Here is a 123,578-nt window from a genome sequence, read left to right as displayed (position 1 = left end):
TCTGCCCATCGCTGCCTGCGGTGGGAGGAAGCGGCCGAGCTCCTGCGGGCCGGATCTGGCTCCAGGCTGGGGCCCTCTGGCCAGATTGGGCTCTGCCAAGGGGCGGCTCTGCCAAGGGGCGGCTCTGCCAATGGACAGCTCTGCCAAGGTGCCGCTCTCCTCCCTGCAGCCCCGCTCCCAGGCAGCCAGGGAGGAGAGGACAGCAATGGCAGGGCAGGACTGGCTGTCCCCGCTCCCATGGGCTGGGGACCATGGTTTGGGTTGCCTGGGGGGCTCCCAGCCCCATGGTGAGGGTGGATGGAGGGGCCACATCCAGCATGGTGAGTGGGCAGGTTGCTCCCATCCCACAGCTCAGCCCTGGGTGCCAGCGAGGCTCTGCCAGCGCCAGGGCTGCCGTCCCTCCCCAGCACCACCGGTGTGGGGCTGTGATGGGGCAAAGAGCTGGGAGCAGTCCCAGAGCCCTTCCCTGAGTGAGGGGAGAGCACAGCTGTGCTAGGAGCACCAGACAAACTCTCCAACATCTCCTGGTCCCAGGAGGGGCTGGGTGTCCCTGTTATCCCAGTATGATCCCCCCCAGGGAAGCCGGTGGGAGCGAGCGAGCGCTGTGCCATGGCGGGGACACAATGGGGTCCTGTGCGCGCGCCAGGGCCAGCACAAGGTCCCCTGGCCTGGTACATTGGGCTATTGTCCGGGTTGGGGAGAACAACAGCAGCTGTGGCTGGTGGCTCTGAGCTCACCGGGCTGCTCGCTGCGGCACAGACCCTGTGCCAGGGTCCCGGGGCCACTGCACCCTGTCCCTGCTTCGAGCACCCTTCCCTGAGCCCGCCGTCCTGCTCACTCCCTCCCGGGAGGTCACCAGGCTGCTAGGGGACGTGGCTCCTCTTGTCCCATAATGATGCTCTGACATGAGGCAGTGGGGCAGGTCACCAGGGGTTTGTACCTCTTGCCAGGACCCCCTTGCTCCCCAGGGCCTCACTGGTGCTGCGGGGAAGGGAGAGGCCCTGGAGTGACCGGGTACTGGCTGCCTGCGACCGTCACTCGGCAATCACGATCTTTGTGACGCCTGTCGGCTCCAGCCTCCCGCTCGGCAGCACCGCGCTGCTGCGAGCCGACGGGGCAGAAAGTGCTCGCTGGGGACATGCGGGACACGGGCCCATGGGGTGGGGTGGGGTGGGGTGGGATGGTGGCTCTGGCACACCATGAGTGAGCCAGTGCAATGGCTCCCAGGCTAGCGGGGAGTAGCACCAGCACCGCTGCAATGTCCCACCAGTGCCTGCTGCAGGGGACGGCAGGATGGGTGGCTGCACCCCCAGCCCCCCAGAATCCCTCCATCTGCACAGCATGAGGTTGGCACCCCGGTGCGGGACCTGGTGTGTGCGTGGGATGCGGCTGGCAGGACAGCACGGTGCCGGGTGGGTGCACAGCACCAGTGTGGGGCTGCAACCCCTGCAGGCAGCGCTCGGGCAGGCGGGCAGCACCGGTCCAGTGCATTGATAGCGAGTGACAGAATGGGAGCAGGGCTCCGTCCCCGATGTGTCAGGCCAATGTCGCTCCGGGCGCCCGCCGGGGATGCGCGTGGCCGCGGGAGCCGCGTGATGGAGAAGGGCCGGAGCGCTGGGTTGAACCCGGAGGCTGCGCGGTCCTGTCTGGGTGGGCTCCCGGGAAGCAGCGTGGCACTGCGGCTGTGCCCGGCACGTGCCACTGCAGCCTGCCACGCGTTCAAGTCCCCAGCCCAGAAACGGGGACCAGAGGGGCTTCTCATCCACCATCCCCACCAGAAGCCTGGGGATGTGGGTCTGTCCTGCCAGACGCTGCAGAGCGGGGCTGGGGACGGTGCTGCTGTGCACCCAGCAATGGTCAAAGCACCCAGAGTGCAAAAAACCCCAGGATCTGTCCCCTGTCATCTGAGCTTTTGGCTAGCGTACATTTGGCTCTGGGAAGGCTGAGCAGCAGCCCCGCTGCGAGGGGGTTAACCAGCTCCCCCCAGCCCCCGCTGCTCCCGGGGAGATGGGGACCAGCTGTGCTGCCCAGCGCTGGGGCTGGAGGAGAAGCAGATGTCGGTGCAGAGGCGATTATGGGGGATGTGATGGGGCCCGGGGCTGAGCTGCCTGCAGCTGGGCTGCAGCACCAGGCGATCCCAGCTGCAAATTGGGATCAGATGCGGGCAGCCTCTCTCGCTAAATAAAATGCTCAGGGCTGCTGCTTGGGCTGGTTTTGTTCTGGCTTAGAGAGGAGGGGTTTTGAGTGCTGCTGAGCCTGGGGAGGCTGCGGTGACCTGCAGAGCGCTGTTTGCCCTTGGGAGACCTCTGCTTTCTTTGGGCAGCCCCTTTGCAGCCATGTGCCCTGCCCGTGCCGGGGGTGCCTCTTGCCAGAGCAGCGGTGACACAGGAGCTGGTGGCTGATGTGGAGAAGGCCAGGTTGGACTTGGAAGCGGATGCAGAGCAGCAGTGAGGAGCTCAGCCCCTGTGCTTCCCGGGTATGGACAGTAAGTTGGGGACAGGGTCTTGTGGCACTTTTGGAGGGTGATGGGGAGCAGGAGGTGTTGGGACTCCTCTCCTTACTGGTGCTCCTGGCTCATGGTGCACCCACCACAATGTTGGGGTGCTCCTTGTCCCACCTGAGGCCACGCCCAGGGAAGCTCCTGCTGGCACGTCCCATGTCACGGAGCTGTTTCTACTCCAGTTTTGGTAGGTGCAGGACCAGGCTGGGGACCCTGCTGAGACTCCCCCACCCCAGCACCCATGTCCCCTAGGTCTGGCCTCGAGCAAGTGTCTGATGCCACCTCCTGTCTGTGGGAAGAAATGTCACTGGCACCCACTCAGGGGCACCATTCCTGGGGCACCTCAGTTCCCCCCATCCTTGAACATTTGGTAACGTGGCACTGGGTTGATCTGGCACTAAACCAACACCTGCCCCTCCACGTGCCCCCAGAGGGGTGGCTGCAGCAGGAAGAGTGGGAAGACTTGGCTGGAAATCCCGCTGGGGCAGCAAATCCAGTGCTCCTGTGGAAGAACACTGCGAAGTGAGATGGAACCAGCGGAACAGCTACCGGGGTGGCTGCTGGGCTCGAAAAGCCAGTTGGTTTTGCTCAGCATCTGCTCTTTGTACGAGCAGCAGAGCAATCCCAGCTTCCCTCACGCATCTAAAACTGGTCCATGCACAGCCCAGAGACCAGGGCGGCAGGAGCGGCCGCTGGGCAATCCCAGGTTTGAGGGCTGTGGGGTCCTGGTTGGTGCAGATCCAGTGATGGGGAGCAAAAAGCATCATGTTTGAGAACTGACAGTATCAAGCAGAAAAATTCACAAAAGCTTTTATTGCTGGTGAGGGATTTTTTAGGCAAAACACCTCTGACACAGCACCACTGTGCTGCTCTTTAAATACATGGTGTGTTTTGCTTTTTTCTTACCCTTCATGCCTGTAACATGACCAACCCTTTCCCAGACATGTTTGGTGCTGGCAGGCTACAACTAGCACGCTCGTAACTGTCCTCGTTTGTCTGATGCAGACGCGGCTTTGCCCTTTGGGCACAACAGCTAATCCAATGGATTTTTCTTCCCCTAGAAATAGGGCTCTGCGGTCGGCGCGTTGCTGCTTTATTGCATGCGCAGAGGCCCTTCCCTTGGAGCCCGGGCAGCGCTGTACTGGGAGCCAAGTGGGGGGACTGTGGGGACCCCCCTTCTCCTGCAAATCCCCTCATGCTGCTGGGGTAAGTAAAAAAGTGGGCTGTGCTGGACACAGTTTTATTCACTTTAAGGGAATTATTATTCTGGCTGAATTCCACCCTGGCACAATCCATCAGACACTTCACTGTCAAACATCAACTACAACGTACATGTTGATTAATCTACCCAAGTCAAGGAGTTGTGCTGTGTCTGGTGTCCCAAAGCGAGATCTGGGCCTCTGCAGACCACAGGAGCTCTACAGTGTACAGACCTCCGAGAGGTGGCTCCAAGACTTCCTTCTTTGGGTACTAAAGACTGCCCGAAGCACAGAGCAGTGACCGCAGCTCTTTACTTTTAGTGTCACCCCTCTGTTTACAGGAGGGTCACCGCACAGCAGCCCTGTCCACAATTAACCCGGCTCCAACAGTAGATGAACCGCTGCTGGTTGGAACTCTGCTGGGACTCTGGTCCTGAGCACTCCTACTGCCTACCAGTCTGAGATTTGTGACTGTTCCTTGGGCGCTGTTCTAGCTTCTTCAGTGGTATTTACGCCAGCGATGATGCTCTGGGGAGTAAAAGGACAGTGTTAGCACAGTGCTGTGCTGGGGGATGAGGTGACAGCGAGCTCTGCCCAGCAGTGACAAGCAGGACACCGCAGCTGCCTCTGCTTCTCTCTCTCCATAGAGCTGCGCGTGAGAGCGAGTGCTGCTGGGGAAACTGCTCCAACACCAGTAAATCCCTTGTCAGTTAGGAGTGAATCCAGGGAACGGGTGTTCAGGGCTGGCACATCTCCCTCTGCTTTGTGCAGGGTTTAAAAGCACTTCTGACGGTTTCTGGCGCTCTCCAGGGAGAAGCTGTGAATCAGCAACTGTTATCGCCACCTTTATTAGCTGAATTCCTCTGCCTACCTAAGCCAGGTCAGTTTGCTGCTCTCTGAGCTCCAATATTGGTCTTAACTCTGAAGTATTTAAACTATTTCAGAGTTTGAATTAACATGAATGGCAAGCAGACTTTCCACCTGCTGGAAAACGGGGAATTGCCTGAAATAAGACAGACAGCAATCAGGAAATCTTACTGAGGCGCTGGTAGCTCCAGCCGTAGCTGAGAAGGCAGTATCCCGCCAGCAGCATGGAGATCCCAGCTGGGCCGCTCCTCTTCACGTTGATGTATTTGTTGTAATAGCTGCTCCAGGCTGTTGGAACAGAAACACCAGGGTCAAACCATGCATAGATCTTAGAGGTCAGAGGTTTCCATGTAACTTCCCAAAGCCAAATGGTTGGGACTATTTATTTGCTGCTTTTTCTTAAGATCTAGACTGGCCACTTGGACCAGGCTGTAGCAAATCAGGTAACTGGGACAATTCTGCTGTGGGAGCTGGGAATTCGGGCTCACCTTTCCGTGCTCCTCCAAGCAGCCCCTGTGCAGAAAGCTGGCGAGTGGCCAGCCAGGCGGGCAGCTCCCCCAGCCGCACGTCCAGCAGCCGCCGCTCCGCAAGGGGACCTGTGTGATGGGAAAAGTGAGCACAATGTGGGTGCTGTTTGTGTTCCTGGTGTCGGGGGTGAGCACGGAGCTGCTGTCTGGTTTGGCTGCAAGGGATGTGGGTTTGGGACTGACCGCGCAGAAAGGAAGAGAGAATTGTCTCTCCCACAAAGCGAGCCCGGTTCTGCCAGCCTGAACATGTAAGAGCCTGACTGAAACATCAATAGAAATGTAAACCCTTGGTTCTGCAGGCTGGACAGTTTAACCTCCTTAGATCCCTCCTGCATCACTTGCTGGACCAGCCCAGCAGCTCAGCACTTCCCACCCCTCCTCTCCCATTCCCATCGGACAGTTTCGCCTGACAGCGCAGTCAATCTCAGCAGCAAAGACTTATGTTGCTCACATTACCTTGCTGTCCCTCTGAGAAACTGCCCTTTATCTTCACTGTGCTCCCCAGGTCGTCTTGGGAATGATTCCCTGGAAAAATACTCAGCCCATGATAAGTAGGATATAAGTCTGGAAACCACTCCAAGCGCAGGGCAGGGGCTGGGGACAGACAGATGGGTTGGCTTTTGGAGGTGTGGAGCAGGAACTGGTGCAGCGCCAGTTCCGTGTCCCTCCTCGCGTTCAGGATGGGCTCGCAAACTCCAGCCATCTGCTCCTCGCTCTCTCGAACCGTCTGTGTGCTGGTTAGGTCACTTTTGGATGTCCCTTCATTGTGACCTCCGAAACCCTCTGTCACTGACGGATGGAGGCTCTTGGTCTGCAAGGCGCACAGAGGGGTTTTATATTCCACACCAACTTCTCGGTACATCTGCTTCTCCTCTGTCACAGTTTTGTCTATTCCCTCCTGCTGAACAAGGTCACTGGGGCTATTTCTGCAGTCAGGGGGACCTTGAAGTGCAGGTATTTTTGTTGCCTTTAACCTACTGCCTTTTCCTCCCTTTGAACGCGCGGACGTGCTCTCAGCAGCTCCAAGGCCGCGTGTCTCCGTGTCTGCGGTCTCTGGAGCTGCGATTCCCTCCCGTGGGTCGGGCTGGGCTGTGTCAGCGCGGGCGGCAGCGCCGCCGCGATCCAGCCGTCCCACCGGCCCCTGGGCTGTGCTGGGGCTCCCGGCCGAGGCGCCTCTGCTCCCGGAGCCGCTCTTCTCCCTCACCACCCTGGCGCGGTGTTTCTCTATCACTATTTCCACTCCGTCACTCAGCTTTCTGGGTACATCTCTGACCTCTTCGGGGAGCAAATCGAGGGACCTGGCCACATCCTGTACCGAGGGCTCCGCATTCTGCTCTGTGCTCAACCCCCCACCCTGCGGGGCCGGGGCCTCCCGGGGGGTCGCGCCGGGCAGCCCCCGCCGCACACCGGGCCCGGGGGGCTGCCTGCTGCTCCTACCGGCCCCTCCCCTGCTGCCCGCCCGGGCCGAGCTCCCGGGCTCCGGGGGTCCGGCGGCCGGGCTGGGGCCTAGGCCTGAGCTTGGGCCCGAGGCGCGGGCGGGAGCGGAGCCCGGCGCGGCCTTGCAGTGCGGGAGGTGCGAGCGGAGCCGCTTGAAGGGCCGGCGGCAGTGCGGGCACAGCTGCTGCCCCGCCGCCGCCATGGCCGCTCCGCTCCGCTCCTCACCCCGCCGGGCCCGCGGCGGCACCGCGCACGCGCGACGCCCCGCGCACGTCGTGACGCAGCGATGGGCGTGGCCGGGGCGGGCACTGCGCGTGCGCGGGAGGCGGCGACGCCGGAAGCGGCGGTTGGAGCCGAGCGGCGCCGTCTCTGCTGAGCGGCGGGAGCGCCGGGCCCGGTCAGGCCGAACCGCAGCGCAGCGTCTCGCCTTGTCCCGTCCCGCCTCGCAGAGCTCAGCCCAGCCCGCCATGAGCTGCCGGCAACCGCTGCCGAGCGAGCGGGGAGCGAGGCAGAGGTGAGGGACGAGCCGCGGTGGGGGAGGGGAGCGCGGCCTGAGGGGTCGCGGTGGTTGGGGAGCGGGCCCGGGGCCTGCGGGGTCAACCCTTCGGGCACCGGAGGGGGATGTTCGGAGTGTGGGGAGCAAGAGAGCGGGGCTTGCGGGCGGGAGGAGGGGGTGAGGGCGGGGGGGTGGGTTACCCGCCCCGGAGGGGTCGGCTCCGCGGGGATGGGGGTGGGAGGAGCGGCCCTCGCTCTCGGGAGGGGGTTGAACCGGCGCTGGGGGCGCGGCGCTGAGCGCTGAAGCCGGGGGGCGGTTGGCTGCGGTCGGGAGGTGGGAATGCTGAGGGTGCGGGGGATGGAGGGGCCTTTCTCGGCTCGGTGGGGCCGGGGAGGAGGTGGGTCCTGTCTGGACAACCAGGAGGTGCCCGGAGCTGCGGGGCAGCACGTTGGGCTGTGGGGACGGAGGTGTTGAGTTTGCTCGTGGGCTGTAGGTGTTGAATAAAGGACGATGTCTCTTGTGAGAAGAGTGGGCCTGGGAGAGAGAGGAGGCGATGGGCTGAGGGTGCCCGGGGATGGGGGAGCGAGGAGGCAGCTCCTGCTGTGGGCGTGGACCGGAGCCTGGCAGCTGAGTGTGCTGCAGGAGCTCGTCTGTAAGGAAGGATTCAGTTATAAATACCTCGCTTGAGTCTGCTTTGACTCATTTTCAGATGTATTAATTTTTAGCAACCAAAACAGCTCCATCTTATAGTTTGGGTGGTGCCCAGTGCGCCACGGTCCTGGTTGACCTGAGGTGTTTGTACAGTGGGAAAAGTCATTTTATATTAGTATTAAAACTCTGCGGACAGTGAGAGACGTTGGTTCGCAGGGATTCTAGGTTGTTGTTGTTGCTCAAAGTGGCATTGACGTCATAAGAGGATGGCGAGTACATCAGAAACAGAGAAGGATTTGTCTTCTGCAAGGTTTTCCGGCAAAACATTCTTTCCGCATGGAAAATAATGTTGCTCAGGACCATCACTTGATGTAAAATGCCATCAGGGTGGAGAGACTAGAGAAGGTCAGCATAGGCACCAACTGCAGACTCATGTAAGCAAGATGAACCTAACTGGGTATTTATTGAAAGTCTGGTCGCTGCCGCGCTCCACAGGTGCTTTTCTCGGCCTCTCAGATGTCATTCAAAGCCCCAGGCTTATTTTTACACGTGTCTGAGTTCTGAGAGCAGTTGCAAGGCTGAGAATTGTCAAATGAGTTTATTTAGAAAGGTGCTCAGCACTGGTTTTAATGGTGGGTGTGAGTCTGTGTCCCATAAACTGATATGAAAACATCAGCCTGGCTGCTCTGTGAGAAACGTGCTGGTTTTATCCCCGTTCTGTAGAGAAGAGCTAAAAAGAGAATATGAATGTTCATAGTACATCAGAGCTTTAGATACATCATTAATTTATCAAGCTGCCCTGCTTTTTTTTATAGAGTTGCCTTTAGAGAACAAAACAGAAGGTATATCAGTAAGCTGATATTTTTTTTTCTCCTTTGTCCCTAAACTTTCTTCAGGAAGCGGAGACGGAATGGCCCTGAGGACGATGGTCACATTCCCCAAACAAAGCGTACTACCAGGAACACTGTCCTTCAGGACTCCTGGGACACCGAGGTGAGAGCCTTCTCCGTCTAATTCAGTTTCCTTTAGTACTGAATTTAAGTAACAGTTGGAATGTTCTGTGAAATTTTATTCATGGAGAGTAGTTAATGAAAACACTCTTATTTTTTGCTTTATATGTGAAGTCCCGAGGCTTCACACTGTTACATACTCAAGAGGTTGAAATCTGTAATCGTGGTTTGGAAATCAGTATGTTTTCCAGTGAACGTGATTGTCTTTGGGCTCAATATTTCTGTTAATATATTTCAAATATTGATGTGTAGCACCCAAGTGAAGGTACAAACAAAGCATTTGCTGCCCGTTTCAATTCTGCTGTCTGAAATGGGGTGTAACGTACCCAGAACCCAGGAGGTGACCAGGGGGGTTGCAAATGTGTGTGGTCACTTGGCCCAACCATCTGCCCTTCCAGCTTTGCATTTACTGCCAGTGATGTGGTTATTTGTGGTGGAAAGCTGGAAAGCATTCCAATGTAGTGCTGCTTGCAAGCGGCAGCACTTCTCTGATGTTTAAAAAATGCTCTGATAGAGCTCAGCAGTTTAAACAAGTCTTACTGGTTCACAGCTCAAACCCTTGAACTCAAACTGTTGGGTTTTTACTCGTATTTGCCGTGATCTGTTGCTGGACATGAGATAAAGTGTCTCTTATTCTCTCATCGCTCACATGACAGGTGTTCTGGGCTGTGCAATTTGCTAGCTATGAGATTCTTTTTTTAAAAAAATGCTGATTTCCAAACTGCTGCCAGATTTCCTGAGTCGTTGCCTGTATTAATCATCTGAAAATCCACTGTGTGCATTTCTAATGAGCTGCGTAGCTCTGTTGCAAAATGTGTATGGAGAGGAGCATGCAGAGCAGAGGCTTCCTCCTGGTTTGTGGCCCTGAGGTTAATGAAATGGGTCTCTCTTAAGATTTTGAAATATCTTTGTTTTTTTGTACAGCCCTCTCACTCTGAAGATTGGCTGTAATGAGTAATCACAACCTATTGCAAGTTATATTGAACTATTAACTATACTTTGGCTACAGAAAATGTTTTGTGCTATGTAACTTCAAACAGCTTATCTATTATCATATGGTAATGTCTTCCAGTTTATATTTAAAATGATACAGAGCTCTGTATCACACCATTCCTTTTGTGAGGGACTTTCTTTTAACCTTTACATGTAGCTGATGTGATAGTCAGAGATATTGTATGGAAAATGCTCTAAGAGCTGAGATGTTCATCGTGAGGAATTCACCGTGGTGACAAATGTCCCTGGTTCCTATATCGTTGTTTTGCCACAAGTAGGACTTGCTGGGATGAAGTCATTTTTGTTTCTCGAGTATAACGGGTAGAACCATAAACATTTGCTTGACATCTGACGCTCAATCACTTGTCCAACAGGTTAAACACCTCTTCTCCGCGTGTAGAGTAGTTAATGGCTAAACGAGCTTTGTGGCGGGAGGAGGAAGAATTTAGTGTGGAACAAGGGATTGAAGTAGGAGTAATGAAATTAAGAATATCAGGAAAAACCTTCATGGTGAGTGGCAGAAGCACTTTTGCTTGTCATATAAACACTTGGCGTTTGGGCAAAGCTGCTAAAATGCAGAAGCGGCACTAGTCGTGTGGCAGCCACGCAGGAGCGGGTGACTGAGCTCTGCCCTTGGCGCGGTTTGCTTTGGGGTGGGCACGAGCTGCCGGCCCTGGAGCCCAGGCTAACGTTAGAGCTCTGCTTCATGCATGCACTTGCCTTGTAAAAATATGTATTTAACACATTAAACCCCGGTGTGCAGGCACGGAGCATCTCTTACTGCTGACGCTCAAGTGGAGGAATGTGCCTGCTGGACACAGATTTGGAAAAATCAACGTTCCCTTTCTCGAGGGAACAAAATTCACTATGTTGTCTACTGATGAATAGAGGGTTGTGTTTTTTCTCTTGTTCTCTTGGAATGTTGGATCACTGAATGGAGCATGCCCAGAAATTCAAGCCATGAGATTAAATCAGTGTTATTTGAATGTTTCTTTAAGGACTTCCTGTGCCAAATGGAGAAATTCTTGTGCTTATTGTGCACAACTGCTTCCGATTGATGGCACTTTGAAATTCTTGGCCATTTGTAATACTTGTACTTAGTTTCCCGATACTTCACCATTTCAAAGGCAGCTCTTGCTGATTACAAGTCCTCGCTAGCGTTAGGATACTGAAGGAGAGAAGGTGTGCGCAGGAGCAAATTGTAACCTCAAAGAGCACACAAGAATAGAATTGCTTTTCACGTCAGGGCACACTCCCACTTATGTTTTGTGCCACATTAGCTGAAGTACCAATCCCTTTTGCCTTCTTTCAGTTGAAAGCTGTTTTCTCTTATAAATGTAGCTGAATCCCTTCCTGCTCTCCGCTCGCTGCTGCCCGTGCGTCAGGTCGGGCAGAGTTGTAGCGGATCCTTCGTGGGAATGATGGGAATCTGCACCCTGAGGAATCGCTGGTGAAAAGCCCTTTGCTCTGGTTTTCCCAGGGAAGGAAGGGAGTCTCTGGGTGACTCTATTCCTTCCTGAATAACTTCTGTAAAACCTCATTTCTTGTGGTTCCTCTTTGTTGCTCTGCCCGATGACGGGATTCCCGGAGCTCAGCGCTTCCCCCGGCTCATCGCGGAGTTTCTGACGCACAGCAGCAGTTGCTTCCCTCGAATCAGAGTTTTTGTCTATCGTTGCAGCTACGCCACTCCACAGTCTTACGCTATTGAGGAAGGGCTGGTCTTAAGCTTTAATTAAAACCAGATTACACCTCTGTTAAACTCATCTTGAAAGATTTTTGAGAGCAGCAGGGACCAAACAGCTGTTTCTGAAGTTCCTGTCGTGGTGACTGAGATGCTACGTCACAGATTAAGACATTTAACGGGACATTTGTTTGGAAATTATTTACAACTTCTGTGTGATGTTAAGAGGAGTTAATGAGTCAGATAGACTTGAAGAGGCACTTTTGGTGCTTAACATACTTGTAAACTTTCATTGGGCTACTTTCCTCCGCCCTTTTGCTGAGAACTGTTTCATTGTGTAGATGCCTGTCGTTGCTGACATGATGACTTTAAGGATTCTTTTTTTGTCTAATTGTAGTCCAAATGCGTAACAGAATGTGCACCACAGCCTGGGGAAATGGTAGGTCTTTGATGGGATTTGGGCAATAAAGGGGCTTCACGTGCTAGTGAATTTTTGCATTAGAGAAATGGAAATAAAGAGGGTCTGACAAAGCAGATCTGTCAACAGCCTTAGATGTAGGAAGCACGTCCCAGGACACAATCTCTGCTTTAAAAAAATCAGATACACATAATATAATTGTTACTAACCACTCTAAAATGTTTGATAAGATGTGAAACTTTAACAGTAAGTAATACTAGGTTCTCATTTTGATTTTTACCTTGATTTTCAGAAGGTGGCTGTAACGAAAAACAGTAAGGAGCACAGACTAAAAGGAAACAAAGTGTCCTGTGCGGTGGGTTTCTCTCCAAGGCTGCTGTGACTTGTTCAGTTGCATTTCAGTATCTGTGCTTTGTGCGCAATGCGGTGCTCCGGCCAGCGCCGCTTCGTGGCTCTCTCTGTCCTGCCGTGTTCTCTCCCTCTCCAGCGTTAGCAGCTTTAGGAAGAGGAGCTGGTCACTCCTGTAGTTACACCTGCTGCTTCCTCAAGAGTGACTTCACATGCCTTGTGCTGTTTTCTCCTCGCTAGCTGAACTAACCCACCGGCGCGGTGCAGCCCGGTGCCCTTGCCTCGCTTGCTGTCCTACAGAAATGAAGCATTTTTGCTGCTTAGTCAAACAAGAAATTTATCTGAATAGTCATGATCAACTGTGGAATCGGTGCCATGGGGTTTCCCGTTGGCACCCAGATGTGGTGCAGCTCAAATATTCGTACAGGGCCCTCCTGGGCCTGTCTCGCTGCTCACTGACAGACCTGGCAGGTGCCATTTGCACCGTTCTTCAGATCTGCTCCAAAGTGAGACCGTCTGGATGTGGTGCTGACTGTTAAATTATTGTGGGCTTCTTTAAATTGGGCTTCCTCTGCTGTGGCCGCCAAGCTTTGACTTCTGTGGTTTTAGATTAATACTTACAAAAATGTGTGGGTTTTTAGCTGCTGTCTCTGACGTCGGCTGCTTTTGTGGATGGATTCCTGGGATGGCAAAGCCGCCATTCTGTGATTCTTAAGCACTGAAATATTTATAGTGTTGTCCTGAACAGCGTATCACACAGTAATGAAATATTTCAGCTGTAACTAATGGAACCTTTCACGAGCAGCCCTTAAAATAGTGTAAACCAAACAGTTTTATGTCTTTGAAACACTGAAAATGATGGCAAATGGTCTTGCAGTCATTACCATGAAATGTGCTGGCAGATGAGCCCTGTCCTCCCTGCGAGCTCAGTTGGGAGCTGTCTTTCTGCATGTGGAAGTCTCTGATACCTGTCGCTCTTTCCCTGTCCTGTCCAGTATAATAACTTGTTATGGGAATTACCGGTTAACATTGCAGTCCCAGTACTGCACTGGGAGAAGAGTAGTTGTATGTCTGTCATGGTGTTCAAAGACTTAAAATGGGTACCGTGCTGTGCTTGATTTTAACAGCCTGTTGCTTTGGATGCTTCAGATCTCATTTTAGAAAGACCTGACTTGTAGGAAAACGCTTTGCATGGTGCTCACCTAAAACGTCTGCTGGAGCAGGAGCGCTAGGCTTTTCCTCATGCCCTGCCTGCCTTCACTGACACGTGCAGTTCAGTAGGAGCGTTCTTTATTTTCCAATTCTCGGATGAATTCAGCAAATTCACTAGTGCTAACGTGGGTCATGGGGGCAGAGCTGGTGGGTCTAAAACCAGAAAGTTGCAATCCAGCGTACTGGAGGTCGGCGAAGCTCCGGGGGAAGGCTTGCTCGGCCCTTCAGCTCCACGTTGGCTACAAAGGAAGCTATGAACGCCAAGAAAGCACTTGGTGGATTTACATTAGTCCATCAGGCTGAATGTGAGCCTGCAAATCTGGAAGGGAGGGACTTACTGTAAAGCTGGCTTGCTTAACCAAGGTGTTTCATTACAGACAGGAGGGAAAACGGTGTGATTTTGCTGTTAACCTTCTCTTTGTCTCAGTCCTCCAGCAGCGATAGCGGCAGCAGCAGCAGCAGCTGTAGTAGCAGTAGCATCAACAGCCCCGACAGAGCGTGCGGCGCAGAGCCCAGCCTAAACCCCAGCCTTGCGGGATCCGGCCCCGTCTCCTCCCAGTCCTTCCACGAGCAGTCTGCACTAAGCCAAGGTCCTTACTTCCACATCAACCAGATCCTGAGGGAAGCCCATTTTCACAGCTTACAGAGCCGGGGCCGCCTGCCCACATGATGACCCAGCAGCTCCCTGCCTTCTGTGAAGGGACAGCACTGTGTAGCTTTGATATTTCAACTTAAAAGTTTGTTAAAATGGAATTGCACAAAACGCCTGTTGCCTTTTCAGTCTATATTTGAAATAACAGGTTAACAGGAAATTGTTTACTTGTGGTTTGCTGCACTATTGCAATGCAAGAGGGGCTTTTAAGCAATTTTTATAGGATTCTTTTTGGGGTGGTTCTACAAGTACGTGTCAAGAGGAGAGCGAGGAATCCACATGTGTTGTAGGATTGCAAAATGTTCAATTCCAATCGACTGCCTAATCTGTTTGTTAGCAATTTGTTGCTTTATGTAAAGTTCTCTCAAACGTTCATCTTCAGTTTTATAAGTCTTTTTTTTAATTTCAATAAACTAGTAAAAAGTTTATTTGGCAACAGAATTTTTGTGAGCATTTAGAGTTACTAGGACAGTGAGAATAGGTGTGATCTCTGAGGCTTGCCCCAGCTGCGAGCTGGCCAGCCAGCTGGGTGTGCGATGAGCCTTATCTCGCTTCATCTTTACTGCTGTACTGCAAAGAAAATGTGAAACTAGAGCCAAGAAAGCTCAGGCAGCTGTAAGTGAAATGTCAGGTGCCCGCTGGCTTCACAGCAGATGCGCGGTACCTATGGAGAAAAGCAGAGAGGAGCCCGGGGAGGGGTTTTTGAAGGAGAGGAGACTTACATTGCTCCAATACCCATTTCTAGCTGTGAAATGTTTTGTTTTCTGTTAGTGTGTGGGTTGGTGGTTTTCTTTAATATTAACAGCTTCAAGGTACAGGAGGTGACAGAGCAGTTACAGCTCTGTTCCAGCAGCCAGAGGGCACAGCCAGCCCTGTGTCTGAGATCCGGCTGAGGATGGAACAGTTCTGACCGGAGCAGCGGAGGCGTCAGTGCTCTCGCCCAGCAGAGAGCGATCTTGGTGAAGACGAATACACAGACCAACTTCTCATTTTTTATTGCATCACTTGGTCATGCCAGAAAGCCATCCCAGCTTGAAGAGAGAAGGTGCAGCCGCATCATCCTCCTCGGTTACAAGCTGCCTGAACAAGGAGCTGGGGCGCAATGCCTCGTCATCTGCTCTTGAGAGTGCAGGGGCTGGGACCTGTTAGTTTTTAAGAACAAAAGCGTCAGTAACTATTCCAACATACCTTTGACTTACTCCATACCCTTGTCTAAGAGTAGCTGCAAGGAGGCAACTTGAACTACAACCGAAGCAGCGTCACCCCTGGGGGTTAGTGACGGTTCTGAGTGGCAGAAGCACACACCGTGCTGTTGTTAGCAACAGGTAACTCTTCAGATGTCACTCAATGCTCAGAAAAACTGAAATTCTTCTGAAGTGCATGCTGTTGCTCTCAGAGCAAGGGGATGGGAGCACGGGAGATGTGCAGCTGCTGCCCTCAGGGAGCTGTTCTTGGCTGACTGTGGACTTTCACCTCTCCAGAACCATTTTACAAACATCTGCCAGGGATCCTGAGAAGTGTGACTAGCGCAGAATGTACGTGTACCACCGCAGCTGGCGAAGGGAGCGCTAACAGCAAGTCAAACATCACCACACACTTCTACACCCTACTACAGCGGGAGTGGAAGAGGCAAAGAATACCTCCAGTGGGAAGCTTTGGGCTTTTCAACAACCCTTGTACTATGTCTGGTCTTTAATGCTTCTGAGTAACGGAGAACAAGAGTTGCAGAGTAAACTCCAGCATCTCTGATTAAACCAGACCTTTACTCTTCTGTCCCAGTTGAAGAGACATCACCTCAGATGGATTATTGGGTTAATAACAGCTAAAGGAAACAGATTACTAATTAGTGCTTCCTGTAGCAGTGAGGTATTCCTTGGCTCTCTCAATCCTTCGCATCGAGAACTACATCTAAGCAGATGTTTTAAACTGGGGGAAACAGCAACGAAGGTTGTGTGCTGGGAAAAGCCAGGACAGCAGCGAGCCCTGGCCGAAGCAAAGCCACTCTGCTCACACAGGCTGAAATACCCCGGCCCGGCTTCCTCAGGAGCTACAGTCAGCATCGCACTGCAAAGGAGGTCACAGAATTAGCTGGTGTCCTTCAACAGTTCCTGCAGCCATCTTTCAGTGAATTGTTTTTATGCGTTGATCTCTAAATGCCTCATCTGTGTAAGTCCTCACCGCATCTTCACAGTGGTTATCGCTTATGTTTCACCACAGAGCAGCAGCTCCAAAAATACAGGGGCCGTCAGGGGCTTTTTTGAGGGTCATGGGGAAATCCAAACCGTCTCATGCTATGTTGCCATAATGGTTCTTTCATTTTACAGAAAATAAAAATCAGGTTAAATTTAACTGCTTGGCTACTTTCTTCTTTCCCTGCAAGCTCTAGTGTTGGTGGGATAATGAGCACCGGCAAAAAGTGAGTACAGCTCAGTTTTACCAACCTGAACTCTTTCTGTGCTCCTGGTAGCAGACTTGCTCTTTCGCGAGCTCGACATACTCAGCGGCAGAAGCCCAAATCTTAAGAGGTGGAAGAAAGAAACGTGGCCGGTCAGAGGGAAGTGAAAATTCCAGCCCCAATTCCCAAAGAGCCGCGGGGACGCGGAGAAGAGCCGAGGCCCTTACCGGATCTGGCTGGCTGCTAACGGGAGGATGTTGTGGGGCTCCTGGGAGCTCAGCGCACCACTCCTGCTCACGTACTGGTTCTCCGTGCCGGTCAGCAAGCCGAAGAGAACCTGGAAGGCAGGACAGAGTCGGCTGTATCTGCGGTGTCGGTAGAGCTGACACCACGCTGCTGCTGAGCCTCCTGGCACACCAGGGACTGGTGTTCAGTTTGAACATGAAGTGCTTCCCTTCCCCTTCTAACACATGGTTTTAATTGGCGCTGCTCGTTATTACCACAGTTGAGTTCTAGGCCCATTTCAGCACTACTTAACCCAATTAGTGTTGCCCAGGCTCCAGTGAATCCTGTTAGATAAAGTTCAGCCAACTCTACGCACGATTACGCACAGCACAGCCAGCTCAGCGAGCTCCTTTATCTGCAGCCGGCATTATACGCTCTTCCCATTTCGGAGTAAGTGCCAGTCGTTATCTTTAGGCATTAAGCAGTTTATAAAGCCACCCCAGCTGCCCCTCAGAACATGTTTTGCAGCTCTGCTTCCCAATCCATCCCTTTTCCCTGGACTTACGGAGGTTCGCTGGACCAGGCGATTGAGGTTGCTGTTCAAGTGGGGAGTAAAAACGTCCAAGTCAAAGGGATCTATGTGTCCCTCCAGGAAATCTGTCACCTTCTCAATCCTGCAAGAAGAGCAGAGTCCTGTCAGTGGTGACATCCCAGCAACGGCTGATGCCAGCTGGGCGGTTTCACTGCCTGCCCTGGGACACCTAAGAAGTGACTGAGCAAAATGGGAATTACTCAGCAGAGCAGCAGCTGCCAAAAGGGTTTCCAGCTACTCCACAACCTGCACCATTGGCTGCAGAGGATCCTTCTTCCTGCACTACGTCTCAGAGACAAGTTCTCAAGACTGGAGCACACACAAGGTTTTAACTCTTGGCTGGAAGCTTCACTGTCTTCCCCAGGAGCAGCCGCTGGTGGGACCCAGCCCGCTGTCTCCACGTTCTCAGCCGCAGAATCCCACTCCTCCTCCTACATTTTGAGAGCGAGCTCAGTGAAGACGTCAGAGCCTCAAGTCTGCCCTTCTCCCAGAGGCACCGTGCCCGCCGGTGTTGTTCTCCTGCCAGTAACGGTGTTGGTTTAAACCGTTTTTGGGAACTACTGCTGAACCCCAGAACTGCACCGCACCTGGAGTCGTGTTTGATCCTGCTGCTTTTCGCTTCCTCGCTCTTTGCCGTCAAGATGATACTAAGGTACCGCAGGTCGTAGAGTAACTGCAGCGCTCTGTTCTGGGTCATGGGGAAGGTGCCAGCTTTCTGCAAACAGGACATCGAGACAGGGCTGTCAACGGACTGCTTGAGGGGAAACGTTCAACAACACCAGCACCAAAACCAGCCAACCCGACTGAAACGTTCTGAGAATGCAGCCTGCTGTCTGACCCCTTTTCGCTTCATATTTTGGGGAGGCAGGGGAAGAACAAACTCACCCTTTCCCTCTCTCACAGGCAGATGTTTTCTGTTCTGAGGAGCAGGAGCGTACGCGTTGCTGCGTGCCCAGTGACCCTCCCGTCCCACACCAGCTGCAGCAAGGGCTGATCCTGCTCACGTACCTTCTCCTGCTTCTCTTCCACGAGCTTTTCATAGGCAGCAAGCACTTCTGCCATGCAGGTCCTCAGCAGCTCCTGCAAGGTGACTTTTGGAAGAGTGTGCCCACTCACCCGGTTCATCTCCTGGCACAGGCTGAAGAGGAGGCACTGGACGTACCAGGACGGCTGTTGAAGAAAACTGTGTGTTTTCATGTGGTCTGGAAGTTCCGTCAGCTTTATCAGCAGCACATCCTTTCAGTTCTCATGATATGAGCTTCCGACTTCCTCAGCAACCACAGCGCTCTGCCGCTGCCACCCACCTGCCCCACAGCACCGAGTTTTATTTACTGACACCAGCACTCCTCAGAGTCCCACGAGTACTTTTACCAGAGGTACTCATCTGAGCGTAGTCACAACAGAACTGCTTGTTGTGCCTCTTCTGTCACCACAGACCCTGCTCTGACCACCCGCTACCTGGGCTTGTTATTTACTCCCTCAGGCCTTGGCCTCCCAGCTATCTTGAGCTCTCACCCACCTGCTTTTTCCTTCAGAATCAACGAAATTCACCTTTAAAGGTTCACTGCAAGAGGCTGTTGCCCTGTCCAGCCCCAGCACCTCCTGCTTTGTCACTGTTCAGTCCGGAACCTTCGGGTCTCGTGGGCTTTGCACAGTCCCACTGTTGCAGCCCCCTCAATTTCCAGGAGATCTCTCTCCCGGGGGCTCTGTATAAACCAGGCACAAGTATGTCTTTGGCTCAGGATAATCTCATTCAAATATACAGCATCAACTATCTAATTTCCTTCCTCTGGCCTTAGGAGGTATCTCAAAGAGCACAGATGAGCATTGGGGAGTGTTTCTCCTGCGCTCCTACCACCAAGCAAACCCCACAGCAGGTCAGCACCACTGGACACAGCAGTGGGTTTGGAAACGAGCGCTTTTCTCCTCCCAGCAGACGGCTTCTCCATGTTTACCAAGAGGACGTTCCTCATACCTGCACAGGCAGCCGGATCTTTGATGTCACGCTGTTTCCAGACTCTGTCTCCTCCTGAATTTCGATTTCATCCCAGTTGGTGGCTGTGGCCAAGACAGAGCCAGCTGTGTCTAGCAGCAACGTGCGGGTGAAGCACTGAACCAGACCCTGGAGCGCAAAACAAAGCACCTGGTCACAACCAGCTCTGATGGCAGCACCAAAGAACGGACAGCCTGCTCCTGCCCAGGGCATGACCTCCCGCATCCCCCCGCCGCCCCTAAAGGGAATTTCTGGAGCCCATCTCGCCACCTCCTCTGCCCGCAGCCTGGCTGAGCTCTCCACAGCGCTGACCGCAGGGAGCTGAGCAAGCGGAACCCGCGCAGGAAGCGGCCGCGATGACAGAAACCAGCTCCTTACTTTGGTGACAGCTGAGCTCCAGATCTGGTAAGCAAGCAGGCTCTGCTGCAGGAGCTCTGCCTTCACCCCCTGCCACTTGGCCTGCACAGGGGTCACCTCCTGGGCTTTTCCCTTCCCCAGCTTCTTGCCAGAGCGCGTTTCCTTCAGTGCTGTCTCGGCGCTGCCCGCCTGGCCCAGGATGCACTGCTTGAGGTGAGGGCAGAGCTCGGGCAGGGACTGGCAGAGTCTCGCCATGAAGAGGATGGTGTTGAGTCTGGGAGCATCCGCCTGCCCGCCCAGCAGGCTCTGGGTGCTCTGGAGCTCTGCGTGCACGCAGCCCAGCACGTGCTGGATGCAGGCGACGCACCGGTCGCGGAGCAGCCCCTCCACCGTGCCGGCGTCAGCGTAGCGGTTGAATGCAGAGCGCGGCTGCAGCGCAGGAGTGGCCTCCTTGGGGTCCGCAGGCAGGTAGGACAGGAGATCATCCAACCTGGCCTTCAGCTTCGAGTCCAGAGCCGAGCAGAAGCTCTGCACGCACGGCGTGAGCGCCTGGGCCTTCATGGACAGGCCGCTCTTGGCGAACTGGCCACGGTTTGCCACGTTGACCCACGCGGCATCGGCAGGGAGGTCGCTGGAGCTCTCCGACCACAGGAACAGGGCCACGTTGTGTTCAAACTGGATGTGCTTGCTCAGGGCAGAGGTGCCAGGGTTCACTTCAAGTTCCTGCAGGGCTAAGGTGAGAAGCTGTTTGGAGCTGCTTGAGATGGAGTCAAACGCTTCTTTGGTCAGTGTCTGGAACGGAACCAAGAGGAGAAAAAACACCACCTTTTATATGTGCCTCCTGCCACTTAAAATACAGGCTTGGTGCTGCTAACAGGCACCAGTGGAGTGTTTGAGACGAGAGGAGGGGGCGCAGAGCACGGCTCCCACCTCCAGCCTGTCCAGGAACAGCTGCTGCAGCAGGTCCTCCCAGAAGGACACTGGCTTGTCCAAAAGGCGCCGGCACACCGCCTCCCAGTTCTGGCTCACGGACTCGCTGGTGAGCAGCTCCCACACCGCGTCGCGAATCCCCGCCAGGCCTTTCATGCTCTTCACATAGACGAGCAGGTTGCTGACCCCAGCCCTGATGTCATCGCTGCACCTGAAGGCAACAATTCACTTCAGTCTGACTTGCTCAGATGTGGCCCCGGGGAAGGCAGGAGGGGACATCAAGGGAATTCTTAACCTGGCAGGAAGCAGCTCTGCCTGCAATCACCTCTTGGCGAGGCAGCTGCACCCTGGATCCCACCCTGCAGGAGAGCCCCGTGCCCACCAGCAGGAACCTTGGGCTCCACTGGGTGCCAAAGCTGGGAACACAGCACCCCAGGAAAGCTGGGGGTGGGTGGTGGCTCTGGGGAGGGTCGCTGGGGAAATGTCCCCAGGCCAGCAAGCCCACCAGCTGGTGGTGGGGACCAGCTGCCTCCATGGGATAACGAGATGGGGCTGATGAGGCTGTTAAGGGGCAGGCAGGGCTGGCTGTCCATCCACAGGGGGGAAGGGGTGGAGCTGGTGATTCTATAAAGGGGCTTTGCCAGCCCCACTCACTCTGGGGAATGTCAGTGAGGAGGAAGGAGGTGCTGGAGCAGCAGCTGAATGAGCCAGGTAAGGGATCTTCCTCTCATTTACTCTGTGTTTGTGGTAAATAAAGCAGTGCAAAGCAGCTCTAGACAAATATCACTGTGCAGCCCAGGTATGTCTGTTACATTGGGGTGTTACCGTCTGGCTGGCAGGATAGTTTCATGCTGCTTCTGGCTGCTTTACTGCTGGGGAAAGGGGATGCTGGGCAAGAAACCAGCAGATGGTGCAGAGTGAGGAAGCAGGTGAGCTCAGGTTTGCTTTGTGTTGCTGGCTGTGCACAGAGGCCGCGTGGTGTCTGGGGGAGCCCTGTGAAGGGGGACATGGTCACATCACACTCACATGGCGATCCACTGCTGCAGCGTGTCTCTGAGGTAGTCCTGGCTGATGGGGTGCACCAGGGTCCGCAGCGCTGGCCGGAACTCCACCACGGACTCGGGGAGGTACCTGAACCAGCTGCTCAGCTTCACCTCATCCTCCAGAACGCCACCTCTCCCTGCAAGCACACGGGGATGGGGGAGTCAGCCCAGCACGGGGTGGGTTCTCTTGCCCGCAAACCCGAAGCTGCGCGGGCGCTCACCTGCGGGGTGCTGGCCCGTGGTGCTCTCCAGGGTGGAGAAGAGCAAACCGCAGGGCAGCGCGGGATCCGGCGGCGTCCCCTCAGGCAGGGTGTAGAACAGAGCATGTGCCTGGTACAGGGTAGTGGTCAGCAGCTCCATCAGTGAGCACACCTGAGCTTTTATACCTGCACCTGCAGAGAAACACCTTTCAGCTGGGGCAGCCCCTGCAGAGCTGTGAGCAGCCCTGTGCTTCAAATCCTGTGGTTGTAGAGAAACCCTCCAGGGAAGGGCTGGAGGGCAAAGGGCTCAGCCTCAGGCACCACCTGCTTCCCCACTACAGATGGGCTTGGCTTAAGACCCTGAGTGCTGTTAATTTTTGCAGCATTTTACTGCTGGCAGTAGCGTGATGTGGTTACATCCCCACCATCGCGGGCTTTATGAGACTCCTTCAGCTGCTCTTCTACAGGCCAGGAGGGAGATGAAGCAAAGAGGGCTACTCTGACTTTTAAAAAGGAGGCAGCCCATGGGACTGACCGTGGTGTGGCTGGTTGAGAAGCTGCTGGATGGCCAGTTTTCTGGCCAGAAGGAAGTCGGCGAGCGCCTGGCGCGGGGAGCTGTCCTCCAGCAGCATGATGGCACACAGGGCTTCGGCCACCGCCTGGTCCGACACCGTCTGGCTCTTCAGCAGGGACTTGCTCTCCTGCAGGATGGTGGATCTGGCAAGGGAAGGAGGCGGTCACTGGTCTCGGTGCTGGACCGAGGGGTTCAGGTGTGATTATGTAATAACCCACAGAGCATGGATGTTATTTTCCCAGGCGGATGTGGGACTATCTGGGTGTTATGGGGCTGGGTGAGGTGTTCATGCCCCGGGGGGTGGGGTGGCTGGCAGCGACAGGGCTGCAGTGGGACTTCATAGAGTGCCTTGGGTTGGAAGGACCTTCAAAGCTCATAGAATCAATTTGGTTGGAAAAGCTCTTCAGGATCGAGTCCAACCATAACCCACCCTGGCAGTGAGAACCTCATCTCTGTCCAGCCCTCCAGGGGTGGTGACTCCAGCACAGCCTGTTCCAATGCCCCACAGCCCTTTGGGGAAGGAATTGATCCCAGATCCAACCTCAACCTCCCCTGGCGCAACTTGAGGCCAGATCACCCAGACCAACCCGTGGGCAGGGACACCTTCCGCTAGACCAGGCTGCTCAAAGCCCCGTCCGGCCTGGCGCTGACCGCTTCTGGACAAGTGTCCCACCGCCCTCCTCCTGCCCCCTCCAGACCAGCGGCCCCGGCCCACCTGAGGTGGCTGGCGGCGGCCACTTGCCGCAGCAGGATGGGGAAGCGGGCGAGGACGGGGCTGCCGCGGGCCCGGGGCCCGTCGAGCTGCAGCTGGCGCCGGAGGTGGGCGCCCAGCAGGTGCAGCCGCGCGGCGGGCAGGTACCGGCCGCCCTCCACGGCCCCCCACACCTTCTCGGGGACGTCCAGCAGCAGCTTCAGCTGCGCCGCCGCCTGGTAGAAGCTCTGCTGAGCCGGCGGCCCGGCCTGGAGGGGGAAAAGAGGGGGTGAGGGCGGGAAAGAGAGGGTCTCCGGGCCCCCCCCCGCCCCGCCGCAGCCCCTCGCCCCCCTCACCGTGGCCGCGGGGCCGGGCCGGGCCGCGCCGCCCCGCTGCAGCCCCCGCACGGCGCCCAGGAGGCGCTCGGCGCTGAGGCGCATCTCGGCGATGGTGTCGGCCGCTTCGATGAGGTCGCGGTACCGCTCGCCCACCATCTGCCGCAGCTCCTCCCGCTTCTGCTCGATGCCGGCCCGCAGCCGCCGCTCCACCGCCCGCAGCTCGGCCGCCGTGTGCGCCTCGAACAGCGCCTCGGCCTCCGCGCCCCGCGCCGCCATGGCGGGCCCGCCGGGGAACCGGGCCGGCGCTGACGTGGGCGCCGCCGCCGCCATCTTTGGGGCGGGAAGGGGAGGTGTCTTCCGACATGGCGGCGGGGCGGGGCGCCGCCATCTTTGTGCAGGGCAGAGCCGCGCCCTGGCGTCGTTGCCATGGCGACGCGGCCCGCGGGGGCGGAGAAAACACAGTTTCATTTTTAATTTTTTTATTTTTTTTTCCTAATTTTTCATGTCTTTATTCGGCCGCCCGTTTCCCCGGGCGATGGGCCGGTCCCCGCGGCCTGCGGGTGCCGCTCTCGCTCCACACACCCCCAAGAAGCTCCCAGCCCAACGCGCCGGCCCCATCTGGTGCGTCTTTTAATTTAAACAAAATACATTAAAAAATGCTCATCTTGCTCAGGTTTGGCAAAATCACGCGGAGTGAAAAGTGTCTGCTGGAGGCACAGCTGCAATGTACCCACTGGAAACAAAAAGGCCCCTCTGAATGGTGCGGGGTTGTTGTTTGGTGGTTGTTTTAATGTAGCTCCACCTTGCAATACCTACACCCCGCACTTCCCGTCATCTCGTGTTTTCAGCCTGCGCAGGCAGGATGAGATCAGCACGCCCTGGGCTTTGTTTGCAGAGCCCTCCCTGGGCAGCTGCTGCCCTTCTCCTTGGGAAGACTTTATATTTTCTGATGGAAACGCAGGGCTGTCCCCACGTACTTGTGCACACCTGTAGGTAAACCTGACCAGGAGACCCCCCTGGAGCTGACACACGCGTTTAGCACCTGATGCTGGCTCAGGCAGCTACAACGTGGTGTAGCAACAAGCCTGGTAATTGTTTTCTTACATATGTTTGTTCCTGGAGGAAAATCCTGCCCTGGGCAGGAGCATCCAGCTCGGCGGGAGATGCTGGTGTAACGAGAGCGAGCGGTTTTGGGGGCTGTTGTGGCTTTGCAGGTAGAGGTTGTGTTCAAATCCTGTAAAACTCGATGCTGCAAATTGGAAGGGAGAAAGGGAAAAATCCAAGGTGCTTTGAGGCAAAGGGGTTTATTTGCGTGGAAGCTGGTGGTGGCAGAGCCGGCCTGCGCAGCTGCTGGGAGCTGAACTTTCGGTTTATATAATGGCAGAGCTGATTTCTTCACACGGGTGTTTTTACATATGTCTTTGCTAACCGCGCACCCCCCGTCGCTGTGCTGCCCCCTCCAGCACATCAAACCTCCAGCGATGGCATTTTCCCTGTCCTGATCCCATCAAAACCCACGCCGAGCTGTTCCCGTCTGGAGAAGCGTCTCCCTCCCAGCTGCTCAGACAGAGTTTCTGTGACCCCTTGTACTTGAAGAGCCATTTGTGGTCGTGTTTTATGTGTGACGGCGGCACAGACGTGTCGGTACCTCAGTGTGCGGAGTTTGTGCTGACCAGGGAACAAGCCTGTGGGTTTTTGGGCTTCTCTCCTGCGGTGTGGACCCTGCAAAGCTGGGACCACCCTATGGGTGAAGAAGTAGGTGTGTTGCTCGCCAGCAGGGAGATGGATGAGGGGAATAACTGGTTTGGGGAGAGGGACTGAGTGCGAGTCACCCTGTGCTGGGGACCCCGGGCAGGGAGGTGTCTGAGCCGCGGTTATTCCTGCCGCTCCTGCCCAGCTCTGACACACACACCGAGCCAAAAATTGTAGGAAAACTCTTTTACTTCCTTCCCACGCCCATCCACGGCTCCTTCCCACAGCACAGACGGGGCAGTTGGGATCCTTCACCACGGGAAGGCTTAGCTCAACACCGAGAAACAACCGCTACAGAGGAAAGCAAGACTTACAGCAGAGAAACGTGTTCCCGTCAGAACATGTACAGCAGAGCCATGCACACTACACAGAGCACAGCTATAGATACAGAGGGTGTATGTACAGGGCAGCGTGGTGCGGTGCTGCCGGGGGGACAACCCCTGGGTCGCTACAGCCCCAGCTTGGCAGGGAGTGGCTCTTGCCTTTAGTAGAGACTAAAGCTCATTCCGTTGCCCTGCAGAATGTCGATGTGGGAGCAGCCTCCGCGGTGCCTTCCGGCTTGTGCCCGGTGCCACCAGCCCCACGGCACACGGGGATGGTGATGGGGAGCCCAGGGACCCCCGAGGGGCTGGGACCGACTCGCAGCTGCTGGCAGAGAAGGGGCAAAACACAGGCTGCGGAGCAGCGCCAGGATAATGAACCCCTTTGCTGGCGTGTCCAGTATATACACATATGTACAATGCCTCCCTCCCCTCCTGGCCGTGCAGTGTGGGGTGGGACGGCTGCAGCGCCCAGGTTTGCATCCCTCACCCCCTTCTGGTCAGGATACGGCTCCAGGCGGGTTCCCCCCATTCTCTGTCCCCCGTCCCAAGTTTCTGCAGTCCGGGTCCTGCTGTGAGCAGGGAGAGGGCTGAAATCCGCCGGAGACCCAAGGCTGGGGGTCCAAGCCTGGCGGGGAAGAGCAGAGATGTCCTTGGTTGGGAAGCGGCAGGTGTTGTTTCAGATGTAGTAACGGGAAGGCTGTGGTGGGGTCAGTGCCATTTGCTTGTGCCTTGCTGGCGATCCCCGCTTTGAGCAGCCCCGGGCAGAGTGTGCGAGCGGCGCAGCCCTGGCAGAGGGGACAGACGCTCTTCCCGCGCGGTTTGAAATGGGCTCGTTCACAGCAAGGGCTGAAACATCCCCCGGAGATGTGAGACTCGAGCCGTGCCGGAAGCAGCAGCAGAGATCCTGCATGCGGCGGGAGCTGCTGGGGATCGCCGGCTGCACAACTGCCGGCGTTCGCGTGGGTCCGGCAGGGAAGGGGCTGCTCCGGGAGCCTCCATCAAAGACAGGGCTCTTGCTGTTGGGATGGAGAGTCAGGGAGCTCCCCGGAGACCAGGCAGTGGGGTTCATTAGGAGTAACCATTATAAAGAAGTCCAAGGCAGCTTTGGTGCTGGTATGAGGAGCTGTAGAGATGCAACAGGAAGGCTCCAGGTCCAAACCCAGCCTCTCCCTGCCCATTTGGCTATGGAGCACTGCTGGCTGGCAGCAGTGTGAGGTGGGCGCTGTCAGAGCGTGCCCGGGGTGCACAGCTCCAGGCTTCGTGCTCAAGGGCTCGGGATGCGGGGACAGCGAGGATGCCCCTGCACAGGGGCTGGCAGACTCTTGCAAGGGCTGCGAACACCCCCGGGGACAGCCGCAGCATTGGGGACAGCACCATTGCGCACACAGCCCCGCGGCAAAGCCACCAGCCCCAGCCCTGCTTAGGTCTGTGACAGGGAGCTCTGTGGGACACGCGGGTCTCCCCATCGCCTCCCATTTGTGACAAATCTGTTCCTGCTGCTCCAGCCGGGCGGGCGGGAGCTGTAATTAATCTCGCCTGCCTGGGGACAGTGTGCGTGTGAAGCGGCAGCTGAGCCGCTCCAGCACTCGCAGGATCAGCCTATTCGCTCTGCAATAACCAGGAGAGATTTCTCATTATGCCGCCAGCAGCCCTGCGAGGCTTTTCAGAACAGATCCAATATGAGGTCAAGTTCCCACTAAAATCAAGTGGCTGGGAAGGAAAACTTTGTTACTCGCAGCAGCAGCAGCAACGGTGCTGCTGTTTATTAGCCGGCAATGAACCAGCAGAAGGTTTTATCTCGCTGGTTTTACCGTGAGTGCCGGGCAGTGGCTGCGGCTCCTCCTGGCACGTTTCGCTCTCCTGCCTGTTCCCCCAGGTGAGCTGCGGCAGATCAGCCATGGGTGCCCTGGCACCCCCAGAGCCTCCTTGTGCCCCTGCCCTGCCACATCCCACCTTGGTGGCCTTTGGGACGTTGGTGGCAGCCCCCTGCGCCCCTCACTCGTCTCCCCGTTATCTCCAGCCCCGGAGGGACCCTGGGTGCAAAGCGGGGCAATGGGTACTTCAGATCACAGCCCCCTTGCACAGCTCTGACCTGCCAGAAACGTCACTGCCGGGGTGTCTTCCAGGACAGGGGTGAGCTGGGCTAATGTGGTGCTGGGCATGGGACCCTCCCAGGGTGAGAAAGCTGGGCTCTCCGTATTTTCAACATTAAATCAGCGCAGGGAGGAGATGCTCCCGGACGGGGGCTCCCGTGGTGTGTGGCTGGGGACAGGCATCTCCCTCACCCCTGGTCGGGGCGCTGGTAACAGGGCTGGCACGGGCAGGACTAGGGCGCAGCAGAACACCAGCGGGTCTGGGTCTGGCCCCACTGCAGGGGTGCGACCATCAGCTCCCATCCCGGGCAGGGGGCTCAATGCCCCCTCCCCACGCCCTCCCCTGCTTCCCACACAAATAACTGCTTCACCACCCACCAAATCTGAAATACCCAAAGCCCCGCTGATGTGTCACTGCAGCCGTGACACTGAAGCCTTATCCTACCAGAGGGCTCTGGCTGCACCCAGCCCGGCCACCACCAAACAATATGTCACTGTGGAGTGACACACGGTTTGTGTTTTAATTCCTGCAGCATCAGCAGCGCAGCCTGCGCTGTCTCAGAGCCTGGATTCAGCTTTACTTAACAAAGCCGGGGCAGGGATGTGCTCGGTGAGCAGCTGCCTGCACAGGCAAGGAGGGGACAGGCAAGGAGGGGACAGGCACTGAGCCCTCTGTGTGCCTCAACAGAGGGCTCCGTGTCCTGCAGAGAAGCAGTAAATGATTAAATGCAAATAAATGCTGATAACGCCCTGCTCTGCCCTGCAGAACTCCCCGAGCCCTGCGCTGGGACCCCGTGTCCTGTAGGGCTGTGCTGGGGGGCAGAGCTGTGCAGGGGGGCAGGTGTCATGCCCGGCACTGGGCTGGTTTTGGGGGGCAGGTGGGGGTGGCACAGCTGGTGTGTGGGACTCCCCGGGCAGGGACTCGCTGGGCAGAGCCGTGGGGAAACTTCTCCCAGAGCTGGTGCTCTCAGAGCATCGGGGGGGATACACAGCTGAGCAAGGCAGCACCCCAAAGCAGGCGGCACCCCAAAGCAGGCAGCACCCCAAAGCAGGCGGCACCTCGTGGGTGACACTCAGCCTCATCGGGAGCGCTAGGTGAAGGCTCCACGGCGATGGGGCCGCCGGGGTGGGATGGGAAGGGGAGGGCGAGTGAGCGTGGGTGGTTTTCTCCACCTAAACCGCTGTGTTCCCGTGGCTCAGCTCTGTAGTCAGAGCCTGCGAACAGAGCCTGGCACAGAAACTGCTCCCCTGGGGAGGGATGAGGGGACACGCTGCCCTGTCCTTCCTCACGGCTTGGTGCTGGAAGCTGCGTTGGCCTCTCTGCCCATTCCCTTCAGCTCAGACAGGGGTTGTGGCCACGTCTCCACCAGCCCCCACCTCCCGTCCTCCACGCTCTCCATCACCGCTTCACCGGCGGGACTTGCCTGGCCGGCACAGGGCGGTGCCAGCGGTCGATGCTCACTCACCGTGGCAGCCCCGCGATCCTCAGAGCCACAGCTGGACATGTCCACCTGTCCCTGGGTGCAGGAGCCGTCGGCAGCAGGGTGCTGGGCTGCTCCAAATCCCCCGTGTTTTGCTGCAGTTCAAATGCTTCCAAGGATCTCCCAGCAGGGACTGACACCGGCGATCGTGCCGTGGCTGCTCAGAGCCGCGGCCACAGCCGCAGGTGCAGCCCAGGACTGATCGTGAGCGGACGTGGGCGGCAGGAGGGGCAGGGGCTACCGGGGACAAAAAAGGGGGAAAATCCTCCATCCAAGGAGCAAACCCCCGGGCAGGTGACGTCAGGGCGGGGGGGGGAAGGGGCTCCCCGGCAGCGGGAGCCGCGGGGCTGGAGAAGGCAGGTGCAGCGTGGTGGGACCAGAGGAGCTGCTTCCCAGGGGGCAGCCGCCCCCGGCCCGGTCCTGCTGTGTCCCCTGGGCAGGGCGGCTGTGCAAACGGTGCAGTCAAACAGCAGCACGGAGCCTCCAGGGGAGGCGATGGAGTAATTTGCAAAATGCAATCCCAAATATCCTTGTCTCCGCAGGGACGGGGACTGCGGGAGCACGCTTGGGCTCTCCAGGAGCTCCCACCGGGGCTTTGCTATAAGATGATGCATGTCCGTGGTGACACGTGTTGGCACACAACCGTGGCCTCGGCTCCTCCCGAGGTCACCCTGTTCTCTGTGTGTCCACGTGCCAGCACCCGTTCTGCGGCAGAGCACCCCAAGCCAACCAGCCCCAGGGTAACCCCAGGGAAGCCAGCGGGGCCACCCTAGCCATGGCTGTGGCCCACAGGGGCACTTTGGTGTTGAAATGCGCTGCGTTGCTACAAGTTGTCTTTGTTTTCCTGGCAAGGCAGCACCTCCTGATCCGTATCCTTCTCAGCACGTGAAAGACAACCTGCCAGCAGCTCAGTAGGAGCCCACCCGAGGACCCTCCGCCCTTCCGTCTGCGCACCCGCGTCCCCTAAGCTGGCACCTCTGCCCCGACTCCGTACGTGCCACTGCCAGCTGGGCGCAAGTGGGGAGAGGAGAGCGAAGGACAGACAACCCCGCTGTCCTCTCAGATGCTCGTCTGCAGGTCACCGTTGAGCAGGGTCCTTTGGGTTTCTGTGGTCTCGTTGAGCCTGGATTTGTCCTGCTTGCTGTCGCTCCGGTCCGCCTCGTCCATGCCGCTGACCTTCACCAGGCAGAGCACGTTCTGAAAGCTCTTCTTGAAGTTGTCAGACAAGAAGGCGTAAAGGATGGGGTTGGCGCAGCTGTTGGCGTAACTGAGGACCACCACAAAGTCGAACATGCCCTTGAGGACAGGCGTGGGCACGATCAGGATGGAGACTGAGGAGACGTTAAAGATGTAGAAAGGGAGCCAGCAGAAGATGAAGACAGCGACCACGATGGAGACCATCCTGGTGACTTTCTTCTCAGACTTTTTCCTCTTGGAGGAGCCCACTCTGATGCCCGAGGACTTGACTTTGATAATGATGAACAAGTAGCAAAGGCAGATAATGGTGAGAGGCACCAGGAAGCCCAGGATGAAGGCGTAGATGATGAAGCCCGTGTACCAGGCACCCGACTCTCCCGGCCAGATGATGGTGCAGCTACTCCTGCCGTGATTATGCTGCACCCCAGCATAAATCATGATGGGCATGATCACCAACAGGGAGACACCCCAAACGGCCACATTGATCATTTTGGCTGTCCTGGGCCGCCTCCACTTGGCAGATTTAATGGGATGGACAACGGCCAGGTACCGGTCAACGCTCATAACCGTCAAGCAGAAGATACTGGTGAACTGGTTGATCCCATCCACCGTCATGACAATTCTGCAGATGGCTTTGCCAAAGGGCCAGTGTACCAGGGCGACCTGCATGGCCAGGAAGGGCAGACCGAGCATGAACAGCTCATCTGCGATGGCCAGGTTGAGGATGTAGATGTTGGTGATGGTCTTCATCTTGGCATAACGAAGGATGACATATATGACCAGCGTGTTGCCGCACAGCCCTATGATGCAGACCACGAAGTAGATGAAGGTGAGGATGGCATTGCTGGTCAGGTCGAAGTGGTGGCCTGTGGTGTTCTGTGACGCGTTGGTGGGCGCCTCCACGGAGAAGTTGTCGAAGGCGGAAGCCGGGGAGAACCAGAACGCGGTGGCATTGGGCAGCTCATATTCCAGCTCCATGGCTCTGCTGGTCCCTGCTGGTTCAGGGGAACCCAGATGTCATCTTCCCTTGCTCTAGGGATAGAGGAGAAGATTCTAGAAATTGGAGAATAAGTAGAAATGAAGGGATTCCTGGGGAGGATTTGCCCATCCTGCTGCCAAGCTCCATGGGAGAGATGGTCCCTGGAGGGTCTCTCCCTCAACCACCAGCCCTGCCGTCCCCCGGAGCCCCAGTGGTGCCGAGCGGCGCCCCGGGCACAGCGCAGCTCCTCCTGCCTCCAGCGGCACCGCGCTCCGGACTCCGAAACACACCCGGTGAGTCCCCGCTGGGCGCGATGATGCCCGGAGCACTGAGCGAAGGGGGAAAGCTTCCCCTCGCCTTGCCCGTCCCCGGGCTGCCAGCCCCGGCCCTCCCGGCCACCCCCGAGCCGGGACGGGCACCCCGAGCCGGGACGGCTCCCGTGGGCGATGCGTTCGGGGCGGAGAGCGGCCGCCCCCCGCTCCCATCCCGCCGCTCCCGCCGGTGCTGCCCCGGGCGCGGCCCCGCCGCTCACCTGCTCCCGGCCCGGCGTGGGGGGCTCCGGCAGCGCCCGCCGCTCCGCTCCCCGCTCCGCGCACCCGCCGATCCCGGCTCCGCCGCCGGACCCAGCGCACCGGCTGCGCCCCGCCCCGCGCGGGGCGGCTCTGCGGGGCGGGGACAGCGGGGACAGCGCTGCCCACCCGGCTCTGCGCTCCCCTGCCCACCCTGCCCGCTCTGCCCACCCTGCCCGCGCCGCGCACCCGGCTCTGCCCGTCCCTCGCCAGCCAAGCGGGGCACCGGTGCTGCCCCCGCGGTCCGGCCGGCGCTGCGCCCCCCGGCTTTGTGCTCGGGAGCGGAGCCTCTCCTGCTGTGGGCGCATGGGGAAGGGTGTCCAAATCCAGGGGGTCTCAGGGGCATGTGCTGGGTGCTGTGCAGCAGGCAGCGTGGGTGCAGGGACCCTGGTTGCCCCCTGGGCACGGTGGGACCTGCTCGGTTCCAAGGGGCTCCCAGCAGGACAGATGTCCCAGGGCTTCAGGTCCTTGCACCTCCTCACAGGACCTTGGTCTCCCCTGCCCGGCTCCTGCTGCAGACGCTGGTTCTCCACATTTCGATTCCAGTGGTGGTGCAAAGGGCTCAGCTTCTCCTGATGTCTCCAGGGCCACCACAGGGGGGAAGGATGGGGCAGGGTGGTGACAGCGTGATGGTCACACTGTGACCCCAGCTGGAGACCCCAGGAGTTGTTTGGGGGTCCTGGTTTCTCCTGGGAAACTGGGAATACATTGGTCCCAAGATGTGGCACCTCACCACCAAAGGAAGGTGAAGCAGATCCTTGCTGACTTGGCACAGCCTGGGGGAGCTGGGACGGTGACACAGTGATTGCCCACAGCTTTGGGGTCTCTGGGGACTCACACAACGTGGGCGCTACTGCTGCAGCCTCCCCCTCCGCAGTTACCCAGTAACGATGACTGGAGGAGGAAGACCAAAAAAGAGAGGTTTGGGGGAGATAACCTCTGCTCTGGTTTGTTTGAGATCTTGAAAGCAATTAAATAATAGCTATTCCTTGCCCACCCCTCTTTTCCATCAGTTATCAACCAGACAATAGAAAGCAGGAAATTAAGAGTGACTTGGAACAAAGAGCCCTGAGCGAGGCTGCTGATTGCGGCAAGAGGGGCTGCGAGGTTCTCATTTGCACTTTGCCATCCACTTCCCAAGGTGCATCTGAAGGCACAGGGTCCTGGAGCAGGAGCAAGAATCATCATCCACCTCAGAATTCTTTAGGAAGCTGAAAAAGCTCCTTCTGGCATAGGCGGTGTGGAATGCAATGTCCCAGTGAGGGGGTGTGAGGAGGGAGGCTGAGGATGGTTTGGCGGATGGGGACGGGGTCTCTGCGGGGTGCTGGGGTTGGGATGTCCCATTCGGTGGCACCTGTGCAAACGCTGAGGGCAGCTCCCTGGGATGCTGCTCCGGGCAGGGTATCGAGGGGCTGCTCTGAGCTACATCCAGCCTGCGAGGAGCACAGCGGCTGCAGAACTGGGAAGTGTGCTTGAGCCTCTTGAAGAGTTTCTTTTCTTTTGCTTAGATTTGGGGTTGAATTATAGCCTAGCGCAGGGTCTGATCTGTACCTCTGGGTGGCCTCTGGTTTGGAGAGACATTGTTTTACCCCAGCAGCTGGTTTGGTGCTGGCAGATAAACTCGTCTTTGTCCTTTAGCCTGGGAAGCATTCACTCTGCTGAAAAACAATTTACTGATGGGGCTGGATCCAGGAGAAATGCATGGCCTCTTCCCACACGGCTTCTACAGCCGATATAACCCAGGGGAGAGGGGCATGGGGATTACATGACCATAAAGCTGTTTTTAAAGTCCTTTCAATTTTCCTGCCATCCATTCCCAGCTGTTCTGCAAGACTCCCCATGGAAAAGAGCGTTCGACCCCTGTCCTGGAAATGAGTGTTGTAAGGAGCCGAGGCTTTGGTTGCCAATGGAGGGTTAGGGTGAGCCGGCCTTTCTCCCCAATATGTGGAGGGAAGGCAATGAGATCTGTGGCATTATGCAGAGATCAGGTTGGCTGTGCTGGACTGGTGGGGAACTGGGGGGACTGGGAGGCAGCTGCTGTTCCCCAGCAGTCAGGAGGGGAAGGATTTGCGCCCATGCTTGTTCTGCTTGCCTGCAGCTGCCCCACGCCACTAGGGGAGAGATGGGGGTGCGTAGGGATGACCACCCACTTTTGGGTCCCATGTGGGTGCCACAGAGTCCCCACGCATGCCCAGCTTGTCTCAGCCCTGCCTGTTGCTGTCCCCAGGAGTGTCCACAGCCCTTCTGCTGGTCTCTCCTGTTCCCTCTCCCACGGGTGCTTTGGGTGTCCCTGCCTTTCCCTTTTCCTTCCCATCTCCAGCCCCACAGCCACAAGTGGCTTTGGTGGCCCCACTGGCGCCGGGCTGGAGGCTGCCTGGCTCAGTGACAGGGATGCCTGCGATGGGGGAGGCTTTGCTTTCTGCTCATTAACCAGACAAACCGTCTGGGACCACCTCCCCGCAGCCCCCAGGCAGGGCAGACAGGGCAGGACCCACCTGGCTCCTGCCGGTGATGTGATCTAATCGGCAGCGATGATGGATGGGGAGGGAGAGGCTCAGGCACCCCCACCTGCGGCCAGGCCAGGCGGCAGCATCCTTGCAGCATCCCCACTCCGCGGGATGCAGGTTCTCTGGCGGGTCAGGGGCTCTCCGGGGGTCCTGCACCCCCCACATGCAGCTCCTTCCCCGGGGCTGCTTCCCGCTCCAGCCAGACCTCCCTGCATATGGCTCCTTCCACTCCCACCTCTTCCATTCTCTCCCTGCCATTATTTGCCTCCGTAATTAACGTATTGATCTCTGCCGAGGGTACCGGGCCTGGGCTGTGGTGAAAGCTGCCGCACACATTCCCCGGGAATCATATTGCTAAACCCCTGGTGCTAATGAGCCTTTGGCAACCACGGCCTGAGATCTCTGCTCCTGCCTGTGCCCCTCCCTGCTGTGCCTGGCTTGTTGGAGGGTCATGCACGTTAAATCGGGATTTAACAGTGCTCTGCGCTTGGCAGTCAGGCTTCTGCACCAGCTGGAGATGTCGGGGTTGGTTACAGCACGTGCTGAGCGCTGGTACTCATGTCCCCTCCTGCTCAAAGGAGCTGTAGGTTGGAGCTTGGTGTCGGAGGGACTCTCTACTCCCCCAGCCTTGCAACGCAGCCATCGTGTCTCTCACGATGAGCCTAAAGCCAGCAGAGAAGCATAAAGCTGTCACTTTGTGCCCTATGACTAATAGGTGCAGTTATCTGGCACGATGGAGATGGTGCGACCCTGCCCGGTGCTGCCCGCGGGGCTGCGCGGCTCCCGTGCCCTGTCCCCAGGACACCTCTGGCTGGCTGTCCTCTGTCCCTCGGCTGGGCAGCCGCCCTGGTGCGGGTCCAGCCTGGCTCCATCCACTGTCCCGGTTTGACACAAACGGCTTTGCACTGGGAACGCGCCCGGCCACGAGCCCAGCCCGTGCAAAGGGGACACAGGACGGGAGCAGAGGGACAATGTCTGGGACATCTCCAAACCTGCCCTAGCCCGCAGTGCCCTGGGACATCGCTCCGCTGGGATGTGTCCTTCTGCACCTTCTGTCACAGATACCGCAGACATTGCTGAAGGGTTTATTGCATAAAAAACAAGGGGTTTAGGTCCTGATGGCCCCAAGGCTCCCCGGAGCCGGGACTGCAGTGCTGCCCTTTGCAGTATCTCATGCACGTTAATGAGAGAGATTGCACAAGAATTTGAGCTGCTTTTGTTCAAAATGCCTTTGAGGGACTCCGGGCAGTGCGCTGGGGCTGAGCTGTGGAGGACGAGCGGTTGGTGCGGGGGCAGCCCTGTGATCCTGGGGCAGGTGACATGGGAATGTCCCTGAAGGCAGAAGTGACACCGGGGAAGGGGGACGTGAGCTGATTTTGCTGATGCTTCTGCACGGAGCCTCCCTGCCGTCACGACTGTCCCCATTGCCCGGTACTGCCCACGCGTCCCCAGGCAGGGACGTTGCTGCCAGCCGCCCCCAGCCCGTGGCAGCGTGCGGGGCTCCCGTGTCAGCCGTGTCCCCAAGGACCAGCCCCGCTGTCTCACCAGCTGTCCCCAGCCCTGCCAGCGCCTCCGTCACTGCTGGCCGGGGAAGCCCGGGGGCAGCGGGGGGAGCTCTGTTTGCTCTGTCCCCATGTCCCTCCCAGCTGGCACCTCCTGCTGCATCTGCCTTGTTACAGGAGCTAATGAAGGATGGAGGCAATTACAGGGGGGAGATTGATTAAATCCTAAATCAGGGGAGGTTTCAAACGGCCTTGACCTTTCCCAGCTGTGGCAAGGGAGTCTGATCAAAGGCTATTAAGAGATAAACACCCTAACAAAGAGGGGTTGTGCTGCAGAAGAGCTGGATATGTCCCTCTGCCACCCGCTGCGCCTTCTGGCGCGACACAGGCAGAAGGCACCAGCGGGAACCAGGTCTGATTTGGCTCCCGCTGTCCCTCTCCCTCCTGCCACCGCTGCTGGCTTGGCCACCATGTGCCCCGTGGTGATGCCTTGAGGGGACACCAACGGGTGGGAGAGGACATGCTGGTGCCCGATGCACCCTCCAAAGGCTGTGGGGACAGATGCCAGCAGTGACGGGTGGGGGGTTGTTTCCAGCAGGCTGCCATGTGCCGATCATTAAGGCACAGCCTCTGGTTCCTAATGAGCGCGGCTGATTGCGCTGCACGGGCACAGCTCACCATGTGTCGGGCCGCGCTCACGAGCTGCTGGGTGGCAGGAAGGGACACTCTCAGGACACCCCAAGACCAGGAGGTGCCTTTATGCAGCCCAGCGGGGGGGGCTGCGATGTGCGCGGGGGTGGCAGCGACAGTGACAGCGACAGCTCCGCGCCCGCCCGCACCGCTCTCCCGCCGCCTCGCCAGCCCGAAACGCAGAGCCGCGGGCGGCCCGCCCCCGCCGCGCTCCCATTGGTGGCGGTAGCGGGAGTGGGCGGGGCGACGGCGGCGACACGTGTGCGGGCACCAGGAAGTGGCGGCGAGAGCGCCGGGCGGTGAGCGGGGACCGGTCGTGGGGTCCGGGGGGGCAGGAGCCCCGGGACCAGCCTGGGACCTGTAGAGCTCCGGGGTGCAGGCACCGTGGTGCCCGACGTGGTGCTGAGGGGGCCCGGTGGGTTGTTGCGGTCCCGCCCTGGGCAGGGGGAGCCGGGGACGTGTGGGCTGTGGGAGGGGGGTCTCCCTGTCCCCGGGTCCGAGCAACCGGGGGGGTCCTGACCTGGGCACCCACCCCGCAGGGTTTGGCGGTGGCCCAGGGGCAGGGCTGGGGGCCTGGGAGGGACCACGGTGGATGTAATTCTTACAAATTTATATATCCATGCACAAATACATGCGTGGTTCTTATATATTTATATATAAATGTACAAATGCATGTGTGCTCCTTTTATATTTATACATAAATGTACAAAAGCGCGTGTATTTTCATATGTCTACATGTAAATATATAAACATCTGTGCGTTTTTATATATTTTATATTATATTATATACGTGTCAGTATTTACACCCCCGTGTGTGTTTTCTCAGCTCCCCGGGGCTCAGATAACCCCCCACTCCTCTGAGCTCGGATTAAATTGCAAAGCCTTAGGGGGAATAGGCATTGCAGGAGGGTGGTTAAACTCACCCCATCCCCTTTGGCGAGGAGGGGTTTGGGCTGCGCTCCCCTCTGAACCAGGGAGGAATTTGGGGGTGAATCCTTGTTTTTAACCACCTGGTCTCTCCCAGGTCAGCATGATCCCGGGACACGGGCCGGTGACCCAGGCGGTGCTGGGAACCCTCCTCACCTGGGGGCTGACGGCGGCGGGCTCGGCACTGGTGTTCGTGTTTTCCAGCGGGCAGGTGGGTGTTGGGATCGTGTCCTTGGTCCCCAGGAGGCAAATGGGGTCCAGGACGGGGGCTGCGCTGTGCCTGCGCGTGGGTTTGGACTTGACGTTGACCCTGGGGGTCCTGGGGCAGGAGGAGGAAGATTCCAGCTCATTTCTCTTCTGCGTGTCAGTGCAGAAGAGGAGGAGAAAATCAAATTCCTGGCCGTGGGCTGCGGTATGTGCTGTAGCAGATGGGGCAGGGTACAGGCAGGGCCCCGCGTTTGGAACAGCAGGTTCTCTGCCCATAACCTGGTTTTGCTGCCATGTCCCCGGTGCAGGATTTGGGTCAGACTGTGCTCGGAACAAGCAACGTGCTGATCTTTAAGTCATCTTGTATTCCAAAATTAGAGGCCTCTCTTGCTGTTGTTGTTCAAAATTGCCCAGATGAATTTATTATTTATGCCTCTCTCTTGTGATGATTTATTCAGGAGTTTGTTGCAAAGTCAGATTTCCTTTGCAGGAACGCGTTAGTTTTCTTCCTGGGGGAGGGCGATGTGCTAAAGGAGAAAAACGGCGCTGGGGGTGCAGCGGGCAGGAACGCACTGGTTTCGGGAGGTCACGGCTTTGTTTGCAGCCGCCCGTTGTTAGAGGAGTCAGAATCCTCAAGGGGAGGAAGCGCGGGACAGCGTGTGTCTTTGGGCAGGAAACTCTGGTTTACGTTTCTGCGTCCTCGGAGCGTTTTGGCGCGGGCAGTGGAGGTGCCAGCGCCTGCTCCGGGTGGCACCAGCGGTTGATGTGTTGGGCGGGCGCCAGGACCGACCGTAGGCTCTGGGTGCTGGTGGGTGCCGTCACCCCAGGGCGGTGGGCTCGGCTTTCCTCGAAGCACAGAACTCACTTGGCTTGCAGGAATGGGGAGAAGAAGGTGGTGCCAGCATGGCGGCCGCTTCCCCCTGGTGTGGTTTGTGGTGTGGCCGCGCTCCGGAGCCTCTGCTGGGGGTAACTGGGGTGTTTTGTGTTTGTTTCTTTTGCAGAGGCGCATCCTGGATGGGAGCTTGGGCTTCGCCGCGGGGGTAAGTACAGCATCCTGCTGCTCATCTCTGCCTGTGTCCTCCCGTCAGCACCTCCGCACCCCACCGCGCTTCGTTTGCCTGCCCGCTCACATTAGTGTTTCTTGGATAATTGCCCGAGGCGCAGGTGGGGCAGGGGAGAGCCTGGCTTGACGCTGGTCACCTCTTGGCGCCTGCTCAGTGAGGGTGGAGGTGGCACAAGGTGGGTCATGATGGACTTGGTTTTCCTGAGTTAAACTTTTCCCATTTCCTTGGGTTTCCCAACCCTCCTCCTGGAGCAGCGAGGTGACGAGATGGGCAGGAGAGCCCTCGGCCTGCGGGTTCACGTGTACAGCTCAGCTCACTTTGTGCTTCTCGCTCTCCTGCGTTAAGGAGCTCTACATTAAGGTGCACACAAAATGTGGCCACCTTTGCGTTTTTCTTGAAGGAAGACATGAAACTCTGCGGCTTGCAGTTGTCTTAGGGTTTGTGGGTGTTGCTCTCCTGCTGCTGGGGCGCTGGGGAGCAGGTGGGAGCTCAGACATCTGAAATCATGGTTGTTTTCCTTCGGGTGCTGTTGTGTGCCCAGGGGATGTGCCCGGGGTGGCAGCTCATCTTGCGTGGGCGGTGGTGGGTACACAGGTCTCTGCCTGGTCCTGGTCGCTGTGTCCCGGCCGTGTGGCTGGTTCTGTGGCGTGGGCGGTGCTGCTAGTTTTGGGGTGCCCTATCCTGCAGTGCGGGTGACCTGTGACACGGTGACGCTGCTTGTGCCCAGGCTGTGTGCAGAGCGGGGCTCCTTCCTCCCCATGCCCCCCCAGACACGCAGCGCTGCTGAGCACGCTGCGACTTGAGTGTCTGCGGCTCTGGAAGTCACAGGTTTTCTGCCGTTCCCAACGCCTGCAGCAAACCCAGCGGCACCGTGCGCGGTCTCGCCGCGGTGGGTGAGGAGGAGCGCTGCACAGCCGGGTTTGCTCCCCAGCAAGATTTCCTGGAACGCGCCTGCGACCGAACGACGTGAATAATTCAACTCGTCTGTTGTAGCAGGTTCTTGGGCCATCATTTATAAATGAATCTCTGGCATTAGGAGTGGCCTGTTCTGGAGCTTTCCTCTGCGCTCTGATTTCGGAGCAGTTTTTCTCTGGCAGACACACCCTGGTCCCCGCGAGCCAAGCGGGAGCCGCTGCGGCGGTGTTGAGGTGATGCTGCTGGGACAGCTGGGCTGGGCTGTCCCCTGTGTCCCCATCCCCTGGCTGGGGAGGTACCGGGGGGTGTTTGCCGTGGCCGGTGCTGCCCCGGCACAGCGCGGTGCCGTCTGTGCCACCGTGTCACCACGTCACCCTGCCAGCAGCACTGAGTCACGCTGCGCGCAGAGGTGTGGCTGGGCTGGGGAAGCTCGAGTCCTGCAAACATTTGCTTTTCCCCTAGCCTCTTTCAGTTTGTGGCGCTCGGGGCACAAAAGGGGAATGTTTTTTCCTGCCGTGTCTGGAGGGGACCGTCAGCGGGGAACCTGCGGGGACAGGTCCCTATGGCAGAAGGTGCTGCTGCATAAACCACCTGTGAGCTGCGGTTTGTAGGTCGTGTGTATGGGCCCGAGCTGCCGCAGGTGCTGTTTGGGCTGAGCTGCCTGTGTCACCCGGGGTCACCACAGCTGGCTCTTTCGGAGGAAGATGCCAGAGATCCCCAGGTGACGGTGCCACCGGTGCTGCTGGGGCCACTGGGCAGGATGTGGAGCAGCCGGTTTGGGAGCCTATTTGTACTGTTTTCTCTCTTTTCCTCCCTATAAGAAGTGTCTCTTTAGGCAGCAGTGTTGCTCTGATCGCAGACGGCTTCTCTTGCTCCGAGGGGTGTCTGTTCATAACACGTCTTTGCTGTAGATCTCTTGCAGATACGGACGGTCTGTTTCTCCGAGCAGTGGGATAGAGGCAGAACTGAACTTCCACATTATCTCCACTCTGAAATCTGGGCTGCTGGGTTTAATTAAACTTCCCTTGGTGCTTAGTCAGAACTAGCAAAGCTTGTCCTGTGCTTTCAGAGGCAGGTGTTGCTTCTAGCCTCACTGTTTGGGTGCTTGGCTCCGGGTCGCCGATGGTCATCAGGGTCCCAGGGAGCGTGCAGGGTGCTCTCTGAGACCAGGACCACTGAGAAACGGTGTAACGGAGGGTTCTCTCTCCTGTTGGGAATGACTTACCTGCTCATCTTCTGGGAGCTTGCAAAGCCAAATAAAACCAGAAGTGATTAAAAGAACTTCTGTACCACTGCCAAGCCAGGAGGACACGGGACAGAGATGTCCAGGTGACCTTGAGGAGGACGGTCTGGGATTCAGAGCGTTAATTTGGGATCCAGAAAGCGGCGCTCAGCGCTGCCTTCCCCGCGGGTGCTGCATCTGGCCTGGGGAGCCGGTGTGAGCCGGGGCACGCGGTGCCGGCTGGGATGTGCCGGGAGCATCCCAACTGCAGAGCAGAACCCGCTCTTGGCGCGGCTCAAACCGGCCACAGCGGATGGCACGAGTGTCCTCTGCGGCGATGGGGACCTGTGCGGCTGGTCGCTGCGGAACGGAGCAGCTCGGCTGCTTCCAGCCCTGCACCTCCGCTTGGGTGTCTGAGCATTTAGCTTCTCTCTGCCTCAGTTCCCTCTCTGGAAATCGCGGATAATAGAGGGTTTTGTATGAGAAAGCCTCTGAGGTGATGTGTTTCCATGGAGACAAGGCTTCGCTTGCTTGGGCATCTGATGTGGAATTCTGGCTTTTCTCTTAAGTCTTGATATTCTTAAGTAAGGCCTTTTTTTCAGGTGTTCTCTGCTATCTCGGTGTTATCCTGGAGGTGCTGTGCTCAGACATCACGCACACTGCGTGAGCCCGGGCGGCCTCGCAGGGTGGTTCCTCTTACTGGGTCGCAGTTTGATTTCTTCTTCTGTCCCAGGTGAAGCAGAAAATCATAAAGACACTCTTTAAACTGCACCAGGCACATCTAATATTGAATATTCCCTTTCAGTGCTGCTTTAAACAGCATCAGTAATTCACACGGGTCTACTGAGCCTGGTTCCTACTCTTGGAGCCTTGATGAAGCCAGGCTAAAAAGTTTGGCAGGGAAGGTGTCCCACCAGTGTCTCGCTCTCCCCTCCTGTCCCCGTGCTGCCCAGGGGACGTGCTTGGCTCGTAAGCGGTTGGGTTTTCTGATCCGCACACCATTAAAGCGTGTTTCCCCCAACCTGCCGTTCTCATCCCGGTGGCCGCTCAGGAGCGCGACCAGATGCTGCTGTTGCAGCGGGTGAGACGAGAGGGTTTTAATCGTAACCCAGACGCGGATGCTCCCTGTGCCAGGACTCTTCTGCCGGCCCTGGGCTCCGGCTGTGGTTGGGATGAAGACCACTGTCCTGTTTATTCAGTATTTGCAGAATAAAAGCTCCTGCGTGGCTTTTCCATCGGCGTGAGGACGCAGACCTGCATTCAGGCATTTTCCGTGGCACAAGACACTTGGATTTGAGCTGGGGTTTGTCCCGGTCCTGCTGATGGATCCCAGGGAAGGTATTTTGCTCCCTGCAGCCTGGGGATGCTTTAGATCCGCAGCCGCCTTCAGCGCGATGGTTCCTCCCCCATCAACCGCAGCTTGTTTTCTCGACAGTGCTGGATTTACGGTGTTGTTGGATCTTGGCTCTGGAGCACAAAGTCTCTTTGCAGAAGCGTTCAAGCCCAGTTTGGCAGGAGCCGTGGGTTGTGGCGGTGCCAGCGAGCCATGGGTCCCCGCTCCCAGCTGGGCTGCTGCTTTGTGCAGAGGATCGTACCTAAGAGGCTTCATGTTTTTTGGAGACCCCAGGCAGACGTTTTCTCTTTTATTCTCTTCTATTGTCACCAGCCTGCCCGGTGACGCTGGTGGAGTTTGAGTTCCTGTCCCTGGCTGGATGACTATTTTAATTATTAATAATTGTTTTGTTATTTAAATCAGGTCGCTGGCAGAAATCCTCACCCTTTTGTTAGTCCATGAGCATCCCCTGACAAGGGATGCTGCTGCACCGGGGGCTCTGACGCTGAACAGGGCGGGCAGGAGGTAGAAGCCTTGAGCCAGACCTTGGCTGCGCCCAGGCAAGCCCTTGTTGCTAAACCCACGTCACTAAACCCAGCCTGAGCTCAGAGCTGGGCTTAGGGGATCCAGGGGTGGCTGGTGCAGCAGTGACTGTTGCCTCCCCTGCCAAGTAGGTTGTTGGGGGTTCCTCTGCGTACAAGGTATAGGAATAAATGGCTTTTCCTTCCCAAGCGGGTGGAGCTGGCAGGTGCAGCCCCACAGTTTGCTCCCCCAGCTGGGGTGGCTTCCAGCCCTGTCACCTCCTTCCCCCGGAGTCCCCGTACAGCGAAGCCGGTGGGAGCTTTGGTGACGGGATCTGGAGGCTGAGCCGTGTCAAGCCTCTGTTTTCCACGGGAAAATGATAAGATGACAATATAATTCTGCAAAGCTCTTTCCTGTTGCTTGTGTTTCCACATTGAGGTGTGTGGTTGTTTTTTGAAGGAGGTGGCATTTGAATCTGAAGTTTGACAGCCTGGCTCCACCTGCCGTGACAGCCTGCTTTCTTCTTACCCACAGCGAGCTGGGATTTGCACAATTCCTCAGGGACTGGTGTCTACAGCAACAGGCATCTCATTCCTTCCTTAAAAATAATTTAAAATATAATAGTTTGTTATGCGCTTCTTTTCCGCGGGTGAACGCTCGTGCTGTGAGAGCGAGCGGAGCAGCATCTCTTCTGAGCATTCCGCAAACGGGACTTTGGGGGATGCTCCGGGGACCGTTTTCCCCATAGCATCCTCCCCGCTGCTGTGTCCGGGCTGAACCCGGGTCCTGCAGATGCAGGTCCTGCAGATGCAGAAAGGTTCCTTTCTGTGCCGGAACCTGCCCTCTGACAGGCTTTCCCACTGCTGCTGCTCCTTCCCAAAGCCTGATGCAGGTTTCTGCTGGGATTTTGGGGCGCACCCGTGCTGGTGCGGCTGACTGGTGTGATGGGGGCTGTCCCAGCCGAGCTCCCGCGGAGCCGAGCGGCTGCTGCTGAGAGCGTCGTGCTGGGCTGATGACTTTTTAATTAATCCAGCCCAGTACGTCAGGCAGCAGAGGGGAGGAAGAGATAAGGTGATAAAATGCATGTTAATATTATGTTCTTTAGTATCAGCTTGTGAAACCGGTGCCGTGCTTGGCTTTCTGCACTGGGTAACGCCCCGAGCAACCAGCTCTGAGCAGGGCTGGGCTGGAGATCCCCACAACTCCCAAAGTTGGCTTTTTTGATGGTTTTTTTGGGCAATTCCTTTTTCTTCCCTGCTACGAAAGAAGCAAAATAAAGCACTCTGCTACTCAAAGGGTTTATTTTCCCGGTGCAAACAAGCTGGTGAAATGCTGCGGTGGGATTTGGCAGCGCCAGTCTGGGGTGACAATTGGTTCTCTGGGCGGACATCAGGATGGGGGCGGCCCAGGAGCTGGTGTGTGCGGCTCAGAGGGTTTGCAGAGCCCCTGGTGTGGGGCAGGGGGGTGGGAGCCCTGGCGGGTGAGCCCCGGCAGCTGCGCGCAGGGCCCGGGCTGCCCTCGGCTGCCTTGGACGTGGCGCTTTGGCTCCGGGCGTTATCCGATATTTATTGTTTTCCTGCACAAGATCGAGGTTGTTTCCTTCCTGCGCCTGCTCTGCAGAGAAGCTCGGAGTGGCGCGCGGGACGGATTTGGTTCACCCTGGCATTGGGGTGATGTACCCGCTCCCGTGTCAGAACCCCGAGGGGAGGGCGGTTTCCCCATTCCTGTTTGCAGGGCTGTTTTGGCTGTGCTGACCCCACAGAAAATCACCCTAATGAGCTCATGTGGTTCGTTTGCTGCCTTGGACTTTTGAGCCCAGAAGCAGCACCCTTGGTGAAAACGGGGGAAAAACCCTCATTCTCCATCCTTTGGCGATTTGTTCCATCGGGACGCGGGTTCTGGTGGCTGTGCTGGGTGACAATGTCCAAGCTGCTCGTGGGAACGCGGGCAGTGGTGTCCTTGGCTGGAGGATGAGTTCCTGGTGGGGATGCTGCTGGTGCTGGGTCCTGGTGGCTCCGGTGTGTCCGTGGTTCTCACCGCTGCCTTTCTGTCCACAGGTGATGCTGGCCGCGTCCTACTGGTCCCTCCTGGCCCCGGCCATCGAGCTGGCCGAGGAGTCTGGTGCCTTCGGAGCCTTCGCCTTCCTCCCCGTGGCCGTGGGCTTCACCCTGGGAGCAGCCTTCGTGTACTTTGCCGACCTGCTCATCCCGGCGCTGGTGAGTCACCGCTCCCGGGCTCTCCCTTCGCCTCTGCTGTGACAGGAGCCACACACAGATCGGTTTCTATCACAGATTTAATGAAACCATGTTTTCTCCAGCGCCCCGGCTGGCTCTGCCGGTGATGGATGCAGCTTTAGGCCATCTGAGCTCTTTTTTCCTTCCTTCACGCTTCTGCTTTTCTTCTTTTCACTGGCAACACTTTGCGAACAGTTCAGGTGTGACCTTCTCTTTCAGCCCAGGGGTTTAATTTGTAGAGCTGCCAACCTTCTAAGCATTTCAAAATTGCATGAACCATCCTGCTGTCTGAGAGTATTATTAAAGAAAAAAATAAGTAAATTGGAAGCTCTTGGATTTTTACAGCTGGAAACACAAGGATGGCTTAGTCGGTAAAGAGGTTTTCAAAAACGTCCAGAAAGCTTTTAAATGTTTGGTGTTTATTGTAGTGTGAGGGAGGATTATGTGTGGGTGTGAGTATGAGCTGTGCAGCCGTGACCCCGTGTCCGGGGGAGCCCGCCGCGTCAGCCTTCCCTGTGCCGCTGCTCCCTGAGCCTCTGCAGCAGGTGCGGTCAAACGCATCCTCAGCTATGGAGAGAATTGCTTGATATTCCGGTGTGCGGCTTCCAGCACAAACAGATGCCTTCAAGAACAAGTAAATGAAGTTACAGCGGTGTCAGGTGGCTGGAAGCCTGCGCTCCACGCTCTCCCTGCCCGTCCTGCCTCGTCGGCTTCCCAAGCCCTTTGCAGGTTGTTTTGGGGCTGGGGATGCCAGCGTCCTCATTCCGAGGTGCCGATGGGGCCCGGTTGTGTTTGATCAGCTGCCCGAAGCTGCTGTTTCCCAACAGGGTCGATAAACAGTTGGACCACAAAAGCCGCTTCTTCCTGCTGGCCGCGTTGTGAAATGGGAGCGTGGGGAGGGGAAGGAGGGTCGGGGAGGTGCAGCTCTTGTGTTGCAGAGAGCAGGATGAGTGGTGACAAGGGTGAGCAGGGTGACAGTCTTGCAGGGAGCAGCACAATCTCTATATATGTATATATAAAAATAATGATATCTTGCTGGAAATCCATTTCAAATACCGATGGGAGAGGAGCTGTTACCTCCTCTGGGCTGACCCAGCTGTTTGCACTGGGCGGGAGAGGACGTGCCATCAGGACAGCTGGTGCTGGTCCATGTGCTGACGCGGGGCTGGGAGGGTGTCCCCACGCTGGGTGTCTCCTCCGGCCGCACAGGGACACCTTCCAGCAGCCCAGGTTGCTCCAAAGCCCGTCCAGCCCGACTGCCCGGGATGGGACATCTCAGCTTCTCTGGGCAGCCTGTGCCGGGGCCTCACCACCCTCATGGGAGGAGTTTCTTCCTTATATTTCATCTAAATCTCCCCTCTTTCAGTTTAAAGCCATCACCCCTTGTCCTATGGCTACATTCCTTTGTAAAAAGTTCCTCTCCAGCTTTCCTGTAGGCTCCTTGTCCTCGGGGCTGTTCTGGTAGAGAAATTCAGCTCATGATGAGTCTCCCTTCCCTTGGAGCCCAGATTTCTCTCCCAGGAGCCAATGCTGCTCAGACAAGGGTTAAGCCATTGCACTTCACTTCCAACAAGTCTTCCTTCTTTCTAAATCTGTTAAAATCTCAGGGTTGGGGTGTTTTCCCCCCTCGCTTACAGGGATGCGGGTGGAGTGTGGGGTGCCTGTCCCTGGGCGGGATGCAGGAGCTGTTTTTAGCAGCTGCTCTCTGCACAGCGAGCTCGCTCTCCGCCTGCCGCTCCTCCAGGCTCCGTTTGCTGGATAGCAACAGGTAGTAAAAGCTTTTAATGGCTCCTTATCAGCCCGGCCCCGCTCCCGGGTCGCAGCAAAGCCTCGCTCGGGCTCAGCCCCGCGGGGACACGGCGGCTCCGCGGGGACCTGAGTGTTTGCTCAGCAGAGCCGGGGCCGACGGGAGGGTTGAACCTCCAGGACAAACTGGTTAATGATGCTGAACAGCTGTACTCATTAAATTCCTTGCAAAAGGCAGGTTTAACCTATTACGTCTTTATCTTTCGCCGTTTCCCCGTGTGAAGCCTGTGCCGTGTTTGTTCGTCCTTTCGCAGAGCTGATGGGGGAGTTGCTGACCTGCGGCGTTGGCTGGGGCAGGAGAGCAACCCCAACGGGGCGTTTGGGAGCGAGAGCATTGCTGAGCAGACCTCAGGTGTTTTTAATAATAGGGGCTGTAGTTTCTGGAATATCTGAATTCCCTAATGAGTGCTCTGCCTGTCTCTTCCCTCCCTGGCCCCAGTGATGCTGTAATGGGTTTCTCTCCTTCCTTCACTCTTTTTTAATCTTATGGTTGCTTTTTAAATGAGGACTTGATTTTCAACCGGTATTTGAGGAGGCTTCTGCACGGAGAGGGGCAGGGGTGTATGGGATGTTATTGCCTTTACTAGAAAGGTTTGGGAATACAGGTCTTAGATGCCAAGACCCAAAACCTTTGAGGGAGAGTTTACTTAACAATCCTGCTCAACGCAGTAGGTCCCTGAGTAGATATTCCAACATAAAGATGCTGGAATTAAGTAGTATTATTCTCATCCTTCCAATGTGTCTTGCAGCTCTGCTGACTCGCTGGGTTTTGTTCAGAGTGTGATGTGTTATTGGGTTTCCTGGTCTGGCCGCCCTTTTCCCGGAGGAATCCCGCAGGAGTCCAGGGGATGCCCCAGCCCCGACCCCCTGGCTGCTGGTGCCCCTCAGTGCTTACACACACGTGTGTTGCCTTTGAGAGCTGCCAGATCCCCAGGACGTCACCCGTGGTTGCTGCAGGCAGGTCCCAGGGTGAGTTTTGGGTGGGATGGTGGGGTTTGCAGAACCCCCTTTCTCCTGCCTTTTCCACATCATTGCCCTGCAACGCTCCTCCCAGCAAGAGGGAGTTCCCAGTTGGTGGGACTGGGAAGGGAATAGGGGCAGGCAGGCTGGCCAGAGCGCTTAATAAACCCTCGTGGGTTGTACCTGCCCGCATCCGCGCTGCTGTTAACCACGTTATTCTTTCCGCTCCCCGGCCATGTGATGTCCTCTTGGCTCTGCCATCATTGCGCTAAATAGGATAATGAGGCTTAATCAGCTTCATCTCCTCTACCTCCAGGCTTCATTTTGCTACGAAACATCTGTCCGCACACAGTGGCTCCTGTGGGGGGCTCAGGACCTGCCGGTGCACGGGGAGCAGGGCACGTGTTACAGCGAACCAGGGGTTAATCTATAACCCAGGGCCGAGCCGAGGGGCCGTTACTCAGTTATAACGAGGAGTCTGCCAATACTTCTCCTGTAAAAGATGATGGGGGGTGGGAGGACAGGGAGCCGGGGCTGTAATTCTCTCCTGGAAATACCATCTCCATCGGGTTTATTTTTCTTGTCAGTCAGATTCAGGGTTGGTTTCTGTGTGTGCTTGGGTTTTATTTTTTTCCTCCAAGTACAGAGTAAATCAATAAATCCACATGTGCTGGGTGGACCGTTCCTTAGATTTAAAACAAACAGTAGCCAAAGTGCCTTTTGAAAGCCTTTCGCCTGTGTCAATGTGTGCTCCATGCCGGCCCCTTGTGCTGCAGGAGGGACCCGTGCAGATAAAACCCTTGCCCAGGTGCTGGGGCTTGTTTTTTGCACCTGTTTTGAAATATTTGGGGCTGTGGTTTGTGGCTGCATTATGGTTTTCATGAGCAGGCTGAGGATCTTCACGTGGGACGGATGAGTAGAGCATGTGTGGGTGTTGGTAGTAGGAGCTGGATCCCATTAACCCTCTCAAGCATAACTGCCTGTGCTCCTGCCCTCTTCTATTTTTGCAAATCGAGGCTTGCAAGCTTTTTTTGGGATATAGTCTGGGACTGCGCATTTTGCACAGTGAATTTTAGGCTATTTTTGGCGAGAACCCTTGGGAAGGATTTGAGAACTCGATAAACAGCTATCCGAGGGATACTCTCCTGGTTAATAATGCTGGTGTCTGTCGTTTGGCTCAGAACGTGCCTCGAGGATGTATATTTTGCTTTCTAAATCTGTGCGAGTCACGTAGTAGGGAAGAGATGGGAACAGCGCGGGGCTGGTGGAGCCGTGGGGGAGGAGAGGCCGTCGCACCCGCTCCGGCCATAGCTGCGTGTTATTTAAAATCCCAATTTCCTCCTCAGGGCTTCCCACAGCTGGTTAGACCACGGGAAGCACCTTTTTGGGGGACACCAGGTTCCCAGCATGTACCCGGAGTCTGGGGGTGACAGGGTGACACCGCGGGGCAGTTCGAGGGTGCTGGTGACCTGCCCAGCGAAGATGAGCAGCTTTTAATATTCACTTGCCTGATCTGCGTGGAGCTGGATTTGATGGGTTAATTATTTCACGAGGCAGTAAAAATGTGCTGGGTCTCGTCGCTGGTGTTAATTTATAATTGGAATAAAGGTTCCTCTTATGCAATTTGCTAATTCCTCTGAGACGTGCCCGTCACAAGGTCTCATTCTTAATGTGCTTTTTCCTGTTCATCTGTGACTCCTAGAAAGTTAATTAGCTGCACATCCTCATTGCCGTAGTAGGTAGAGGCTTTTTCGATTTGAGCATCAACCGAGGGACATGCCTGTGCGTGGAACATGTGTATTTTTTGGCTTATTGAATGTCCGAGTGTGGGACTGGGCGGGTGTCCGGAGCAGCGTGGGGACGCGGGTGCGGTGGCGTCTGCACATCCATCCCCCGGCAGGTCCGCACCGCACCAAATCAGCCCCAATCGGGGTTCGCCTGTGCCGAGTCCGCCTTGGCCCGGCGGGTGGGTGAGGACGGGCCGGGATGGCAGGGACGTGCGTGACCCGCAGCTTGACTCCTGCATTCCTGGTTTGCTCCCATTTCCTTTGCTTCGGGGAAAATAAATAGCAGCCCTTCTGTTTGTTGTTTTTTGAGGCGTTCTGGCCCTTTTCCACTGGCTCTGGATGGAGGATCCAGCTCTGACTGAGGAAGGGAAACCTTTTTTGGGAGCCTCATCGGGGAGCACAGCAAAACCTTCCATTGGGAAAGGTCCTTCCCCTGCCAACCTTAACTAGATAGGAGTACCCAGGCATGATTTTTGTTCACTTATCAAACAAACCCAACCTGCCTGCCTCCCACCCTTCCCTGCCCACGGGCTGTGGGTTTAGAGATTGAAATCCAGTTGTTGCTAAATAGGGTGAAATTACTTGTGACACTAATTTTTTGAAAAGCATTTTGTTTTACTATTGGAGGTAAAGAGTTATTTACTTCCAAAGTGCAGTTTGTCAGCTGCTCCTGATTGTAATTCTCTGTCTTATTATGCATTAAGCATTTTAAATAAAAAACAACAAAACATTACATTTGAAGCTCCAAAACCAGAGCTAAAGAGCAGAGATGCTTTGAATCCAAGTCGGGGCTCAGTTGCCCTCCCACCCCGATAGGTTTGCGGGGTCGATCACAAAGTGCCGGCAGGTGAAATCCGAGCGGTTTGACGGCTGCGGGTTTGCACGGGGAGCTGAAAAATCTCCCTTTAAAAAGCAGGGACGGAGAAAACCTGCCCTAATTCTTTGTTCAGCGAGTTCCTGTGCTAGACAAGCGTTTCTCCACCGTTCCCTGTGCCCGCGACAAAGCCCCAATTTCCCCGCTGGTTTCCTTGTGCGGGTATTACGTGCAGATAAGGCTGGTAATGGAACTCGGGGCTTTTCTCTCCTCCACGGCTCTGCTGATTGAATTTCAATTCCTGTTAGACGCCTGGCTTGGAATTGTCAAAGAGGGTGAATTGTCCAAAAGGAAGCGTGTGCTGGAATAGCAGATGGTGCTGGACCTGCCAGAAGTGCAGCCGGCACTGTGGGGAGGGCTGTGTTGGGGGGTTCTGCGGGACCCTGGGCAGCGTCAGAGCTTTTTGGCCCATTTAATTAGAGCGTTTTTATTTTCATGTTTTTAAGTTTTAGTGGTAGAATGTGCAGCGAGAGAGCAGGGTGTGGGTGCTGAGCCGCCGCTCGCAGCCGAGTGTGGACCTGAGGGGATGTGGGTGCTGGAGCTCCCCAGGGTTTCAGGTGGGACGGCTCTGGTGGTGGGAGCCTCCTGGGCTCTGAACGCTGATGGTGATGCCAGAGAAACGTGCAGCTCCCGTCCTGGCCGCAGCGATGCTCTGCACCTGCATCCCGGCCAGGCCGCGACGCCGGAATCCTCGGCTTCCCGGTGCCGGTTCATGGCAAAGAGCCCGCGGTGGCATCTCCTGCTCCTGCAGCATCCGTGCTCTGACTCCGAACGCCTGGCTGAGATTGCGTTTAGTGCCAGGGATGGTTCCTCGGCTGTTTGATCTTAAAATCTGCCTTTGAATTCTCTCGTAGCGTAACCCCAAATTAATGCCCCCGCTGTGAAAAGTGAACCTGCCATTAAACTGACAGAGAAGCAGCGAGCGCGGCTGGGCGGGGAGTGTCAGGGAGAGGAAAGCTGCCTTCCTGGGGATGGCGGATCCGGAGCTGCGGCACGATGCCAACGCGCTCCCGGGGGAGCCTCTGACTCACCCACGCTGCCTTCACGCTGCTTTTGCTTCCAAGACAAGCTGGAAAGACTCAGATTTGTGCCTCTTGTGTTGCACTTTGGTGCAAAAGGCTTCTTGCGGCACTGGGCGGCTTGTGGGTGCCATGGGTGGCTGCGGTGAGTGGTGTCAAACAGACTTTTGCTCTTAATTCAGTGGAACATCGCACCTTGTGAATAGGTGACCTGCAGGAGAGGGGCATGCGGCCGGACAACTGGGGAGAAAATAGCTTGTTTGGACCCTGTGGGGTCTTTGCTCTCACGCCACTCGATGCTCTGGGCATGTGTCCGTGTCCCCTGGCTGTGTCGGTTCCGGGGAGGGTGTTGGGATGCGCAGGCTGTGAAAATCTTTGTGGTGTGTTTTCCTGTCTCCCCCCATCATACTCTAATTATCGATGAGCTGGTGAAGGTGATGTGACTTTAATCTCATGTCTGCAAGCTTCCCAGCTAATGCAAACTGAACAACTGCATGGATGAGTCTCTCCTTTCCGTTTCAGGCTCTTTGCAGGCTTGGGAATGCGTCTGGCTCCTGGTTTACATTTCATATGTGTTTTTTAAGGCCTGACAAGACAAGGTGAGGTACATCCGACACAAATAAATGCTGCAAGGGCTGATTTAGGAGCCTGGTTTCTGGGCTTTAGGTTGTCTTGGTTGGAGTCAAGCACCCAAACACGTGAAAGCCCAGGACGAGCCCCTGGGTTCCCCCCAACCAGCACCTTCCCCAGCTCAAAATTCGGCTGCTCCCCATGGAACAGACCTGGATTTACCAGCCTGAGCTTCCCAAGGAAGGGAGATGGGTGGTTAGCTTCTCGGTGGCGATAATCAGGAGGTGCCTTGTCCCTCATTACACCTCTTTTCTGTAATGAATTAACAAATTAATTGCGCTAGCGGAAGGGAATGAAGGGCCCCTCCTGCGGATTCTGCACGCCGTGCTTCAGGAAGGTGTTTGAGGCTCCCGCAGATGAGGAGTTGGCGTCTCTCTTGGGCTTTGGTGCTATTTTGGTAATTACGGGATGTGTAAGAAGCAGAGAGGCAGAGAAAGAGCAGGAGCCGTGGCCTTGGGAGCGAGCTGGCTGGTCCCCAGGGGCTGGGATGCTCGGGGGATGCGGGAGACGGGGCTGCACCTCAGCAACGCCGCTGCTCCATCATCTGCCGGGGCCGCTGCACGTCGCACGGCCAATTACGGCTCCAAAGGAAGCTGTGTTTTAATGTAACGTAATTAGGCAGCGCTGGCGTGGTGGGGCTGGCGGTCGGAGGGGTGATGGATCGCTGGCTGGGCCCTGCTGCATCCTCAGGTCCCTCCGGGGCTCCTGACATCCCACCCCTGCCTGCTTTGTTGGCCCTTTCCCATTAATTCAATCTGCACTGATAGCAAATCATTACCGAGGAGTATATTGTGTAAAAATGAGCTGTTAATTGAAGTTTTGTTTGCTTTTTCTCTTACCCTTGCAAAAAGCCTTGCATAATAACGGGCTGTAAAAATACATGTTGCCACGCTACAAATACACAAGGTGGGAAGGGGGCAGGGAGAGAGAAAAGAGGTGAAGCTGGTCTCCATTAGGCTTTAATAAACATGCAGAGAAAAAGCTCTTGTTAATCCCATCTGAGGCTTAAAGGTTTATTGCTAGCAATTAAAATCTCATATTGTAGTGCTGACTTGATGCCACAAACCTCTCAGCCGTGTCCTGCTGATGAGCCGCGGGCGTCGGGGTGATGGTGAAGTGCGGGGCTGTCCCGAGGGAAATATCCCTTAGGAAAATATCTATTAGGATCTGGCTGTGAGCTTGGCTGTAAGGGGCAAGTTCCCTCCCAGCAAACACTGGGCAGTACACCCGCATCTTAACTGGGTTTGGTGTGCAGCGCTTCTGTGCTCAAATATTCCACTTGGGGCAAGCAGTCCTTTGAAAACTAAGTGTACTGGTTGTGTTTTGAGGTTTCTCAGAGCTTCCTGGCGGACAGGAGGTTGGTGACATGAAACCTGTATCCCGCTGCCACTGAGTTGGGTTGTGTTTGTTTAATCAGACGTTTGTTTTTGTTTTTTTTTTTTTGCAAGGTTGCATGGCGAAAACATTCCCCTGCTTTTGTTTTTGTTATGGCAAAGGTTACAAAAACGACCTCCTTTCTGCCTTTTGAAACATGGCTGTTGCAAAACATCACGTTTTATAACAAACCTCCTGGGAGCTGCGCCCGCGTTGCGCGCTCCCCGGCGGCCGCCTGCCCGCACCGGCGCCGGCAACGCTCCTGCCGGGCTTCTCCTCCCTCCCGCGAAGGCCGAACCCCAAACACGCCAACGAGAAGAGTCCTTACGTTTGGTTTTTGATATCAACGTCATCTTGGCCCAAAGGATGGGTTGGCCAGCAGCGATGCTCTCGGGGGTACCGCAGCATCCTGTGATCCCAACGGCTGTGCCTGTGGAACATGTTTTCCTTCCTCTTGGAGGGCATTTTTGGTTTATTGGAGGGTTTGGGTTGCTTTTTTGATACATTTGCCTCCCTGTGGTTGCCACACTTAGTGTTTCTGGGTGTGCTCGGTGTGGTCAGGTCATGGGGAAGCTGCAGGTCACCCCCAGGACACCCCGGCTGTCCCCACGTCCCTGGTGACCCAGACGGAAGGTGATTTATTCCCCTGCCCTTGCAGCCCATCAGCAGAGACTGGTGATTAAAGCTGCTGTTTGCAATTTTCAAGAATTATGAGTTATCGAAGTGGCTGATGATTAGCAGTGAATAAAATGTACTTGCAATAATATTACATTAGTTACAGATAAACTGATACCAGCCTTCCTTAATATTCACTTAAGCTTCCCTGTTTGCAGTGATTAGGGGAAGGCTCTGGCGTTACGTTGCTGCCAGCTGCCCTGTCAGGATGAGAAAAGCCCCCCAGCCTGATGTGATCTGCTCGCAAGATGCTGCTGGAGCTGTGAAAACACGGAGATTTTTGTCTACGGATGAAGGTTTCCTTCCCAATTCCCGCCGCAGCGCTGCCATAGCTACGAGCTCCTGCCTGCTGGGCCGGGGGAGGATGCGGGGCTGGAGGAGCCAGATGGAAGATGCTCGGTGTGGGAATGGGGAGCCCCCGGGCCTCCCCCCACGCCTTCTGCTGTGGCTCCGGAAGAATATTGGTGGTCCTGGGGCTGGTGTGGGGGGCAGGATCGGGCCCTTGGGGGTCTGTTCCTCCCGGGGAATTCGGGTTTCGTGAGGATGCTCTCGCGTGAAGCAATTACTGGGTTGATTGTTTGGCTCCTGGGTTGAAACTCTGCTCTGCTCCTGCCTGGGACTGTGTGAGCCGTTGCTGGCAGATTTCTGTCTGTCCTCCCATCCATTCATCCATCCATCCATCCATCCATTCTCCCATCCATCCATCCAAGGGGTGACGGTTTTTAATCTAAACAAGGGGAGATTAATGTAGACACGAGGAAGAAATTGTTGGCCCTGAGGGTGGTGAGAGCCTGGCCCAGGTACGCAGAGAGGTGGTGGATGAACCATCCCTGGAGACATCCCAGGCCAGGCTGGACGGGGCTCTGAGCACCCTGAGCTGGTGCAGATGTCCCTGCTCATGGCAGGGGGGGCACTGGGGGAGCTGGGAGGGTCCTTCAACCCAAACCATCTATGATTCTGTGATCCTCACTGGTGGGCGAAGCTTCTGCTGCCACTGGCATCGTGGTGGGACGAGGTATTTGGGACCTGGCTATTGTGCTGAGGGCTTGGGTTGGGTTTGTGGACCCAAGAGCTGCTGATGCCCTCAGCTCGTGAGATGCTTCCCACCTGCTCACCTTCGCCATTTCTCGTCTCTGGTGGTTTGTCTTCTCCTGCCACTGTATTTGGCAGCACTTTGAGGCTTTGGAGCCCATTTCTGACCACAGCATCTGGTTGCACATGCTGCGGTTTAGGTTTTATGAAATTGCAGGCAGTTGAACTCTGGAGGGAAAATGGAAGAAATCCATTTTGCAATGTGACAGGCAGCGCTGACCCTGCTCTCGTTAGCAAGCCCAGAAAGAATTGCCGTGGAGGTGCCTTTCTGTCTGCCCTGCCAATTACTGCGGCTCCCTTGTTAGCAGTCTCCAAATTAAAATGCAAACAGAGATGTTCCTGAAACACTTGGAGACCCTTAAACTTTCATATGAAAATGAACTCAGCTTTCCATCTTCCTTACGTGGGGTTTTATTGACAAGGGCTTGGGTTTGCTCGCTGTTGCTCTGGCAGCCGCAGCGTTGATCTGGGGTGTGCTGGGTGTCCCCAGATCTAATCTATGGGGGCACAATCTGTCTGGTCAAAGGGGTTTGGGCGCTGCTGGTGGGACCCAGTTGCGGCCCCAAGCAGCTGAACTGGGTTGTGCTGGGCACCATGGGCAGAGAAACGAGGGAGAATCGCTTGTGTCCCCAAGCTGCATGGGGACATCAGAGGCCATTAATCATAAGTGTGACTGCACCCACTTCAGGGTTGAGAAGGGCCTTTTTCTGTTGCGTGGAGTGTTTAAGGTTGCACTTGAGTTATTGATTTCAGTGTTTCGAGTGGGGGATTGTCAGTGATCCTGGGCTTTGAGAGGAGCTGCAATTCAAGTCTTCTACGTGTGTGCCTGCAAGTGCCTGCAAGCCGCTTCCCCTAACCCATCCCTTCAGTATTGACCAGAGCCGTGCTGTTCTTTCCCCCAGAAGAGGCGGGAGGATGCGCTGGTTTGGGGATGCTGCGCTGGGGGAAGGTGGAGCTGTGTGACTGTTTTCGGTTGGGGTCCCTGCTGACAGCACAGCCCCCACAGCCTTTACACCCCGTCCCTGAGCTGCTTTCTGCCATTAGCTGGTGCGTGATGGTTTTTGTGTCCTGTGGCTTTGCAGAGCCCGTTCCAGGGTGTTTGCTGGGTTAAAGCCAGTAGGATGTTGCATGGGGAGAGCAGCATCATCGACCTTCCCAGCCATGCGCCTCCAGATTTGGTACCAAGCGATCTACCCAAAGCCAGACCATCAGGTTTTGTCATCGGGATTTCTTCATTAATTTATTCTCCTTCATTGGTCAGGTGGGGAAGAGCAGATTATTTTTTAAAGGGGTCGCTTGCTCTTAATTCCTTTTTAAAATTGGATTCGGTTCAGTTGGCAGCCTATGCAAGAAGTTGGCTGGGCAGCGAGATGCGATCTGAAATCCTCATTTGTTCTGCAAGCGGCCAACTGCCTCCTCGTCCGTGGTTCACCCTTTGCTCTGCAATGCCAGGGCGATGCCATCGACACCGGGGCGTATTTCCATATAGATTAACTTGGGGTTGCTGCAGCTTTTGGGTAACAAGAGCAGGATCTGCCTGTTGAGGCGGGTGCTGCATGGGGTGGGTGTTTCTCTGCTGTCTGCACAAACACCTCATTTTTTCTCACCTGCCTTCCCATGCAGATGTGACAATCTGTGACAATCTCATGACCTTTCTGCAGTAGCTCCGCGAGTGGAGACGAGCGCGGTGGGGACTCCCATGTCCCACAATGGTTTTCCTCCGAGCTCCGCAGGTCTTCCTGTCCAAGTCCCTCGTTGCATCAGGCTTTTTTGAAATAATCAGCCCCCGTGGTTATTTCAGTTAACTCTAATTAGCGGCATGAACTAATTAATGCAGGTTGACTTTCCCGTTCTCATTCTAATGCTTTTTTAACCCACGGACGCATTCCAATTAAGGGACTCACACAGCGACCGGACTGAAATGACTCAAAGCAATCACAGTTGGAATCAATTGTGTGCTTTCCTGAAGGTCACTAATATTTTTTCGAATTGCTGGCGTTGTGTATGCGTGCCTGCCAACAGAGAGCTGACCTGACCTTACAATAAGCATCTGAAATATCTCCAAGTGTGTCTTCATTTTGGTGTGGGCAGATTGGTGGGTACCGCATTGAGAAGCATTTGATGTGCTGAGAACGGTGGTGCAGAAAACAGCCATGGGAGCTCCTCGTCGGGGCTGCAGACCTTGAGACACGTGGTCTTGACCTTGTAAGGACCTGCCGTGTTTGCATCTGCAGCTGTGCAATGGGAATAGGGGGCATAGACTGAATTTCACCCACCTACTCGTGCCCCTGCAAGGGATTCTTTGCCCCTTGGTTGGGTTATTGCAACGCGCAGAGTCCTGCAGACTCTGGCCGTGCCGTGGGCTGGGGAGAATAGAAGGTGGTGCAGAAGGGTTTCCATTCTCAATCTCTTTGTGCATTATCCAAGTCAGGTCACGATGCTGAAGTTCCCATCTTTCCTCACTGTGTTGTCATCAGGATTTTGCTGGAGAACGCTTGTATTTCTACCTGCTCGTGAGATGAGGTGCTGGGCTGGGTCTCCCTCTCCCTGGGGGCTTCAAGGCGAGCACCTCGTCGGTACATCTTGTGATTGCTGGGTTAATGGAGGTGAAAGCGCCCTGATTAAACTGCAGTAGAGAGCAGATAGCAAATATGTGATGAGTATTAATAGCGCTGGTCAGACTATATTATGCAAATGATGGGAGACTAGACAATTTAGTTATTCATCTTTAACCTTTACTTTTGTTTAATATGACCTTACCCACCCAGGCTCTCGTTACCGGCTCTGGCTGTTCGGTAGGAGTTCATTTATTCAATCCAGCTACTCCTGTGTTCTGGACCTTCCTCCCCACGAGTGCTCCCGGGGTTCCCAGCCCTGACAGGGGACGGGGACACGGGGTCCTGATCCCCCTGTTTCGGGTAGAGCTGGTTACACCAGGTTGTAGAGCTGCTGCCGTGGGACACGGTCCCTTCTCTCAGCTCTGCGGTTATATCTCTAACTCCACATTTTCTCTCCGTTTTGTGTTTTCTATGGGTGGGTTTGAGCAGCCTGGGGACATCCAGAGACACCAGCCTTCCTGCCACTTGTCCAGTGCTGTTGGGGGAAGACTGAAATGGTGTCTGCCAGGCTTTTTTTGGCCGATGCAAATAAAGATGCTGGCACATCCCTGAGTCCGTCTGGTTCTCACAAGCCGTGTCCAGGTTGGCAGGAATCGCCCGTGGGAGCAGCGTGGTCCCGATGGCTGCAGGCTGTCTGCTCGGGTTCCCTGCAGGCTGGACAATGCTGATTCTGGCCGTCCCTCTTCTTTCTGGAGGTTATAACTGGTGTAGGAATCCATTCCATTGGGCCATCTGGACAAGTCCCACTGACCTAACCCTGGGCGGCTGTGAGCATAATGTCTCGATTGATGCTCAGAGGGGTTCAGTTTTGAACAAACTGTTTCCCCTGCAGGCTCAATCCCCATCGAAGCCGCGGTACCGTGCTGCAAACTAAACTTGTGCGGAGATCAGCCCTGCAGCTCAGCCCTCTGGCAGCAGCGGGGGTCCCGCCTGGGCTCTGCTCTGCTCCGGGCTGGCTTGGGAGGGAGCTGTGTTTATGGAATCCCATGGTTTTAGGTTGTTTATGGAATCGCATTTCCTTGTCTTTATGGAATATCGTTTCCTTGCATTTATGAAATTGCGTTTCTTCGTGGAATTGCATTTTTTTGCTGTTAATGCACCTGAATTTTGGCTTTCCCTCTTCAGCCTGGTGCTTTTGGCCCACAGCTCCTCCTAACCCTGCTCTTGCTGTTTCTGCTGGACGTGTACATTTTAACCTAAACAACTAGACGGTGTGTAGAGAGAAGGGGAAACCCAAAGGACGTGTGTCGCTGCAGCCGTGACGTGTGCCCCGATCGGCTTCCCGACCACACAGATGCTGGAGCAGCCCCCGGGGATGGAAACGGGAGGCGGCGGATGGGGAGCTGTGGGACAAACCTGACGTGTCTCTCTTGCCTTGCAGGGTTTCAGCGGACCCCCCCACGCGGCGTTTGCCTTGAGCTGCGACCAACGAGCGGTAAAAGAGAAATATGAGCCCGACCCTGCCCACGGCCTGGCCCACGAGAGCGAGCTGTCCATCCGGATAGGTAGAGCTGGGCTGCACCCAGGCAAGCATCCTGTCATATACCCACGGCACGGGGCGCGGGGAAAGCCCCCCGCTTAAACTGGCACCTAGACTGTCACGTATGTGATTGAAATTGGATCGGTTTTGACACGTGCATGCAAAGTGCACCTTCCCTTCCCTCTCTGGATCTGTCCTTCTGCTGGCTCCTCTTCCAAGAATCACTCCTTGTGTTTCTGCTTCAGTTCTCAAAACCGCTTGCACGGCTGTCTGTGCCTGTGAATTATTGATAATTAGATATCTCGTTCACCAGGGAAATGAAATCATCAGCTTGGCTTGAGATGTTTATTTTGCGCGTGGGCGCAGCGGGCACTAACCCTGCCGAGCGCTGCCGTGTCGAGGGTACCCGTGATACCGACCCTCGGTGCCCCCCTCATCACAGCCCGGCGCTGGTGGTCACACTGTCACCCCTTGGCTTGGAGGTTAATAGCATTGTAGCTGCTAAAGCGTGGAGTAAAATGTCTCGTTGGCAGCTATTTCCTCCTTAAATAGATTTTAAAGCAGCGATTTCTTGGTCAAGGTGGTGGCACCTGGTCAGACGTCCCCAGGTCCGCGGTGGGTGTGTGGGACGGGTGGTGGCCACCCCGACCCCGCTGCGTGGGGACGCGTCCCACGAGTCAACACGATTTGCTGTTCCTCTGCTTAACAGCAGCTTCTCAGTAGACAAAGGAAATGTAATTTGGTGAATTAATTCTATTGCTCCTCTGCTTTTTCTTGGTTGAAGAGAAACCGAAATAGCGGTTTGCAATATTTCAAATTCAATTGGGAGCAGATTGAGATGAAGAAATGATCCTTCTTTTTGCAAAGAATAGCACTTGCTTCTTAAATCAGGCTCTGTTATTAAACTGCATTGCTTAATTGCATGGTTCATAAAGTGTTTCGAGTCCACGGGGTTTTTCAAGACTCAAAATACCAGCTTGGATTTTTCCAAAGGGGCGGGAGGGAGTTTTGTGCCACACTCGATGGGCTTTGGGTCCTGGTGGCTTTTGGATGCTGGGGTGAGTGCAGACGGTTGCAGCCCCGCAGGCCCTGGGGCTGCCGCAGGGGTTTGCTATTCTTGTAAGGTGGAAAGAGTTTCATTCTATTCTTCAACTTCTGCCGCTGAGACTTTGTGTTTTCATCTTCTCTTAGTCGCAAACAATAACAGTGCAAATGGTTTTGAGAATAGAAAATTTCCATTAGACTTTGTTATTTTTCCTCTCTCTGGGGAAATGGTATTAAGGATCTACAATACATTAATTCTTTTATTCTCTCTTGCTATATTTTTTTGTTCTTACTGAAATGAACTCGGTCTTTTCCCAAGACTCCTCAGGCCTTCCAAGAAAGCAGCTTCCCCAGCGCCGGGCTCCGCTTGGGCTCTGGGAACACAACGGGCATTTTCAAAGTCTAATGGGTGCTAAGTGGAATATTTCAGCCTTAATCACTGTTGAATCATTAACCCTTCCTTCATATTTACATGTTTTAAAATTGCTTAAGCTTTGAAAACAACAACAAAAAATCCCAAAGCAGCCAGCTGGGGTGTTTTGCAGTTGTTCTTGCTGGTTGGGGGTGGGAGCCTGAGCTCTCCGGGGCTCTGCCCATCCACGTCTTTGCTGTTAGAGGTTAACGTGTATTTAACATGTATTTAGCGTGGCTGTATGAGAGGTTGGGAGCAGAAGTGACCATGCAGTCCCGCTCGGGTGTTGAGAACCTTGTAGCCGCAATAAGCAAGTGAGAAGGTTTGGTTTAGACCCGTAGGAAGGGAGATGGAGGAAATGCAATGCTCACACCCATCCTTTATCTGCTCTGTTGGGGGAAAAAATTTTCATTCTGCTTTTTGTGCCAGTCACAGCGCATTTGGGTGCTTCTCTTCTTCCCCATCAGCCCAAGTCTCTCGGGTTCCCACCACTTGTAAGCTGTTAGTAGCCGGGCTGGGGTGCCCTGTGTCCCGCTCCCCCTGCTCCTGCGTGCCCGGCTCCCCTCCCCGCTGCGCTCGCAGCCGTCGATGCTCAATCCAAACCAGATTTTTAGGGGGTTTGCCAACAGCCGGCTGCCTCGCGGATGTGTGAAGCGAGACACGTGTGCATGGGAGATGGAGTACGGGCGGATTTGATGTGAAAAGTCTATGTCTAGACTTGCTATTTGACGAGTGGGATAATCACTAGACTTTAATTACTACAAAGGAAAGATAACCCAGCCTTGTCTTTAATGTGTCGGGGTAGGCGAGGGATGTAATCCTTATTTCTCTGCCTCCCTTGGGATAAAGCTGGGGAGGGTCTGTGGTCCCTCTGGGTGCAGTGAAGGGCTCCCCGGTGCCGCGGGGGTCCCTGGACCTCCCCGGGGCAGCTCAGCTTGCTTGAGTTTGCGCATGTTAAAGCCAGGGGAAATCTTTTCAGCAGGGTCACCCCGGGACTGCACGGCCAGGTTTGACCCCGTAGCTACGTGCACGGTGTTCTTGGGTAGTTCTCAGAAAGGATTTACATACAGCATCGCACCTTGAAACCCGAGCCGTGACTCATGCTCCTGTCGACTGTATATTTAACAGCGAGGCATGTTGATTCTTTATCGCATCCCGGTGCCGAATGATTCACGTCGCTCCAAATCAGATTACGGAGCGAAGTGGGAGGGCAGTGATGTTCCCCATCATCCTCCTTTGCTCTCGCTTTAGCATCCTTGCTGCCCTGTGGCGGGTGGGAGATCTCGCTCCGAGGAGGCGCTTTCTTGGTGTGCCGGGGTCAAGTTCATAGCGACGTGGCTGGAAAATGCTCAGAGTTAAACACCAAATGTTAGTTTGGTGCTCGGTTGGGAGTGGTTGGCACAGCTCTGGCTCTGAGTTCAGAGTAGTAGTTTGAGTTGGCTGCTGACCCAAACCACTGGTGAACATCTGCTGAGATACCTGGTGACCAGCAGCATCGCCGCTCGCTCATCATCTGTCCCGGACACACGGACATCTGTGCCAAGGGAATGGGATGCGATTCTGGCATCACGCTGCCAGTGCTGTTAACTCAGTTGTGTTATTAAGGAGAATCGGGGTTTGATTTCGATGACTCGGTTGGCTGTTGGTGGAGTGTGATTTAGGAAATGGTGCCGTTACGTTCCTGCGCAGACGTTCAGTGAGCGAATCCAGATGGGTGTAGTAATTGGAAAAGATACTGGTGTTTGAAATAGTGTACTTAAGAGATGAAATTTCATTAAACTTGTTACTTAAACGAGCCGTGGGCTTTGGGGGCATCATAGAGAAACCTCATTACACAGAATTTGTGGGTTTTTTTCTGTAAAACGCTGCGGTGTCCCGGGGGCTCGGGCGCTGTTTCAGCGGGGGGCGGCTGGGCTGGGGCAGCACCAGCACCAGGCCCCATGTGGATCCATCCTGCTGCGCTGCCCAAGACCCATTTCAGCAGCATCCCCCAGCTCCTGCTCTGATCTCCTCCCTCCTCCCGGAGCCTGTCATTTTTTTCCATTTTCGCTTTTATTTTCCCCCTTCAAAGGAAGTTTTCGTGTACCAGGCTGCTGGTGCGCGGGTGAGGATGTGGACCCTGCACACACACAGTCTCTTTCATCAGCGCCAAGGCAGTTCATGTCCTGTAATGGTGCAGTAAAGTTCTGATGAAAAGGAGGATGAGAGCTGGGGAGATAAAAGAGGAGGTGAAGCCCCTTGAGGACCAGCACAGAGAGGGCGAGAGCTGAGCAGTGTGTTCTGGTGCGTCAGGCAGTGTGTGGCGATGGTTTATTCTGTCTCTGGTTGTGCCCTTGCAGCCGGAAAATACAATTTTTACCCGGTTGCTGCTGGTGTACCGGCTGGTTTCACAAAGTCCAGCCTTGTCCTGGGTTTTTGGGCCGCCCTGAGCTGTGTCTGCCCCGGTGCCAAGGGGAAAACTCCTCCGTAGAACAGCCAGTTCCCATCATAAAAGCATGAGCGCTTTGCTGACACCCTGTACGTTTCCCCCTTGTTCCCTCCTTCCCTGAGCAGGAGCAGAGACCGTGGAGCAGGGATGATTTATAAAGCCTCTCCAGCCACGAACCCGTCGTGATTCATTGGGGTAATATTCAGCCAGAGCCTCGCGTGTGCATCTGAAAGGTTCATTAAGTCATTGCAACTTATATAACACGAGGCTCCTTTGGCAAAATAGGATGTTCACCAGTTTTAGGCGGTTCCAACTGTATTTGTAATAGTGGTGACATGTTCACATGGTGCTCGGTCCAGAAAGCTGCTGCTTTCAGGAGACATCAATTCGTTTGGAGTTTTAATAGCCAGGCTCGGTGATGAACGCCTCTGGCAATGTCTGTATTGATTTAACAACATCCTAATGCCCCTTTCTGGAGCGTTTCGAATGGGTATTGACCCTCCTTGTCAGGCTGGTTCTATGACTGGTTTTTACAGTCATGACTAAATGTGAATTTATATACATGGAGTTTCAAAAAAAATAAATAAAATGGGAGAACATAATCCCTTATAAACCGATTAAATGCATTCTTCCATGGAGATCTGTATCCGCTGTATTCTGGTTGCAGCCCTGCTCCTTGGATCAGGGTGGTTTGTTCTCCTGTGCTCTTGGCCGGTGTTGTCACTGGGTGTAAACTTCTTCCTCTCTTCTGCTTTCCGAGATGCACATGGAAACATCTTCCCTGCAGCAGCACCGGCGGAATGACTTCCAGGTTCCTTGGGCACGTTTTGTTTTTCAAGATGCTCTTGAGTTAGTGATAAGTTTTTAGAGGGTTCAGCTGCCCTGGAAGAGGAGGAGAGGTCTTGAGATGGGGTTGGAAGGTGGTCAGACCCTTGGAAGAGGAGGAGAGATCTTGAGATGGGGTTGGAAGGTTGTCAGACACTTGGAAGAGGAGGAGATGTCTTGAGTTGGGGTTGGAAGGTTGTCAGACCCTTGGAGGAGGAGGAGAGGTCTTGAGATGGGGTTGGAAGGTTGTCAGACCCTTGGAAGAGGAGGAGAGGTCTTGAGATGGGGTTGGAAGGTTGTCAGACCCTTGGAAGAGGAGGAGAGGTCTTGAGTTGGGGTTGGAAGGTTGTCAGACCCTTGGAGGAGGAGGAGAGGTCTTGAGATGGGTTTGGAATGTTGTCAGACCCTTGGAGGAGGAGAAGTCTTGAGGTGGAAGCCGTCAGAGGTTGGGGACGCCTGAGGCTCCTCAGGGTAAGTCTGGTGTGCCGTTCGGTAGCTTTGTCGTTTGCTTTATTCTCAGTTGAACAGCGCTGTAACGAGCGTGAGAGCTGCTGGCAAGTGTGGGCAGCTGCGTTATCTGCCCGTAGAGCCGTGAGCTGCCTCCACACTTGCTGCTTTTCATGACTGCTTAGACAAGGAGCAGCGCTGTGCCAAGAGGAAACAACGTCCCTCTCCGCCGGTGACATCTGCGCCTGTGAAATGCGCTCTTGGCGTCTCATCCCGCTTCCTGCTGTTCTTTGCAAGTGTTGTCTTTCATGGCTTCTTGTTAACGTGTCCTTTTCCTGGGCTCCATCCAGCATCCTCCTAAACGAAACGTGGCCAGAAAGGCTTAGCCTAGCTGCAGGCTTCTCTGGTTTAAGTCTCGCAGAGTTGTAGGAGAGCTACAGCCTGATTTTTGTCATCTCCCTTGCAAGATGGGGACCTGCTGGTGCCATTTGGGCTTTCCAAGGGGGATGGTGGGAGTGGAAGAGCCCAACATGCAGCTGGTTTGCAAGGGGTCTGGTGTTCACCAGCACCAGTGGCATTGCCGGAGGGTTGAGTTGTGCCAGTGGGTGTTGCCGTGGAGGGTGCAGATGCCTCACAAGAGCTTTTGTCTGCCTTTGAAATGGCTTTTGTCTTTGAAATGGTTTTTGTCTTTGAAATGGCTTTTCCTGTAAGCCTCTTATCCCGCCCAAGTCACCGCAGGCACAGATTTACCAGCTCCAGGCCATGGCTTTCCTGCTCTGCTGTTTGCTGAGGGTCTGGCTGTGGGTTTTCCCTATAAAAATGCAGGTAGCGAGCAAAGAGGGCTGGGTGGGCTCCTCACCCGGAGCTCGGTGGCAGATGAGAAAGTGTCTGTCCCACTCGTGCGAGGGGTGGGTACTATGGTGTGACATGAGGCTGCTGCTCTGCTCTGCACCTCCTTTTATTTCAGGTGATTTGTTAATCTGCGAGGCTTATTAAAGCCTGCTGAGTGACACGCCGGCTCGGACCCACGCTCCGAAATGGGCTCTGTCGGCAGCGCCGAGGCTGCGGAGAGGCTGCTGTGCCGCTCGCGGCCATTAATCAGAGGAGTCATTTCCCAAATTGAGCCTCGTTAACTCCGTGCAATATTATCAAGGAGCTTTAATTTCCTGGCTTCACCTGACAATCTGTTAAGTCTTTTTAATTCTGCAGCTGTATAGAACAGGTTACTCAGAAACTCATTTCCAGCCCTGGCCTGGTGATGCCGGCAGCGCCGGCGGCTCCTGCGCGGTGCTCGGGGGGTGGTGATGGTGCTGGTGCTGTAATTAGTCCTCTAGTAATAACCCTTCTGATTAAGCAAGGTAATAGGGCATTAAAACATGACCCCAGGAACATCTCCGGAGGTGGATGTTGCATCAAACCCGTGTCTTGCTGGCATGAGGGGCTGGAATCCCGAATTCCCGTTTCCAGGCTGGAGGGGGATTAGCACAAAGTTTGGGAGAGACACCCTCTGCTGCAGCTGCAGCCGGAAAAACCTGCATTTCAGGGTTTATTAAACTGAGCTAACAATCACTATCGTTGCCTCTGGAGCGGCCGTTGTTTTGGCTTCGCTCAATAAGCGCAGTAATTCATTTATTTTCTAGCTATGGTTCTTTAGTTGAATGGGGATGGGAATAATTTTTAGTCACCCTAAGGATACGTTGGAGGAGGGAAATGGAAATGAGGAGCTCTAGCAGTTGCTCTGCGTTATGGCAGCAATATTAGCGGAGGAGCGATGCCAGGGCATGTACCATGAAGCGTGGGAAGGCCATCGCTGGTACCGTGAAGGAAAGGGAATAAACTGCATCCAAAAAAAAAGAGCTATTCCCCACATTAAAACTAAACAAACATTTTAAGGGTAACGAAGTGTATAAAAAGCCGTAGCCCAGCTGTGGCACCGGGGGTTGAGCGTGGCCTCAGGAGTGTGATGGAGTTTGCAAGGGATGGGAACAACCCCAAAATGGAGCCAGGGAGGGCACTGGAGCGGTCCTGGCCCCCCGTGTAGGTGCACAGTATGGAGACAGATGCATGTATATATTTATATATGTGTGTGTATATTAATATATATCTATTGTAATCGTGTGGTTCTGGTGACACTGTGGCCACTGATGTGTTTAGGGAACAGCCTGTGCTGCTTTGGGATTTTTTATGGTTGCCCCATGCTCGGTGTGTGGTGTGGACGGGCTGTGCCGGGGGCATCGCGGCTCTGCCGCTGCTTCCCGCGGCTCTGAGCAATTACAGACCTCCCAGCAAAGCTGCTGCTCTCTGGGTGTGCAGAAGGGCATGGGGGAACACCACAAAATGTGCTTTTATTGCCTAAAAGCATGAAGCGCTTGTGCGGGGCTTTCTGCTTCTGCAAGGCTGCGCAAACCGTTCCTGAGCTGCTGAGACGGCAAGAACTCGGTGGGCGGGCAGCCCGTGTCCTGACTGGGCTCGAATGCCATGGTGGAGCTGAGCCTGCACCCCAGAGAGACGGATAAACTGAGACTTTGATGACATTTGGGGTTTGGAGCTTGTGGGTCGGGGCTGGGAGCTCTTGGCTGGGTCTCCTGCACCGGAGGATGCTCTGCCCGCTGGGTTTTGCTCTTGCGCACCAGTTTGGCTCCAGTGTAAATGGCAGCTGGTCACTGGGAAGGCTGCTGGGGACGGAACTCATCCTGCTCGGGAGTCAGGAACCTTGTTTCCTTCTGAAGGCAGCGGGTTTGTTTTCCCGAATCACTGATTCTGCTGTGATTTCTGCTGGTGATTGCTTTCCCATCTGATTTCAATTTCAACACGTTTTCATTCCATTCCACTGTGTCCTGAGACAGTTGTTCATGTCCAGGCCTCTTTTTTATCCTTTTCCATGTGGTATATGGCACAGGATGATGAAATATGCCTTTTCACTAAAAATCAATGTTTTATTTCTTTCCCCTCACCAGGAAGCTTTTCCCACATACAAATATTGATTGTTCAGATAAAAGCTAAGTTTACACTGTAATTGCTCTTTAAACCAGTGGGGCTGGTGGGTTTACACTATAATTGCTCTTTTAATCAGTGGGGCGGGTGGGTGCTGGGTGGGAGCCGTGGAACGGGGCTGCTCCTTGGACAGAGATGTTTAGAGATGCACCAAGTGTTTGCCATCTGAAGTACTGCAAGAATACATTGAAGAATATTCTCTTCGGTGCCATCGGGGTGACTTCAGTGGTATTTTCTATTTTCAGGGTTATTTTCAGAGCACACATGTCCCAAGAGGACGACTGGGCGGGAGGGAAACGCTGCAGCTCCCAGGGCAGCGAGAACTGGTCCCCTTGCTCCCAGCGCTGGGGTGACCGTGGGTCCAACCCACGCCGAGGGTGGGGCGGGAGATGCTGCGCGGTTACAGGGTGACTTTTACATATTTGAAGGAAAAAGCTCTGCAAGGGGCAGAGGTAATGAGGGCTCTGCTCCTGCCTCGCGCTGAGTCCCTGCTGCCTAATAAGACAGAAGCTGTGATTGAAGCTTTGTTGCTGCCTGAACTTTTGCAATCGCTCTATTTAATTTGAATTTTTCAGCATCTAAAGAGAGGGAGCTCCTGCTGGTGCCGTTCCTGAGACGCGAACCCAACCTGCAGAGTGTTGCCCCTTCATCTGCCTGGCTCCTTGAAAGGGAGAACAGCTTTGCAGCAGCTGCCCTGCCTGTGCTCTGCCTGCCGCTGCATCCCCAAACCTCCAGTGATGCCCAAGGGATGCAGCCAAAGCCCTGTGTTGTGGCTGGGCCACGCGCAGGGGCGGATGGGCACACCAGCAATCCCAGTCCGCGTGGTTACCAGGAGAGCTGCTGGATAAATAACCCCAATTAGCGAATGTCTTTCTGCTTTTCATGTAGGCACCGCCAGGCTGAAATGACTTTTAGTTTCAAGCTGCTCTGTGTAATGGATGAGCTGCTCGGGGATCCTTCCTGTCACGTCACGTCCCTCGCAGCGGGCTGGTGTCAATGAGGGCTTTGTCTCATCCCAAAACAGGGGCAAATGGCATTCAGCCTGGCTGAGTGGGTTATATGGGGTTCAGGGCTGTTTTTCCCCTGGCAGCACAGAAATAGGCTGTGAATGGCTGGAGCGGGTGCAGGACGTGGTGCTGTCCCCCCTGCACCGGGAGTCACTTTGTCCAGGTTTGGATGCGCAATAGCTGCAGTGGATGGGCAGGGGTCTCAGTGAGGCTTTTCCTCTCTCTTCTTCCAGCGGGCTGTGGGAGCAGGAGGGTTGGTGGGGCTGGAACAGCCCCAGCAGCCGGAGCAGGAGCCAAGCCTGGCAGCTGCTGCGAGGGAGCTGTGACGAGAACACGGTCCCCGAGCGTCCCCGTCCCCAGGGACTGGGCTGGGGGCACCGGTGGCAGCACGGCCTTGGCACTCGGCTTTGTGGGAGCTCTGCAGAAAGAGGTCTTCTATTTTTAATTTTTAAAGACTTGATGGTTTCCCATCTGCATTTGTTGTAAGCTTGAACTAAATTATTTTTTAAGCGGTGTTGTCTGCAAGTCCCGAAGCTCGAGCATATTCACTGCCATCTGTGTGTCTCTACGTAGCTCGCCCCGGGCCCCCGTTTTGTCCTGGCGGGTGATGCTCTCCCTGCACGTGCTGCTCGGTGGTAACTGGAACCTCGAGGGCATGTGGGGAGAGGGGGCGAAGCTGGGGCTGGTTCTCTTCAAAGCCCTGGGATGGATCTGTGGCAGCAGATGGTGCGAACCGCCTTGAAGTCAGTAGGAAATAGCACTGAATCCGCAATGACGTGTGATTAAAATGATGCTTATTTATCTATTTTACTGCCAATGGGCGGTTCTGCTCTTTGTACGAGGGGCTCGGGCTGCCGTGCGGTGCTTTCCCTGCAGGGGGGTGGCGGGAGCGATGCTCAGATTTTAAAATACTCATTAAAATATTTGTTAGGCTCTTTCCACATGAGAGTCTCTTTCCAGTTTGGAGATGGTGGCTGACCCCCAGTATCCCATCCTGGGAAGGGGCAATTTGTAGAGTATCATTTTCTTTTGAAGTTGCACATCCTTTTCCTCGGCCTGTTTGGTGCCGCGGCCGTGCCGCGCTCGGGCGTGTTGGCCATGCCCCGGGAGGTGCGGCGCTGCCGGGACCGAGAGCCCTGTGAAACATCCGCTATTTTCTGCACTGCATCGTGGTTTTGCTGGTTTGGTTCTGGGGTTGTTCTCTGGGGTTGCTGGACCGGCCCCATCATCACGTCTCCACATGTTGGAAGCATCAGGGTCCAGCCATGCGGGGATCAGAAACCCTTCCCCGGGAAACGAGTTGTTGGGCTTAGTGCTGAGGGTTTTGCTGTGAAAAGGCAGATAAAGGCTGGTTAAACTCATCCCTTATTGAAAACTAGAGGAAAATTTAAGGAGTAGATTTTCCATGTACGTGCGTGTGGTTCCCAGCTGAATTCCCGCGCCGTGGCGGAGGAAGGAGAGCTCGGCTGAGTCATCCCCGTCTTCCCACCCCAGGCTGCGAGAGATCGATTTGCTTTGGATTCAAAGGAGGCAAAAACAGCCCAGCTCCTTCCCTGATAAACACCGCTGGGGGTTCACATCCTCTTTTTTTTTGAGACTGATTTTTGAGAGGTATTTTGCTGCTCCTGGTATCTGCTGAGCCAAGAGCAGCCTCCGGGAGACGGGGTCCTGGGATCTTGTAAATGTTGAGGGGCAGAGATGGGGATGATGATGAGCACAGCGTTGTGCTCTGCATGGCCAGGGCTCTGTGATAACCCTCTGCAGGGACAGATGTGGATAAACCTCTGGAAAACTGGCCCGTCCTTGCTGTAGGGGCATCCTGGTGCAAACTGGGATGGCTGGGCTGCGGCTGAATGCAGCCACACAGCCTGTTTCTGCTTAAACTGCTAGAGACGAGAGTTTTCATTTCTGAGATGTTCATCCCAGATCCATAAATTAGAAACTGTCAAAGGAAAAAAAGCCCAGAGTCTTGTCTAAGAGTCTCGTCTCGCAGCTGAGGCTGCTGCCGAATCCTCCGTTGCGCAGCACAGCGCTGCGGGTCGAGCCTCGGCTTTGCTTTCGTGCTTTTACCCCGAGGACTACCTAAAATAGGAGAATTAAAAATTTAGTAGCAGGCTGGGTAGTGCTGTCGTGCGGCAGCAGAAGCCTGGGATCCTTTCATCAAGGCGAGAAGGCATCTCCTGCTCCTCCGGCAGGGCGCAGTTCAGACCCGTGTTCTCCCCCTTGGGCATCGCCCCATTGCAGCGCACGGCTCCGCTGAAGCGGGAGAGACCACATCTCCTGCTCTCCTTCCCGGGAGCTCGTTACACACCAGCTAACGAGCCTCGCTGAGCCTCGGAGCGGCCGCTGGGCTGGGGCCGTGCCTGGGGTGCCGCTGGGACCTGATGTGGTGCCACTGGGACCCGACCCAGCGCCACTGGAAATGCGCTTTGGTGGCCGAAAACCCCGTTGTTCTGCTGGAGTTTGTGTCTGTGCGGGGGGCGGCTGGTGCGTGCGATACTGTTGTCATGTCACACTCCAAACTTCACCCGTCTCTGCGGCAGGTGATGCTCCTGAAACCCCCAGGGTTTGGTTTTGCCAGGAAAACCAGGACGAAAATCCTATTTGCTTGTCCCTTTAGGAGGAGCCAGATTGGCCTCTGCACCCCTGGATTTGATCAGTTGTTGCTCCTAAATATTCCCTGCTCCTGATCTGCAGAAGAAAGGTGATAATTTGGGAAATATGCTGCTTGGAGAACAGTGTTAACAGTGCTAACAGTGTCTCTCAGCTGTGCCGCTTCCATCTCCGGTTAAACCTCTGGGCTCTAATGCATTTATTCATTGATTTTTATTTTCGAACAAATTTAAATAATTTGCAAAGAGAATTTCTCTAGCTGAAATCACTGTGTCCTTGCTGGGTAAAAAAAGAGGAGCAAGAGACTTTGAATAACGGGTGTGCTAGAGCGAAAGAATAAGAGAAATAACAGAGTGAGAATGGAGCAGCTCGTTTTCCTCGTCTCTAGTTTGGCATCTTGAACGTGCAGCAAAGGTGACAATAGCCGCTGTTGTGACACGGCGGCGTGGTCACCGTGTGGTACCGATGTCTGCTTCTGGAGATCACGCGACGTTAGTTTCTGCTCGCTGGATTTCTGTGCTTTCATTCCACTCTAATTAAGAACAACTAGTTCTAGAACAGGCAGGAGAGAAGAGCAGCGGGAAGATGGGCTGGGGGTTGAGGTGCAGGTGTGTGTGTGGAGGTGATGCCAAACGCCCCTTGTGCAGGTGGCTCCTGGCAGACGTGGAGGTGCCGGTGGGACCCGCGGTGCCGGTGGCTCCGGTGAGCCCGTGGTCCCGCGTCACCCCCCGGGCTGCCGGGAGCAGGGTCAGCAAGGTTGTCAGCTGAGCCCTGATTAAATAGCTCCTGATAAAACTTCCCACTTTCTTTTAAAGTAGGTAAGGCGGCAGCGTTGTCTTTTCTCTCCTCAGAGATCCGCTGGTCTGATCTCGCTCCGCTCAGCAGCCGTTCCCTGCCAAGGAGCAGAGGTCTGAACGTAGCTCAGCCCTCTGAAATGAACTGATTAAATTAACTCGAATGTGTAAAGTTTCAGCATAAAATGATTCAGTGATGCACTTTATCTACTGGGAACTCTTTAAAGAGCTCTTGGAAGTTAGCATGAATTAGTTTGCTTAAAAGCACCTGGTGCATGTAATTACATTTAACATCGTGCTGGCGTTCTCACCCGAGAAATTAATCTTTAAACGCCACAAACATCGAGGTTTTTGGCATTCCTCCTGCCTTCTGACATCAGGCACTCTGTGTCACCCGAGGGTGACAGCACCATGGCCTTGTCACCACTGCGCAGCTGATGCCACGTCACCTCTGTCCCTCGGGTTTGGTCCTTCCCTGGGAAGCAGCCTTGTGGCACCGCTCAGCGCGAGGTCCTGTGCCTTAGTGGGGGATTTCCCGACCGTTTCTGGGGCAGGAGCGTGGGGCGACGGGCTTGAGGTGATTCTGGTGCTGGGATCTCCTGAGCATCCCCCCTCGGCCGTGGGGATCCCCGTCTGGCACACGGAGAGGCTGCTCTGAATGGGGCTTTGGTGTCTGAGAGCGAACCCCCGTGGCTCTTTAGGAGCACGGTGCTGGTTTAACGCATCCAGTTGTGCTTTCCGAAGGTTTGGATTGTCTGGGACAGCTTGGGCCGACCAGTGCTGTTCCTTTGTTGCATTTCTCCAGCGCCTTCCCCTCTGAACACTGCGTTATGGGTTTATTTCCCCTTACAGTTCACCCAAAGGCAGGCTGGCAGCTCTCTGGGGTGACGGGAGCTTTGCAGGGTGCAGGGATTACATGGCACTGGGAGATAAAGCGGGGCAGTGATAATGTCCGTGCCTGTGTGTCTGCATGTGCGCGATTTCTCGGGCTGCTGGGAATAAACGGTGGCGCATAGAGGGCTGGAGCAGTAATTTCATGCGAGACTCGATGACGGATTGCTGGAGCAGTAGGGGAGACGTTTATGCATCAGGATGAAGGTTTTTGGGGACAGAGGTGGCGTCTGCAGAGTGGGAGAGGCTGGGAAGGGAGGGAGCGGTGCAGCACCAGCAACGTGCTCTGGAGATATAACCATTGCAAGAAGGAGCTGCCCTGGGTCTCAGGGGAGCTCTGAAATTGTCCCGGGTCTCTTTTCAGGCTGGGTTGTTCCCAGTGTGAGGTTTGAGCTGGGGTTTGGGGGTATGGGGCTCCCCTTTGCTGTTTGGCGATGGGGGCGGGGGGGGCGGGAAGGCTGGCGCGCTCCAGCGTCCTCCTGGCTCCAAATTTCAGACGGATCCTGGCAATAATGGTGTGTCTGAGAGCAAGTGGTAGTCAGTCATGCTGAATTAAACAACCTTTTATGAAAGCTCCTGTGCACGCTTGGATAAATGGAGGCACCTAATAGACAGTGAGTCATGACACTCTATTTATCTTCCTCACTGAAAGCCTGAGCAGATGCAGGGACCTCTTTTATCTGCCAGAAACACTGGAAAATGAATCCGTTACGTCCAGGGGCTGCAGGGCTGAGATGACGCCGGCAGGCTGGGGTTGCCGTCACCGCGATGTGCAAACGGGTGGCACGGGCGTCCCATTCCGTCCCTGCCACAACACCTGCTGTGGTGGAGGGGTTGATGGCCCTGGGCTCTGCTTGGGCACCTGGAACCTGGGCTCGAGCAGCCCGAGCATTTGCTAGCGGTAAATAAGTACTGCTTTTTAAAATACATCCTTATTTTGACCATAGCTGGAACAACTGCGAGGAGCTCCTCGCTCAGCAGCTTTGCTTTCTGCGTGCAGGCTTTCCAGGAGCTGGATTTTCCCTGCTTTTGGGGACTTATTTCTTGAAATAAAGCCTTCTCCCTTGGCGGTGTGATTCCCAGCTCCTCTCGCGCTGTCAGACGTGCTCAGAGCCCTGGGACTCGCGATGCTCCACTGCCTTCCCACACCTGCCTGCGAAGGGGACGGCAGTCATCCCGCAAGAGGTGCTGCGCTTAATTACTTAGAGTAATTAAAGCCTTTTCCGGAGGTGTTGGATCAGAGCCGCGTGCCGGTGTGATGGTGAGGAGCAGATGCTCGCGGACACCCATCTGCTCTTTAGCATCCCGGCCCTTCTGTGCTCCCTGAAATTCCTGCTGCAGCGGCACAAGGAGGATGAGGAGAACAGGGATCTGGAGGAATTTGGGAAGGGGCCGAGCTCCCATCGCTCGGTGTGTGCGAGGAATAGCTTTGTTATGTGTGTCTACAATGGGATGGGTGCTCGGTGCTGGGGGATGGACCGCTGGCTCCTGTCCCAGGCGCTGCCAGTGATCCTTGAAAAAAGCCTTGAAAGTAAGCAAAAGGGTGACGAAAGGTACCAGCGGTGTCCTCGGAAGGCAGCGAGCCGGCGCTGTGCCGCAGAGCGATGCGGGGGTGCTGCTGGGTGCGCATCTGGCTCCGCTTCCCGGGGGCTGTGGCTGTTGGGTTTGATGCAATTTCTCTTCTGGGGCTTTCCCATGGTTCAAAATGAAGGAAAATGAGAGGGGATGGTGTGCAAGGGAGGGTACCACTGCCTTCCATAGCCGTCAGATGGAGAAGGGATGCTCTGTGTCCCTCCTGTGGGAGGGTACCACTGCCTTCCGTAGCCATCAGATGAAGGAGGGATTCTCTGCGTCCCCCCTGTGTCCCCTGCCCGGTGTCCCTGCAGACCCTGGAGCCCATGGCCGTGGGCTCAATTCCTGGGCGCTGCAGCACGAGGCGGATCCAGGGTGGATTTTGCAGAGTGGAAGCGCCGATGGGACCCGCGTGCCACGGCGATGAAGCCCAACTGCCACGACGCATTTGTTACATCTGCTTAAAGTTAATGGAGCAGCGAGGGTTTATGAGACGAGCGGAGCGGGGAAGGGTTTGGTTTTGTAGAGATGTTAATAGCGTCACGCTCGCTGTGCAGACAAGCGTTTGTGGAAGGGGCTGGGACTGACTATCAGACCTTGGGGAATCTTAGAAATTTTCCAAGTAATTTTGATTTCTCTTGGCCATTAGGGAAGAGAGTTTAAGATGCAATTATTTTCCGCACCTCAGGAAGGGCTCGCAACTCCTTGTGTTATAGTTTTCTTTAGCAAATGGTTCCTTCCTCCCTATCCCACCCCCAGACAAGGGGTCTAGCCGAGCTTGCTCAGCTCTGCTGCTTTTCATAGAGGAGCTCTAATGCATAACACAGATTTCCAGCTGCAAGCGAGCAGGCGCTGGCAGTAATGAGGGTGGTGTCTGGAGGCTCGGAGGAGCCGAGCGGAATTTGGCAGCACTGGGCCGGCTGCTGCTTTGCCGTTACCTGTGCGCAGGGGTTGCGGTCGCAATGGATGTGGTAGAAATGAATGAGACGAAGACATCACTGGGTGGAGCCTTTTCAAATAAGAGTATTTGTTGCTTTGCTTCCTTTGCTGTGTTCCCGCGTGCATCAACACCAAACAACTTTTACAAATAATTGGTGAGCGGTGCTTAACCATATTTTTTAATAAGTCTATTGCGCATCCATGTTTGGCACCGTCTCCCCTTCTCGCAGGCTTTAGAGGTGGGAGCCGGCAGATTTTTATAAATGAGGGTGCTAATTCATCCCTTGCAAGTTTAATCTGAAGGAAGAAACCCTGACCTGGGACTATATTGCTGTGAGAGCCCCGAGATCCCTCCCTTGGCCACTGGCAGGTCCAGGTCCCTTCTTGGTGATGCGGAATCTTGTTGCAAAAATTTGATGGGGAAATTGATGGGGAAAGATGGAGGAGGGTTTGGAGCTGTAAAAGATTTTCCTTCCAGCGTCTTCAGCCAAGGGAGGCTCCAGGTTTCCATCAGGAGCGGGAAAGGAGGAGGTGCTGGGATGCTGCCCATGAGAACGTGTGGTGTCGGGGGTACCGGCTCCATCCAGCCCCTGTGCGCTGGAGCTGCGCTGCAGGTTGGAATTAACACTGAACGGGGTGTCCGGCTGCCCGCGGGGCTCGCACGGGCTCCTCGCACAGAGAATGCGCTGATGGGGGTTTAAGCAGTTCAACACGTTTAATTTCAAGCATTTGCGAGCTGTGGTAGGAGAGAGGCAGCGCTAAAGCTGGGCCTAACTGCAGAGCAGCAGGGCTCTAAAGCAGATGTGAGAAGCTAGAGAGCTGCACAGACTGCAGCGCGAATTTGGGAGCTAAAGTGCTGCGGTAAGGAGAGTTTTTCTGAGCACACTGAGTAAACAGCGTGTTCGTCTGTTTGTGTACCGCTTGTGGGTGCAATAAAGCCGAGCTCACGGCTAATGCAAACAGTTTTCATTAAGAAATAATCAAAAATAAAAAGCCATTTCACATGCTGATAAGAAGCCAGTTGGGTTTTATATTTCAGCAGCAGTTTAAGCCATACTCCAAGCCATTTATCTTTTTCCAGCGCTGGCTGCAGAGGATATGAAAAATGCAGCAGGCTGCACATATGTAATTAAACTTTTGGCAGAATCTTTGCCCTGCAGCTTTACGAAGAAATTCAATAATGATAAATCAAGTAGAATATAGAGAGGACTTTTTGTGAACAAGATTTAAAATAACGTATGTGGCACAGATCATTATTTGCCACATAATTGCCTTGGCAACGTTCTTGCGAGTACCCTTGTCTGATTGTGTCGGCTATTCTCTCAAAACCACCCTTTCTTCTGCGCTTATCGCTGCTCCAATTTGCTATTGAGGCTTTGCTGATTTCCAGCCAAATCCATGTTTAGCCGTAATTATTGTTTTGTTGCGGCGTTTCAAGCTGGGAGCGCTTTGGTTGTTGCGTTTTGTGTGACAGCCGCGCAAGTCCCGTCCTGTCTGTGTCCAGCACCCTGAGCTGGTGTCTTCAGCCCACTCTAATGATCTTCTTTTCCTTTCGCAGCACCTGGAAGCGAAACACACCGCTTGACCCGTGTGCGGTTTGAGTCTCACTGTTCCATGTGACACTATGGCTTCAATCACCCTGGGGTTGTGTCCATGGTTTTGCTGCCTTTATCCCCTGCTAATGCACTGGTAATTTGTATGAGAGGCAATTTTGTGTCCAAATTGCCCATCTAAACCACCCTCTGTGCTTTCCCTGTAAAAGCTGCGTCTATTTTTTGCATTTCCCACAGATTTCCCCCATGTGGTGCTGGCAGGGGCACCGTGGCATCCCCGTCTGTTGTCACCGCTGCCCTCAGAGCTGTGGCAAATGTGCTTGTAAAAAGTCTGATTTCATCAACAGTTTTGTCAGTCATACCAAGTACTGTAAGTAGAATAAAGTAATGAAAAAAGGTATCTAATGGAAATGGCACCGGTGTGCCAGACGGAGCAGGTACTTTGGCAGGTGGGGGGCTCAGGTGAAGCAACGGAGCTGGGGGTTTGATTTGTTAGTGAGAGCTGGGAAATGGATCTTTTCTGGCAATTGGGGAGCCCTGCAAACCGCCCTGGTCATTCCCAACAGAACGAGAAGGACTGGAGCTTCCCCGGTGCCGTGAGCGTTGTCCGTCGCATCCCTCGCTCTGCTCCTCCGTGGAGCTTTGCGCTTCTTCTCAATGAAAATTCACCCACAAATAGGCATCGTGGGGCTGGAAAGGCTTCGCTTTGACGTTTAAGCGTTAGCAAAAGCCTCGCTGCGGGAGTCCTGGGGGACAGCGCAGCTTTACGGTGAACCCGTCAACCCCAGGAACGAGGGAAATGAGGAGGAAGCGCGGCTGGAATAAACACGCTGGTGTTTTGTCACTGGAATTTCTCTGAATGCCATGGAAACCGTTTTCCCTGCTCTCCAGAAAGCCCTTGGCTGCGGTGGGGGATTCCTGCCCCTCTCTGCATCCCGCGTCCCCCCGGTTTTCATGTCCCGCGGCTCCAACGATACCGGGAGCCTGGGGACAGTGCGGGACGGTGACACGGTGCAGAGCCCGGCCCGTGGGTCAGCGTGGGTGAGCTGGATAACGCTGGCTGTGGGGGGCGTGCCAAGCAATTAAAGTAATCCAGCGCTCTGGCAGGAGAAGGGAATTTGATCTGCGAGTGGGACTGGCGCTGCTCGTCCTTGCCATTGCTTAAAAATCTTTGTCTTTGTCCCTGCGGGCTGGGATGAAGCTCTGCCACCAAATGTTACTGCGGATTATTGACTGGGTGAGGGTTTGGGGACAGAAAGTGGCTCCGTACGGCTAATGGCAGTGACAATGTTTATCTGTGCGGCATCTCTTGTGTTTGCAGAGCAGCCGTGGCCTTTTGGGGGAACGCACGAGCCTGGCGGGTGTCAGGGTTTGCAGCCCTGGTGGCACCGTGCGGGGATGCTCCTGGTCCCGCTGCCATCAAGTGGGGTTTTCGTCTTTCCCCGTTTTTCCAGTTTTATTTTCCTTTTTAGGATGCCTTTACGTGTCTATTTTCATGTTGCAGATGGCACGATGCAGAGCGGTGCTGACACCCCTGCGTTCCCCAGGTGACCCCATGTGTCAATTTGCACGAGTCCTCTTAGGCTGAGGTTCTTAATTAGCACTGAAAACACAGGCTGGGCAGCGTGCAGCGGGCTGGTCGGCATCGTCCTGCCTCCCAGTGCCGGGGAAGCAGTTGGCATTCCATCAAAACGCTTTCAGACGGCTCCGGGGTGGGTCAAGGGACAGGAGAGAGAATTATACAAATCCAAGGGGAGAGAATTATATTGTCTGAATGTCAAATCTGTAATACGAAGCTGTGGCTGTTGCTGTGTGAGGTTGAGGACTTTATGCTCCTCGTTTCTTGACTTCCCTTCACCTTTTCATGCTGACGGTGATCAGTGAAGGTCTCGGTGTGCGGGGGTTTTATTACGGTGCTGCCTGGCGCTCGTTCCACCCTTCACAGCCCTAAATGGGGCTTGGATTTTAGTGGCATGTTTTTAAATAACTGGTTGAAGTAGGGCTGATAGTAACGGTCCTGCTGGGAGCAGAGGTCTGGGAGAGCCCGGGGTTATCTGCTGATGTCTCAGCAAATGGCAGCGGCAAATCTTTTGGTAGCAGAACAAATGGTCACTAAATACGGCTCAGTGCACTCGATTCGTGACCGGAGTGAAATCAAAAGGTAGCGTTACGGGGTTTCCCTTCAGCAGCGAAGGCGGTGGAGCTGCAGACCTGCCAGGTTTGGGGTTGCTGAGGGGGGACAGTCTCACTGTGTGTCCCTCATCATCCTCACAGGGCCCCAGGGCTCATCCTGGCCAGGTGGGGACGTTGCAGGGGGGTGATGAGGAGGAGGATGCAGGAATGAACTCCTGCTTTGCCTTTGGTGTCCCTGACCCGTGGGCTCTGCAGATCGCTTGGGGAAACCCCCCACCCCAAACTGAACCAAACCAGGGGGCCAACACACCCCCCTTCATCCCTGCTCGGTCAGTGTTTCTCCTTCTCTCTGCTTTGTCCTTCGGGGAGGGGGGGCAGGAGATGCCCAGCTGTCCGTCTGTCTCCTTGGCTAACCCAGCTCTTTTTCTGTACCCCCAGACAAAGGTGAGAACGGGGAGCCCTACCAGAGGAGGAAGGGAGTGGGGGGCAGCCTGCCAGACCCCCCCCCGCCATTCCCCGCGCCCAGAGACGCTGCCCCCCCGGCCGGCAGCAGCAGCTGGAGGCGGATTCTGCTGATGATCCTCGCTATAACCATCCACAACATCCCAGGTAAGTCCTGGCTGTCTGTCCATCCACCTCACCCTCTTTCCAGGGTCAGTGCCGTCCTGGGGGGTCAGTGCCGTCCTGGGGGGTCAGTGCCATCCTGGGGGGGTCAGATGGTGGCTGCTGCCTTCTCTCCCTTCTGCTTTTTGGTGCTGCTCACAGATGGCCCCCGGCGAGCGGTGCCTGGTGCCGTTTGACAGGGGCTGTCACATCAAATCCTGCTCTCCTGGTGGGGCTGAGCCACGCAAGGTCTTGGCAGCAAAAGCCCCTCTGAGGGGGGACGCGGGGGGCTCGGCCTGACAGCTGCGTCTTGAACATCTGCAGCCCCGCTCGCTATCGCCAGCTTGTCGTGGGCGAAAGTCATAAACCCGCGAGTATATTGAGAAGGATGACACTGTAAAGACAACAAAATCTGGTCTCTTTGTGTTTCTTTTCTGGTCTGTGTACCCGCAAGAGATGCAATTTAAAGCGCCGCTTCTCTGCGGGAAGACGTACAGTTGGTTTTTCTTGTTGGAGGGACGGAGTTTGCCAATAGACAGAGAACTGCAGAGCCCCCGGTCTTGAAGGGCCGCATCCTGCCGGGGGCTGGGCTGCGAGACTGCGGAGAAAGGAGTGATCAGAAAAAGATGAGATAGGTTTGTAACAGCGGAGGACGCTCAGCTGCTTTGCAGTTCTTGGTGGTGCTGAAAGTTAACATAAGGCAACCTTTTCAAACGTTTCTCCTTCCCCGCCCCGTCTCTTCCTCCCTCCTCCGCTTGCTCTGCCCGGCTCAGGTTGGATCCTGGTTGGGGTGAGTGCAGGGGGAAAGGAAGAAGCTTTTCCGCATAACTTGGGTCTGTAAACGTGGAGAAAAACGCGAAGTGCCGCGGTTTCCGAGCTGGCGCGGCCGCGTTGGCAAGGAGGCGGCTATTGTCAGCGCCGGGAGCTGCCGCAGCGCCAGCCCCGCGGCCGGGGGGGCTCCCCGCAGCCTCACGTGGGCTTGTGCATCTTCAAGAGCGACTTGCATCCTGTGCCAGGGCATCTGTCTGAAATTCCATCGCTGGTCGGGCTTCCTGGGTGCGAAAGCTCCGTTATGGGTCTGTGATCACAGATCCTGCGTTGATACCCCAGGGTTGAAGGGCAGGAGGAGATCCACGGTGGGCTCTCTGTCACCGGAGTGGGGACACACGTGGGTGTTCTTGTGCTGGAGCACCGGTGACCGCCCTCCCTCCCGGCCCTGCTGCTGCTGCTTCTCTCTGGGCACTAATTGCTTCATTCCAGCCAGTCATTGGTTCCCAGCACTTGCGGGTGCTCCTGCCCCCATGGATTTTCCTCTTTTCATCCTTTTTTTTTTTTCTTAATTATAGGTTTATAGCTCAGATGTCTTAGTTCAGCTCCATGTATTGCCGGGGGAGGCAGAGGTATGGCAGGAGAGGTGAAGAGGGAGCTTTAAATTAGCCATGTGTACAAAAAAAAAAAGAGAAACGTTTGCACTGAGCGAACCGTAATTGGATTTCATCCTTCAAACGAGGTGTCAGGAGCCCGGGGTGAAGAGCCAGGCAGCGTGTGCATCTCGCTGTGTCGGCTGGGGATTCCTGTCGCTGTCACCAGCAAAACAAGAAAGTTGGTAGAGGAGTGAATGAAGCGTCACCCGTAGCAATAGGTCAATGGCAGCGCAGTCCTGGCTGTCGCAGACGCCGCTCTAACCTTTCATTGTGTCTGCAAGAGCACAAAGCCGCCCTCGGACGGCTACAGAGGCTCAGATATTCCCTTTTGCATCTTAAAGGTCACAATATTCAAGCTTAATATCCAGAGAGTTGTGTGAGAGGGATGGTTTGTGGATGGCTCAGCTCTGGGTCATGATGGGGGCGTCTGTCCCTGCCCAACCCTGTCCCCAGAGTCCCTCTGCTGCTCTTGGCCCGCTGGCGTGTCCCTTTCCAGTGCTGCTGTGGGGCCGGGGGGTGCCAGTGGTTTGTGCTCAGTGGGGGTGCACGCTGATGACAAATCCCTGCACCAACCTCCTCCTTTCACCGCGGATTTGCCCAAAATCACCCAGACGTTTCAAGCTGTGGAGGTTGGACTTGAGCCCGCGTTTGCCGTCGTGCTCCCCAGAGCCCTGTCCGCAGGTCAGGGGGCGCCAGCACCCATTTCACCCTAATCAATAATTCAGATTGTGATTGCAACGGGAGCTCGTGGCCTGCCTTGCTCAGCACGGAGGTCTCTGGGCTGGCATGAAGCAGCAGATGCTGGTCCAGGCTCTGGCTGAGCAGCGGGACGGGGTTAAGCTCGGCTTTCCCAGCGAAGCCGGCAGCATTTCTGTGCTCTGCTGCGGCCCCTGCCTGCGGCGCAGGGTTTGGAAACACTGTCATGTTCTACCTCAATTATCAGCCCTGCCAGCGGAACGGCTGACGCTGTAATTAGCGCAGACTCCTGCAGGGTAACGACACCTCGGCTGGGGTGGCAGCACGGGCGCTGGGGGGAAGCTCTGCCCAGGTGCCTCCGATGGGCTGCAAATGATCGTGCTCTTTGAAACCTGCGGCGTTTGAGCCCAAACTCCACCAGGTCCCTCTGTCTGATGGTTAAAACCCTCACAAGGCCCAGGTCTGGTCCTGTTCTCCTCCGCCGTTGGTGGGGAACGCGCTCCCTCTTTCATTGCCAGCCGAGAACAGTTGTATTTACTTTGAGCCCCATTTGGGGACGAACATGTTTTGGTCTTGGCAATGCATCTGTCTTTGGTTTCAGGCAAATGTGCTGCGAGCTGGTTAACGTGCGGGTGAGATAATTGAATGTAAAGACCAGCCTCTCACATTCAGTCTCTATTTAGTGGGTTCTGCCGGCAAGCAAAAGGTTTGTTAATTTGTTCCAAAGCAGGAAAGAATAAATGTAAAGAATAAATTGATAATGACAGGAGATGCCAAACTGCAGACTGTTCCTGCTAATTAATATTCATATATGCTGGGTTTAGTGGAACATTAATTATGTATTTAATCAAGCCCTGTTTATGCTGGTTTATCTTTGTACCTTGGGTGGCTGTTACGCTGAAGACTTCAGATTAATTAAAACGTTACTGGCGTATCACAAATAACAATTAGCGAGGTGTGAGTTGAACCGCCTTTCTCTTTGCGCTCCTTTGGAAGGGAGGAGGCGGCAGGACGGAGCTGGTGGGGCCGTGGGAGCTCCGGGGGGGTTTGCTCTGCTCTGAGCCCCGTGTGGGGCTGCAGGCAGGGGTGTCTGTGCTGCCCGAGACAGGGGCGTCCCCCGGCATGGGGATGCTGCGGTGACATCCCTGCCCTGAACGCTCCCGCCGCTGCAGGTGAGATGGAGGAGAGGACCAAGGCCATGTTCTGCAACCGCCATTGTGTCTCGGGATGAAGGAGGGAGGACCAAGGCCACGTTCTGCAGCCACAATCCTGTCCCAGGATAGAGCAGAGGACCAAGGCCACGTTCTGCAACCGCCATTGTGTCCCGGGATGAAGGAGAGGACCAAGGCCATGTTCTACAACTGTCATCATGTCCCAGGATGGAGGAGAGGACCAAGGCCACATTCTGCAACCGTCATCGTGTCCCGGGCTCTCCCTGCAGCCATGGTGCTCACGGGGGTGTCCCGGGCTCTGCGCCTCCCTGGGGTGATGCTCGAGGGAAGGTGCAGCCTGGAGAGGGGGCAGGATTTATGGTGCTGGCACCCTGCTTGTGTCCCCGTCACCAGGCTGCCGTCGAGGCACACCGAGTCCATTACTTACGGTGGTGGTTCCTCGCATTGGTGATTGATTCAGGCCGGGCACCTCCCGCCTGTCCCCATGGCAGCTCGGTGTCACCTCTCCATCCCTATGGACAGCACAGAGTGGCAACAAATGCTGCCGCCGCTTTGTTTTATCCCAAGGAAATGGGAGTAGAAGGGAAGTCTGCACCAAAGCGTGATAAATGTCAAATTGATTTGAAACACGCTTGTTTGCAGCTTCGCCTGGGAAGCAAAACGCTTCGGCTGAGCGCCCTTGGGCCAGATAGCGTGAGACCTGCCTGCTACCCTCTGTGCGGTGACAACGGGCTGGGGACAGCCCTGGGAGCCAGAGCTGCCTGGACGCTGGCTCTTCTTTATGGCTTCTTACAGCCTGAACCGCTTGTAATGTCCTTTTATGTGTCTCTGGCTTTATGACCGTCTCCGGAGAGGAGCAGGCGGTGTGTTTTGGCTCCAGTTGTTGGCTGGTGGGTGTAGGGGACCCTTTGGTACCTAAATCATGGGGCGGTTTGACATCTCCCAGGTGCCACCCTACACATGGGGATGTCCCACCACTGCGTGACCGAGTCCAGGTCCAACACATTCCCTGGGTGGGTGCAGGGTGGGATGCTGGAGGCTGCAGCTTTTTATCCCTTAAACCACGGCAGCAAAGCCCAACCAGGGCTCGTCTGTCGGTCCTGAACAGAGCTGGTGTTTGGTGTGGTGGGGCTGGTCCCGAGATGATGGGCAATTCCAGGATGTGGCTGGATTGCCTGTTGCTGAGGAGCTGTGAGTGAGGGGCTGTGGCCGCGTGCTGTGCCTCAGATTGGTGTTCCTTGCAAGGGGGTGATTTCCAGGCTGGTGACTTTGTCATTAGCAAAAATTGATTGAATTAGCTCTCCTGGGCCAGGTGCTCCTGTGCACTCGGCCTCCCGGGAGAAAGCTCAGGCAATGAATGTGATATTGCATCTCAGTTATAAAGGAAAGTGATTATTTATATGAATATTCTCAGGGATCCATTTAAAGGTTGGTAACATTCATTTTGAATGATGGAATTTTTTTGGTTGGTCTATTGAAATTGAGACTATTTTACAATTTTTGACTTTAATATGCATTTGGTACCCGCTGGGGTTCGGCAGAGCATGACAACGGGAGCTGTTTAGCGGCGCTGATTAATCTGTGTCTCATCCGTGTGATGCCTCTTTCTGAAATTACAGCAAACCTTCCACTGTCACTTCTGCTGGTTGCATCACTGTTAATGGCTGTTCTTGGGCACTCTTGGAGCACCTTTGATTTCTGCAGAAAGGCATTATTTTTAGTAAGAAAAAGGAGGAGGAGAAGATTTGTTTGGAGCTTGAATTTCAGAGAAGAGGATGAAAAGAGGAAGGGAATGTGTCTGTGCATCGATGGAGCTCTGGAGCTGCAGAGGGCAGCGGGGAGAGCGCTGGCCCCAGGACCTGTGACTTGTCTTTGTGACTCAGAAGGATGCAAAGATGCACATTTGAACAGTCATGAATTTTTCACAGTGCTTTCTGCTCCAGGGAGAAGATAATCAGCCTGGGACGTGGCTTTCCAAGGCCGCTGCCCATCGCAGCGGTTTGATTTCCAGAGGGACCCTCCGGCGTGGATGCGTCAGGGATGGAGCGGTGCTTGGTTTGCGACGTGATGGCCCCGCCAGAGGAGAAAGGTCAGATGGGCTGCAGCCCACAGAGCCAGAGCTGGATGTTCGGTGCCAACCGGAGCGTTTCTCCCTGCAGTGACTCATGTGGGATCAGCAGCAGCGCGGCACTCACTCCGGGAAAGGTTGCTTTAACCTTTCATTAAACTTGTCTTTAATTGTCGCCTCATCGGCACATATTTTGACACTTTCAGCTATTAAGCACCTCGATGGATTGAAGGGACTTGCTCTAAGTCGTTAAGCTTCTTGTGCGAGGGGGTGGAGTGTGGGCAGGCGGCTGGGCCAGAAGGATGCGGGCAGCAGCCCCAGCAATGCTCTCAGCAGCCCCGGGACGGCTCTGCCCGCTCCTCTGCTCCAGACGAGCTGCCACCACCACAATCCTGGACCTGTGAAGGTGGATGCTGAAAAGCAACCCTTCCATGGGCACAGCGGGGCTCCCCGGTGCCTGCGCACACCGAGCATCGCTGCGCCCCTGCCCTCTGCGGGTGAATAACAGCCCCGCATAAACGCAATTTTGTGTGTTACGTGGGCATGGTTGGCAAATCTTCCTGTGCGTCCCGGGGGTGTCACAGCCCCGCACGATGGCACCGTTAAAGGCGGGAGCAAGAGTCCGGGGGTCTCTAATGCCCCATTGGCAGCGGCTCATATTTCAAAAAGCCATTTGCAGGCAGACACCTGGCAAGGCAGCAGAGAGCTGATAATGTACCGTTATCTCTGCGGCATCATTTTTACTTTGTGATCAGTGTTTTGTAAGCGGTAACAGCCACAAAGGTGACAAAAAGCAATTAAATACAGTATTTCCACCAGCTGGAATGAAAACCCGCTGCAATATTCATGTGGAAGCTCCTTTGCTTTCTTATCCCCATCAGATCTCGCAGGTCTGTTGCATTAAACATCGGTGAGCAGCGGCCTGAGAAATCATTTCCGTGCTCGAAATGAAACATTAAATATCTGCGGTGGATTCGGGTTGCGTGGGCTTGGGTTGGTCCCTCCTCTTAGAGGTGTTTGGGAAAGAAGTTGTCTTCTCATCTCCATGATGAAGGAGCTTTGGGATGTTGAGCAGTTCCTTTAATTCTTTAAAACCGGGTGTCCCAGATTTGCTCTGTGCAGCTCGGGCACACTCGTCCCCTTCTTGTCCCCAGCCAAAGCCCTTCGGCCGGGCTGGGTGCACTCAGGTGGGTTTTCTGTTGGGAACACCCAGTTCTGGCGGCTTTTTCGACAAAGCACCTGTGAAATTACCTGGGAACCCCTCAGGGCAAGGCATTTAGTAGCCCATCAGGGCTTAACATCCCCATTAATGGCATTTTAACTCTGTGGCACCGCACAGGGCAGTATGGTTTGGCTTTCCTGGAACATCTTGAATTTCTGGAAAACTCAGAGGCCAAGCTGCACGGTTAGTTTTTATCTATTGAAATCAGTTGCGCAGTTCAGCTATCTGGGCATGTTAGGAGCTCTTGAGATGTTTCACCTTCTTTCAGCTCAGTGTATGCTCGTCCCCGGCCTCAGCGCTGCTGAGTCGGTGCTTTATTAACGGGTAATCTGCGTCGCTTACAGAGCTGTCACCGGAGCAGGAGAGAGGGGCTGGCATGCGATGTTGAAGCAGATCCGTGGTGGCTTGCCTGCAATTCCTTACCCAGAAAGGCAATTTCTCTCGGTTTTCTCCATTTCCAAGCTGCCTGGCTTTGCTGTGCTTTCCTGCTGCCACTCTCCCCACAAACCTTTATCAAGTTTTCCTCCCACACAGGGTTTTATTCCCCCGAAGGTGGGATTACCCGAGCAGGGCGTCCCAGCGCTCCCAGCCGATTGTGAGATAGCACCGAAACGAGTGTATTTTCCCATTGCTTTTTATACAGCCAGTATTTTGGCCGCTGGGCAGGACCCGTGGGCTCTGTCTGCATCTGCCTGCGGTTGTAAATAGTTGTGGGAATAACGATTACCCGGGACCGCTTTGTCTGAGCAGATTAATGCAGCTGGTGCCTTGGGTTTTGTTCTCCCTGTCCTGTCCCCGTCTGTCGGGCTGTGGCGCACGGATCCATGGGGAAAGGGGACAGGATCCCTTCCCCGTCCCACTGTACAGCCCCCTTGTTGGTCGGGAACCCGGGGGAGGAGATGGAACCAGTGAATAATTCATACCACAAATATTAATACATGCCACTATAAACTGCTAATTAATCCCTTAAATTTTGTCTTTGTGTTCTGCTGAAAGGATCTGTGGTTAGGGTGATAATTAGGAGTGATCTCCCCTCGTTAGTTGGCTTCTGCAGGGCAACAGAAAAAGCATAAACCCAGGTGAAGTCCTGCTTGGCCGATGTCACTTTGTCACAGCTCCCGCTGTCCTGCGGCTGAGGGCTGTCCCAGGTCACACACACTGTCACGGCTCTGTGATAACACATGATGTTGTGATGCTCCAGGGATTCCTGCATCTTTGCTCCATCCACACCATCTGTTGCTGCTCCCCGGATCCTCTTCACATTCGGGGAATCCCAGAATCCCAGGTCGGACGGGCTCAAAGGGACCATCTGCTCCAAGGGCTTCTCCACGGTATGTCCCCCTGTGACAAACCTGTGGAGCTGTGTCCCACCTGCCTGAGCTGAATGGAAGCCAAACCCTAACGAGCCACAACCTTTTGTAGCAAACCGCAGCTTGGTTTGGGTTCATTAAGTAGCGCAGGAGCCATGACGGGTGCCGTAAGCGTTTAACTGCAAGATGTAGGTGTGTGACACGTGTGCGTGGGCAGCGGCGGGTTCTAGTGTGGGGGTGGAAAAAACTGACACGTGCTGGTGGGTCTGGAAAAGGTGCTTTTCTTCCCACAGCCTTCGAGGGAACTGGGACTGGGGGGTTTCGGGGGGTTCAGCATCACCCTGCGCTTGTGCTGGTGCAGTTTGCTGGATGTGGGTGATGTCCCCGCGCTTGGGGAGGTGACAATCTGGGAAGGTGGGAATCTGGCCAGGTGGCCTCTTATGGGGAAATCATGCCAGAGGTGCAGGTATTCTCTCTCGGAAGAGCTTGTGGTTGTGGATGTGGAAGAGAAAAAAGGCTTTCTAAAATGACTTTAACCTCCTGCTTGCTACTCGTATAATGGTGGATATCTGGAAACATTGAACATCGCTGATATCTGGTAATCTCTGCACTTTCCTGTGCAGTAATGGCAAAATGATGTTACCTAGAAGGAACTGGAATTCAATCTTGGGGGAATAAAGGAGTTTGAATAGTGGCGACAGGGACATACTTAAACTCTCATAGAAATACAAACCTCATTATAGCAAGATTAATTTCCCACTAGGAGCTTAACAGTTCTTCAAAGAGCAGGATGAATAATTGATGACATGTTGGCATCCGTAGTACCTTCCTAGAGGAAGCGTGTTCATTTGCTGACCCAGGAGAATTAACTTCATCAGCCCTCGCAGGAGGAGATAATGTCACTCCTGGCTCCGGTGACGCTCCCGCCAGGCTGGGGGTGCTGGGGGGGCCCCGGTTCAGGTGGAGCGTGAGCCAGTGGGTGTAAAGCACTAAGGTACATGTAGCTGGTGTAATACTTGATATTACTATGGAGAAAGACTTGGGCAGGTGTTAACGAACCCCTGCTTGCTTCGTTTAATCAGAGGATGCTTTTGCAATGAGCCCTGTGAGAACACCGCTGGCCCAGCATCGGGTGTGTGTTAGAACCTGCAAAGGGTCTCCTCAGCACTGCAGACCTTGGGCTTTGCTCACAAAAGGCACTTACTGCTGTTAAATCTGTAATTCTTGCCGTTTCTTTCAAAGCTCTGCAGGCACAAACCTCCGCCGAGCCGCGCTCTCCTCATCCGCCCCAGAAACCGCTGTCCCCGGCAGGCAGAGCCGTGGTGTGGCTGCTGTAGGTGGAAATTATTCACAAACCCTGGCTTTTCCTCCAGTCTTTGCCCTCCCTTTAAGCCCAAGATTTTGCCTCTGCTCAAACTGTGGGATCTGAGTTGCTGCTGCTTTTGTCGCGGCGGATCCTCCTCCCTGCTCCATCCCCACCGCAGTGCCTGCAAAAGGGGTTTTTAGGTAAAGATACCCCCGGGTTGGGGAGGGGGGGGCTGTGCTGCCGACAGCGTCCTCTCGGATAAACTAGCATCTTTCTTAGATAAATAGACTGCTAATGAGTGGGTGTGTGTTCCTGTGTCACCGCTGTCCTGACCTGCTTGTACATCAAGAGATGGGGAAATCAAGTCAAATCCCAGACCAGCCCCTCTGCTGCTGTTCCGCAGGAGCGGGCGGCCAGCTCTGCCTGCAACCTGCCTGAATTTGATTTACTGCTTAACATTCCTGTAGGATATTGTTCTCTGTCCACAGCCTATGCTTGTTTTCCTTCTCTTTATGGCATATAAGAGTAGTGTAACAACCGGGGTTAATTTACTCGCCACTATAATTTATCAAGGCCCCATGAGCTGTGCTTGCTATTTACTCGTTTGGATTTCCAGGGAGTCCGAAGGGCTTTTACTTTGAGTTGTTTTGAGGACAGGGTTTCTCCCGAGGACGGCAAGTGGTGGCCGCAGAGCTCGTTCCATGCTCACAAAAGGAGATGGCGAGGAGCTCGGTGACCCTGTGGGCTGTGCAGGGGGTTTTCTGGCCACTGCTGGAGATGGGGAGCGGGCAGCCGAGGGCTCTGATCCCCACCTGACGCCTAAGCTGCCCTGAATAGGATTTAAAATCGCTGCCTGCTTCATTTCAGCCGGTTCTTTCAGCTTGCCGGGCTCTGGCGGACTCGGGTGGTGGATGATAAGGGGGAGGGTTGATGGGATGGACTCAGCTGTTGTGCTTTCAAGTTGATCCTTTGAACTTCAGGCTCGTGTGGCATTTGCAGCCGGAGATGCTGGGGGTGAGTCCTGCTACGTGAGCGTGGAACGGGTGCTGGGCAGGGCTTGTGTGTTTTGTATATTATCCTCACCCAGGTCTTTGATGTCGGGGCTGGGCTGGAACCAGCAGCACTGAGCCACATCCGGGTGCCCCAGGACCGTCTCATATCTGCCGCTCGTTTTGGCGGCCAGCACCTCGCTCCTGCCAAGCAAACCATCCTCTCCTCCCTGCCCAGGAGAAGGGTTGCCCAAAAAGCATGACGCTAGCCATGTGTTTTTGGGCTAATCCAAAGGCAAAACACCCTCCTGTAGCCCAGAGCCATGTGGTGATGCACCATTTCGGGATCTCAGCTGGTCCCCCTGGGGCTGGAGAGCTTTGGCCTCCCCAGGAGCATCCCAGCGCGGGGTGGGAACACGCAGAGCTTTCCATGGCGACGCGGAGGAGATGGATCTGTGCTGGGCCCCATCCCAGCGCCCATCCCAGCCAATTCCTGTCCTCCTGTGGATTGGAGCAGACGGGAATGTTGTCACTGTCCTCCTGGCTCAACGAGCTGGAACATCTTGTGCTGTTTTGCAGCTCTGCGGTTGGGGCACTGGAGTGAAACGAAAGCAGAATTAAAGGCCGGGTTGTGACAGAACGCTGTGCATGGCCGGGTCCCCTCTGCTGGATGCTGGGGGAGCTGGGGAGCTCCGGCCAAGCGTGAAGGTGTCGGAGGTGTGCTGGAGCAGCGTGGCTCGCACTCGGTTCCCTCGACTGGCGTCCTTCTCGCCAGCTATTGAAGTAAATCTCTCCCCAGCTGCTCTGCTCAGAGCTGTGGCTGTCGCGTCGTCCTGCGCCGTCACCTCCTGCCTGCCCACGGTGCCTCGACGTGACTCTGTGCTCGGCTAACTCTGCTCTGCTCCCTTCCCGTGCTCCTTCGCCTTGCACCTGCTCCTCCTTGCCGTAGTGTTCCCTCTTGGCGTGTCCTTTCCAGATTTTGCACTGGTTGCCTTCCCTGCAAAGATGCTTTTTTGGGCTCGGAACAGCATCCTCACTAGACCCCTTCCTGTGTGGTCCCCTCCTGCCATGCCCATGGTCACCATCCCCTTGCGCTGAGGCTGTGGAGGAGGGAGCTGGTCCTGCACACGGCAGCAGCCAAGAGCTACAAGAGATGGAGGAGGATGGTCCTGGAGATGCTATGGACTCCCCTTGGCTTTGGGGCTGGTGTTGGACGGTCTGTGGTGCTGTGAAGGTGCCCTGGTTTAGACCCTCGCTCCTCAGCTCTTGCATACCAGATACAGTGCATAACAAAACCAATGGATATCACGTTTTTTGCCCTCGCTGCGGTCATCAAGCTGCCATAACACATCCCGTAGCCATCTGGCATGAACAACAGGAGGCTCTGTAGTGACCCTCCAGCACGGTTATCGCTTTTCAGTTTAGGGTTTTGAAGCTTGTTTTATTTTCTCGGCAAGCACGCCTTTGCAAGGAGCACCGCAGACTGCCAGGCTTGGAGCTGATCCTTAAGTTAGTGTAGGATTAGTCTGATCCGCGGGTAATGCCTTATCAGGATAAAGCATCTTGAACTGCAAAGCCAAGGAAGCCCAAGAGAGGCAAAATCCTTTTGTTTAGGTTAAATAGAAGCATTTTTTTGACAGTGGCAGCGAGCTCTTTCTGTTGTTTAAATCTCCGTGTGTCTGCTTGCCTGCCTGCAAAACAGAGTCATTCTGGGGCTTGACACCTTCTCTCAAAGAGGCTGAACCAGTGTAATTGAAATGGTGAAGTTATTGTGTGATCTTGGCAGGCTTTTCTAGAGGAAATATTTGAAACAAATGCCAGCAATGGGTTGAGCGCATCACACCTTAGCTGCTATAGATAATTAGAGGCTTCCCCAGCCTCAGCGGTGACTGGGGACGTGCTGTTTCTGGACCACGCGTGACACCAGATTGGTTTGGCTGTGGGGTCCCATTGGATGCTCTGGGCTCATAGAACCGTAAGGAAAAGACCTTAAAGATCATCGCGTCCAACCATTAAGGGTCAGCAGCCCCTTGGCCGGTGCGTGGTTGTGCTGGTCCTGCCCCAACTCTGTGTCCTCTCGTGGGCAGTGGGGACCTGGCCAAGCCCATGGCAGAGCCGCCGTGTCACCTTGTCCTCCCCTCGGGCTGCAGCTTCCACCGGCGGCTGCTTCTCCCTCTCCAAACAAGCACTTCACTACACACCATCTGTTGATTTTAATTTCCCATAATTTGTTTCCATGTATATGTGATTTGTACTTTCATTAATTGTGCTGCTGTTTCTTATTCCATGACACTTGCTTTGCAGCAAGGAAACCATAGTGGTTTTCCCCCTGTCAAAGCTATTTTCGCAATTCACACAAATTAGCAATTTCGTCCTTTGAATTTTGCTCTCTGGGCGAGTCTCGCTTCAAAACAACTCTTTAGGAAGAGCAGCGCCAGACCCATTTGTGCAGAGCTTCATAACATACTCACAGCCGCACTGAGCACGACCAGAAAACGTCTTTTTAAAGATCCATCCCCAAAGTTTCCTTAAGTGCAGAGCAGCGTCCTTCGAAGCCATCGCCACCTGCAGCCCCTCCGGCCGTCACAGCCCCCACAGCTCCGCTCCTTCTGGCTCTTTTACTCCATGGTTTAATCCCCCAGCCGTGGTGTTTTAGGGACAATTTGGAGGCTCCTTGCCCCGTCACCCTGTAGGTGGGTTGGCGGCCGCTCCCGTTCCCCTCTCTCCATCCCGAGCCGTGGATCCTGGCTCTGAGGAGCTGTTGGCCGTTGTGGTTCCCCACGCTCAAGGATGCAAATACCATGATTATCCAAGTTAGTGCTGCTTTTTATGGTGTGTTTCCAAGGCAACGGGAAATTCAGGAGCCCACAAACACACTCACGGGCCTCTTCTTCCCAGCCCTTCCTCTCCAGCACACAGGTAAATATCGCGGTGACATTTGCCACCTGTTTGAATGCTCCTCTGAACAGCCGCGCTGTCCCCAGCAGCGGAGCGGGTAATGGGCTCCTTGGAAGGTATAAAACCCACAACACAACCACAAACAGCTTTACTTTTGTTTTCTGAGTGTTTTTTTTCTCCCCACCCACCTTGCTTGTAGGGGAGTGACACCAAGGAAGCTGCAAAAGCGAAAATGAGGATTTTGAACAAAGGGAAACCAAAAGTAGCAGCGTTTTGATGCTTTCTGAATATCAGTTGTTTCTCTGGGAGGGAGGAGGGAGCTGTGCCTGTGGGACGAGGGAGAGAAAAGTTTGGGAAAGGGCGGGAGGGGAGCGGGGCAGGATGGAGCAGGATGGAGCAGTCACCCCTGGAGCTGCAGGGATAAACCCAGAAACCTTCATAAAACCAGAAACCCTCACAAATGCAGAAACCTCTACTCTCTGTGTTGCCTTCCTGAGAAACTGCTGGCTTGGGTTCGGAGTGGAGAATACCCCGGGCAGGCTCTGCTGTTGAGTTTAGATTAAATGCACTTAAATTAAAGTGGGAAGGGTAAGGACCTGGCCCTGAGTCCTGCTCTTCTGCTCAGCCCGTCTTTGTCCCGCTGAAGCGCAGGACCAGAGACAGTCTCAGCTCTGGCCTTACTGGTTTTCCCTTCCTGTTTCAGAGGGTCTGGCAGTGGGAGTTGGATTCGGGGCGATCGGAAAATCAGCGTCTGCGACCTTCCAAAGCGCCAGGTAAGCCCCAGCGCCGCTCCGCGTCCATCAGCTTTTGAGTCTTTGCTCTTGGAGGTTGTGTGTCTGTCTGTCCTGCCCCGCTACTGAGCCAGGGTGGTTGGAGATGTATTGACTGAAACTGGTGTGGAAGCACAACGCTGGGCAGGAGGAGCAGGAGAAATTCCTGGGGCTGTTGCATTATCTTAGTGGTTTTGCTTGTCGAATGTGAGAGAGAAATGCTGAGATTTTCCACAAATGCAGCATCTTCAATGGGTGGGAGCAGCTGCCAGAGCCATTGGAAAGCGTGTGGTGGCTTTGTTTATCGTTCCTGCCAAGCGGGGCCACTGAATTCTGTAATTGGTGGCAATAAAGACCCTCAGTCCTCCCGGCATCCCTGCTCCCGCATCCCGGCATCCCTGCTCCCGCATCCCGGCATCCCTGCTCCTGCATCCCTGCTCCTGCATCCTGACATCCCTGACATCCCTGCTCCCGCATCCCGGCATCCCTGCTCCTGCATCCCTGTGCAAACCCTTTTGTGCTTCCCTCCAGGACTGGTGTGAAACGGGGGGTTAATTCAGCTCCTCCAGACTGCCTGGCTGGGGGTTTGGGCCTTGGGTGCAACCAGGAGCAAAACCTGGTCATGCAGGGTGGGTGATGCAGGGACAACGTGGCTGCTCCCCGTGCCAGCCTCCCTGTGCCGAGCTGGAACTGGGCGTACTGGGAGCATTGCTGGAGGGATGGGAGAAGGGGAGAAGGCCAGTGGGAGCTGCCTGGGCTCTGGAATTGCTGCCGTCACCTCTCAGTGGCTGGATGGCGAGCGGCTCTTTCCTGCCAAGGCGCCTCAATGTGCTGATACCAGATGCTTTTTTCTGTTTGAATTTTACCCTGGAGGCTCGTGGCTTGCTGTGTTCTCCTCGTCCTTTGTTTACCAGCCCCAGGCTGTAATTTATGTGTTTTTGGGGACACGCGGTGTGTCCGGGTCTGTAAACAACCCACCCAGCCCTTACGGCTGGTGGATGGAAGTGCAGTTATGTCTCAGCCACCTGGATCCTGCCGCGGGGTCTGGGGGCCCCGGGGCTGGTTTTGGAGCCCTCCAGGTCGCCCAGCCCCTTGTCTGGCCGGGCACGAGCTGTGTTTGCAAAGACACGAGCAAAACCTTCTGTTTGTGATGCCCCGTTGCATCCCAGCTGGCAGCGGCTCTGCTGCCCCAGGCGCTTGGATTGCGGCAGATCCCACCCAGATGGGTGCTGAGAAAAGCAGGATACACCCGCTCGACACACGGCGTTTCTCTAACCTTTTGGAATAAAAGGCTCTTCATAAGGTCTGTAGAGGCTCCAGAGATGCTTGAACAAAAGGACTTTTTCCCCGTCAGCTGCTCAGTAGAAGCTAAGAAGCCAGAAGCAGCTGGTTCTTTCTCTGTATTTACAACGGCATTAATCATGTTAGATGAAAGGTGGAGTCTGTGCCATGAAAATACCAATGCAAATGTAGTCAGCTGCGAAAGGAGACAAAATATCTTCATTGCCATCAATCTGTCTGTCACTGTCACCTGCGGGCAGTCCAAAAGTCGCTCCGTGTAGCTGCTCTGCTGTGAAGCCGTTTGGAAATATCCAAGAGTGGAGTTCTAGGTGGCTAATTTGTGTTATGTAGGCTTAGAAAATAGCAGTGGAATGGTATTTGATGTAAGCAAATGTGAAATATAGAGCTAAATCTTTTGACGCATCCAAAAGCTGCTCCTTGGCCAATCTCAGCTCTTAGGGGACACGGCAGTTGTGATTGTGTCCATTATTTTGTAATAGAGCTTTAATGAAGCATCTGCGTGACTCGGTTTACCTCCTCCACCCTGCTCCGGCGTCCCCCTGGGTGTGAGTAACGGCGTGAGCACCGAGCTGGGCTGAGCTGCAAACCTGGAATCGTGCAGGAGTATTTCTGAACACTCAGTCGCTCAGAGCCCGAGCTGGAGCCGCAGATGCCCAGGGACGCTCGAAGGGGCTGCGACATGTTCCCAGGGTTGGCTGTGACTTGCCCACGCGAAGCAGAGAACTTTCCTCGTGGTTTTGTGCTCGATGAATAAACGCCGGCTCGCTTTGGGGAGCGCTGCCCGACTGCATCGCTCCCAGAGGGGTGCGTGCTTGGCGGGAGCAGGAATTCATGCCAGGTGGCTGTAGGGCTGTGAGACGCGGCATGCTGGATCCCCAGGGGCTGCTTTTGGAGCCACGGGCTTTGCAATAAGCAGCGTGTTTGCGGAGAGGCAATTAGGAAGATGGGCAGAGCACCGGCCGCTCTGCAGCAGCGACGCTGGGGCGTTGCAAACAACCGGGTGCTGCTCTGGGCTGGGTTCTTGAGCACGTTCTGGTGAACCCCCGTGCGCCAGAGCAGCTCAGGGTGGGTGCTGGGTCCCTGCTGCCTCCGCCATCCGCCGCTGTCCCAAGTGCTTTAGTTTTCTCATGTAGCGCAGTGATTGTCCCCGGCTTTGCTGGGGTGAGGGTTAACACCCCGCTCCCGATGCCTTGCAGGGATCCCATGGGGATTTCCCTCAGGACTTTCCCTCGATGGCAGTTGGAGGGTTCCTGCCCTGGCCGAGGGCTCAGCCCCGGCTGAGTGTAGTGAGGGAGCATTTTGGGGTTTTTTGGAGCACTGTGGGGCTGGGGACGCTGCAGGGACAGGGCTGGCTGGGAGCTGTGGGGCTGGTGAGCCCCGACACAGGTGGTGCAGGCAGAGCAGCAATGGTCTGAATCAGGGGGATGCTTTGAGGTTTAACCAAAAAAGGATGATTAGGAAGCAGTGGGATTCTTGCCTTTTAAAGCACTTGGTGCTTTGCATGTGCTGGCATCACCTCTGCCATTCCCTGATTCTCCTGCCTCTTACCTCTGGGCTTGCAGGATCCGTCCCTCCGCTCTTCTCCATCACCCCAAGCTGCCGGAGCTCTGGGTGCTGTCTGCGCGGCCCCTGCCTGCGCTCGTCCGCGTTTCTTTGCTGCCACCGGGTGTGCAGGCTCCGTTCCTGCGATCTCGCTCCTCCGCCAGCTCCAGGGCTCACCCTGGATCACAGTCCGCGGCCTTGCCACTTGTTTCACTTATGGTTTGTGGTGTGGGGAGAACCCACTTTAGTTGACCTGTCAGGGGATGCTGGGACCTGTGTCCTGTGTCCGAGGAAGGTGGGATCTCGGCGGTGGGGCTAGTTCTTTGCTTTTGTGCTCAGGTGGGCATTGGTACTGCTTTGGCTGGGCAGCACGCTTGAGCCTTTTTCAGAAAGCTGATGTGTGTTTTATGGCAGCTTAGACGGGGCTTAGGATGAGCTAATGTCTGCTTTTGGGGTGTTTCCAGTGGGGTGCTGAGCTGCTGCTCTTCCTTGGGCTGGAGTGGGATCCTGGGGAGCATCCCTGGTTGCTGTGGAGCATCCCTGGCTTTTGCGGAACATCCCTCCTTGTCGAGGGGCATCTCTCCTTGTTGGGGGGCATCTCTCCTTGTTGGGGGGCATCCCTCCTTGTTGGGGGGCATCTCTCCTTGTTGGGAAGCATCTCTCCTTGTTGGGGGGCATCCCTCCTTGGTGGGAAGCATCTCTCCTTGGTGGGGAGCATCCTGCTGCAGGACTGTGGTTCTCCTGCCCAGTTCCTCACAAGGATGAAAACATCAGAAAGTCCTACGGGCTGGAAATAGCATCTCAGGACAAAGCTGCTGGGGTGACAGAAGAGGAGCGAGACCCAGTGCAAGTGCATGGGGAGGAGCCGTGCCCGGCGTGGGGCACACGGGGAGCCCCGGAGGGGACGGTCCCCTCCAGATGTGAGCGGGGAGGCGTGAGCCGCTCCTGGCTGCTTTCCAGGCAGGAAGGTAAAGAGAAGGGCAGCCGTGTCTTAAAAAAGCTCTTTTGCCTCCCCCTCTTTGCACACTGTAGCGCGGGGGGAGTAAACCCTCTCCACCTTGTGTGGCTGATTTAACAGGAACCAGATGGAGCTGGAGCTGCTGAGATGAAGAGGGGCTGGATTTGCGCGTCCCTCGGCTGCTCAGGGGTGCGGGCAGGGGTGCAGGAAGGGCTGTCCAACCCTATGCTTTGGTTGGAAACACGAAAGCCGGAGGGAGATGGGGTCCCTGGGGATCTCTCTTTTTCTCTCCCTCCACATCAGAGACTCCTCCTTTGAGGATCGGCACTAGGGGCTGGTTATCCTCTTCCCCACCTTGCCCAGTATGCCAGAAAATAAAACATAAAAAAATATGATTTCAAGTGCAGCAGTGTTTTCAGGTCCTGGGTAACCAGCAAGGCCTGAATTTGACAAGAGGGATCATTTAATTTTAATGTTAACTGGTGCTGCGAGCCGTCCCCAGCCCAAGGGGCTTCTGGCTTTGCCGCGGTATGTGCCGGACTGACCGTGACGGGCAACTCCTGCCTTGTCTGGAAAAGCATTCACCTCCTTTGGCGTTCATTTGCTGAGTTTGTTTCACTAAACACCTCCCCGTGCGATGGTTTGAACAGCCGAGCCTGGTGCTGTTAATATCTGTTATATTCTGCATTTTTATTGCTTTGTGTGCTGGGGGGTCTAGGCACCTTCCCATGCTCCCGACATGGATGGGGCAGAGCCGCTTCCCTGCTTCTTCCGTCAAAAATAGGAGATGAATTAGAACTTAAAAGTGAATAACTTGGCTGGTTGCAGGCAAGAAATACCTGCAAGTTTGACTTGAACTGAATAGACAGAATGAAACACAGACAGAACGCACTTCTGCAGAAGTGCATTTTAAAATCCTGCCCTGTTTCAGGGCACAAAGCTCCTGTCCCTGCTGCTGAGCAGGAGCGCACAGCGCGGCCCCTTGGCTGCTCCTCTCCCGGCTGACACTAGGTGGTAACATCCATGTTCCAAACAGCCTTTTCTGCGCAGATTTGAGGCCAATCCGGTGTCTCGCAGGGCTGTAGGACAAGCCCCGGGTCTAACGGGACTCCCAAATGTGGCTTTTGTTGCTGGCCAGACGCCCAGCAGAGCGCTGCTCCGTCAAAAGCGGGAGAACGGTCAAATAGGTGAAACCGATACCGAGTTAAACGCGGTAAATGGCTCTGAGCAGATGCTATATATAAAGGGGCTACAAGTCTGAAAAATCAAGTGAAATTTTTGGTTAAGTCATGGGTGGTCTGGGCACTGGGTCCTCCTTGGATACCGTGGATGCAAATAATTTAGAGAGGTTAAAAATGCTGCAGGGAAATGAGTGGTGAACCTCTGCCGTAGGACGGAGCCGAGGACATTTAGGGGCGAGGGGCTGCGGGGTGTTCGCTGCTGCCTCTGGTTTGAAGCAGAGGGAGTTTGGGGGCTCTGTGGTGCCGATGGCCACGTTCCCTGCAATGCTGGGGGTGAGCGTGGAAGCGATATAAACAGATATATGATTTTCCTCCGATGATGCTGGTTATGTTTCCTCCACCGCAGCACAATGGTTCCCATTCATCGGCTCTTTTTGCTGGGAATGCTGGCCTTGTTTTGGGCTGTTGTGCCCACAGATTGTTTCCTGTCCAGCTTTGGTAAAACAGACAGAAAAGAGGCTTCGAGTTGACAAGCAGACTTTGACTATGGCTTGGAAAATATTATTCCATGGGACAGCCCGCACCTCCCACGCTGCGTCTCTCAGGCTGGGAAAAAAAAATAGGCTTGATTAATGTACGGAGATTGAAACCAGGCAAAAATTTTATACTGTGTTTTCTTTGAATGAATGGAAATCATTGTGGTCTGAGAGACAGCAGAAGACACACGGAGTTTTTCCCTCGTTCGCACACATGCAGCCTCCGTCTCTCGGTTATGAATAGATCCACAGTGGAGCTAATGAAGAGGCTGCTCGGCTGGGATCACAATGTGGGTTTGAATCCTGACCTCTTTATCAGATCAAGGCCGTCATCTTAGAGTCATCTAATGGAAAACTCCCACCTGTTGGTGGGGTGAGGTGGGGCTGTCGGGGATTTCCATGGTTCCCGGGATCCCAGGCAGGTCCCGCTCCTGCCCGGGGTGCGGAACAGAGCGGCACTGCCGCCGGCCACAAAACAACTGTCGGAAGATGCTTATTAAGCACCACTTAATTAGCCTCTGCTGAAGGTCGATGTTTATTAATAAGTGGGAGTTAATGAGCTGGGTACGTTTCTCGAGGGCTTTTCTTTTATGAGTGGTGGGGTTGGTTCTAAGGTGCGTTTTCACCACGCTGGTGCTCTGGAAGGGTTTGGTGAGCACAAACCAGGATTGTGGCTCCTGAACCTCAGCAGAAGCCTCAGGTGCAGATATCCCACCCGCACACACACAGATTTGCTTTAAGGGAAGAAATGCACAATTCGGGCAGAAGAACGGGTCTGGGCATTGGATGAAATGAGGCTGGCAAAGCCGTGAGGCTCTCTCCGCGCCCATCAGGAAACTGGTTTTATTGTAAACGGGTGTTACGCCTCTTCTGGGTCGACAGGGAAAGACAGCGGGTGCATGGGAAGCAAGGTGGGTTCCAACTGCTTCCTCCACCCCAGGTGTCTTGGCTTCATCCTTTATCCGGGGAAAATCATTATCTGTGTGAATAAGGAAATCATCCTGACAGCAGCACTGCAGCATCCGGCCTGTCCCGGCGCAGCTCTGGAGCGGCCGGCGCTCCCGGCATCTCGCGTGAAAATGCGGTGGGAAAGCTCTGTGTGCTGCGGTGTTGTTATTGAGCTGCCTTCAAAGCCACCAGATGTTTTCCTCACCAGGAAATCATTTGTTCTCCTGCAGTGCCTGGACAGTCTATTATCCTGCTTCTCATTTTGGTGCAATGCCGGGCGGTTAAATCTGGGGTCTTGCAGCGTTTTGTTGCTCAGCCCCTGACGGGGAGAGATGCGGGCAGGGAGCAAAGACCTTGTTTTCCAGTGCTGGGGTCGGGAGCAGAGCTGGAATGCGTTCCTGGTCCTCAAAAACCATAGCTCGGGTTGATCACAGCGATCCGGGGTGCTGGAGACTGGCTTCAGGGCGAACTGAAGTTGGTGGAGACTTCCCCGGTGCCAAGCAGGTCCCTGGAGCCCAGCAGGGACCCTGTCCTGCGGTACCACGGGTCCCCCGGGCCATGGGAAGGTGCTTGTGTCCCAGTGTCGAGCAGATGTGGGGGAGCCGTGCTGAGCCCCCCAGATAGAGGGAACCCTGCATCAGGCAGGGCTGCAGCTGGGAGAGCGGCTCCGTGGTGGTTCTTGGCAGCAAACTGCGTCTTGAAGGGTTTACCTTGGCCTCACGATGCTGGTCCTGTCTCCTGCCAGGCTGGGGAGGTTGGGGGGGTCCGTTCCCCCATCCCTGTGCAGGGTCAGGGCCCAGCTTGGGGGGCAGCTGCCCTTTTCGGAGGATGCTTTTTCTGCTCTTTGAGTCTCTCAGAGAGTCACTTTGGCCGGGGCTGCTTTTCCGTCACTCAGCTGTTGAGGGGCAGCTGCTGTTTCCGAGGCAGCCCGGTCGCTCTGGGCTGGGGACGCTGCTGGGGAGCTCGTGGAGATGCCGAGGAGAGAATGGCAGAGCTGCAGAGGGTACTGGACCCTGCAGAGGTACCGGGCAGGGCTGGGAGCGATGGGCAACATCTTCCAAAAGCAGCCACATGGGAGGAGGTGGAGGGGCTTCTAGAGCAAACAGGTGCTTTGTGCTTTCCTTCAATTCAGAAACCAAAATTCCCAGCGTTGAAGTCAGTTCAGGGGAAACCTGCCCGGTGAGCAGAATCCCCCGGGCTCTGTGGCTGCGTGTTGGAGGCTCCTTCACTGCATTGGTGCAGGCAGGTTTGGTGGCAACACTCATTCTTCTTTCCTTGCCCCATTCCTTATGTGAACCGGGCTGGTTGAAGGCGCTGGCAGCCCGGTGGGTGTGCAGCCCTGTCCATTGCCCGGGCTGGCGGAGGAGAACACCCAAGAGAGCAGGTAGATCCCCAGAGCCTGGCTGGGAGCCGGGCTGTTGGCTGCAAATCCCTCGCTGGCTGTTGGCATTTACATCACCATTTGTATAAATAGTCTCCCCTCTTCTCTCTCACTTCTTCCTTCTCCCTTGCTCAAGTGTCTAGACCGAGGAGGGTTTTTGGTTGATTTGTAATACTTACGAGAGACAGCTGGCCTCCCGAGCAACATCTGGCTCCGTGGAAAGTCTGTGTAATGGTTGCGTTCCCCCTTTCGGTGGTGGTCACTGGGTCTGCAGATACATCCTGAAGGGCAGGGGATGCCCAGAGCAGCTCCCATGTGGAGCTCTTTGGCTTCTCACCCTCATGGGAGAGGACTTTGTGGGGAGCTGCCCAGCCCGTTCCTGGGTGTGCTGTTGGCCAGCCAAATGGTTTCTGGCCAAGCTGTGGCTGCGTGCTGCAAGAGCCTTGCAAGAGGAGGATTCAGCTCTGCCTTTGCAAGAACCCATGGAGGGACCTTCCCAGCTCCCCCAGTGCCACCCCGGCCATGAGCAGGGACATCTGCACCAGCTCAGGGTGCTCAGAGCCCCATCCAGCCTGGCCTGGGATGTCTCCAGGGATGGTTCATCCACCACCTCTCTGGCCAACCTGGGCCAGGCTCTCACCACCCTCAGGGCCAGCAATTTCTTCCTCATGTCTAGCAATGGCATGTCCTCATGTCATCCTCTGGCATTTTGCAGGAGAGCAGCTGAGGAGGAGCACAGCGGGGTCCTGGGGCCGGCTCTCCGTGGTGGTCCAGGCTGTGCGTGATGCTCCGTATGGAGGATGGACAGCGATGCGATCGCAGCGGGTGCTGGGGAGGATGGGTCAGTCGGGAGGTGAGCACCAAAGCCAACCTGCCCTTGAACCTGGTCCCTGCTCCCGCGGGACAAAGCGTCGGGTGCTGCTCCCTCCCCAGCCCCAACAGCCCAAACCTGGCAGGTGTGTGTTGTCCAGGACCTCACCACAAAGGTCTCTCCTTCCCCAGCTTTGATCGGCAAAGTGCACCCGTTCCTGTTCACCTTAAAAGAGAGCAAAGAAAAAAAGCGGAGAAAGAAAAAGCCATTATCCCTGTTTATCTTACCAAGATAATGCCAAACAAGGCTCACTTTGAACACCAGGTTGGGTCTTTGCAGCCCCAGTGGCCTGTTCCTCTCTCTCGCAGCCTGGTTTAAAAATAAACCCTCTGAGGAGGGGAAGCGATTTGAATGAAGACATTGTTACTGTACACGGTGCGATAATGGGGCCTTTTATAGCTACAGCTGTTAGTAAATTGTTTAGTTCCAGGTTTTCAGGCTGCATAAAGGAGCTGCTCTGCCGCTCTCGCTCTTCCCCGGTGCGTTTTAACAGCGATGCTGCAGGAGAGGGGAGAGGAGAAACTGCTTCAGGACTTTTAATTTTGTTCTTAGCTAATGATCCCCATCAGGGTGTAAATGTGGACGCACGGGAATGGTTTGTGAGCCCTTTGGCGCAGCTGTGGCGTGGGAGCGAGGGTGATGCTGAGCTCCATCACCCTGGTACCGGCTGAGAGAGGATGGGTGAAACTCAAGGCATCTGTTTTTGGGCAGCGACGGGGCCGTGTGTGCCCGCGGCTGCCCAGCTCTGGAGGACAAGCCCTAAAAAATGCCCCCTACACCATTTCCCTGCCCCCCCCAGCTTGTAATTTGCACTGAGATTTCCATGGCATGTGAAATAATCTTCTGTGTGAAACGTGCTTGCAGTTTGAAGATTCGTACAAAAAGGAGAGGGCTGGCGTTTTCGCATGAAGCTATAAACGTTAATTGGCAGCTATTATTGGGAATTTGGATAGGTGGGCCATAATCCCAGCCCTGCTTTTAGACCACCCAGCTTCTGTGTGTGTTTAATTTTCTATGAAATATTTTAACAGCCTTTATAGGGTTCTGTATCTCCCTCCAGCTCCAGCCCTACCTGAGATCAATACAGCCACATCATTAAATCCCGCTTTATTTATGGGTGTGCCTGTATGAATATGTAAAAATTTAAATTTTCCGCAGCCCAGCGCTGTTTAAAATGGGGTTAACGAGGGTTAACACGTGAGGGTTGTCTTAAGATATTAAAAAATAGGTGATTCTGACTTGTAGGGTCTGAACCGGCACCTCCTGGTGATGGTTGTGTGGGAGGTGCTGCCGGTGGCTCCGTGGTGGCTGCTGGGGACGGGTGATCTTGGAGTCGTTTCTGCCCCAGCCATCACCTTTGGGAACCAGCTCATGGGTGCGAACTCTCCCATCCCCAGACTCCTGTTTCTATGGTTGGTGCTGTTCTGCCTGTACCAGTTTGGTGGGATTTGCAGGGCGCCTCGGAGCTGGCTGTCCGCAGGGCTCAAATTGAACTCCAGCAAGCGGGGAAGCGATGCTGAGAATGGGACGTGATGTTTTCATCCGTTCATAAGTACCCGTTAACTTTTTAGCTAGGTAGGAGTAACTGTGCAAATGGCAATTTGTCCGTGTGATGGGTTCTGCTTTCCATTAGGTGCCGCGAGAGCAGGTGGGACAAGGGCCATCGCTCCCGGCTATCGTGTCTCCTGCAAAGGTGGTTTTGCAGGGTGTGAGTCCAGCGCTCGCTCACGTCTTCTGCTGGTTTTGCAGGTACCAGCTTGGAGAGCGGGAGCCGGGCAAAGCCCGGCCAATGCTGGCGGGATCCTGCGCTCACCGGTCGTGTTCACACTCTCATCTGGCGGCGGTTTAAAGCGCCGAGGCTGCCCGAGCCTTTCCCGCTGCGCAGCCCCGATCAGAACGCGGCGACAGAGAGGAGCGAGCAGAGCGCGCGGAGCTCGTGAAACGTGTCTTTGTGCTTCCCCGAGCGGGGCAGACGTGAACTTTTACCCTGTGCGTGAGACTGACTCATAAATCAAACAGTTACATAAATAACCGGGCAGATAAGAATAAAGAATTTAAAACTCCGGAGGAATAAATAGCTCTCGGACAATAGGGAGCCCTCGGTGCGATGCGGCGGTTGATCTGTGCTGCCGTACCAGCCCCGTGCCCACTGGCCGTGCACGGCCCTGGTTTCTGTCCCCTGTCACCCACCCCGGATGACGTTGAGGTTTTGAACTTGCTGTTGCTGGCAGTCACGGGTGTTGGGGCACAGCGGAAGGGGTGGAGGTGTCCAGACTTGTGGGCTTTTTGCTGAGTCCCCCCAGCTTCACTGCCAGGGGGAGGAAATACCCTGTGGGGCATCTGAGCCCACGCTGGCAGCGCCTGGTACCCAGGGTGACAACCCTCAGTGGCACCGTGTATCTCCTGCGATGTCCTGGCACCTTTGGCCAGCTGCCTCCCAGGGCTTGCCCACCTTCGTGCACCTCAGTTTCCTGGGCCAATTAAGCCATAACGATAACGGGTTGGTGCTTCACGCAGGAAGGGTTCGGGGGCTCGGTCCTCCCCGGGGAGCGCAGGAGGATGCAGCGACTGTGAGATGCAGGAGGAGCTGGCTCTGGGTTTGCTGTCGGTGAAGCGGGATTTGGGAGGGTAGGTGGGAAGAGCCCGAGTGCTCATACAAATCTGGCAGAGCTGTGTGTGCTGCGGGCAGGACACAGAACACGCCAAAGGGAATAAAAAAAGAAGTCCTGCATGTTTTAGCTCGGTGATATAACCTGAAGATGGAACCAGCTCGGGCACATGATGAGGGGTGATGAGGGGTGACCTTATTAATGTTTATAAATATATAAAGGGTGAGTGCCATGAGGATGGAGCCAGGCTCTTCTCGTTGGCAAACAATGATAGGACAAGGGGCAATGGGATCAAGCTGGAACACAAGAGGTTCCACTTAAATTTGAGAAAAAACTTCTTCTCAGTAAGGGTGACAGACACTGGAACAGGCTGCCCAGGGGGGTTGTGGAGTCTCCTTCTCTGGAGACATTCAAGACCCACCTGGACATGTTCCTGTGCAACCTCACTTAGGCGTTCCTGCTCCAGCAGGGGAATTGGACTAGATGATCTTTTGAGGTCCCTTCCAATCCAGAACATACTGTGATACTGTGATACATGGATGTGTTTGGGTGCTTCATGCACAGACCCATCCCTGTCACCTCGGTTGGTGCTGCTGGCCGGGTGATGCAGCTCTTGGAGCCCCGGCCATGCGGAGGGGAGGAGGAGATGTGGAAGTGGCAGTGCCGAAAGGGCCACGTTCTGGGGAGCAGGTGTGTTTCCATTGGGATGTGCAGGGCTCAAACCCATGTCCGTCTCATCTTGTGCTTTTGTGGTTCTCGTTGGGGATGGGTGTCCGTGCAACTGTCCAACCCGTTCCTGCCTCCTGATCTTTTGCGCCACAAACTCTTTCCTGCCACTTCTCCTCTTCCCTTTGCTTCCCTTCAGCTGTACCGGCCTTTGGTGCCGTTTGGAAAGCAGCTCGCTCGTGGTGTGGTTTGGGAAGAGGTTTTGCTCTTGACATCCAAATGGAAACAGGATGCCTATTTTTTTCAGATTTCACTCAGATATAATTTCCAATCTGTTTGTACATCTGCGTAACTGGGAAATGGTGCAGTGTGTACCAGCCTGGTTGTTCCTTTCCCACTGGGGAGGAGACCTGAGGGGTTTTGGGCTCGAGGCACCGTGTGATGGGGCCACACACTGCATCCCCTGCATGGGATGGGGCCACACATTGTGCATTTCTGCGTTCCCATGGCCATCAGGGCTGGTGGGTGCACTCAGGAGGACGAGACACTGTAGGTTTGTATCCACTTTTTTTTTCTTAAATCATTTTGAGTGTTTGAGATGAAAGATAGTGTATTATCAAGGGGAAATTTGTGGGAGTAACATCCTCCCACCTGCTTTTACACATTTGGCTTTTAAAACACCCATCACTTAAAGCAGTGGGAGCAGCCATGGATGGGTCAGGCTGTTTGCCGGGGACTGGAGCGTGGTCCGATGGCCATGGGGCTGACGGAGGGGACCGTGGCCACCCCGTCCCCCCGCAGCTCCCCACGGTCTAACAGGTAGGACAGGAACGGGGAACGCGGCGGTTCCTGCGCTGGCCACTGAGCTCCTTCCCACCTGCGAGTCCTGATCAAACACCTCGGCGGGCGGCCCGAGCGGGAGCCCTGATGTAATCCCGGGAACCCAAAACAATCGGCCCTTTCATGGCACGACGATAACAATCAAAACAGTATGTAAGGGCCCTGCCATGCAAGAATACACATGCACATTATACACTGGAGGGAATTGAAAGCTGTAGTGAAAAGGGGCTTGTTAAGAATATGTAGCCTGCTTTCATAATCAGTTTGTAAAAGAATAGGCCCTTGAAAACAAGGGTTTAGGCTTATAGAAGGCTTTCTGTGCCTTGACCTTGCAAATATGCAGAGATGCCAACTTTTTTTTGAAAGTGAACTTGCAGTCTCCCAGCGTGGTGCCATAGCTGTTGGCAGGCGAGCCAGGGGTAGGAGGTCCAGCCCCGCGCCGGTCCCGGGGCACACGGAGCCTGTCCCTCTCACCACGAGGAGCTGGTCCTCGGCGGAGCTCCATCGGGATGCTGTGGTTTTACCTTTTCTTCCTTAAATCCGCAGCCCTGGGCTGTGCTGCAGCGGAGGATGAGCCAGCGCGAGGGCAGAGCCGTCTGTCCCGTGAGACCCGGTGTCACTGGCACTCTACAGAGCTCGCGTGTGGGTGGCATGTGTCCCGGTGACGGTTCTGGTCCCAGATCAAGAAGGTCATGGAGAACGTCACTGTCTTCAGCCCCGTTTTATAGGTGGAGAAGCACAGGCAGAGAGATGGGAGAGGTAACATGTCCAGTGCACGTTGGCTTCTTGATCCTTAATGCTTCCGAGGACACTTGAGGCCATTGTTCCCAAATGGAGGAGACACACAAGTGCCGTTCCTGCCTTGGCCAGGGTGCCGGTGGCACAGCTGCTAACGGGACACGCACGTCCCCAGGGAGAGTCCGGTGCAGTTTCCCCTGGGCTGCTCTCTCTTTACATCGATACATGTTGGTGGGTTGGGGATGAGCCGCAGGTCATCCCCCTTCTCTGCAAAGTGTCTCCTACCGGTACATGGGTGACCCATCAGACAAGACGGGATCTCCTTCTAACACCTCTTTACCGGTTATTCCCCACCCTCCTCGCTTCAGAGACCCTCATGTCTCCAAACATTTCATTCTGACGGTTGTCTCTCTGGCTACGTTAGCTCCTGTCCCCGTTGTCAACTCTGTGTCCCATAGCTCGCCGTGGGCACGTGGAGGTTCGGCTCCCCTGGGCCAAGCCGCCCCAGTCCAGCTTTGTGCATCTGTTTTACAACGTGTTTCTTTGCAGTCGGGGGAAGCCTTCCAAGAATCCCCACCTATTTCCGTAATAAGGACGCCTTTGTTTTCCCCGTACACAATGCAGCTTTGATTCCGTCGCTTTCTCACCAGCCGCGTTGCCGTCAGCTCGACACTGGAGCTATGAGAAGGTGTGAGGTGTGCGCGGCGAAGGGGGAGAGGAATGTCCCCTGGGATGGTTTCATTTCACGGTTGGGGTATTGGAGGTAAATCTGCTTTGCCGTAGCACCTGGACATCTCCTGAGATACTGCAAACAGAGGTGGCCTGAGCAGCGAGTGGAGGTACCTTCATGCTCTGAACCGAGGCAAAGCAAATAGGAAGGCTTAAGTGTTCCTGGCCTCCATGAAGTCATGGAGGTGTCCTTGTCCTGATGAGATTAGAGTCCCTGCAAAAGGGTCAAAAGGCCCCAGAGTCCAAGAAATGTTGAGGCAGAGCTGCGGTGGGAGGAAGGTTTGACGTCCTCGGGGTGGAGGAGTGTGGTGAGCAGAAGACCTTTGTAGGCCAGGACATGACACGGGGACCTTCTCAGCCTGATGCTGAGCCCAGAAGGTCCGTTCTCCCCCATGGGTGTTCCAGGTCAGAAGAAACCCCACATGCATGGACCCCTGTGTTCAGGGTCTTGCCATGCTGCGCACCAAAGCTCTGTGTTCCTGCACCCCATGTCCACCCGAGGGCTGGCACCCATGCAGCGTGATGCCAACACCTGCTTTTCTTGGGAGAACGGGTTAAAATCTTGCCCTGGGAGGGGACACGTGTTGCTGTCACCCTGCTGAGGGCTGGGGGGTGGCCGGGGAGCAGCGGGTCTGTGTTGCTGCTGGATCGCACCCGCCAGGCTCCTGCGGGCTGTCTATCTCCCTTTCCCCTGTCCCTTGGGCTTTCTCTCCCATGGGGTGAGGGGTCAGCACGGGGTCCCCCCTCCCGGCAGGACAGGGAGTGAGGGGCGGCTCACCCCCCATCCCATACAGACCCCTCCATTCACACCTCCCTCTCCCACCCCGTTAATTTGTTGTGGTCGGGGCCAGTAATAGCTGCTTTGTGCGAAGGCGAGGGAAGGAGGAAAAAAAACCAACCCAGCGCACAGACAGCGGCTCCAGTGTTTTCTAAAAGGGATGTTTTTCCCCCTCGGTTCTCTCTCTCTTTCCCTTGAATAATGTTTTTGATTGTAATAGCCTGTCCTGGTTAGGGAAACCCACAGCCTCTCCCCCTTCCCCTCCCCTCTTCTGTAAACCCTGCTAGAAGTTTAAACAACCCAGAGAGATTTTTTCTCACCAGTCTTATTTTACTAATAGGAAACAAGTGTTTAAAGCAGCAAAAGGAGCTTTCAGCTGCCGGCAAAGGAACCTTGTGGAGAAGCTCCGGGTCCCGCTCGGAGCCGTGGGCTGGGGCAGGTCCCAACCTGTCCCCTCACTGCTGGAGCTTTGACCCCCATGGGACGGTCTCGGTGTCCCCCAGGGATGGACCGTGGGCAGTTCCACCAGCACACACCAGCAAAGCCACGATGGGAGAAACGCTCTGACTGTGGAACAAGTTATCGTTTGCGCTCGGCGTAGGGAGCCCACGCCATGAGAAATGAGCCCTGTTTGCTTGGGTGCTTGCAACACTTTTGTTCTTTGAGTGAAAGAGCTAAAAAAACCAACCCATATCCTATCTTCTCTTTCACCAAAAATTCCCAAACTCCCAGTGAGCTGGAATGGAGGGAAAGGAGCATTCCTGAGGCTGGAGCAGATCCCGGTGGTGCTGGGAGCAGCTCGACGAGGTGCCGGCACACGGGCTGTGGATGCACCAAACCCTCCCGCTGCAAATCCACCTCTCGTGAGCACCGGCTGCTCCCAGAGCTGTTCCCCGTCTGGATAAGCTCCAGGTGATGCGCTGGTCCCACTGGGCGCTCTGGAGGTGGATGCTGAAATAGCTACTGGGTCTAAGTATGGAAGGGGAGAGGACAAGTGAGGAGAAACCTCACCTAACTCTTGGACATCCCTCCAAACCATCCCTCGGCTGTCAGCTCTAAGAGCTGTGTTTGCTGCTGCTGGCGACACGGGGCTTTACCTGGAGTGTTTTAACTTCACCCTGCCTGCCTTCCTAACCCCTGTTACCAGACTTCTTATCTCAGTGGTTCCCACAGCCGCATCCCTCCTCCCGTGTCACTTTGATTGCCCCAAAAGCCGGGTCCAGGGATGCTGCAGCTCCTGGGATGCCTCAGGTTGGAAACTCCTCGTCCCTGGACAGGTTCCTGCTCCTCCATCTGGTCTCTGTCGCTCCCAGCGCTGGTGCTGAAGCTGATGAAACGCTGCAGAGCTCTTTGGAGATGAAATTTGCTGTGTTCATGTCAAATATTAGCATGACGAGCCGCAGGGCAAGCTGCGCTTCCATTCCAAAGGCAGATCTTTAATAATGTTGTCTTTTTCCCCTCGCTGCCAGCAGCCTGCCCCAGGCTGTGCTTTGCACGTTATATATATATTTATATATGTATGTCTCTGTATATTTTTGCTTTTTTGTTTGCATAGGAACTTAGCGATCGGGATTGGGATTCAGAACTTCCCGGAGGGCCTGGCCGTCAGCCTGCCTTTGCGCGGCGCTGGCTTTTCAACATGGAAAGCGTTCTGGTAAGCTGAGCTCCTTCTCAGCCACGCTCCTGGTGAGCAGGTGCCTATAGATCTCCACCCCATATACATCCGTGTTGCTTGGTCCGAGCGCCCAGCTCCCGGGGGATTCCTCGGTGATGCCGGTGTCACCCCATCCCGCTTCAGCTGAGCTCCCCAAATCCTGCACTAAACAGGGTGGGTTTTTTTAGATTATTATTATTATTTAAATGTTGTTTCATTTTTTTCCTCTCACTTCACTCTGGGCTGGATTTCAAACCCACTTTTTTCTTCTCCTCGAGGTATAAAAAGCCAAGGGCGCGAACCCTGCAAGCGCGGGGCCGTGTTCCTGCACGTGCGCCAGGTGATGGATGGAGGGCCGGGGGCGGCGGGGAAGCTGCTCCCGCTTTGCTTTCTTTCCCTCCCACCCACGTCTGGTTCAGTGGGTGCTGGGACTTGCACTGGGATCGCTGCTGCTGGGAAGGGAGTTCCCATGGTCCGGAGAGTTAAAACGGTCTTAGAGGGAAAGAAAATGGGGAGGAAGAGCACAATTTCATAGAGTCATTTTGGTTGGAAGAGCCCCTCAAGATGATTGAGTCCAACCGTCACCCCACCCCCGGCACTGCCCCATGTCCCTAAGAACATCATCTCTGTGTCTGCTCAACCCCTCCAGGGATGGTGACTCCAACACTGCCCTGGGCAGCCTGTTCCAATGCCCAACAGCCCTTTGGGGAAGAAATCGTTCCCCAGATCCAACCTCAACCTCCCTTGTTTGTCCTCCAACTTCAGGCCATTTTGTCCTGGTTGAGGCTGTGCCCGATGCCCTCTTTGGGACTGAGCTGTGCTGGTTGGAAATGTTTCCTCTCTGAGCCATCCCTGCTCATGAGCTGGATGCCCAAATCCTGGAGAGCTCTCAGGAGAAGGAATTAGATTTCATCTTAATTCCCGTCCTAGACAAATCAGCCAGGTTTGGTCAAACCACTATCATTGCTTGTGTAAAATCATCCAGGTGGCTCGGCTTGGTGTGGCTGGGTGGGTATGGTGACCCTGGGGGAGATGTGGGGACAGGGGGCAGAGCCCCTCAGCCCTGGCTCCTGTGCCTTTGAGTGGGGATTTTTGCAGGTACGGGCAGCTGAGCGGAATGGTGGAGCCCTTGGCCGGCGTGTTCGGTGCCTTCGCCGTGGTGGTGGCCGAGCCGCTGCTCCCCTATGCCCTGGGCTTTGCCGCCGGAGCCATGGTCTACGTGGTGATGGACGATATCATCCCCGAGGCACAGACCAGGTGAGACCGCGCGGTGACACTGGTGGTGGATAGGCATGGGGGAAGCACAGGGGAGGCTGGAAGACCCTTGGTTGTCCAGTTGAGATATAAAGCAGCGCTTCCCCAGCCAAAAAGCCGGTCCTGGCTCCCCAGAGCTCACACCATCCCCTTTTGTCCCTGCAGTGGCAACGGGAAGCTGGCGTCCTGGACCTCCATCCTGGGCTTCGTGGTGATGATGTCCCTGGACGTTGGGCTGGGGTAGGGCAGCGCCCGCTGCGCAGGAGAAGACACAGAGCCACGTGGAACTGGACATGCGTTGTATATATATTTTTTTTGATCTGGTTTGGTGTTGATTTCCTATGATTTTATATCTCTTCCTCCCCTCCAATGTCATGTCGATGGTTTTCAAAGCACAAATACGGGTGGTTCCTCGCAGGTCCTGGTTTCCTTTCGCCACCAGATTTTTCCTTTCCTCTCTGGAGGGTTGTTGGATGAAGCATCAGTCGGGCTGCAGGTCACCCCATCCCTTCCCGCCGCGCTGGGCTGGTCGCTCTGAGTCTGGATTCTCATCATCTTTGTTCTGTAGAAGATTAGAAACTCCCTGTGGTGTGTTTAGGCTGGTCCGTGCTTGAGCACCAAGGTGCTTGAATGGAGCGAACTCCTTACGCTGCTTTGGAAAGGCAGGGAAAGCTTTAGGGCAGGATAACACGGGCAGTGCTCTGCGGGATCACGGGTCTTGTGCATCCTGCTGGTCCTCGGGAATGGTTTTGGGTGTTATATTAGTTTTAATGGATGCAAATAGTCCAGGCAAATAAAAATGAATTTTCTTGGGATCTTTGTAAGAGGGAAATATCTTTTCCTAAATTTGTCTCTGAAGCGGGGCATTGATCCAGCACATTGTGTCCAATACCTTGAGGTTTTCTCTTGCAAAAAAGAAAAAGGGCAATAAGAATATTTGCGTTTTCTAGCCTGTCCTCTCTGAAAAGGGCAGGCGTGCTCAGACACGTTGATGATGTGCTCCGTGACGGGTACAGCAGGATGTGTTTCCATATGGGTGGCTCTGGCCGTACCGAGCGATGGCTGGTTTACGGCAGCTGGTTCCAATGGTCCATAACCCCCCACAACCCAGCGCAGGTTGTTCCCAGTGATGCCCCCGGTCACATTTCACCTTGCAGAAGAGCCCGGAGCTGCGGCAGGAGCCGAGCGTGCCGGGAGCTCTCGTCTTCCTGCGCAGCAGCGGGATGGAACAACTCATCAGGGTGGATTAATTATCCCACCTGAAGAGCCAGGAACATGCACCGCGTGCCCCTGTCTCCTCACCCCCTGCTTGCCAAGCATCTCCTGTCGAACGGCTGTTCCCGAGCAGGCAGGATCGTGCCAGGGATGCGCTTGAGCGAGGAGCAAAGCCTCGAAACTGGAAGGATGCTGCAAACCCTCTCCCTCTGCGCTAAGGATGCTTCTCTCTTTGGGCAAAAGGGTTTTGTTAGACCCTTCTGCAGGAATAACTGGATCATCACCCATCTGCTGCCTGGATCAGGCCGGGGGGCCCGGGGGGAGCAGGGCTGCAATGTGGGGGTCACAAACCACCGTTGCGTCCTGCTGGAGAAGCTGCAGGGAGGGCGGCCGAGGGGAACAGGCTTGAATAAACTAAGGAATCAACTAAGCTGGAGCCATGCGTTTCTGTTTGGTTCTTTTTCTCTTGGTTGGATTTCATTTGTACTTCGTTTGTGTGTCACTGTGGATGATGCAAAACTGCTGTTTGCCAATGGATTTGACCTTTTAACTGTGATTGGTTTCAATAAATGGGAAATTCAGAGTTTGCACTGATTTATTCGGGTGCTATAAAGCTGTACCTTTGCTTCTCCTCCCTGTGTTCTGTTACGGTTCTTTTCTCCAGCTTAACTGTTCCTGGCTTGTCCAAGTTGCCCTATGGCCACTGTGGCAAAGCTGAGCAATCTCACCGCTCTCCACCTCATTTCTAGGCACACTAGAAGTGTTTGTAAAGCGTTTAACCCTCTGTTTTCAGCCAAAAGCCTTTGCCAGAAACTTAAAAACCTCAGGAGTGTCCACAGGTCGGGATTTTTTTCAGACTTGTGTATTTTCTTCTTCAATTTCTGGCGTGTGATGTAAGTTGGTACAAAAAAACCCCCATGTTATATATTTAAAGGCAGCCTTGTAATCAGGTTGTTGCGAGATAATATCACCTAAAGCATTTAATCCTGCTTAAGATGTAGCCAGTTGAGGTAATTATGTACATTGGACCTGTAGGAGGGTGATGCAGAAAGCACGTATGAAGATCTTTTCTGTTTGTACCCTGGAGGCAAATGAAATTATATATCTATTCCTTGGGATGCTTGAAAAGCTGGCGGGTGTGCCCGGCTATGGAGCTGGGGCTGGGAGAGCTTTGCCCAGCAAAGTAGATGCAAAAAAGCCCAGCAATGCAACACTGGGTGTATTTTGCTGCTTTTCTTGTGCTGCTGCTTCTTTTTTTGAACCACTGAGACATTTCTGCCTCGCAGAATGATGATTCTGCCCTGCAGAATGACCGTGGGCACGGTGTGTAATGGGGCAGGGGAGCCGCGGGATGCGCGCCCGAGCGCATGGGGAGCGCGCGGTGGCTGGGGAGGCTGCACTGGCTCGGGTGCGCGGCGCCGTACGCGTGTTTGCCGGCGGATTAGGGCTTTGGAGAGGGGATTATTTGGAGCTGAGAGTGTGGAACACAAAGCGTTGAGCTTCTCCCTCCGGGGATGTGGCTGATCCATCCTGCCTGGAGTCGCGGTGCGAGGAGAAAGCGCCGTCCCCTTTGCTCCGGGCAAATCCCACCTTGGTGCCATGCCAGGCAGCTCCGGGTGGGTGGCATGTGGGGACACAGAGGTTGTCACCGTGACACGACGCCTGCTCGGCTGCTGCTCTTCCCTGGAGCGAGCGTGGTGAAGGGCCATGGTCACGGTTGTGCCACCGGGGCAGGGATGGCCGCCTTCCTTTCCCTGCACCGTCGTGACACGGCGCACGTCACCCCGTGCCCGGTGCCATGACTCAGGGAGCAGGAATGGGTGGGTGAGCCCGTCCGTGGGCGCCGGGCGCTCGCCGGGTGCCGGGGAAGGTGAAGGCGGCTGCGGATTGCAGGGCTGGGCGGGGACAGAAAAACCTCGAGCGAGGGCTTTGCACGCAACCGAACAATAATCCCATTATTAGGGCTCATGCCGTCAAACAAAACACAGCACAAAACATTACTCGGGCTTGCGAGATGCGCGCCCAGGGTAGTTTGTAGCACCTGAGTCATTGCTTGTAAAGGAATGGATTTCACCTCCCTCCTCTCCCCTCGGGAAAGAAACAATTCAAACCTGAAGACAAAATGACTTCTATTCTTTGTATGCGGACTTTGTTGTACTTGGCAACGAAGCTGCAATTAAAATTGAGACGTTCTCTCTCTCTCCCGTGCGCTCACACGCAGGCTCTGGAGCAAACGTGCGGCTCCTCTTCCTCCTCCGGCCCCCAGCCCATCGCCCTGGCCATGGACCCCCAACCACAGCAGAGACACTATGGCTCAGGGTTCCCTTTCCTAGGGCAGATATTACAGGGTCATTGAGTTTCTAGGGGAGATTTAGTGCCAGCCTCTCTTCTTTGGGATATATTGGCACTTTCCAAGTGTGTGTATCTAGCCTTGTGCAGCCAAACAGCCCTCGAAAAGGTGTCCATGCTGGTCACTGGAACCGTAGCTCACAGGTCACCCCCCGGTTGCCTTTCTCCTGGCTGCTTTACTTAAAACCCCTAATTTTAGCCGACAGGTGGAAGGTGGTGACTGCAGAAGGTTCCTCTCTGTGTCACAGGGACGTTTTCCACGCAGTTTCTTGTGTGGGGTGGGAAGTGCCGACACGAGGGTGAAGCCCCATCAGTCCGGAGGGTTGTTCTTAATGGGAGAAGAGGGAAAATTACACACTATGGGAACTGCTTATTGCACAGCTCCAATCTTGGGACCTCTTTTCTTGTTTCAAGGCTTTTACAGTGTGGATGGCAGTCGTTACTATGTCCTAGGTTGAGATTTCTGGGCTATGTTTCTGAGCCTTAGAATCATTCGAGGCATTCTTGAAAGCAGGAAACTGAGCCTGAAGGTTTATTTTAATATAATACTACAAAATGCTGATGATAACTAAAAAGCTTTTGTGTCCAGAGCTGGTTGGATGGGGGAAACTCTTTAAATCTCTCGCTGTTTCCTTCTCGTGTTCTTACAGGAACAAGGAAAGTGTTGCAGCCCCAACACACGCTCGCTCCCCATCTCCTCCTGTACGATCCTTGTGCTCTGCCTGGAGCAGAAAACAGAACCGCCGCTCCAAAACTCCTGTGAAAACAGGAGGGAAGAGAATGGCCCAGATCTGCTTTGCTTTTACTGCAAAATAATTTCCCTGCCATAAAATTACCAGCGAGAGCCAAGGGAAGATTAGGTCATAGGGAAAAACACGGGTTGGGAAACAATGGAGGGAGGTGCTGGTAAGGGCAGGGGTGCGGGACCCCCATCTTCACTGGCCCCCCACCTCTGCCATCCCCAAACCCCAGCGCTGCTCCCCTGGCTCTGCACAGCGTGGGCAAAACCCTTCAGCATCCCCAGCCCTTTTTATTTCCAAAAATTACAATGTCAGTGAGGGCTGGAGCATCACAAAGAGCATGAAGCAGCATCTCATAACGTGCTTTATTTCCCCCCTTCTTTTCCAGACCATATCTGGCTCCAGCCCAACCCACCAGCTCGGATGGACAAACCCAGGTCCTTTCCCGGCATCCAGAGTCACTGGCGTGTCCCTGGAGGTCAGAGATCCCCAGGAATCCAGGGCATATACTTCAGAACCTGTCTTGGTGCAGGTTTCACAAGAGCCCTCCAGTTCTGGGGGTGGCTGCTCCCCACCAAAGAGAAAAACCCTTCAGAGACCAGGGAAACAAATCCAGACAACAAGGGGGCCCCAGGGCCTCCAGAGTCATTAAACAAATTAAGTTGTTCAGAAAAAGGAGGCCCAGGTGACTGGGTGTGAAAGCCCCCGAGGCCGCTGTAATTGCTGTGGAAAGGCAGCACTGGTGGGTGGAAAGGAGACAAAGAGATTTTGGGGGATTTTTTCCTCCTCCGGTGCAGCCGGCAGCAGCTCCAGCCCCTTTGACTTCATGGGGCGCTCAGAGACTTGGCTGCAGGGACACCTGATGTGATGCTGTGGTCCAGCTGTCCTGTCCCTGGGGATGGAGCTGCAGCTCCTCAAGCCCCCTGTGCTCTGCATGAGTATAGGCTGGCCATTCATTTCTTAAGGACATCCAATTTTCAGGTCCTTTTTATACTATAATCATCGTTATCTGATCAGCGCTTCTTAAATCAAGAAATCTGAAAACACCAGCGGGGAAAAACCACCTTCTGCTGCAAAGCTGCGAGCTGGGAGGGGATGATGTCCCTTCCAGAGCCAAATACTGAATAATTAGTCACAATTATTTCACATGGCCAGGAACACAGGGCCGTTTAGCACCGTGTGCCTCTCATGGGCACAGCTGGGCTGAGAAACCCCTTCTGCAAAGGTTTACAGTTCAGTGACCGCAGAGGGGTCTCTGCAGGGTCTCAGGCTGCTGTTAACACAGCAAGACACCCCACACAGGGTGGAAAACGCTGGTGAGACCCGAGAAGGGCTCTGAGGTTCCTCCTCCGGTCAGGGTGGCTTCTCTCCCATCTTTTTTCCTTTTCTCCCTCCCCCTCTCCTTGAAGCTCTCCGAAACAAGTGCTGGTTTATTGCAGATAATTTCCCAGCTGCACAAAGGCTGCCTTGTACCGCTGAGCTCCAGATGTTTAACATTTCAAAAAAGTAAAAGCCAAAACCCTCTAATCACAAGGTACCTGTTCCACTGGAGCACCAGCTGAGCTGCATGGGGACAGAGCCGCCTTCAGCCTCTGTCTCCCCGTTCCCCAGCAGATCCCAGCCCTTGGGACAGACCAGCATTCCTGGTGCATCACGGGGAGGGTTCACAGCGGGGATTTTGGTGGCCCTGGGGACAGTGATCTGCGGGTCTGGGTTGTCCCCATGGGCTCTGGGACAAGGTGCCCCCGGCCCCGCTCGGACGGACCCTGCACAGTGCGGGGCTGCGGTCCTGCGGGAGAGCTTTGCTCCATCCCGGCCCCATCCCTTGCACTGCAATCCCTTCATTGTTTCAAAAAAGCACATGACAAAAGGTAGGGAGATAATTACAGTCCCTTGCCCCCCCCTTATCTCCAGGGAGAGCGTGTTGGGCAAAGCGAAAACAGAGAATTCATTCTGGCGGTGACCGAGGCTCCGCGGAGCAGGCTCGGAGTGGCAGGCAGGGCTGATTTACTGCTGTTGTTCACAGCTATATTCAGCGTTTTATTGCGAGTGTAATTATTGTTCTCTGTCAGGATCTCGTGGAGTCGCCAGGCTGGCACCAGCCGTTCCCCGCTCCCCTGGGCAGGGGCCTGGGCAGTGTCCCCAGGCCTTGGGGACAGGCTGGGACCCGGCAGGCAGTGACCCCCTCCTTGCCATGGAGCTGCCATGTGCATCAGCGCCTGTTCCTGGTTGTTTCTCCCCAAAATGAGTGAGAAATGAAGGCGCACGGTGCCGCCATTCCAGGGCTGTGTGTCCCCCGTCCCCTGGGGAGGGATTTTCTGCAAAGGGTCATGGTGGAAGGGGGTGGTGACGGCCAGGGGATCGACCGTCCCCAAAGGTGTTTAAAAGGTGTTTAGACGAGGTTCTTAGGGACATGGTTTAGTGCTGGACTTAGGTTAGGTTGTGGCTGAACTCGATGACCCTGAGGGTCTCTTCCAACTGAAATGATTCTATGATTCTATGACCGGTCCCATGGGCACAGGGCAGAATCCCACCCAGCCTTTGCGGGATGAGGCATCTCGCCCTTACAGCCCAACAGAACAAGTGATGGTTTGGTGGTGCTGGAGGTGGAAACCCACGCGCAGGCGGGTGCTGGGATGCAGGAGGACACCATTCCATCCCTGTTTCCTGCCTGGGATGGATGCTCCAGCAGCGCAGTGCAGCCGACTGACCCTCTGGAAAGGGCTCCCAACCAGCGCAGCCCCTCGGCCCCTCATTCTCATGCAAAATGAGTGGGGGGAGGGAAGGGACCCCTCCTTTGGGGAGCAGAGCCCGGCAGCATCGCCACAGTGAAGTAATCCCCCCCCCCGGCACCCTGAGCACATAAAGCATCGCAGAGCACAAGTGCCTCTCTGTCCCCTCTCTTTCTTCTCTTTCCCTTTAATAATCTTACTCTTTTGTCCCCGTACGTTCACCCCCCATGTCATTGTCCCCTTCTGCTCCGGTAGCCGCTGCCCACGGCGGATGGACCCTCTGCCTTGGAGGTGCTCACGGTGCCACCTGTTTTTTCCACTTTATTTTCCAAGACACCTGCTGTATTTCTTTTATTATTATTATTTTTCGTCTCCGGTTTAGGGTCTGTTCAGTTTACTCCTTCTTCCCCTGCCCTGGGAGACCCGGTTAATGAGTAACCATAGCGTGCTTGGAGGCAGCTGTCTCAGACAAACTGACGGAGACTTTTTTGGAGCTGCATAAGGGAACGTTTGTTCTGCAGCTTCTCAATAGATCCTTGTGCAGGAGGCAAGAAGTGTGGGGAGAGAAAGAAAGAGACACTAAATCACTGGCCTCCTTGAAAATCTCGCTGCGTGTGTGTGTGTTTTTATTCCTTTTTGTAATAGATGTTAGATGAGCCACCTTTTCAAGTTTAAATAATAAATTTATCTTCGCGATGGAGCACACAATGTACTTTGTAGCAGCATTTCAGCTTTAAAGTTCTTTTTAAGTAACTTAAGTATAAAACACACAGCTCATGGGGTTAGTGTCACGGGAGTGTGGATTTTCTTTGTCCCGGTCCCAGCGTAGAGCAGATTTGGCTCTGATGGTTCGTAATTTTACCTGTTTCTTTGCTTTTGTTGAATGGAGACGTTTTGGGGAGGTTTGTCAGCTCTTTGCCATCTGGGTGAAGGCTGGTGGGGATGCAAACAGGTGATGGGTGATGTGCCTTTTCCCATCCCTGCAGCGGCTCTGTCCTCCCCCGTGTGCCGTGCAGCCCATGGAGGTGATGGGGTGTTGGGAGAAGGCAGAAAACCATGGGTGCGGGTACCCAGCTGCTCCTGCTTGTCTTCAATCACAGAATCCCAGTCATTGAACAGTCGGCTTGTGGTCCAGGCTGCGATCCAGCACCGGGGAGAACACTGGAAACACGTAACCGCACTTTTCCTCCTTTTTTTTTATATAAAACCTCACGGTTGTGGTGGGTTTGTGTTTGTTTGGTTTTTTTAAAATTCTTTTTTATTTTGAACTTTGGGATTGACTCAAGTTTTGGGTAAAGATTGAGGTTGGTTGTGTTTTACCTGCAACACAGCTCCGCGTTCCCTGGAGCAACGGTTCTTTATTGGCTCTTGAGACACTTGGCACTCTCAGTGCATGAAATAAGAAGCTTTTTGTTTCCATATTTTGATATATTTATATATATTTAACTGGTTCGGGGAGGGTATTTGAAGGTCAGAGGACTCCCAGAGGTCACCAGGCTGGCCAGGCCCTGGGAACAGCCGTCCTGTGGGAACTCCTTCCCAGCTCCCCCTTCCCCAGCCTCTTTTATTTTCCCAATGCTGGTGCCCATCACTAAATGCCTTTTTGTTTTTTAAATCAACAGCAAAGTCCACGGTGAACTTTATAGATGTGCCATTCACAAACTGGCGTGGTAGAAGTAACACGACCTCGGGCTGTGAACCCGACCGTGCTGCCGAGGTGTTTGTGCTGTAATAACAACACTTTTACAAGAATAAGCAGATTTTTGGGCTCCACTGTCCCACCAAAGGCTGGTGCGGCTGCGGGTCGGGGCGGACGGGCTCCGCTCGCCTCGTGGCACTTGCCCTGTTTGTTTGGAGTCAGCAACCCAGTTTTTATCCCCTGACAAATACTGGCCATGGGTAATTCAGTCTCCTGTGGGTATTTGAGCTGGAGAAGCATCAGTGCCCGTCCGTCCGCCCGGAGCTGTTTCAGCCCTGTCGGGCAGAGGTGCAAAACCTGCCTCTCCAGCAAACCGCTCTCCCCTTTCCATTCACCGTCACACTGGGGATTTCCTCTGCTTCAAAGCTTTCACAAACCGACTCGGAGCCAGCGGCCACCGGCAGTTTTGCCCCATGTTCCGCAGCGCTTGGACCAAACCAGCTCTCAGGGAGCGCCCCGAGTCCCTGCCCACGCGGGATGAAGGATGCTTTCGGATGCTTTCGGATGCTTTCGGATGCCCTAAGCGAGTCTCTTGGGAAAACACTGATTTTCCACAACTCGGAGATGTCTCATTGACATTCTTAGATCCACAGGCTCTTGTGTAATTATCCTTATTACCTGCTCCGCATACACTTTGTCTTGCTTTACGGGCAATTCTGCTCTCTGTCCCTGCCCGCACTGCCCACCAGCACCACACAAGCACTTTCCTAATTAAAACTTGGTGCTTTTTTCCCCTGGCTCAGGTCTCCCCTCCCCATCTCAGCAGTGGCTGAGGAATGCGAGACAGGAATGCTGTCCTCTCGCAAGCAGCGGGGAAGGGGAGGGCAGCTATCGCTTAAAACCCACGTCTTTGTGTGTGCAGGCGGCTGCAGTCGCGAGGGCCATGGCTGCCGCCTCACCTGGCACCCACGCGGCACAGTTCAGCATCTTCCAAAACCTTTTACCGTCACGTCGTCTTCTTGCAAACCCGAGGCTGGGAGCATCCCGTAAATTAACACCAAAGCTGCTCCGTGAATGAGTAGCTCACCTTTCCATTGGAATTCCTTCTTCGGACCACCTGTGGAGAACGGCTGGGGGTCTCTGTGCAGAGCAGACGCCCCTCATCAGTATCCAGGGATTCTGCACGGCCCTTTGTGCCACTCGCAAGTGGCTGGTAAGAGCCCCAGCGCCGCGGCAGAGCCGCACGGGGCCGCGAGTCGCTGCGGGTGATGGTGTCTGACAGCACCATGTCCTGTGGGCACATGGCTCTAAGGCAAATGCCGCTAGAAAAGGGAGCAAAGCTTCTTAATTTCAAGGTACGGAATTGGTAATTTGCCTTCTGAAATCCCGGGCCATCCAACTGCACAGCTCGGTGCTCCTGGCTTGTGCTGAGCGCTCGGAGCCCTTTGGAGCCCCAGCTCAGGTCTTGTGGGGTCAGCAAGAGCTTTCCCTGGACCCCAGCGAGCTCTGGGCCTCATCCTGCCTGCAAGCAGCACAAGGCCAAGCGCTCCCGTCCCCCCCAGCGCGATGGGGCTTTGCTGCAGAGCGGCTGGGCCAGTTCTGTGTCCATGTGTCCGTCTGTCTGTAACCCAGTCCTGGGTTTATGGTCTGAGCTGCTTTTGGGGGAGCTCCTGGCTGAAACAGGTGAGGGACAGCATGGCCAGACCTCAGCACGCCCAGCACCTCCCTCCCTGCCATAAATACCAAATGAGCATCTGCCGGTTTTGGCACTGGCACTATTATTTTCCACATTTATTAGCTGCTCTTGAGGGTTCTCACCTGGTGTGCAGTGCCTGCATTTCTCATTTGCTGGTTCCAATCCTGTCCCATTTGGGAAGGTGCAGCCTCTAAGGGGTGAAGGATTCCTAAAAGCAAAGGGAAGCCGGAGCCAAGCGGGGCTCTGGAGGGGAGGGGACAGGAACAGCTCTTGGTGACTCAGAGGCAGAGCAGCGAGCGGCTGCTCACACGCATCCAGCCAGAGGAAAATAAGCTTCATCAATTTACCGACCAGCGAGAAAATGAAATAAAAGCGAGCAGCCAAGTTTCTGTGCTCGAATAAAAGCAGCGGAGCTCTCGGAGGCTGCAACTGGGACTTTCCTGCCCCTTCCCAGCAGCGAGAGATCATCAGACAGACAGACAGACAGACAAACTGCACCCTCTCGGGCCCTGGAGCTGCAGAGACTTGCAGAGGCAGCGCCGGGCTGGCACAGGCAGCCCCAGGGGAGCAGGGACGCGGCGCAGGGGCACAGCCCCGCCGGCCGAGGGACGGGGACAGGATGGGGGACAGGGGGACGCGCGGGGGCTGCGGCAGAGCCCCCGTGTCGGTGCGTTTTCTCTGCTCTTTGCCGCGAGCCGTGCTCTGGCGCTTGCCAAACAGGTTTTAATTTCTAGAATGTGGGGATGAAAAAGCAACTCAACCCCCTCCTCCACAGCACTAAAATATCATTATTTTTTTTCTTTTTAATACACCATAAACGATGACCTTTTACCTCCTTAAGAAGGCAGCCAACACAAGCACAACAATGTGATTTGTGCAGCATTTCAGTTGCGGTTTCTTCAAGAAATTCATCTGGTCTCGAAGCAATTAAGGGAAGGGAAGTATTTCCACTCCAGCTTTGGGCCCTGAAAACATGCCAGGGTTTTTTTTTTCCCCTTCCTCTTCGTTCTCCCTCTTTCTCTCCCAGCTCCCCTTTCCCCCTTGTCCTGAAAACTCTGCGGTTTCACTCTCCTGAGCACGTGAGGATAAATCCCGACCTGGTACAGGTGGGAAGATGCTGGATCTGGGTCCCTGCTCCTGTGCAGCTGACAGGGTGGGACATTGTGCACCCTGAGCTGAGCCTGTTGGACAAGGGATGTGCAGGATCATTCCCCCCGCCAGCCCTTCTGCACCTTCCACCCTCCTCCCTGCCCCAAATTCCCTTGTCCCTCTGGCAGGGGGAGCAGGCGCAGTGGTGCTGGCCCTGCCATTGCCACCTGCCTTGTGCCTGGTGTCCCCTTTGGGGCACTTCCCTGTACAAACCCCTGGACGGAGTCAAAAGCACACGGAGTTCACAGAGCAGCAGGGAAACGTGGGAAAAGGCCCCGTCCTGCGACGATTAATGGGTGACTTTGCCTGGACCGAGCGTGCTTGCGAGAATGGGCCTTAAATTAGCCCCTAAGTTAACAGCACGCTTAATTGCTCATTCATTCCACAGATGGGTTAATAATTAAGTTAAATTAATAATTGGGACAATAATTAAACTAAACAATAACCAATACACGGGGACAATTGAAACAATCGCTCTTCATGCTAAGTATTTGGTGGGGTTACTGATTTACCCAGCGGTTTACGGGACGGATCCTGCACTGGGCTTTGGCGTCGGGCCGTGCCGGGATGCGGCTGCCGGAGTCCCGGGAACCGCCGGGCTTTGCCGGGAGAAACCACCGGGTTTTGCCCCTTCCCGGGGACCACGGGGAGGAGCAAACTCGACCCGACCCCGCCACCCCTCCCCGCGGCGGACAGACGGACAGACGGAGGGAGGGACGGAAGGACGGAGGAGGCGGCTCCCGGCCCGGGGGGGAGGAACTACAAGTCCCGTGAAGCTGCGCCGCCCGCCCGCCGCAGCG

At 55.0% G+C, this 123,578-nt stretch overlaps 5 protein-coding genes across 10 annotated transcripts; 2 read left to right on the top strand and 3 right to left on the bottom strand.

Moving 5' to 3' along the window:
• Nucleotides 1-3,390: 3,390 nt before the first annotated feature.
• On the bottom strand, nucleotides 3,391-6,762 carry MTNAP1 (mitochondrial nucleoid associated protein 1). The gene is made up of 4 exons (XM_080356488.1): nucleotides 5,550-6,762; nucleotides 5,055-5,162; nucleotides 4,738-4,854; nucleotides 3,391-4,227 (listed from the first exon to the last, which is right to left on the bottom strand). The coding sequence occupies exons 1-4, from the start codon at nucleotides 6,730-6,732 to the stop codon at nucleotides 4,199-4,201; spliced, it is 1,437 nt and encodes a 478-aa protein (XP_080212614.1). The 5' UTR covers nucleotides 6,733-6,762; the 3' UTR covers nucleotides 3,391-4,198.
• A 93-nt stretch (nucleotides 6,763-6,855) lies between these two features.
• VCF1 (VCP nuclear cofactor family member 1) lies at nucleotides 6,856-14,417 on the top strand. 3 transcript variants are annotated; one of them, XM_080356217.1, is made up of 4 exons: nucleotides 6,856-7,044; nucleotides 8,574-8,670; nucleotides 12,072-12,134; nucleotides 13,767-14,417. In XM_080356217.1, the coding sequence occupies exons 1-4, from the start codon at nucleotides 6,998-7,000 to the stop codon at nucleotides 14,007-14,009; spliced, it is 450 nt and encodes a 149-aa protein (XP_080212343.1). In that variant the 5' UTR covers nucleotides 6,856-6,997; the 3' UTR covers nucleotides 14,010-14,417. The 3 variants fall into 3 exon arrangements, with proteins under 3 accessions (XP_080212343.1, XP_080212345.1, XP_080212344.1); XM_080356218.1 differs by lacking the exon at nucleotides 6,856-7,044 and adding an exon at nucleotides 10,055-10,190 and having other exon boundaries at nucleotides 8,580-8,670; XM_080356219.1 differs by lacking the exon at nucleotides 12,072-12,134.
• A 141-nt stretch (nucleotides 14,418-14,558) lies between these two features.
• COG1 (component of oligomeric golgi complex 1) lies at nucleotides 14,559-23,986 on the bottom strand. Of its 4 annotated transcripts, XM_080356215.1 has the most exons (15): nucleotides 23,348-23,986; nucleotides 23,016-23,260; nucleotides 22,262-22,443; nucleotides 21,748-21,918; nucleotides 21,510-21,663; nucleotides 20,484-20,694; nucleotides 19,575-20,345; nucleotides 19,179-19,325; nucleotides 18,212-18,373; nucleotides 17,791-17,918; nucleotides 17,177-17,285; nucleotides 16,614-16,723; nucleotides 16,433-16,508; nucleotides 16,017-16,055; nucleotides 14,996-15,133 (listed from the first exon to the last, which is right to left on the bottom strand). In XM_080356215.1, the coding sequence occupies exons 1-14, from the start codon at nucleotides 23,795-23,797 to the stop codon at nucleotides 16,032-16,034; spliced, it is 2,940 nt and encodes a 979-aa protein (XP_080212341.1). In that variant the 5' UTR covers nucleotides 23,798-23,986; the 3' UTR covers nucleotides 14,996-15,133; nucleotides 16,017-16,031. The 4 variants fall into 4 exon arrangements, with proteins under 4 accessions (XP_080212339.1, XP_080212338.1, XP_080212340.1 ...); XM_080356213.1 differs by lacking the exon at nucleotides 16,017-16,055 and having other exon boundaries at nucleotides 14,559-15,133; XM_080356214.1 differs by having other exon boundaries at nucleotides 14,993-16,301.
• Nucleotides 23,987-30,037: 6,051 nt separating this feature from the next.
• SSTR2 (somatostatin receptor 2) lies at nucleotides 30,038-31,153 on the bottom strand (the record flags this gene model as incomplete). Its single annotated transcript, XM_080356411.1, has 1 exon — nucleotides 30,038-31,153. The coding sequence occupies one exon, from the start codon at nucleotides 31,151-31,153 to the stop codon at nucleotides 30,038-30,040; it is 1,116 nt and encodes a 371-aa protein (XP_080212537.1).
• Nucleotides 31,154-31,367: 214 nt separating this feature from the next.
• Nucleotides 31,368-111,502, top strand: SLC39A11 (solute carrier family 39 member 11; the record flags this gene model as incomplete). The annotated part of the gene is made up of 10 exons (XM_080356364.1): nucleotides 31,368-31,447; nucleotides 37,447-37,560; nucleotides 38,558-38,596; nucleotides 44,670-44,828; nucleotides 59,063-59,207; nucleotides 79,252-79,422; nucleotides 93,205-93,274; nucleotides 109,906-110,004; nucleotides 111,103-111,261; nucleotides 111,424-111,502. Exons 2-10 carry the CDS (start codon nucleotides 37,453-37,455, stop codon nucleotides 111,500-111,502), a joined length of 1,029 nt encoding a protein of 342 aa, XP_080212490.1. The 5' UTR covers nucleotides 31,368-31,447; nucleotides 37,447-37,452.
• Between the last annotated feature and the right edge of the window lie 12,076 nt (nucleotides 111,503-123,578).

This window comes from Nesoenas mayeri, assembly GCF_963082525.1.
Source record: "Nesoenas mayeri genome assembly, chromosome: 19".
Lineage (NCBI taxonomy): Eukaryota > Metazoa > Chordata > Aves > Columbiformes > Columbidae > Nesoenas > Nesoenas mayeri.
The sequence above is the reverse complement of the archived record's forward strand: the minus strand, read 5'-3'. Positions and strand labels throughout refer to the sequence as shown.

Coding starts and splice junctions, on each gene's coding strand:
- COG1 (XM_080356212.1), bottom strand. CDS start 23,797: ATGAAACTGTGTTTTCTCCGCCCCCGCGGGCCGCGTCGCCATGGCAAC. Junction 21,664..21,747: donor CACGGGCCAGCACCCCGCAG/GTGAGCGCCCGC, acceptor GTGTGCTTGCAG/GGAGAGGTGGCGTTCTGGAG. Junction 15,134..16,432: donor GGAGCACAGAAAGAGTTCAG/GTTGGTAAAACT, acceptor AAAAACTAACAG/GTCCCAGCCCCTGCACTCTC.
- MTNAP1 (XM_080356488.1), bottom strand. CDS start 6,732: ATGGCGGCGGCGGGGCAGCAGCTGTGCCCGCACTGCCGCCGGCCCTTC. Junction 5,163..5,549: donor TTTCTCAGAGGGACAGCAAG/GTAATGTGAGCA, acceptor CCCATCACACAG/GTCCCCTTGCGGAGCGGCGG. Junction 4,855..5,054: donor GCTTGGAGGAGCACGGAAAG/GTGAGCCCGAAT, acceptor CTGTTCCAACAG/CCTGGAGCAGCTATTACAAC.
- VCF1 (XM_080356217.1), top strand. CDS start 6,998: ATGAGCTGCCGGCAACCGCTGCCGAGCGAGCGGGGAGCGAGGCAGAG. Junction 8,671..12,071: donor AGGACTCCTGGGACACCGAG/GTGAGAGCCTTC, acceptor CTTGATTTTCAG/AAGGTGGCTGTAACGAAAAA. Junction 12,135..13,766: donor GAAACAAAGTGTCCTGTGCG/GTGGGTTTCTCT, acceptor TCTTTGTCTCAG/TCCTCCAGCAGCGATAGCGG.